The sequence below is a fragment of the Myxine glutinosa genome, chromosome 1 (genome assembly GCF_964187855.1).
Source record: "Myxine glutinosa chromosome 1, kmMyxGlut1.1, whole genome shotgun sequence".
Lineage (NCBI taxonomy): Eukaryota > Metazoa > Chordata > Myxini > Myxiniformes > Myxinidae > Myxine > Myxine glutinosa.
In genome coordinates, this window is record NC_136261.1 from 115,560,440 (window position 1) to 115,704,618 (window position 144,179).

Consider the following 144,179-nt stretch of genomic DNA (forward strand, 5'->3'; position numbering starts at 1 on the left):
CGTGGGGTCTTTAACGTCCGCAAACTAATACCGGCAGACAGGACGCCCGGTTTAACGTCTATCCGAGGGATGGCACACACAATGATGAATCAACCTGCTTGTGAAACACCAGGATGACCATTTATACCTGGGTGATCAGTGTCTGTATAGGTGTACGGGGTTTACAGGTGTGGCTATGTATCTATTAATTACGTCTTGTTTGAACATCGGTTGCATCCTGTCTATTAATTACGTACTGTTCAAGCATCGGTTGCAACCTGTCTATTAATTACATACTTGTTTGAACATCGGTTGCAACCTGTCTATAAATTACATACTTGTTTGAACATCGGTTGCATCCTGTCTATTAAATACGTACTGTTCAAGCATCGGTTGCAACCTGTCTATTAATTACATACTTGTTTGAACATCGGTTGCAACCTGTCTATAAATTACATACTTGTTTGAACATCGGTTGCAACCTGTCTATTAATTACATCCTGTTCAAGCATTGGTTGCAACTTGTCTATTAATTACGTACTGTTCAAGCATCGGTTGCAACCTGTCTATTAATTACGTACTGTTCAAGCATCGGTTGCAACCTGTCTATTAATTACATACTTGTTTGAACATCGGTTGCATCCTGTCTATTAATTACGTACTGTTCAAGCATCGGCTGCAACCTGTCTTTTAATTACATACTGTTCAAGCATCGGTTGCAACTTGTCTATTAATTACGTACTGTTCGAACATCGGTTGCAACCTGTCTATTAATTACGTATCATTGGAATATACCTTTCGACCCTTTCGACTGCTGAGACCCCTTAGACCTTTAAAGACTCTAAGTTGTACTTGTGTATTCCACGTTGTACTTGTGTGCTTCCCCCTCTCTCCCCATCTTGTCTCCCGCTCCCTTTATCTTGTCTTATGTCAGTTTTTTTTTTTTGTCATTAATGTTAGCTCTTACACGAGCCTCGATCTTGTATTAAAAAAAAAAAAAAAGTCACCCAAAGTACAGGTGAACAAGTGTACGGGGTGTATACCTGTACGGGGTATATGTACAGGGGAACGGAGTGTATAGATATACGGGCCTTACGTAGTGTAGGCTTCAGGTTTACGGGGTATACAGGGTGTATAGGTATATGGGGTGTACAGGTATACGGGGTGTACAGGTATACGGGGTGTACAGGTATACTGGGTGTACAGGTGTACGTGGTGTATATGGGTATGCGGGGTGTACAGTTATGCGGGGTGTAGAGGTGTACGAGGTGTACAGGTGGCGGTCCAGCTTCTCCAAGTTAGCAATGGCGGTGTGCACATGCTCTTGTAAAGGAGAAAGCACACCTTTTGTCACCACCTCTCCGAGTTTGTCCCTGGTGGTCAATTTCAGAAAGATCCATAATTTTGTGACGTAAAAAAAACACTTCTGGATTATCCTCTGAAACAGCAAACAATGTCAGATGCATGAAACTATTCAGCCGTTAAGAACAAGCGCGCATGGAACTTCATATGAAGCAAAAAAATTGCGTTTCTATTAAAAAGTCTCTGCTTCGTTCATTGTGATGAAGTTCTGTGCTGTCGTATAGCTGGATCCCATTGGAATTCAGGTTCCCTGCTTGGGAAACGATTCCGCATCACGAAGGAATTTGTTTTTAATAATGAAATAAAAGTCGGACAGCGGAATGCGACTGGCTCCGCCCAATCGGTCTGCGTCCGTATGACGTGCGTTGGACGTGACGCACGGAGGTTCCGACGTCAGCACCGCTCTCGCCCATTGGATACATTGCGTAATGACGTCATCGGCGAAAGTTTGAGCCAATCGCTGATTGCGTTACTCGAGATGTCCGTTTACATCCGGGGAAGCCGACGCTTAAAGGCCGATCCGGCCAAAATGGCGGAGGTGCGTCAGCTGGGCCTGGGCTTATTACCGGGTTTTCTATGGAGATTGATTCTTTCATATTTTAACTTGTGCTTCTCTCAATGAAATGTTCGTTTACATCAAGAAGCGAGCTTTAACTCTGGATATCATAATTTTAGTTCGTGATACTCTCCGTGCGAAGACGTAGTGTCGAGTTCACTCTTCCCGTGTTGGGTGACTCGTATCCCCGCGGGGTTGGCTAGCCAAGAGCGGTTCTCTTGGTTCAGGCCTAGTGCAGAATTTATTTTATTTACCCGCGATTTTATAGTCTATGCACTGTTTATCGTTGGTTCTGCTTTCATTTAACCACATTCATTGACTTTTCCTAAGTCTGTTCGAGGATGCTTTCCCGGAAGCTTCTGCTTGTGTGCGGAAGTTACCGGTCCGGATTATCTTATTGAAATCGGAATTCGTTGAACTGCGGTTACCTGCGTCATTTTGGGCACCTGTATGTGATACCGATGCCCGGCGGTTGTGGCGGCCAATCACAGGAAGCGCGAACGAAACTCGTTTGTTCAGCGAGCGCTCCATCCATGGACCATGGGGGTGTAACACAGCCTTGACGGGCCGAATGACGTTTTATGACAAATTTCAGGCTCGTCCTCTTTTCTGTTTTTAATAATATCTCTATTCTTGCATCCCTACCTGTCTTTGCAGTCATCCAATGACAACTGGAGTCCAGGTATTCCCTATGTTTTGTTTTCTTACTTTAGTTTAAAAGTATCAGATATTGTGTGAAAATGGACTTATTACTCCCGCCAGGGAGTAATGCATTCGTGTGTGTGTGTGTGTGTGTGTGTGTGTGTGTGTGTGTGTGTGTGTGTGTGTGTGTGTGTGTGTGTGTGTGTGTGTGTGTGTGTGTGTGTGTGTGTGTGTGTGTGTGTGTGTGTGTGTGTGTGTGTGTGTGTGTGTGTGTGTGTGTGTGTGTGACGGTACCCAGCTGATGACCCATGCAGTCGGGAAACGAGTCGATTGCTTACAGGTTAAGGTTCTTGCTTTAGGTGGAGAAACTGTTTGAGGTTTACAATTTAAATAAAGTTGAATATGGGACGTTGTAAAATTAACATCATTTACAACAATCCTTTAAATTATTTATATTTAAGTTTAGGAACAACCGATACTGTACAATCAATTATGTGTGTGTGTGTGTGTGTGTGTGTGTGTGTGTGTGTGTGTGTGTGTGTGTGTCTGAATAAAAGAGAAAGATATAATTTTGAGAAACAAATGAAAAAACGAGGTGTGTGTGTGTGTGTGTGTGTGTGTGTGTGTGTGTGTGTGTGTGTGTGTGTGTGTGTGTGTGTGTGTGTGTGTGTGTGTGTGTGTGTGTGTGTGTGTGTGTGTGTGTACAAGATATCTGGAAAAGTTCAGAACGGATTTGGATGAAAGTTGGTGGGATGATTGCCCTTGGGATAAGGAAGAATCGATTAGTTTTTGGTGAAGCTCAGGATATTATTCTGGATCCAGGAATTTATTTTGGGAATTTTTTTTTCTGTTCTACTGCATTAAAGCTTTTATTCTTGTTCTTAAATGATGTTTTTCTCCTCTAATTCCGAGATATATCAAAATAAATTCTCTGACAGTTCGGGCCTACTTTCTTTTTCATAAATTGTTTTGGGGAGAGGGGATGTTAAACAAAACGTATTATTCCAACTTAACCCACGGTGGGAGTATGCGCTCTACTGAGTGGCGTTCTAGTTTTCTTCTGAAATTACTACTCGACCACTTGTGTGAATAGTTTGGCTTTATTGTTCAAGTTTTGCTTTGTTCACTGTTAGGGCATTTGATTGCTTGTCCTTTCTTGCTATAAACTTGTTTTTTATGGTTTGTTCTGATGTCTGATGAAATAGCTTATTCGGTTGCACTATAGAGTTCCTGTTAATGATGTGATATGATATTGCCACTCTGTAATAGCCCCTTACCCCCTCACAGACCTCCTCACTTTATCGATGCGTGTCCCAATCTGATAGCAACTGTTAACAGGGTAATACATGCTGATGGAGTGAATTTTGAAAATCTTTAAACATTTTTCTGCCTCTGCACCAGCTCATTTGGTATACGGCTAACTTGTGGTTAATTACCCAATGGTCTGTGTGCTTGAGGCCATCGTGATGGGCAAATACTGCATGATCTTGTCTTTCATCATTACCTTCCTATGTGTTTATTCTCTCGTGCTTACTGTCAATGATGCTGGGTTTAAAGTTTTTGGGAAACTTCAGTATGGTTAACTAACACTGTAATGAATGTACTTAATTTTTTTATTTAAGTGTAGTGTATCGTCGAGTACAGCTTTTCGAGGAGCGTGATTTGAATATCTCTACTCTTTGCAGTTTACTGTGGTGGCTCAGAAGACCAGGACTTTGAACCTTCCGCTGAGATGCTGGTTCACGAGTTCGACGAAGAGCAGACTATGGAGGATGACGAGGAAGAGAATCCGGATAGTGAGAGGACATTCAGTTCTGAGGTGGAGGACTTGGAACGGGTGAGGGATGTTTGCTCACTTTTCCTCATTTGACATTATTTAAACCAAACAATAAATATTGTACTAATCGGATATTTAAATATGTTTTATCCAAATGCGCACAAATTATTTTCGGCAATTCAACGAGTAGAACAGAAAATTCGACAAAAAGTTCAGGATCTGAGAGATACTGCGTGCTTGAGGAAGCGACGTCACAGCGCCAGTACACTGTTACTGAGCCACCACATGGGAACACGCCTCCCCGTCGTAACGCTTCTTCTGGTGGAATAGAACCATATTCTTTTGAACCAGAATATGGGTGAAGCAGAGCTAAATAATGTTCAAACTGCCTCTGTTCCTCTGGAAGAACACAGCGACAATGGCAATGTCAGTGTGGAGGAAAACGTGGGCAGGGCAGGCTTAAACTGGTGCGAATGCGGACATTGTGAATAAATGCCTACAGCACGGGAACACGTGTGTTGCCAGGACTGGGATTTACTACACGATACATTGAGCAAAAACGACTGTTCTTGTGTTATTCTAGTTCCTGGGGGTAAAGCATATGGTGAACCCAGATGTTTTGGTTGCATTTTTCATTAATTTATTGATGTTGAAGTGGTTGGGTGAGTTGGTACCTGACAATTTGCAAAACAGACATTGTTTCCTTTAAAATCCATCTGTAACTTTAATTGTCTTGTGTGTGGTAGTGAGTGCATGAACAAAAGCTGGAACTTGTAGAAAAGTAGATGGAAACGTTTGGATGTGAAGCTCAGCTACCATGAGCGATCTTGATTGGTCGTGATGAAGTAAAATACCATCATATTTTGTCCAAGCACTGATCAATTGAAGCGATTTGAAAGTGCCATAAAGGCGATTTTGTGTTTTACACTGTTCACGTACATAATTTGATGGAAATAAAATGTAGGTTTTTTTTTTAAATTGTAGAAAGGTTGTAGAAAAACAAAAAAATATTATTTAACAAGTTGCATTCGTTATTACCTCCGCCACCAAAGGTGGACGGAGATTATGTTTTCACCCCTGTCTGTCCGTTTGCCAATTTGTTTGTGAACAAGATATCTCAAAAAGTTGTGGATGGATTCAGACGAAATCTGGCAGGGATGCAGCGTGTGTGATAAGGACGAAATGATTAGATTTTGGTGAAGATCCGGATTCTGATCCGGCTAGTATAATTTTTAAAGCGATTCTTCACCATTGGAAGATAGCGCCAAAAACGATACATAGCAGGATATCTCAAAAAGTTGTGGACAGATTTGGACGAAACTTGGTGGAAAGGTTGTGTGTGTGACAAGGGAGAATCGAATTGATTTTGGTGAAGATCAGAATATGGATTCGAATATGAGAATTATTTAATTTTTTTAAGTGAATTTTTCATTTGAACACCTGGCTTTGAAACTCTCTGGTCACACACAGTCAGTCATGGCTGTTGCCTACCGCCCTGCCAAACCACACCCATCATACTTTCTGACCCAGCTCTGTTCCCTCTCCCCCTCAATCCTCCACCTCAGTGATTTCAATATCCACATGGACTCCACTGACTCCACAATAACCACTGACTTCACCGATTTACTCACCTGCTTTAACCTCACTCAACATGTCAACTTTCCTACCCATAACCGTGGGCACATTCTGGACCTTGTCTGCTCTACTGGATTAATTTTGCACCATCTCTCTGGCTCCGACCTCACCCTCTCTGACCACTTAGCCATCACTATGACCATGAACATCCCCACCCCAGCACCAAGGCATTATCGCACTGTCAACTTCCGTAAGCTAAACGCTCTTTCACCTACCTCATTCTCATCCACCCTCTCTGAAAAAATGTCCACTTCTCCCTTCGTTGACCTCCACAACCCTTCTGACCTCACTGATTACTATAACCACACTCTCTCCTCCTGCCTTGACCAGCTTGTGCCCGTGAAAACCAAAACAGTTTCTTTCACCCATTCTGCTCCCTGGTTTACCCCTGAACTCCGCCTGATGAAAACTCGTGCTCGCCAACTTGAAAGACTCCGCAATAAAACAGGTCTCACAATTCACTCCCAAGCCTACACAACCACCTACAACACTACAAAGATGCCCTCTCCCGTGCCTGCTCCACCTACTACTCTCAAATTATCCACTCTGGCTCTGGAAACCCAAAAGCACTCTTCTCTACAATAAACAAACTCCTCAGCCCCCTGGACACCACCACCCAGTCATTCACAGTAGACAACTGCATCTCCTTCCTTTCATTCTTCCAAAGCAAAATTGACAACATCTACAGCAGCTTAAACACCACCGCACCTGCTCCCCCTCAAACCACCTGCCCCCCCTTATCCTGCCAACCCCTGTCTCAGTTCTCCCCAGTCTCCCCTACTGACCTCTCTGAACGCCTCATAGGAATGAAAACTGCCACCTGCACTCTTGACCCCATCCCCTCCAGCTTTGTCAAGGCCTCCCTTCCTGCTCTCTCTCCACTTATCACTGCAACAATAAACTCCTCCCTGTCTACAGGCATCGTCCCACCATCCCTCAAAATTGCTGCTGTTACCCCCATTCTGAAAAAACCTGGACTCAACCCTGACACCCGAAACAACTTCAGACCCATCTCCAGCCTACCCTTTCTGTCAAAAGTTTTGGAACGCGCTGTAGCCACTCAACTTAAGCATCACCTCTCTGCCAAAAACCTGTATGAAACATTCCAATCTGGATTCTGCTCCAACCACAGTACTGAAACTGCTCTCCTCAAAATCACCAACGACCTTCTCCTCTCCTCTGACGCTGGCACCCTCAACATTCTCATCCTCCTCGACCTCAGCGCCGCCTTTGACACCATCAATCACACCATCCTCCTCACCCGACTTGAAACCACCTTTAACATTACCGGCACTGCCATCTCTTGGATCAAATCATACCTCTCCGACAGACGCCAGTTCATCTCCATCAATAACTGCAAATCCCCCACTGCTCCCCTCCCCCAAGGTGTCCCCCAAGGTTCAGTTCTTGGCCCCCTCCTCTTCATCCTGTACCTGTCCCCCCTTGGTCACTTAATCCACCGTCATGGTCTCCAATTCCACTGCTTCGCCGATGACATCCAGCTTTTCATCTCCACAAAGTCCATCTCCACCGCCACCCACTCTATCCTGACAAACTGCATCACTGAAATAAAATCCTGGCTTCAAATCAACTTCCTCAAACTTAACTATGATAAATCTGAAATAATCATCATTGGCCCAAAAACGCTCACCAAATCCACCCATAACTTTGCCCTCAACATCAACGGTTTCCCAGTATCCACCTCCCCTCACATCCGGAATCTTGGCATCATCTTTGACCAAACCCTCTCCTTCGACAAATACACTAAACAGATCACAAAGACAGCCTTCTTTCACCTGAAAAACATCGCCCGTCTCCGTCCATCCCTCTCCTCCACGGCTGCAGAAACCCTCATCCACGCCTTCATCACCTCCCGTCTGGGCTACTGCAACAGCCTCCTCTCCTCTTTGGTTCACCCTCAATAATCATCAATAAACTCCAATACATTCAGAACTCCGCTGCCTGTCTACTCACCCATTCCCGGACCCGTGACCACATCACCCCCGTCCTTTACAAGCTTCACTGGCTTCCCATCCCCCAGAGAATCCAGTACAAAATCCTCCTCTTGACCTACAAAGCCCTCCATAACCTGGCCCCATCCTACCCTGACTGACCTCCTCTCCAGACGCACTCCCACCCGCAACCTCCGCTCAGCTGGTACCAACCTCCTGACCCCCCCCCCCCCCCATGAGGACCAAATTCAGATCCTGGGGGGACAGGGCCTTCTCCATTGCTGCTCCCACCTTCTGGAACTCACTACCTCACACCATCAGAGACTCCTCCTCACTCACCACATTCAAAACATCACTCAAGACCCACCTGTTCAACACTGCACTCAACATTTAACCCACAGCATTTAACCCCTGACTATCTCTTCTCCTTCTCCTTCCTTTTGCTTTGATTATTTACCTGTTGATTTTTGTCTTTTTGCACTTGTGTTTTTGGATTCTGTCAAAGCGTCTTTGTGCTTCTTGAAAAGCGCTATATAAAATAAATGTATTATTATTATTATTATTATTAAGTGACACGCCGAAACCCGTGGAACATCCACGGAAGGGAGGATGTGGTGTAGTACACCACGATCGACGACACCGGCACAAATGCATGCTCTGGATTGTCCACTCAGTGGACGGCTTGCTTTCGCCTGTCCAATCAGCGGACGGCTTGCTTCGCCTTCACCCAGCCGACGCCAATACGATGGCGCGTGGAACATCCATGGAAGGGAGGATGTGGTGTATGGATAGAGTGTACCATTATGGATGGCATAGGGGATTTGCTTGTCCGAGTAAGAGTTAGGAAGAAAGATGAGAATGAAGAGTGTGTATATGAACAACGATCGCCGACACCGGCACAAATGCCTGCTCTGGATTGTCCACTCAGTGGACGGCTTGCTTTCGCCTTCGCCTGTCCAATCAGCGGACGGCTTGCTTCGCCTTCGCCCAGCAGACGCCAATACGATGGCGTCGTAAGATAGCGTCGTATCGGCAGTTAATCGGATGCTTTTGGGCCCCAACGTCGGCTAATTCAGATTTTTCGAGTATGGCTGTACGTGATAAACAAAGTGTGCGGTTCGTAGATCGTAAATCCATTAGTGCCGTGGGCATCGGGTCACTGGGTGCAGCGTAAAAGGGATAACAAAGTCGAATCCTTACGCTATTATTATATAGATTCTTCACCATTGAGTGATTGGGCTAAAACCAACATATAGCAGGATATCTCAAAAAGTTATGGACGGATTTGGACGAAACTTGTTGGACAGGTTGTGTGTGTGACAAAGAAGAATCGATTCGATTTTGGTGAAGATCCGGATCAGGATCCAGCTGGTAGAATTTTAGTGATTCTTCACCAATGAGTGATATGGCCAACCAGGCGGAGGTATGCTCTCTACTGAGTGCCGTTCTAGTTCGTGCCTGTTGTTTGTGTCCTTTATGACGTTGCTAAAAAGAGTAGGTTTCTAGTTTGGAATTATTTTTCATTTTGTTTGACTGCCAGACAGGCAGACAGAGTAAAACACAGATATTACTCCTCTCTGAGCATGCGCTATCAGGACAAATTCAGAGCCAAAGTACTGAATGCTAAACTGCAGGTTATTTTTCTGATTTGTGTTCAAAATACATCATTCAATTGTAATGAAGTTGTTGTTACTCAATCATAAAGTGATGTTTGTAGACAGACAAGACAGGGTGTACCAACTCCTTTTTTTTTTTTATGGGATAGCCAGTAGGGCAAAGCCAACTGGAACAGTTTCTGTCCATATGTATGTATATATGTAGGTGTGTATGTATGTCCCTCACAAATGTACACTAATCAGAGCTGAGGATCTGGTCATATGACAGGGGTAATGTGATTACGTCTGTGATGTCATTACGGTGTACGACGGCTGACTCAACACTCCGCAATTTTGATTTCTATGCTGCTCATGCAGAACATATCGTCAAACCTGTCATATATCACAATTTGCATGCTCTACCTTTGCAATTTTCATTCAGTGTGAAACACAAACCGATTGTGAAAATGACCATCAAATATCGAAAGCATAGACGTTACGGGTCTTCCAACTACACAGTACGTATAGGCTTTAGGCTTCATGCCTTCATGCCTCACCTTCAGGCCGCTTCAGACAAATTCACCCAGGTTTATTAATTCAGTAGTATCATTTTCGTAATAATAATAATAATAACGTGAATAATATTAATATGGTAAATATAATCGTAACACTGCAATCCCTTTGTTGTGACTGCAAAGTTACTGGATTGAAGTGGTGTATGGTTGGTTCATTGTTTACTCGAAACATATTGAATAAACCAGTGTCTCAATGCAATCTCTTCACTTCCATGGTGACAGACAGCTTAGAGGCTTGCATTTAAAAAAAATCCCTCTTCAAGGTCATTTTGCCCTGCTAGAGCAAGGGTTTCTCTTGTGGGCCCCATGACAATCATGGTTCCCTTTTTGAGGCAATGTTTTACGTCCGGATGCCCTTCCTGATGCCAACCCTTTAGTCGCCTCATACTACACGCAGGGATACGGTGTACCTATTCTAAATCGGGGCACACACTGGCACAATACAGTACTTAAAAAATATTTAATACTTGCATTATTTGCTAACTGGTATCCCCACTCAGGTCACACGACCCTCTTCAACTAAAGTATCAAGCAAGGCCGGCTTCACCGCTGTTAGACTTTCGGTCTTGTTTTTTTCGTACATGGTCAAGGCTCATACTTAACGCTGCTTTTTCACTTTGTGTACGTGGGGTAATTACAGTGTCTGATTATTTACCGCCATGGCTTCCATAGTCAACCTCCAGTAAGCAAAATGTAATGGGGACAGAGAGCAGGATAAAGCTATGATCACAAAATGACTGTACCCATGTGTAAGGGTCGGGGACCCCTTATCCGGCAAGCATGGGGAATTCGGCTTGCTGGATGTTGAGATTTTCTGGATTTCGAGTCCCTCTACCTATCTTGTACTGTGTACAATACATATAATGCAGATAATATTTTGTTAATACTTTTGTAATAATATTGGGTAAGATAAAAAAAAAAAATATACGAGTATGTATTCACATACCAAATGCTCCTCCTCCTTTGGCTTGTCTGCCCAGGGATTACTGTATTTCTACAGTAATTACAGCTCATCTGAAGATGTTACTATAGATACCCGTATTTTGCATGGGGAGTAAAAAGTTTTCGCTTGTCATGATTATTGCATGATCCAAGGGAAATTTCTCCGAAAGGTGCTGCCTGATCCACTCCAACCAAGACATTATCAATGTCAGTGGTCTTCGATGGATGCAACGTTTTTCTTTTGTCCATTAGCTTGGGTACATCACTCTCACCATAAAATTGTACTATCTGCTCCTTTTGTTTCTTTACATCGTATATTGTCGATGTACCAACGCCACACTCCTCTCTCAGGGGTTTCACCAAAACACCAATGTGATGCTTCCGCAACAACTCCACTTCTTGCTTTATATTGAGGCATAAATGCTTCCTTTTCAAAGCACCACTAGCGTTGCCAGATATTGAAGGCCTTAAATGTGATTGCGATACAGTGTGTTTTGCAGAAACACAGTTATGTGCACAAAACTATAGAGCACAACGCAGTGATGCCGAATTGGATGTACACGCGACTTCACGGGTTTGTCTTGGGTGATTGTGCAACGTCACTTCCGTGGTGATACTTTTTCCGCCGATTAACTATCCAATGTATGTCCAACGGATTGACCTTCCAGAAGATTTGCGAATAATTAACTTTTCGAAATGAAAGGGTTAAATTATTTGTTGGACCGTGGGGTTTCAGAATTCTGCCCGTTTTTCGGCCTTTCCGGTTTTTGGGTTGCTGGATAAGGAGAAATACCTGCCGTATACAGAAATATCTGTCATAACATGTTTCTCCATGTTGATTACCTTTTCCATATCACGTTTAACAGCTCTTGCCTTTCTGCTCTTAGTTCTACAATGATCTCGATTTTATAACCAGACACTTTTCAAATACACTGGATTAATTTGTTCCACTTATTACTCAATCCTCTAATACTGGCAAGCACTCTCCCTTAGTATGATGCTGATTTGAATGCCCTCAAAATAAAACTGCAAATTAGAAAATAGAAATTCCTGACTTTCAAATGAGGTGTCATGCACTATTGAGGGCTTCTGCTGATATTCGCCAATGTCGCAAAAAAAAAAATAGAAAAAAAAGAATGGCACTCGGTAGAGCGCATACCACCATCAGGTTGAACAGTTTACGTTTTGTATACCACTGATAGCGGATTATGATCAATCTTGGCAGATGAGCTGGGTAATTGACAAGAACCAGCAGATTAGATTTTGTTTGAGGTCCGGATGCAGATCAGGATCAGATGCAGATGCAGACCATCATCCGGACGGATCTGCATCCTGACCTCAAACAAAATCTAATCTGCTGGTTCTTGTCAATTACCCAGCTCATCTGCCAAGATTGATCATAATCCTCTCATAAGCTTTTGAGATACCATGCTATATATCGTTTGGACCCTATCTCTCAATTTTATGAAGAATCACTTAAAAAATTCCAGTATCTGTTTCCGTATCCTGATGTTCACCAAGATTGAATCAATTCATCCTTGTCACACACTAAACCTGTCCACCAATCCTCACCCAAATCTGTCTATAACTTTTTGAGCTATCCTTCTTCATTGATTGACTGACAGACAAACAGAGGTGAAAACATAACCTACGCTTGCGGCTTACACATGCAAACATTGAAACGGCTGTAAAACGATGATGATGAACTATGTCCACCTCAGGTGGTGGAGTTAAAGAGTGCCTGTTTATTTAGTTGAGAATGGCAGAATGTTTTTTGCGAAAGGGTAAAAATCATAACTATTGCCATTTCAGTCAATACAACACATCTTGTCGAAATTGCAACACTTACTTTTCCAACTGTTTGAAGACTGCAACGCTCAAAATGTCAACCGAAGAAGGTCGACGATGACTATGTGCTGTATAATTATTCCATCACTGAAGTAGGCAAGTACATGGGGGGGGTTTTTAAATATTTTTATTTATTTATTTTTATTAAACCTTGTACCACAAGTTGATTTGCTTCTAATTATAAAAAGGAATTTGCTTGTGATGGAAATTGTGATCACCTGTATAAATAAAACTAGAGCAAACTCAAAGGCCCACTATCGCATATCCCCACTATTCCCACCTAAAGCAAACTTGAAAGATGGCAAAAAGTTCCACTGGGAATGATCCAATATCAAATTTTGTTTACATTTTTTTTTCAAACTTTGACACTTGTCACCACCTCTAAGTCACCACCCACTGGAGGATGAACCAGGGGTCGAATCTGGGGAAACAAAAGTGTGTGTGTGTGTGTGCGTGTGCGTGTGCGTCCTTACAAATGCACAAAATCTATCTTTATTAATTTTGTGTTCAAGAATGGTGGATGGGCAACCATGGCACATGGAACTGAGTAATGATGTTGGGCCATGATTTTGTTTATGTATATATATATATGTATATATATTAAGAGCCTGGTGTTGGCTTAGCGGTTAGGGTGCCAGCTTGGGATCCTAGGATCCTGGGTTCAAATCCCGGTCGATCGCTAAATTAACACCAGGGGGGTTGACTCATCCTGTCCTCCTTCCGAGGTCGGCAAATTGAGTACCAGTTCACTGGTAATTCCCTGTGTGTCGCAAGAGGCGACTAACAGGGTTGGCGGCAGGAAGGGCATCTGGCCATAAAACATTGCTTCAAAAAGGGGACCACGGTGCCCCAAAAAGGCCAACCCCTGCTCTGCGGGGAAAAATGGCCTCTTCTGGTGACGTGTCATATATATTGTTGCGAATATGGAATTTGGCCTCCATATCCGCTTGTAAATATTCCCCTGTTTCCCCAATACTCCCCAACTATCCCCCATTCCCTAGTCCCATTGTCTGTAAACAACACTCTGTAGAACCGACCTTCCCCTTTTTCCCCCATTAAATGTCGTGCCCAGGTCCACCGCATCTCACGTAGACAACTTTCGGACATCTTGCTAGTTATTCTTAATCTATGTCAGTTAAGGACTCGTTTCCATTAATTCTGACTCTTCGTTGCACCAGAATGTGATTATATGGCACCAGTAGTGAGTTTAGGACCTTCCCATACCTCCCCGCATCTCTTCCCCATGAAGAAACTACAATACAACAACAACAACAACTACAACAGCAGAGGGGGGCGGCGCGGGGAGTGTGCGTCCTCACACCGGCGTGGTTAGCCGCCATTGCCCATGCGCTCCACGGGGTTACCACGAAGGGGCCGGCTGTCAGCTCCTCGTCAGGGGCGGAGCCTGGTAACCCCCCCCGCACCCAATGACAAGCAACGGACCGATCCATCTGGGGCGGAGCTAACAAGCCGAGGGCGTGTCACTCCCCGCCGTATATACGAAGCGACTCACCGGACGTGACGTGAGATGCGCCCCCAGCTTGAGACGACAAGACGCCACCTCGAGCGCTGTGAAACCTCCCGCATCTCTGGACCGGACCAGGTCGATTCTGCCCTGAGCCCAGGTGCACCTGGAGCCATCGATACCTGCCTTTCCTTGCCATCAATCCCCGTGTGAGTCAGCCTTGTCCCGTTTATCTGTCGTCTGTTGGGGTTAATATAAGTGTGTCTAAGTGCCTGTCTTTCTATGATGTCCCTCTTGTAGTTGTAATCTAACCTTCCGCCATAATATAACCTCCTCCGGAGGTCTTGAGAACTGAACCCTTGGTGTCGTGTCATTTGAACCCCAGCCGTTGTATCCTTTTCCTTCATTGACCTAGCGTAGCGCGACTCGGCAACGTTCGAGTATAATCGGGTAAACTGTGCAGACGTGGTCATACCAAACCGCTCGGTAAACTAACATCCACAACCGCGTCTGTAACAATTGGTGTCGAGGAGTGGAATTCGGACCCGGGACTAAATTTGTTAGGCCCAAACTTTGGGGAGGTAGAATCGACCCGGAGCGCGTTTACTGCGCTCGACGAAATTATAACGGCGAAATTTGATTTTGTTATACGGAAATAAAAACCCGAATTTTGAAAGTCGCGCTATGGCAGACCAAGTCGGCTGGGGTCCGGTAGTGGAGAGTGAGGCAGGGTCGGTCCAGGACCAAATTGAGGGACAGGAGGAGAGCGAAGCAGTGAGGGCGGCAGGGTCGCAAAATAGCGTCGCGCACGTGGGTGTAGCGGCACCAAATTTAGCCGCGGCCGTGGTCGCGGTAGCCGAACCCGAGATGCCAATGAATTGGAACCTGTTTATGAAACAGATGATGGCCTTTATGGTAAAAACAGACGATAATTTCAAAGGGATGGAAAACAGGATGGGAAACCAAATGGGGGTAATGAGGGACGAAGCGAGGGGTACCAGTGAGGGGTTAGACAATAATTTTAAGGGATTAGACGAGAAATTTGGGAAATTGGACAATAGATTAGGGGAAATACAGGAGGGGTTAATGGGGGTAGAAAACAGAATGGCCGCTCAAGAGAATCAAATGGAAGGGATGCAAAAAGGGTTAGAGGGGTTAGAAAACACCATGGAAGGCAAATTGAGGGACATGAGGGACCAAGCGGAAAGGGAAGTTAAACAAATGGGGCAGCAGATAGAGGGGGTCAGAATGGGGGTAGAAACCAAACTGGATGCTCACAGGGAGGAAATGGAGCAGATGAGGGTGGCATCTGGGCAGGAGATGCAAGTGATGGGAGAGGAGATCAGAAGAGGAGTGAGTGAGGAGGTCGGAGGAGTGCGCGAGGAGGTGAGGCACTGTAAGGAGCACATGGAGAAGGAGGTGAGAAAGGGGACTGTAAAGTTACAAGGGGGCATAGAGGACCTGACGCAGGAGGTGGAGCAGCTGACGGTGGGACAGACGGAGTTAGTGGGGCAGGTTCAAAGGAACACTGCGGTATTAGGAGGTTTAAAAGCGACACAGAAAGAACTAAAAGATGACTTGGTAGCGACGAAGAGGGAATGTCAGATGGTACGTGAGGGACTGACAACGAGGCTGGACGAGGTGATAGAGGTAATGGAGACGAAGGACCGGCAGGTGAGGACGCACCTGGAAACGGTCAAGGTAGCCTTGGAGGACGAGCTTGAGGAGACGTACCGGGGAATAAAGGAGGTGAAGCAGAAATTAGAGGAAGTGGAAGAAGGGGTGAGCGAAATTAAGAAGCGACGGAGAGGGGATAAGAAGGAGATAAAGGAGGAAGTAAAAGAATTGGTCCAAAGTCTGTGTTCGGATCGTAATGATGTGCTCATTAACCGGATGAGGGATTCGCAGGTGATGGAGGAGAAGCGAAGAGGAAGAGGACCCGGTGTAAGTGGTGACCAATATGGTCGTGCGTATGATGCGCCAGGGGATTTAAGAAGCTTGGGGGTCGAGATGGACCCGGGTGTTCGTGAGAGGCCGTTGGTGAAGTGTGCGACAGGTCTGGTGTGCGAAAAAGGAGGTGTGCGAGAAAGTCCGACTCTGGGGTGTGTGAGGAAAAAGTGCGTGCCAAGGAGTGAGGGTGCTGGCGAGAGTGAGTCGGTCGTAGCGCGTGTGCGAGGGGGCACATGGAAGCGTGGTGTGGTAAGTGTTACAAAGGGTGTGACGGGAGAGTGTGCGCGAGAAAGGTCTGTGACGGACAGGTGCATGAGGAAAGAGTGCGCTGTCAAGAGTAAGGGTGAGTGCGCTGTCAAGAATGGAGGTGAGAGTAGTGAGAGTGACACGGAGCGTGAGTTGGTGGTGACAGGTGAGAAAGGAAGCACACCTGGAATGGTAGAGCGTGAGTGGGAATGCACGCTGGAGTTGGTGGTGAGGCACGTGGTTGGGTGTGCGAATGAGAGCACACCTGTGATTGTCACAGAGGAGGTGACAGAGGAGGGGGCGCGAAGAGGTGTGTTGGTGAGGTGTGCTACCAACGAATGTGTGCCAAAGTGTTCGGTGGTCAGGTGTGTGACCAAGGCTGTGAGTGGAATGGGTGTACCTGGGTGTGTAAGGAAAGGTACGAGGAGCATGGAAACGGCTGGATGTGTGAGCAAGGAACGGGCTGCGGGGTGTAAGCGTCCAGGTGAAGCATCGACGTTAGACGGGGTAGAGTTTAGAACGACTTATAGCCGAATCGGGCCCTCGGTGCGTGCTGGGCCTCGCTTTGAACGGCCGCGTCCGTGCTCCACTAGGCGGAGCGGGCGGCCCGATAGAAAGAGTCGTCATGGCGACCACGTTTTGTTGAGGCAGTCCGGCAGGTCGAGATCGGGACATTGGATGGTTCCACGCCGAGATGGTGCGTGGGATCTCGGCCCGGGTAAGCCGCCGTCCCTGCACCGAGTGCCGGACGCATCCAGCCGCTGGCACAGAACAACCCGCATTCATGGCTTGGCTTTACGAAGCCGGGCTTTGGACAGGAATTGGCGCACCGAGAGGCATTAGTGAGTAGACTAGGTGATGAGGTTAGTGTTTTGGCCCCAAAATTAGAAAAAAACGAAATTTGATGATTGGCAAGGGATTGGCAGTAGTGATTGGCAGATGATGGGTAGTGATTGGCAAATTTTTAATTTGTTGAAATTTGATGTGCAAAATTGGTAGAGAGAGACCCCCGATGTGGTGGGATGGCAAATCCACCATCCCTCACAGAAGAGAGGGGGCAAAGGAGCTATAGTTTATGGGGTGTATGGCAGTGAAAACTAGCCCGGGTGGGTTAGGTTATATTGATAGGGCCCTAGAAGATGACATTAGGTAACGTTAAGTTTAGTTAGTGACTGATACCTGTAGTGGGGACGCAGGTAGATTAGTGTGGATGATAATGACGTGGGAGCGCAATAGTTTAAAGGGACGACTGGGAAGCGCAAGTTTCAGAAGGGAGTAGTTAGCTGAGATGATGCCGTGTGTGTGAGGATGGAACAGGTGTGATTGCACAGGTGTGCAACTGGACAGGTGTGTGGAGCAGTGTGTGAGTAGTGAGTGTGTGGATCAGCGCTAATGCGCTTGGGGAGAGAAGGGTGCAGGCGGCACCAAGAGTGAGAGCACAGGTGTGCAAGTACAGGTGTGTGGAGAGAGTTGGAGTAAGTGGTACGGAGTGGTGTGCATGGTGCGAAGGTGTGGATGGGGGAAGAGTGGACCCCTTTCACGAGTACCCGGGGCGGGTAGTGTAAGTGTTAGGTAGAGGGTATAGGTAAATTGTGGTTGGATATTGGCATTTGTGGTGCGGTTGCAGAATGGTGTTGTGAATGGGTGCATTAGTGTTGTGGAAATGGCTGGGCGTGTAGCCTGTTAGTGTGTGTAGTTGGTTGGGCACTCCACCACTGTGAGGATGTCGGCCAGGTGAGGCCGCAGGTGGGCTCTGGGAGCCGGTAGTTGTGAGTGGGTGCCTGAGGATCCCGGGTGTGGATCGGGCAGCCCAGTGCCAGAGAGGGCACCGAGTGGGGAGAGCGCCAGAGGGCCTTCCCCAGGTAGTTAGGTTAGGGTAAGGAGCAGGTAAGCTCGGAGGCAACTGCAGTGGTGGAGGTGTGCAGGTGGGTAGACCCACTGGGAGAGGTACACGCCACAGCCCAGAAATTGTACGAGGGCACCGGGAGATGAATCGGGGGAGTGAGACCCCAAATTGAAAAGCACCACAGTCTGGCCAATGGGAATTGGTTTTTTAGAACCCATAGTGTAAGAGGGCCAATGGTTTGGCCGGAGAAAGACCCCGGGTAGTGTAAAGTTGTTAAAGTCATTTAGGAGATAGTTAGGATTGATGAACCTGTCGCACCATACGCAGCCACTTACCTGTGGTGATGATGATGACTCCACACCTGTGTTTTCTTTGTTTTGGTGCAGGAAATGAGAATTGCTGTGTGGATTTGTGAGACGCATCACGACGTGGATAAGACATTGGGGTGATTCCATCTCTCCCTCCCTAGGAGGGACTGATGATGAATTGGTAATGGCAAATTTTGATGTTGAGTTGGAGATGGCAAATTTTGATGAAAGTTGAAAATGGCAAATTTGATTGGTTAGGAGGGAGAGAAGACGAATTTGGTATATGGGAGGAACGGGGAAGACAGTAGGGATGTTTGTTGATTTGTAAAGTAGATGTTTATGGGTAGTGTTGTGTTTTGTGGATACAGTAAGGGGTAAGGGAGGGGCCATGTAGGTTACCTGGTGGGGGGGGGGGGGGGGGCGTACGATAGGAACGTACCTGTCTCACCTGGTTCCCATGTGCCCCCAGTGTGCATCATCTTGTATTGCGTGCACTTTTGCGCCCTTACCACCTTACTCACTTGTCTGCTTCTTTTGTCTCCCACCTCCGAGGATCTGGCTTTGGGGCAGAGAGAGAGGAGAGAGAGGTGCTGGCTCCGCAGTTGTGGGCCTGCACTTTCGCTGCTTGCTGCTTGGATCGATACACCATATGGACCGCAATGTTTGTGGCCACCCACAATGGACCGCAGCTCTTTTGCGGCCAAGCACCACCCATGGATGGACCTATGGGTCAACGTGGCACCTATGCCATACAAGGTGAACCACTAACAGTTGGCCCCCTGACGGCCACAATAGGGAAATGGACGCGGTTGGTGCCTTTCTTGATTTTTTAAAGAAGTAAGAAGGCCAAGTGCACCACACGAAGGCAAGACCAGCGGCAGAACATCGGCCGGCTGCGACACCACACAATGATTTATAGACACTTTATTGGTGCACCGGATGGTGCTCACTGTGTGATGGGGTGGTGCTTTTCGTGCTGGGAAAGGGTGCTCTGCACGTTATTAAAGGCCGTAGGCCACAGAGCACTCGTGGGTTGGTGTATCGATGCTGGCATGCGTGCTCTCTCTATGCATAACATCTGCATGTGTTCCTCCAAAAACAGGTCCTGGATCGTAGTGTAAATAGCAGCATAGTCTTGTAAATAATGCTCCCTACCGGCTGTATGTTTAGTTTGAGAATTCTTTCCGGATTCGGTTATCCTGTGGGTGTGTTTCTGTGAGGAGAAGGGTGCAACGTCGCAGGGGGACATATTTACTCATTTGTGAATATCTGTAAAACTGTCGCACTCAGGGTAGAGTTAATAGTAGAGGGAACTACATCTGAGTGCCACACTAAAATAGGTAAAAATTTATCGGGTCGGGACGCCCCGAGGGTAGAGAAGGGTGCAATGTTGCGAATATGGAATTTGGCCTCCATATCCGCTTGTAAATATTCCCCTATTTCCCCAATACTCCCCAACTATCCCCAATCCCCCATTCCCTAGTCCCATTGTCTGTAAACAACACTCTGTAGAACCGACCTTCCCCTTTTTCCCCCATTAAATGTCGTGCCCAGGTCCACCGCATCTCACGTAGACAACTTTCGGACATCTTGCTAGTTATTCTTAATCTATGTCAGTTAAGGACTCGTTTCCATTAATTCTGACTCTTCGTTGCACCAGAATGTGATTATATGGCACCAGTAGTGAGTTTAGGACCTTCCCATACCTCCCCGCATCTCTTCCCCATGAAGAAACTACAATACAACAACAACAACAACTACAACAGCAGAGGGGGGCGGCGCGGGGAGTGTGCGTCCTCACACCGGCGTGGTTAGCCGCCATTGCCCATGCGCTCCACGGGGTTACCACGAAGGGGCCGGCTGTCAGCTCCTCGTCAGGGGCGGAGCCTGGTAACCCCCCCCGCACCCAATGACAAGCAACGGACCGATCCATCTGGGGCGGAGCTAACAAGCCGAGGGCGTGTCACTCCCCGCCGGATATACGAAGCGACTCACCGGACGTGACGTGAGATGCGCCCCCAGCTTGAGACGACAAGACGCCACCTCGAGCGCTGTGAAACCTCCCGCATCTCTGGACCGGACCAGGTCGATTCTGCCCTGAGCCCAGGTGCACCTGGAGCCATCGATACCCGCCTTTCCTTGCCATCAATCCCCGTGTGAGTCAGCCTTGTCCCGTTTATCTGTCGTCTGTTGGGGTTAATATAAGTGTGTCTAAGTGCCTGTCTTTCTATGATGTCCCTCTTGTAGTTGTAATCTAACCTTCCGCCATAATATAACCTCCTCCGGAGGTCTTGAGAACTGAACCCTTGGTGTCGTGTCATTTGAACCCCAGCCGTTGTATCCTTTTCCTTCATTGACCTAGCGTAGCGCGACTCGGCAACGTTCGAGTATAATCGGGTAAACTGTGCAGACGTGGTCATACCAAACCGCTCGGTAAACTAACATCCACAACCGCGTCTGTAACAATATATATATTAACCAGGTCTTGACATTTCCTCTAGCGGATGAAATATATATGACTGGCAGTTTTTAATTCACCGTTTTTTGTGTAAGGGATAAAGCTGTACTTCTGCTTTACAACAACACAACAACAACATGCATTTTAAGGCCATTTTCCCTGCTAGAGTGGGGGTTAGCCTTGCGGTCCCCATGACAATCTTCTCCATCTTGCCCTATTTTCTGCATCTCTCCTTGTTAACCCCCTTGCCCGCATTTCTTCTTCCACCATCTTTAGCCAAGTCTTTCTCGGTCTTCCCCGTCCTCTACTTCCTTCTACATTCATTTCCATCACTCTTCTCAACCAGGCACTTTCATCCTTCCTCAACACATGACCAAACCATCTCAACCTGTTCCTCTTCACAACATCAATCACAGGCTCTATTCCCATCATTTTTCGCAATTCATCATTTGTCTTCCTCTCTCTCAACGATACTCCGCACATCCATCGAACCATTCGCATTTCCACCCTTTCCAACCTTCGTTGCTGCTCTACGTTCATTACCCAGCCTAGCATCGCACGGCTTTCAGCTCTTTCACGAGCCTCGATTCAGTATACAAAAACAAACAAACAAAATAAAAAAACCCATGTCTCGCTCCCATAAATCATAACACTTCTCACACATGCAGCATACACCTTTCCCTTCAGCTTCAACGACACTCCCCTCCTCATCAGCATGCCACTCAGTTCCCGAAACTTCTTCTATGCACATCTCACTCTAGCAACCGTTGCCGAGTCTGATCCACCTTCTCCATTCAGCATGTCTCCGAGGTAGCAAAATGTTTTCACACCTTCCAGCTTCACGCCGTCTCCAAGATCCAACTCAACATTTCCTCCATCTGCAGCTCCCTCTGTGCACACCTTACATTTGAATGTAGCTGCCACACTGGTTAATGACCCTCTCAGACCACTACATTTTTGATGAACCCACTCAGCGCACATTGTACATTGAATGGAGTTCACTCCGACACCCTTCCTGTACACAGCACAGGGCCACTTCCCAGTTCTTTCCACCTCACCACATGCTTTACCACTTGCCATCACCTTCGTCTTTCCGATATTCACCTTCAGACCTTTTGTCTCCATACATTCCTTCCACTTGTTCATCTTTTCCTTCAGTCCATCCGTACTTTCTGCAATCAACACCAGATCATCTGCATTCTCCTTTGCTATAAAAAAAACAAAAAAAAAAACAATACTGATAGTCTAACAACGGCATAGCCAGGTTTGGATCTGCTGAGTGGAGGATCTGCTTTCTCCCTGTTATGTGACCGGATCCTCAGCTTTGATTTGTGGACGTTTGTGAGGGACATACACCGGACGGACAGGCAAACACTGTTCGAGATGGCATTGCCCTATGGGATACACCGTGAAAAATATGGCTGCTGAACCATGTGGCCAATGATGTCATAATTTTTTTTTTTTCTCGACCAATTTATCCCTATACCACGCTCAATAAATTTCATGCTGATCGGATCAAGTGTTCTACTTGTCCATTTATGACGTTGTAATGAAGGCACCCATGACATCATTAACATATTGTTGCGGATCTCCCAAAGCCCGTCGACATAGAGGGGGGGGGTTAAACCCCTTTTCCCCCTCGGGTCTTTGTGTCCACGAGGCCGAATCGCCACTCCCGCAGCGAGCGTGGAAAAGGGTATCGGGTCGACTCCACATGTACCTATGGTACCCACGCTGACACGAAAACGGGGACCGGACCTCGCACAAGCCACGCTAATCGAGTACACCCGAGCGGTGTGCGTATCATGTGACTCATGCCGTTACCTTTTATTGAACCTGATTCGAGCGGTTTATTTGTGCGATGCTAGGCCAATAGATGGAACTGACGGGGACGATCAAATTGAAGGAAGAACACAGGTTTATTTATAATGTACAGGGTGAAGAGGCACAGAGCAGGCACTTAAGCAGTCTTAACCCAAAATCCCAGACAAAGGGCCCACTCACTCACGCGGGGAAAAGGAGGAAGAGCAAGTTCGCACGCCAAACGCGCCTTGACGCCGGTCGCTCCCGGACAGCTCGCCCCTCGTGGCCCTCTGGTGTTCACGGCACGTATGCAGGGAGCCCAGGTAGGAGGGTCGTCGGCGTGGGTGGCTCCGGGATGGATCGTCTCCACAAGCGCGATTAATACAGCCGCAGAGCGCAGGGCACAGGGCATGGGAATTCGTGTACAGAGAGGCTATAACAAGCAATTCAATCCACTTGTGGTGGGACCACAGCTCTGACGCACTCTCTCTCGTTCTCGTTCTGACTCTCACTGGGGCACTTCCTCTCCAACTCTTCTGATGCGGGGGGCTCGGGCAGAGTTTTATATGGCCCCTCCCCGGCCTTACCCGAATGTTCCAAGCCCCTCCTCTCGTTGCCGTGGTGAGCCACTCCCCTCGAGCTCTGATTGGCGGCACGCTGCTTACCGGCCACTCCCTGCAGCTCCTCCCTTCGGCCTTGCCAGACTTGTTGCAGGCCGAGCACATGGCATTCTAGCCCAATTGAGGCCTACACTTACTGGCCTGCTCAACGCAAAACTAACACAGGAAAGGAGACCGCTTACATTTACTAAGAAATAACTAAACTACCGCGAGGCTACATGTTGTGGTGCGTCTTCCTATGAGGGGGGTCATCCTTTATTCACAAAACTGCAACACTATGTTATTTCCCTTGGGGAGTACTTTACAATGAGCCACCTTTCAATTTTTTCCCATGGAACGGGTTCAGAGATATGGAGGTGCAACGTTTTTCTGTTTTTTTTTTTTTTCCAAGATGGCGCCCATACTACATGACCTATGACGTCATTATCATTTATAAATTCTATAGGAGGAGGTGCTCCTATCGTGAAAAGTTTGTCAATTTGACCAACGGTTGCAGAGAAAACGGATTTTAAAGGGAATATACCTGCAAAATGTGGTGGAAGGGACATACATGCATACATGTGAACATACAAACGTTGGTCTAGATGGCATTGCCCTACAGGCTACGTCGTAAAAATTACTTTGACCATTTTGAAATGCATTGTAATCTATCCCACACTGAGTATGACAACTCAAATCTATATTTCAGGTGGTTTAATCTTTCAACGTTAAGATCAAAAACTCGTTGATCTGACCCACATATTTAGCGGTTTAAAAAAATCATGTTTTGTTAAGGTCAAAAAGCTTGTACAGGTTGCATAAAGAACGTTTGCATCAAGATAAAGGGATTAGTCAGTGTTATGGTACAATTAAGTGGCACCGCGTCATTGCACAACCATTCATCTTTCATAATCAGGGACAGAGAGTGGGATTTATGTCTTGTCGGTAGCACTGGTTCCTGGGAAGATTAATTATTAAATTGTTGAAAACAAGTTTTTATCACATCTGGATTATGTACAAAGCTGTAAATATTGGCCATGCTTTGCTTATGCACACAGGAGGGAGAAATGCCCTTAGAAGAGCTGCTTGTGGCATATGGCTACGGGCCTCACTTGGTCAATTCCACAGTGCAGAACGGGGAAAGCCCTGGCTCGCAGTTGACTGTCAACTTGCCGGAAATGACATTGGACAAGGTCTGCTTCCTTTTACTTATATATTGCATGTTAATATCATGAAATATTCTGCTTTGCTGGGTGGGCAATCACAGTCCTTGTTTCGATATTTTTTCTCATTCATCTTACAATCTTATCAAAAAATCACGATCAAATGAATATATTTGCTTTGCTAGATTTGTGACAATAGGCTTAAAGTCTCCATTTACGCAGCAGTCTTTTTAAATGCATGGATAAGTTATTTTTAATAGACCTATCACTTATTGAGACATCATGACCTGGTTTCAACTGAGCTGGCGATGCTCATCTTTTCTGTCTGAAAACATGCCTCAAGTAAACTGCTATGTACCAAAGTGTGAATTGCAAAAACCAGAACTCGGTCATTCAATTTTAATCTGTGACCAACCAATCGTAAGAGGCAGGGGTTGTGGGTGAGCTTGGCCCGAAGTAATTACCGACACGGCCTGATTACCCAGTATTGCAAAGAATATGTGGAAACCAAGATGGTGAATTGAACCTATCTATGTTTTTTTTTTTTTGGTTGTTTTATACCCCGAATTCTTACAGTAAACATGTCGTGGCGTCAGTAGGTCGGGTCCATTGAGAAATTTTATTTTCCCCAAGTTAGATATCCATACTGCAGACCTGCTAACCATTCCAAGCAAAGTTAACGGAGATCAGGATCAGTAAGTACACTGGGTTGGCGCACGCAGCCAGCAGATGTGAACCAGCGTCGGTGAGATGAAAGTATTGTTTTGGAAGTACTGACATCCTGAATTGCTGCCGTGGAATGATTGGAGTGTCGTAGATATAAAACTACTGCAGGTTACACGTAACTCCAAATAAACGGCAAGCCAGGAAACAAATAGTGCAAATATCTGGTAAACTTGTTGGGGTGAATAACTAGTGAACATTCACAATGCTTCACTCTCAGCGGAGTCGATCAATGCCACTGGCGGATCACTCTTGTGCTACGGTGACGGGGAGGGATTGGTGTATTTCCATGACTTTCCAGGGGCTGAAGAAGAAGTTTATTTGGTGCAACCCACAAATCCTCAGGGTTAGAGGTTAGAAAATTACCGATGTTCTTGTCGTCATTGTATGTGGTAACTTTCCTTTCCATAATCAAAATACGCCAATTGTGTGAAAACTGCCCAGAATAGCCTTTTATTTTGTATACAAAAGCAAGGCTCTTGGAGAAGCTAGAACATATGATGAATCGGGACACAGCAGAACAAAAGGAACAGCCAGAAAGGAGGGGTGGGGGACTGGGGGACATGCACCAAAAGCAGGCTTGAGGGACAAAATAGAGGGAGACTTGGACAAATGAGAGATGAGCGGTAGGGGAGGACACATGGGGTGGATAAGATGGATACATAAGCAAACTCTCAGGAAGGAATGACTGGAAATTTAGAAAGAGGTGGGCTTGAGAGGTTTAATGGGAGGAGGTTAAAAGATGATGGTTTTGGATGGGGGATGATCTGAGATGGCATTGAGCAGCTGTCTTGAACACCTAGAGGGAAGAATGAGATTGAAGAGACTGAGGAAGATGTTTGCATAGGTGGAGAAAAAATAGGAACAAATGAGTGGAGGTGAGTCGTGATTCAGGATTTTGAGAGATTCATGAGAAGGGGGTTGATGGTGGACTGTGTGTACCCTGTAGAGACGTGGGGGGGGGGGGTACATGGGAAGAGCAGAGGGTGCAAGACGAGAAAGCAGGCGGTAGAAGACCGAGAGATCACCAACCTGTCTGCGATGGGAAAGTGATAGACCCATAGACTTGGCCTCAGTGTGGGAGATTCAAATGATCTTGTAGGCCTTTGTTTCCATGGCGTCAAGCTGAACAAGGTGTGAGGCTGGGGCCCCAGCCCAGAGTGGAGTAAGCCCTTGCCAGGAAACTGTTTCTGCAGCACTAGAGCTCTGTCGAGAGTATGCCACATCATCATCATCATTGCATTTCTGATTATTATTTGGGGGGGTGGGGGGGGGGAGACATGTCAATATTTTGGGAGAGGGGGACATGCCAATATTTGGTTTTTAATACAAGAGTTGACATTGTGGATAACTGTTGTTGATTATGATTCGTTCTAAACAAAAAAATAATTTACAGGCATCAAAGTTCAAAATATATTTTGAAAGACAAATTGGAAACAGATAGATTTGTAAAATTTATTAATACTGTCTATTATATTTATATGATTATTAAGATGCCACATTTGTAATCAAATCATGCACACACTACGAGATATGTAATACTTCTAAATATTGTTTGATTCTGTTATGTCCAGATTCTAGTCAAGTGTACATCCCGGTGCCTTTGAGTCATGTGACAATTGTTGTAGTATCTGTCAGACATCAGAAGCCCACGTAGATACGTATAGGCCGACATATCAATGCTTGCATGACATGCACGATATATTATACCCCGATCACCATTGTTGCTGAGGTGTCCTGCACATGTGGGCCGATGCATTCTTTGTTGATCGCATCATTTTGAAAGCCGCGCATTGAACCTTGAATCCTAGCATAATGAGCCATGTGCTCGGATGATAACGCCAAACATGCCAACATCTAAAAATTGAGCAGTTTGAGTGCTATTTATTATACCCCATTCACACCTTCAGGAAGGTGTGTGTGGACATTGAGTGGACGCCGTTTTCTTTGCCCTCGCCATCAATAAACTATCCCTTGGTATGGCAGTGGCCTTAGTATTATGACATCTCCACCAAGTATGTGCCGCAGATATCAAGCCTCACGGAGCTTCCAGGGTATTGCTGTTGAGCCTCATCACGTGCTTCCTTCTCCTTTGCCACAAAGCACAAATTGTGAACTTGTCAAAGATAGCATGAGAAAGCTGAAGAAATGCAGGCATTCTGTGCTGAGGAGAATATGCAGGCGAAGCTGGAGTCATGCGAGAGAAATGGTGAAATTGCAGAGGAGTTGGGGGGGGCGGATTAAGGCAAGCAGCTTGGCAGTGTCAGAACAAGATAGCGTTTGAATGAAGTCGATGATGTAAGCGGAGCAACTCCCAAAAGTGACTATTTTTATGTTTGGACTCCATTTTATGAAATTGACATGGATGCAATGAAAATTATTCATTCATACTCTCCATTGATTTGCGAGTGATTGCGTAGCTTTTGAAGTGTGAATGACTATAATTATGTAAACTTCATCTGTCTCCTCCGCCCCTCTACACCATGCGGCACTCGCTAGGTGTTAACTATTTGGGTAGGTCTCGTGGAGGCCTCGGGGAGTAGAGTAGCCTTTGTCCTAGCATTGATTTTAGGTGTGAATGAGTTGTTAATTAGCGGTTTTACAGGTTCTGGGGCCTTCCTGCAAAAAGGAATAAATAAAAAATATTGTGAGGTTATGCTAGTGCTGGTGACAAAGGGACATAAATGCCTGGATCACCAGCACAGATGTCACCTCATTATTTTTGGTTTATCTTCTTGAATGTATTGTGGTTAGTGTTTGTAATAAAATATTGTTCTTACAATCTTATAATCCTGCGATTGTTTATGTGTAATCAAATGATTATTATTAATATATTTTAAGGGCTTTAAGATTTATTTTGGGGGGATGACTGGGAACAATATTAATATTTTTACCTCCACCACCAAAGGTGGATGGAGGTTGTTTTCACCCCGTCTATTTGTTTGTTTGTGAACAAGATATCTCAAAAGGTTGTGGAAGAATTCGGACGAAATTTGGCAGAGGTGTAGTGTATGTGACAAGGACGAAATGATTAGATTTTGGTGAAGATCCGGATCCGTCTACTAGAATTTTAAAAAGTGATTCTTCACCATTGGGAGATGGGGGCTAAAACCGAGATACAGCACAATATCTCAAAAAATTATGGACGGATTTGGACGAAACTTGGTGGACACTGTGCGTGACAAGGACAAAAAGATTCGATTTTGGTGAAGATCTGAATATGGATTTGGACACGAGAATTATTTATTTTGTTATTGATTCTTCACCATTGAGAGATCAGGCGAAAAGCGATTATATACCATCATATCTAAAAAAGTTATGGACGAGTTATGACTGAACTTGGTGGATGATTTGGTTAGGTGACGAGAACAAGTCGATGAGATTTTGGTTCAGGTCCAAATCCAGATCCGGCCTATCAGTGGGTTACAAAACATAAACTATTCAGGGTGGCGGAGGTATGTGCTCTACCGTGTGCTGTTCTTGTTAATTTTGAAGTTGGTAGGCCTTCCTACATATATGTCATTAAAAGTAACTTAGATATTTCCTTAATAATGATTGCAATGCAATTTTAATAAATGTCTGAACTGTTTGCATTTTTTTTCACATTCTTTGCAGGAAGAAATTGCGAAAGACCTGCTGTCTGGAGAGGACGATGAAAGCCAGTCCTCAGCCGATGATTTAATGCCCTCTGTAATTGGTAGTGAGGGCCAAGATATCTTCACCTTCCAGCGTGAGTTGTGTGTTTAAGTGAATTGAACAGTTTATTTTTTTTGACTCATTGTAACAGTTCAGACAAACGTAATTGCACTCTAACTGAGCAGGTATCTTGTTGAGCAAAATGGAAAGGTTGTGCAGGATTTCTGTTGGTTGTTGACTCAACTGCCCCATTCTGATGCTCGGCGTCCAACAAAAATTGTGTTCACTAGTGGGCAGCGAACACCATGATTTGTCGGATGACGATGAGGAAGATGATGAGGAAGATGAGGAAGATGATGAAGATGAGATCGATGAAGCGTTTATTCCGAGTGAAGAAAACAAAAAGGTGAACTGCTGATGACAAGTATATAGCCACATGTTTTGGATAAGCTATTCTTTAAATTGATCAGAACTCACTTTGATCAGAATAAATTGATCAGAATTGATCAGAATCACTGCTTGGGAATTTTCAGAGGATCACCTGGTCATGTGGTGTTAAATTGTGGAGATTTAAGTTCTGATGCGTATTTACATAATCTTGCGAGTAGGTGGTTTGGGACGATGTGTCGGGAGTTCAGGATCAATAATATCGTCATATTTACCTCTGCCATCGAAGGTGGATGGAGGTAATGTTATCACCCCTGTCTGTTTGTTCATCTATCTATCTGTTTGTCTGTCTGAGCAGCATATCTCATAAAGTTGTGGAATGAATCGGATGAAACTTTATGGACATGTTGGGTGTGTGAGGAGGAAGAATTGATTAGATTTTGGTGAAGATCTGGATCCGGATACTACAATTTTAAGTTATTCTTCACCATTGAGAGAAAGGGCCAAAAACGATATATAGCATGATGTCTCAAAAAGTTATGGATGGATTTGGACGAAACTTAGTGGATAGGTTGTGTGTTGTGTGTGTGTGTGACAAGAACAAGCCAATTATAATTTACTTAAGATCCGGATGCAGATCCGGCCTATTGGTGGGATACAAAACATAAACTGTTCAGCGTGGCAGAGGTATATGCTCTAACGAGTGCCGTTCTAGTTTTACATGTTGCTCCTTTCTTCCTTGTACGTGCTGCTTCATCGGGATGAAGATTACTGCACTGTGATCTCCATCTGGTTTTTATCTTTTATATGCCTCCTGGTTTGTTAAGAGCATTTGAGGTGTGGACACAGCACCTATAAAGACAAGTGTTGGTCAGATGTTTTGCTTGCAAGTGCATTTCATGGTTAAATTGAGTACACACAAACTTTGACATGTGTTGTGGCACATTGAACCTGAGTTTTGCAGAGAAATGCCCAGTCAACAGGAACATAATAAGAGCGAGAATTGCTTTGCAATACATTTCCCTTACCGGTGCCAATGAATTTTTTTTCTCTCTCTCATTTTTTACAAATGAAAAAAAAGAAAAACCGATGAAACAGCATGGAACTGGAACTTTTTTTGTAACTTATCATAATAAAGCTATGTACCAACTACCAAGTTTCAGTTCAATATGTTAAAGGGTATGGAGAAAAAGTAAATAAAACTAACCCATGCATAATATGTGATATTTTCCTAGTCCAAAAAGGGCATAACTCCGTGGAAAATTGGCCAAACACCCCGAAACTCGAACTTGTTTTGTAACTTATCATAATAAAGCCCTGTGCCAAGTTTCAGTTGAATATGTTAAAGGTTATGGAAAAAGTGCAGAAACTGACAGTGGGAGTGGGACAGACCGACAGGCAGACGGAGAGCAAACCTATATTCCCCTCCGGGTAGAGGACTAATAACCGAGTTCTGATGAAACCAAGTATGTAATGTGAAAGTCATGCTTATTGATGGCTCTTCAGATGTACAGAAAATGTAACACTTTGTGATTTAAGGAGGTTAAAAAATAAGTAATTCAGGCCCTGCGAGATTGGATATACAGCCTTTAAAGGCCTTGCAACATTTGATAGAGAGCAAGCAGAAACACGAGCTTGGGTTGTGCTGTCAGCATGGTGAAGAGCAATTTTAAGGGGAATGAGGGGTGGAACAGACATGGTGTCTTTATGGACACGTTTTATCCCCCCTACCTCCTGCACAAAAAAATGATGTGAAGTAACTCTCAACTAATTGTTTTAGAGCACTCGTTTGAAGCAGAGGGCACTGCATCCTCATATTGCTTGCGATACAAATATTTACAGACTTGGTGTTCATTATAATGTTTTAAACTTTAGCTTTAATTCCAAAAAAGTTTTAATACTCTTGAGTTGCTGTTGCTTTCAATAGACATAGTTTATGCTAAGTGTAATAATGCTGTTTGTAAAATGACAGCATTTTTATGTCTGAATGAATATGAATTCATTCAGGCATAAAAAGAAAAAAATGCTGTCATTTTACAAACAGCATTTTTATGTCTCCGCTGACGAAATCGCCAGAGGCATTATGTTTTTGAGGTTGTCTGTCCGTCTGTCTGGTGTCTGTCCCTCCGTACGTGGAAGGTTTTGTTCCCGTGAAAACGGCTGAAGTAATCTAAGTACAACTTGGTACAAGTATGTATAATATGATGCAAAGATGAACTGATTACATTATGGGGCCAAGAGGCCAAAGGTCCGGTCAGGTAAAAATTCTGTCACTACGCTCACTTGTGAGCCAGTGATGGGAGTTTGACCAAACTTGGAATAAGTACATATTATGATGCAAAGATTAACTGATTAGATTTCAGTGTCAAAGGTCTGAGGTCATGACAGGTAAAAATGTGATACTTGATAACAGTTGAAGGGATTTAAATCAAACTTTGTACAAGTATGTATAATGATGTAACAATGTGGGTGGAAGCATATCGGTCGACGTCGCGGGGTCGAAGAATGCCGTTCCAGTTATTTGTTTTTTGTTTTCAGGTGATGATCGGATCACAGTACCAGGCAAATATACCTCTTGGCTTGTGCACCAGTGAAGAGGATTCCTCTGGTAAAGATAAAGTGCTAACTCGCACGATCATTCGATATTTGTTGATTGCAACATGCATATTGATGTGTACAGTGCCTTCAGAAAGTATTCACACCACTTGACTTTTTCACATTTTGTTGTAATCAAGATAATCAATAATAATAGGGTAATAATAATCATAATAAGTAATATAATAATAAGTAATAATCAAGAAATAGGGACAGTTTGGAGAAACTTTTTATCCCATTTTTTTTTCATTGGCACCGTGGTTTACAGTCACGTGAAAAAGTAAGGACACCCCATGTAAAGTTTTGACCTTTTCAACATATTTCAACATACAGCTATTTGATCTTCATTTCAACAATATTGAAAGATAAAGGTGATATAATATAACAAATATCATGAAACATTTACATTTTGTAGTCCATTGTATAATTTAAATAACGTAAATGCAAATTTCGCATGTGGAAAAAGTAAGTACACCCTTGGCTCTAATAGGTGGTATTGCCCCCTTTGGCAGAAACAACCTCAAGTAGGCGTTTCTTATAACTGTCTACCAGTCTCTGACATCGACTGGGAGAAATTTTTGCCCACTCCTCCATGCAGAATTCTTTCAGCTGTGCGATGTTTGAGGGGTTTCTTGCATGCACAGCTCGTTTCAAATCCCCCCACAACATCTCGATGGGATTTAGATCCGGGCTTTGACTTGGCCATTCCAGAACCCTCCATTTCTTTCTTTTCAGCCATTCCTTAGTGGATTTACTGGTATGTTTAGGGTCAATTCATGTTGCAAGGTCCACCTTCGGTTGAGCTTCAACTTGCCGACAGATGGCCTCACATTATCCTCAAGCACCCTCTGATACAATGAAGAATTCATAGTGGATTATATGATGGTGAGCTGCCCAGGCCCTGATGCAGCAAAGCTGCCCCAAACCATAATATTTCCACCACCATGCTTTACAGTTCGTATCAGGTTCTTGTGGTCAAATGCTGTGTTTGGTTTTCACCAAACATGTCTTCTGGTACTGTGGCCAAATAGCTCTACCTTTGACTCATCTGTCCAGAGCACATTGTTCCAGAAGTGCTGGTCTTTGCCTAGGTGTTCATTGGCAAACTTTAGTCTTGCCCTGATGTTCTTTCTGGACAGCAAAGGTTTCCTCCTGGCACACCTCCCATGTAGATCAAATTTGTGCAGCCTCTTTCTAATGGTAGACTCATGCACTTTGACATCAACAGTGGCAAGAGCTACCTTTCGGTCCCATGATTCCCATGATTACAGGAATGGCCAAGTCAAAGTCCGGCTCTAAATCCCATCGAGATGTTGTGGGGGGATTTGAAACGAGCTGTGCATGCAGGAAACCCCTCAAACATCGCACAGCTGAAAGAATTCTGCATGGAGGAGTGTGCAAAAATTTCTCCCAGTCGATGTCAGAGACTGGTAGACAGTTATAAGAAACGCCTACTTGAGGTTGTTTCTGCCAAAGGGGGCAATACCACCTATTAGAGCCAAGGGTGTACTTACTTTTTCCACATGCGTAATTTGCATTTATGTTTATTTAAATTATACAATGGACTACAAAATGTAAATGTTTCCTGATATTTGTTATGTTATATCACCTTTATCTATCAATATTGTTGAAATGAAGATTAAATAGCTGTATGTTGAAATATGTTGAAAAGGTCAAAACTTTACATGGGGTGTGCCTACTTTTTTACGTGACTGTATGCCACCTCACAATTCTATCTTGCAGTTCTACGGACAGTTCCTTGGACTTAATGGTAGAGTTTCTGCTCTAACATGCAGTCAACTATGGGACCTTATATAGAAAGGTGTATTTCTTTCTAAATCATGTACAATAAATTGAATTGACCACAGGTGGATTCAAATCAAGTCATAGTGAAATCTCAAGGATGAGCAAAGGAAATTGGATGAACTTCAGCTCAATTTGTCATTGCAAAGTGGTTGAATATTTATTGACTCAAGACATTTCAGTTTTTAATTTTTAATTATTTTGTAAATATTTCTGAAAACAAATTGCACATTATGGGGTATTTTGTGTAGATCAGTGACAAAAAAAATCTCTATTCAATCTATTTTAAATTCAGGCTCTAACATCACAAATTGTGAAAAAGTCAAGGGGTGTAAAATTAATTGTTTTTGAAGAGCAAATCAATATTGATTTTTGGTTGGTATTGTCTGCATTCTGCTTGACTATGCCTTTGCCTTGCATTGATCAGATTGTTAGCTTTTTTTTTTTTTTTTTAAATGTTTCTCTGGAAAATCCTCTATTCATTTGCTGATGACTCCACCCTGTGCCGTGACATCCCTCAGACAGGCAGGCTGCAGCGTCTTCCCTCTCTTCAGACGTAGATCAAAAATCACAAGATGGACAAACACTTGAAATCTGTCTTTCAATCCTGACAAATGTCACACTCTCGCTACCTCTCTCCGAAAGTACCAACTGGAAAAACCCTCATCTACTTTCTTAACAACCCTCTTGAGGAAGTTCAGGCATTCAAACTCCTGGGTCTCACTATCAGCCATGAGCTTTCTTGGGCAAACCATATTTCAAAGTTGGCCTCTAATGCCAGTCGCCGCTGACTGGGCATCCTCCGTCGTACAAAGTCTTTCCTTGGCACACCTGAACTCGTATTCACCTACAAGTCTTTCACCCGCAGCTTGATGGAGTACTGGCTCTCCTGCCTCACATCATGGTCAGCTTGATGCCATGGAAACCAAGGCCTTCAAGATTATTGGAATCTCCCATGATGAAGTCGAGTCTATGTGTATATCACTTCATCGCAGCCAGGTGCATGGTCTTTGTCTTCTACCGCCTCCTTTCTGATCTTGCGCCCTCTCGTCTTTCTGTGCTTTGCCCCCCTCCCCTCCTCCCAGGCAGAACACCGATGGTTCACCATCATCCCCCTTCTGGTGAAACGACCTCTGTCTTAGCCGCTGTTGGTGTTTCTCTTCTATTAGTGTTTCCCCCTCTCTGCTGTTAATTTTGTCTCGTTGCATCCTGATCCATTCGGTGTACTATTTCCAGCTCTTCCATGAGCCTCGACTATGTATACAAAAAAGTATATTTTACATGAATTGATTTTCACCTCTTTTACAGATGAAAATCTAAGCTTTTGTTACGAAATTTCCAATGACCTCTTGGTGACTGTACCTCTTGGTGACACCATCTATAACTGTCTACATATTACATTCTAACTAGTCCAACACATTGAACTACAACGGAACTCTGTAGAGCATATACTTATGCCAGGCTGAACAGTTTCCATAATGTATCCCACTGATAGGCTGGATCTGGATCCGGACCTTAACCAAAATCTAATCGGCTTCATTCTTGTTACTTAACCAATCCCTCCACCAAGTTTTGTCATAATCCGTCCATAACTTTTTGAAATACCATGCTATATATTTTTGGGCCCATCTCTCAATGGTGAAAAATCACTTTAAAAAAAAAAAAAATTAAAAATATAACGTATCCGGCCAGATCTGGATTTGGATCTTCACCATAATCAAATAAATTTGTCCTTGTCAAACATCCAACCTGTCCACCAAGTTTAGTCTGAATCCATCCACAACTTTGAGATATCATGCTATATATTGTTTTTTGCCTTATCTCTCAATGATGAAAAATCGCTTTAAAATTATCGGATGTTTCCATTTCCTGTCCATAATTGTTATTTCTTTCCATTTATTAACCAGGATCTATGAGAAATTCTGGGCTATTCGCCATCACAAGCAGTCATTTTGCCTGTACAACATGTAATTTTACAAGCAGTCTTTATCCTGCTGAGTTGGGATCGGTCATCCCATGTTGAGCTGCCATACCAGGCAGTGAAAGCCAGTGTCAGGACACTCTCCTGATCAACACAGGACAGCCAACACCGAAACTTTTCAACCTTCTAAGAAAGAACAATCGTTGCTGAACCTTCTTCACACAGTGATTGGTGTTTATTTTCCACTGAAGATCATCATAAAAATGTATGGCTAAAATTTTGAAAGAAGTGACAATTTCAACTTCAGTTAATTGTAGGCAGGTGGACTTGTCCATTTGATGCTTTGAGCTTTACCACGGCCATAATTTAAGACTGCCTAATAGGTTTTGGAGCTGATGTCTCAATGGCTGGACAGCCTTCCTTCACCAAACGTTGGCCTTTGGTTAGAAAAGAGACATATATGGTGAGACAGCAGCCATTTTTATTTTCCTTTCTCTATTGTCAGATTAATTGCATCTATGGTCCATCACTGGACAAGCATTTTACTATATCATAATGATGGGGATAATTTACAAATTTCACACCACTCCCCCTCCCCAACCCTTCTCTACAGATGAGTTTAGAGATGAATTGATGTGGAGGCCTGGTTTACTACCTGAATACCAAATCAAAGAGTACCTTTTGCAGGCTACAGGAATGGAGCATGAAATCATCCACAAGGACGCACTAGTTCATGACAACGAACAGGTTAGACTAACCCCTAGTATTGGGATTTGCCACTATTTATGCCTGTATAACATGATACCTTGCATACTTTGAGGTTAATTGAATGGTAGAGGTAAGGCACACAGTTGCTCTATCTTAAATTTTTCCTATTTTAGCAAGACATTGTTCAACGATTTTTTGAAAATCTGCATATTCTGTTGCGAGGATTGCCACATACATTTTCTCTTTTTTTGCTTTATGATCATTTTACGATGGTCGAGTAAAATGTGATCTGCATTTCGTATCTTGGGGAGAGATTAACTATATTTTTAGGAGATGCTGAGCCAAAGTGGCGTCATTGAGTATTGATGGATCTATTTTAGGCCACACATTATTTTACTGTTCCATCAACAATGAACACCTTTGCGACCAACAATTTTTTTGATAATATAGACGTTCCTGTTTGCAGGTGTTGCTGCAGCTATTGAAATGTAATTTTGATGTGAAAGAGGCTTTGAATCGTCTTCGGGTTGATCCACCAAGTATAAAGGGTATGTATGAGGGTATTTAAAATGTGTGTTGTAGATTCATCTTGAACAATTCTTATTAACGTCGCCAAAGGAGAGGGCATTGCGTTTCGGTCCATTTGTCTGTCTTTGGCTGACTGTTTGTGCTAACGTAGGCCAAAAACACTACCTAGAGATAACCAGTAGTGCACATTCTCTTTTTTTCAACGAAGTACCTCTATACAGTATTGTAAAGCCCCGACATTCGCAGGGGATATGTTCTTGAAAACTGCCGTTAATCAATGGGAAAAAGGGGGTAGGTTTACAGAGGCCAGTGATTCATAAGGGAAAGTTTTAAAAGTTTAAGAACACAAATTCACATCATTGGTTTCATAAAAAATGCTAACAAATAATAATACTGTAAACTATTCCAAAATGAATGAGTGTCATGTTCGTCATGGAAAAAGAAAAAATGTCAAAATGAATATGGCATGTTGTGACATGAAAAAAAAAATGGCGTGAGTGTCATGTTGTTTTATTGAAAACCAACCGTTTGTTTTCCTTCGATCTTGCGTGGTCCCCAAAGTGTGTCTTGATGCTGGAAATAGATGCTGTTTTAACTGCTCTGAGTTTAAGCTTGAATGAAGATACGGTATTATGTATTATCTGATGAAGATGAACGTTGAGTTTAAATTGCATAATTTCAAAGGTACACCTTCATTCATTGCATCAGTCATTGTGTTAGAATTTAATTTAATTTTAGATCCAAAATAAGATCCAAATGGAATAAGATCCATTTTTACTTACCATGAACCAGCCTCACTGATCGGCATGAGATTTACACAATGTATTACACTTTGCAGGGTTTTGAACTGTCCTTGAAACTCCTTGAAATTCCTGTAAAAATGAAACGGCATTTTCCAGCACTGGAAAGTCTTAAAAACTTGTCAGTCCTTGAAACTCCTGGAAAATCGAAACAATTGTATAAATATAAATGTTCTGCCAGGCCCCTGGTCAGCATTGCTTATTCTGCCGGCCTCTAAGAGAACTTTGCCAATTATAACTTCCCCCAGGGATTTACCATTGAAGCCGCACCTAAAATGTTTCGCACGTGAAAAATCTGCAATGACAGATCACCACACCGAAAGGGGCTTTTACAGAATAGTTCATTATAAAAAGGCACAGGACGATGAAAATGGAGAATCCCGGGACTAAAGATAGATGGCGTGAGACACGAAACGGGCAGATAAATAAATAAATGAAGCACACTCTCCATCTGATATTATGAAAACACACAATACAGGAAATAAAATCTCATAAAAATGGCCATGAGCGCACAATAAAGGGTGCCCTGCAAGGTCTTTTAGAATTATACCGGTACCAGGGATTGAAAATGCTCCATCATGAACATGTCTTCAGCACACAGCTGCGGCACCCAGCGGAGAGGCGAAACATCCAGCAGGCGAAGACATAACGGATAAAGCAAAGCGGCATGAAGCAAAATGGTCAGGGACATCATCGTGCCATGCATAGAGTTGGGAACATGTGATTAAATAGTTTTACGACTTGGTCAGGTCATGCATACATTATGCAAGCGCTTACAGAAAATACCCGATTAAAATTGTGCAAATATAAATAATGTGCCAGGCCCTGCTGGGAATTAACAATTCTGGCGGGTCTCTTTCGAAGAATATGAGACCTTTGCCAACTTAACCTACCCCAGGGATTTACCATTAAAATCACATCGAAAAGGTTTCTCAGTGTTTACCCAAACATGCACACAGAGTTAATCCTTACGGACGGACAACCCGAAAACATAATGCCTCCGGCCATCTTTGGGGGCGGAAGCATAAAAACAGAGCTGGGTCAATCTCCTCCAAAGTTTGCATATCTATTGATATGGCCCAGGATTGGGAACGGGCACAACCCTGCCGGGATGGGGACTGGTGATGGGGACTAGTGGGTTAAGCCGGGATGGGGACTGGTGGGTTAAGCGGGGGGGGAGGGGGTGGAGGGACTGGATGGCTTACAAATTTTCGCCTGTACACGTGCTACGGTGCATGTAGTTTATTAACCCTCATTGCAGATAGGGGGGATTATTAGCCATGGCGCAAGTTTCTAGTTACTGAAATATTCTAAGGAATAACAGTAAACAAACAAGATTTCATTTTTATTCTGTCACTTGCTACATAAAGCATTTGTATTTAAGATCCTGGAAAACAACTTTTTATTTTGGAAAGCTTCTGTAAATTTGATCTTCCATGGCTGTGCAAACCCTGCTTTAATCGTATGCATGACTGAAGGAATCATGAGACTTAAAACAAAACTATAGATATATAATTAAATAATCACTCGCAGTTTCCCCCGTGCAGCGGTTTGTGATTGCCTGTGAGCCATGCTTTTTCCTTAAACAGAAAATAGCAACAATGTTGGGGGTCCGTGGGTGGGTGGGGATTGTTTATACCAGCAAAATCCATGAGTATCTGGAGAACAGGGGGCCACAAATGTAGGGACAGTATACAGCACATATAAAAACTAGACTAACAGTCTAACAGCGGCGTAGCCGGGCTTGTTTGAGACTTCAGTTGAAGAGGATAGTATGACCTGGGTGGAGATCCCAGTTAGCAAATATTGTAAGTATTAAATTATTTTGAAGTACTGTAAGTCTTTCAGCTGTCTGTCACCATGGCAGTGAAGAGATTGCATTGAGACACTGGTTTATTCTATACTAGCAGAAGTACCCGGCATTGCCGGGCGGGGGAGGGGAGGGGAGGAGAGGGGGGGAGGGGAGGAGAGGGGGGGGGGGGGAAGTACCCGGCATTCCGTGTATAAACGTGAGGGAGAAGAGGGGGGAGGGGGAGAAGAGGGGGGAGGGGGAGAAGAGGGGGGAGGGGGAGGAGAGGGGGGGGTGGAGGGGGAGGGGGGAGGGCGCGCGAATCGTCGAATCAGCGCGCTGCTCTGCCACCGATTTCAGATTCCATGTATAATATTCCTCGCTGAAAAAAAATATGGATCTAAAGATGAAAGAAAAAAAAACCTATGTGGTGTGAATGGCAATGTTCCTCGCTGAAATGTGAAAAAACGCAATCGCGCGGCAAGGAACATCACGTGATCGCTCTGAGCGATCGATTGCAACTCTGCGTCGTGTCATGGGCTTGGCCAACGTGGCCTCATGCTCCCAGGTGATTGGCTAACTCGAGCTCGAGAGAGCCATAATGCGCTACGTTATGGCAAAAAATATGGATCTAAAGATGAAAGAAAAAAAACCTATGTGGTGTGAATGGCAATGTTCCTCGCTGAAATGTGAAAAAACGCAATCGCTTTTCGCTCTGAAATACGTGCGAACGCGTAACTGAGTTAATGGCGGCAAGGAACATCACGTGATCGCTCTGAGCGAATCAGCGCACTGCTCTGCCATTCCGGTCATAATATTCCTCGCTGAAATGCGCTGAGGTAAAAATATGGTAAAAAAATATTATGAAATAAATTTTTAGGTCGGCCATGTTCTTCCCAGGCTCAATGGCCATGTTTGTGCCAAATATCAAGTACGTGAGCCTCTCCGTTTAGGAGTCTATCGGTAACATTACACACACACACACACAAACTGTGTTTTATATATATAGATGTTTCAAGTCTAACAATGAACCAACCACACACCGCTTCAATCCAGTAACTTTGCAATCACGACAAAGGGATTGCAGTGTTATGTTTATATTTACTTTATTATTATTATTAACGTTATTATTATTATTATTACGAAAACGATACTACTGTATTAGGAAACCCGAGATAATTTATCCGAAGCGGCCTGAAGGTGAGGCATGAAGGCATATGAAGCCTAAGGCCTATATGTACTGTGTCCTTGGAAGACCCGTAACGCCTATGCTTTTGATATTTGATGGTCATTTTAGCAATCGGTTTGTGTTTCACACTGAATGATAATTGTAAAGGAGAAGAGCATGCAGATTGTGATATATGACGGGTTCGACGATATGTTCGGCCTGAATGGCATAGGAATCAAAATGGCGGTGTGTGTTGGCAGGCGTCGTACTCTGCAATGATATCACAGACATAATCACATCACCCCTGTCATGTGACCAGATCCTCAGCTCTGATTGGTGAACATTTGTGAGGGACATACATACAAATGGACAGACAAACACTGCTCTAGACGGCTTTGCCCTATGGGCTATGCTGTAAAAAGCGCAAGTAGCTGGGTTACGCGAATTGTGAATCCTCAAATGTCGGAGTTTTACGGTATGTACAATTAGAAGGCGAGTATGTCAATAAAATGCGTACTGTAAAACCACACAAAAACAATCCAGGCAAGGGTATGCAATCTTTGATTGATTGCTTATTCTAGTTTGCATAGTGGAATTTCTCCTCAAAATTTGGATTCTTTGAAACGGTGACAATACAAAGATTATATTTCAAGGACTGGCAAAAAAAAAATTCTAACCCTAAATCTTTGCCGCTTTCGATATGCAAGTTTGCCCCATTTGTTATACTGGCTTTCGAGAAGGTGCAAAATGAATAAGGCATGTTGTGACATTTTTCCTGCAGACGAGATGGTAAAATGGACAGAAGAAGAACAGCAGGCCTTTGAGGCAGCGTTTTGTCTTCATGGGAAGGACTTTCGTGTCATCCATATGAAGGTAAAAATTGTTCTCATGTCATAATAAAGGATTATTTTGACTGTTGCTGAACTTGAAAAAATATATGTATATGAATCAGCACCTTGTCTCTGAATGTTTTGCAAGAGAGGTAAGGCATCCTTGGTAAGTTATCATCAAGTGTGAAATGTTTGGGGAGGGGGGGGGGGGCGGCAGAGGCGGGCAGGTGGAAGGGATGGTTGATTTTTAACCCTTTGAGTACTGATAACGTCCAGTGCCGCAACCTGCGAAAAAGTTTTGTGTACGGATGACGTTGCTACACGTCATCGACTATACCTATAAATAGAATGTCAGTACGTGGTTGCATTCCCGTACCAAAATGCCAGATTGATTCCGTACCGGGGTTATTTTTATTTAAAAAAAAAAAAAAATCCCGTACTCAAAGGGTTAAAAACAGCGGGAGGGGACCAATGACATGGAGAGGTGAGTTCATAGCTCGGAGATGGGATATGGACTTGTCTTTGAGGCAGACTATTGCATAATTTAAGCTCAATAATGTTTCTTTGGATATTATACTGCACTTCAAACTTTACTTCAAACTGTTCTTGTTTACCTTCTTGGGTAACCTCCTATTCCACATCTTACCCTACCCCTCCCCCCTCCTGTTCTATATCCGATGCTCCCCCTTCTTCTTCATTAACGGTATGGACCTCAAATATCCGGGGCCTTTGTTCAAACTTGACTCATCTCTCCATACAGATTGCTTCTGACAAACCAGACTTGATCTGTTTAACAAAAACTTTCCTCCTTATGATGTCTTTGATTCCTTGGTATCTCTCCCAGGTTACTCCCTCCTCCGGTATGATAGACCTGAGCCTCGTCCTGGAGGTGGGGTTGCTATCTTTATAAAAAAACTCTCTTCCTCACTCGCCCTGCACTGCCCTCTCTCCACCTCACCCCCAGGAATACCTCTGGCTACAGCTTCCCCTTCGCTCCCACCTTTTGGTCATATGTGTGTTGTACTGTCCACCAAACAGTGATGACTCCATCTACATCTCGCTGTCTGATCATATGGACCAACTTCTATCTACTCATCCCAACTCTCTCTTCCTCATATGTGGTGATTTCAATTGTCACCATGCCAGTTGGCTGGGTGTCAGTATCTCTCTCACCAGCCATGGCTCCTCAGCAAAGGACTTCGATGACTCACTGGGACTGACACAATCTGTCAATTTCCCGACCCGGATCTCAGTCAACGGAGCATCTTCTCTTCTAGACTTGGTTATGACCAACTTCCCTGCAAATGTCTGCTGCTCTTCTGCTCCAATCGGTTCATCTGACCATATGCTTGTTAAAGTGGCCATTTCTCTGACCATTCTCAGAGAGCCTCCTCAGCGTCGACGAGTCTGGCATTTCATTCAGGCCAACTGGCACGGTCTTCAAGCAGCCATCAATCATCTGGACTGGTCTCCCATCTCGACCGCCTCTGACATCAACGCATCCTGGGAATTCTTCCAAAGTAAATTGTTCTCTCTCATGCACAGATTTATCCCATCTTGTCTTCAGTTGACATACCCTTCCTCCCGTCCATGGTACACGGAATCTTGTGGTGAGGCAGTTGCCCAGAAACAACTTGCCTTCCCCTCCTGGAAAGCAAATCCAACGGAAGGAAATCTCATTTTCTTTCACAAAGTCCGAAAAAAGTGTGTGTCCACCCTCAGGAGAGCCAGGAAACAATATCTCTCCACTCTCAAGACCGAACTCTCAAACCTGTCTCCCTCTTCCAAATCCTGGTGGCATCTGGTCAAATCTGTTTCTGGCATTTGTTCTCCTCCATCCCCTCCCTTACCTCAAATGGCTACACAGCTGACTCCATACTTGAAAAAGCTGAATGCCTTAACTCTGTGTTTGCCTCTAAATCTTGTGTCCCACACCCATCCCTCTCTGTACCCACCATACCCAGTCGTACCCAGCTGCTCCTGGACTGTGTCCTTTTCTCCTGACAAGGTGGAGAAGTTTCTGTCAACCCTCGACTCTGATTCTGCAACTGGAGCTGACGGCATCGGCCCACGGGTCCTAAAATCCTGCTCTGCCACTCTTTCACTCCCTCTCTCTGTTCTCTTCACCCTCTCTTTTGCTCAAGGTCATCTGCCATCAGCTTGGAAATCAGCCAACATCACCGCTTTATACAAAAAAGGTGCAAAAACAGATCCTTGCAACAACAGACCAATCAGCCTTCTTCCAATTATCATCAAAGTCATGGAATCCATCATTGCTTCGGATATCAAATCTTTCCTCTTCTCCAACGGCTTGATCTCTGATCATCAATTTGGTTTCAGACCAGGTCACTACTCTGGACATGCTGCTTCTGCTGTCTCAACAATGGATGGAGGTCCTCAATGCCAAACGGGAAATTACAGCTGTCTCCCTTGACATATCACGTGCCTTCGATACGGTCTGGCACCCCGCTCTGCTCACCAAACTCTCCTCTATGGTATCCATGGAAACCTCCACGCATGGCTTGCGGACTTCCTCTCAGGTCATAGTCAACGTGTGGCCCTGAATGTGTTTCTCTCATCTCCCCTTCCTGTTCAGGCAGGAGTTTCCCAAGGCAGTGTTCTGGGCCCTGTGCTTTTTCTGATCTTCATCAATGATCTCTTTGACTCTCTTGAAAATCCTCTCTACCTCTTTGCTGATGACTCCACTCTCTGCCGCTCCATTCCTCATCCCTCAGATCGGCAGTCTGCAGCCTCCTCACTCTCTGCAGACCTGGACAAAATCACAGACTGGTCAAAAAAGTGGAACATGTCTTTCAATCCTGACAAATCTCACACTCTTACTATGTCTCTTTGAAAAGACCAGCTGGACAACCCTCCCATCCACTTTCTGAACAATCCTCTCCAAGAAGTTCTGTCACTCAAGCTTTTGGGTCTCACTATCTGCCATGATCTTTCCTGGGAGAACCACATTTCAAATCTGGCCTCCAAAGCCAGTCACCGACTTTGCATCCTCCGTCGTGCGAAGTCCTTCCTTGGCACACCTGAGGTCCTCACCACATACAAGGCTTTCATCCGCAGCTCAATGGAATACTGTTCTCCCCTCTCGGCCAGTGCTCCTTCCTCACACCTAGCTCGGCATCACGCTGTTGAAACCAAAGCTTTCAGAATAATTGGAGTCTCCTGCGATGAAGCTAACTCCGAGGGCCTTTTACTTACTCACCGGCAGGCAAGTTGGTGGTCTTTCTGTCTTCTACCGACTCCTCTCCGGCCTTGCTCCCCCAGCTATCTCTGGGCTCCGTCCCCCAAATATTCCTACAGGTCGCACAAGATCTGCCTGCAACCCTCTTATGGTTAAACTGCCAAAATCAAGACGCTCTGCTCATCTTCACTCCTTCATGCCTCTTTTCTCTCGCCTCTGGAACAAACTCCCTCACTCTCTTCAATCCCACTCCTCCCTCCAGGTCTGTAAAACAGCTGTTCACCACCATCTATAATCTTCCCCCATGCAAAACCGTGACCTTTTCTACCCCCGCTAAGTTCACCCCAGATCCACTTTTTTTTTGAAATACCAACTTCTTTCCTGGAAGTCTTTGCAGTGTCCTTGTGTTTTATACTTCTCCCACCACCCCCCCCCCCCCCACCCTTTCCCATGCCTCCTCTCCCCAAGCCCTCTCCCTCCCACAGATCTCCCGATATCCCTGCTCTCAAATGTTGTGATTGTGTGCTTCCCCTTCTCTGGGGATCTTGTCTACCGCTCCCCTTATTATATGTTTTGTGTGTCTGTTTGATTTTTTGTGTGATAAATGTTAGCTCTTTCACGAGCCTCGATCCTGTATTTAAAAAAACAACAACTTAAATGCAGTGTTATTGTGAGTCTGTGTGGTTCTAAAGTAAAATATTATTTAGACTTCTGAGGGTGACCACGTTGTGTATTTGTTACGGAGATTAATTATTTCAGCGTTTTTTTTTTGTTGTTGTTTTTTCTTTCATTCTTACAAAATATAAAACTTCCTTCCAAGAATTGCAATTTCCTTCAAAACTGCTTTTCCAAATTTTGATTATATGCATTTAAGTATGTTCTTGATGAATTTATAAGCAAATCCCTTTCTGTTGGAGTTGCTGTTACATTATATTAAGGGATGCAGTGTGTGTGCATGTGCATGTGTGTGTGCGCGCGCACGCAACAAAAAAGTTTAAAAGTGGTGGTTGTATTCGCATGTGCACGAGAATGTTCCACTAAGTTGGGATGGTCACTTCCAACTTTGGATTTTACTTTTATGTTAATGGGGAATTGTACCTGCTAATTCACTTCTGCACCGCTAGACAGAATAACTTTAAAACTGGATGTTATCGCTAAAAAAAACAAGAAGAAAAAGACACAAAATGTCATACATAGCCCCTGTGGTTTCAGTAATTTTGCTGTACGCAGTTAAAAGCCGTCGGTCGGCCATCTTTGGTTGGATTACAAAACAAAATCTTCTGCATATGTATACTCTCATGTATTGTCTTTGCGCCATGTCCGAACAAAATTGGACCATGCATGTTGAGAAATGGTTGGGGACACATTTAAGCCACAAAATGGATGCCAGTTGGCCATATTGGATCTGATCGCGAAACAAAATGATGTGCATATGTAACCCATCATTCATTTTCTGTGTGCCAAGTTTGGACAAGATCGGTAAATACATGCCTGAGGAATGGTTGAGGACGTGGTCAATATTGTTGTTGTTTTTTTTACAACTAAAATGGCCACCAGGCTACCATCTTTGATTCGATCACAAAATAAAGTGAGGTGCATGTGTAATGCCATAATGTGCTGTGCTTGTGCCAAGTTTAAACAAAATCAGACCATGCATATTCTAGAAATGGTTGTGGATGTGTTCAACATCAGGGTTTTTTTTGGGGGGGGTTTTTTACAACTAAAACTGCCGCCAGTCGGCCACCTTTGATCGCATTGCGAAACAAAATGATGTGCATATGATACACCATCATGTGTTTATTGTCTTTCTACCAAGTATAAACAAAATCAGTCCATACATCTCCGAGATATGGTTGCGGACGCACTCATGCATGGACAGACGAGACCTAATCCATAAGCCCCCATTTCAGACTAAGTCCAACGGGGGTTAAAGAAACCCATCACACTCCCAGAAGTTATGCAAATCATTCTAAAATAAGCAAATTCTCTGTGTTGTAGTAGAATCAAAACTAGTCATTATATCTGGGGGGGAAGGCATTGAAACGTGTGTGTTTATTTGTGGGAAGAAATGCATTGAAACTTGGGGTGTGCATGAGAATGTTCTAAGTTGGGATGGCCACCTCCATCTTGTACTATGGCTGCTCCCTTTGCCACTCCCTTAGTTTCTCATGCATAAAATAAATAGGGATAAATAAATTATGCATACATGTTTCTCAAGCATAAAATTCTCTGGATTACAAAATCCAAAGAAAGAAATAAATGAAATCTCACTTCAGCTTTGGTCAGGAGATTGTCTTTGATTATATGAAAGTAGAGTATTTTTACCTGTGCGGTGTCGCAGGTCTAAAAAGCTCCACGTGGTTCTTGCTGTGGTTTGTGTTGGGGCTCGATTGTTGAAATGTGCACCCATTAGTCAAACAGCTGTCGGACCCCTCCCACATTTGTCGCTTGACTTCACCCACCAATCCCACCATGGCACCCGGGTGAAATAATATGGCTGCCATCTTTATTTTCTGGTGGGCCTCTGCTGATTAGCCATTGCCCAGGTTTTTTTTGTTGTTGCAGGTTGTGACCACAGTGAGGTCATTCTTGTTTATATTTGCTGGAGAGCATTGTTTACAATTTGATCAAATGAATGTAACAATATCATGATGAATTGGTTTTAGAAAGACTCAAATTTATCCTTTTTTTGAAGTAAGCCTGACTTTTAACTCCACAAAGAGGTAGACCAGTGTGTGTGTGTGTGTGTGTGTGTGTGTGTGTGTGTGTGTGTGTGTGTGTGTGTGTGTGTGTGTGTGTGTGTGTGTGTGTGTGTGTGTGTGTGTGTGTGTGTGTGTGTGTGTGTGTGTGTGTGTGTGTGTACACTGGTGTACATATCGCTTCCAGTAACCACTTATCTTGTCACTGGCATAAATAAAGGCTGGAAAAATGTGCTAATTTCATGCTGAGAATGAGCATCTCCATCGTGGTGACCATGATAACGTCCAGTAATTCTTGTATAAGCTGGTGGTTGGGTTTTGTACAAAGGAAGAGTGAGATTACAGGGCGAAAGAGCAACATACTGGCAGTGGGGCATTGACATTCCACTGATAGGAACACATTTACTTTACAAGTAGCGGATGCCAGAAAGCCAAGTATGAAGGTGGTCTTGTATGCCAAAGGTAACGAGCTTGGAAAACGGATCAGGATGTTGGACTGTCGAATGCTTGAGTGATCCTGACCTCTTATTTGAGATTTAGGGCCCTCGATTATTGCTGAACGAAAAGCAGTAGCAGGAGGAGAGTTAACCGGGATGAAATCCAAAGTTATGGTCAGATGGTGCTGTTTGAAAAGAATAAATACAACACCATTCGGCGATTATGGATTTCATGACTTAAGTCATAATAATCGGAAAGCGTGATGGTCTGCGGTTGAGAAGATCTATTTTATAACCTTTCTTGTTCATGGAACTGATGTTGGCTGACTTCCAGGCACATGGGAGGCAGCCATAGGAGAAGGACAGGTTGAAAAATGCAGACAGTGGACAAGTGAGAGCAGCAGAGCAGGATTTGAGAACATGGGCACTGGTGCCATCTGGGAATGTTGCTCATTCATGGTCGATGCTGGACATAGCTTTCTCTACTTTCTTGGGTGAGAAAGACACAAAGTCCAGTTAGAAGTAGGTATGAGGTGGTAAGGTGGGAGCAGGAATGTGTGCATTGGGTGTATTAGATCGAGACATTCTGCCTTGTATTGAGGCATTTTGAGAGGATGGAGGGGAGCATACAGACGGCTGGAAAAATGTTTAGAAAGAAAGTTGTTTGACCGCAACTGCCTTTCCACTGGATTCGGCACACTAGGGCCGGAGGATGGATACGATGGATACGACGGCTACAGACGGGATAGGATGAACTGGTGCATGAGAGAGAGAAGAGAGCTTTTGTGGAAGCATTCACAGGCAGAATCGATATTGTGTGCTGTGGAGATTGCAGCCCATTCCTTTTGTGAGAGGGCAGATTGCAGCCCCTGTCAGTTGGTCTGTGTGAACAGCCAGATTGTGTGGGGGTTGTAGGAGTTCAGGTTGTTCTCTAACAATAGGGAGAGAGATATGAGCTTTGACAAGATTATGGTTGGAGAAGCGAAGAGGGGCAGAGGAAAACAAGCGAGGTTGGATGGAGAGTTTATCTTTTCCAGGTCCAGAAGGGTGCTTGTAGCATTAGCAGAGGTGCAGCAGAAGCCTGGGGATTGTTTTATTTATTTATGTTTAGTAATAATTCAACCAGGTCTCCAACAGGATGGTGTGGAGATGGTGTTTTAACTGCATGGAGCACCAACCCTCCCTCTGAGCAGTCAGGCACAACATGGGGCATTACAGGGCTTTGAGCTGTCAGGCCTGGCCAGTTGGTTCATGAACGATTTGGGGCACTCTTGCATGCACTGAGTGGCTGACCCCATACTATGGGATGTGGAATGATGCGAAGAACCACTAGTCTTCAGCTCTACAAACAAAGTTTTAATTTTATCTGTCTCAAATAATCACTGCCACCAAACTGCTGAAGATGTTGCACCACTTGTCACACAAAGGCTTTCCATCGATGCATTGTATTCTGGAACATTTCTGCTCCTGTTTCAATTCCATCTTTCCTCCTGCACTTCCTGATACATTTTCTACCATGCTATTGCATATGGAGGTTTTGAACAGGTCACTTTAGAAAGCACAGCTGACAATTCAATAGAAAATTGCACAACTTTACCACTAGCTGTTTGACTCGCCAAACATGCAATAAAATTTTATTTGTACTTCATGAGATAAAAGCCTGCTCTGTCAGCCTTGTAGAATGGGGGAAATGTACAGAATTGCAGTTTTCTTTTTCTTTTCAAGCAATTTATAGCAACCACTACAGACAGCTTCTTAATGGCATCTTACCAAGCAATTTGAAGTCTTGGTACTTTCACAAGTATGTGCAACCGTTGGTCCTCCTATCAGCAATACTGAAATCATTGGTTATTTACAACATTCAATCCTAGAGCTCGCCCACGATCCTGAGGCTAGCAGAAAATGCATCAGACTAGGAGACACGGTTTGTGGGTAATCAGACTGGCCCATGCAAAGTTTAAATGCAAATGTAAAATAAAAATATGGCAACAAAGTTGAGGTTTCCTCGATGAAGCCTTTTCTATATAGGAACTACCAGACTTGGTGGTGTAATGTTGAGAGCGTCCTCTGAGTTTGGGAGGCCAGTGTTTCGATCACTGTCAGTCATACCAAAGACTTTAAAAAATGGTACGTGCTACTTCCTTGCTTGACGTTCAGCATTTAAAAGGATAGAACAAGGACAAACAATGCTGGGCAGGCCATGCTAAATACAACAACAACAACAACATGCATTTTAAGGCCATTTTCCCTACTAGAGTGGGGGTTAGCCTTGCGGTCCCCATGACAATCTTCTCCATTTTGCCCTATTTTCTGCATCTCTCCTTGTTAACCCCCTTGCCCGCATGTCTTCTTCCACCGTCTTCAGCCAAGTCTTTCTCGGTCTTCCCCGTCCTCTACTTCCTTCTACATTTATTTCCATCACTCTTCTCAACCAGTCACGTTCATCCTTCCTCAACACATGACCAAACCATCTCAACCTGTTCCTCTTCACAGCATCAATCACAGGCTCTATTCCCATCATCTTTCGCAATTCATCATTTGTCTTCCTCTCTCTCAGCGACACTCCGCACATCCACCGAACCATTCGCATTTCCAGCCTTCGTTGCTGCTCCACATTCATGACCCATGTCTCGCTCCCATAAATCATAACACTTCTCACACATGCAGCATACACCTTTCCCTTCAGCTTCAACGACACTCCCCTCCTCATCAGCACGCCCCTCAGTTCCCGAAACTTCTTCCATGCACATCTCACTCCAGCAACCGTTGCCGAGTCTGATCCACCTTCTCCATTCAGCATGTCTCCGAGATAGCAAAATGTTTTCACACCTTCCAGCTTCATGCCGTCTCCAAGATCCAACTCAATATTTCCTCCATCTGCAGCTCCCTCTGTGCACACCTTACATTTGAATGTAGCTGCCACACTGGTTAATGACCCTCTCAGACCACTACATTTTTGATGAACCCACTCAGCGCACATTGTACATTGAATGGAGTTCACTCCGACACCCTTCCTGCACACAGCACATGGCCACTTCCCAGTTCTTTCCACCTCACCACATGCTTTACCACTTGCCATCACCTTCGTCTTTCCTATATTCACCTTCAGACCTTTTACCTCCATACTTTCCTTCCACTTGTTCATCTTTTCCTTCAGTCCATCCATACTTTCCGCAATCAACACCAGATCATCTGCATACAACAACTCCCACGGTAAACCCTCCTTTACGGTCTGAGCCAGCACCTCCATCACAGCTACAAATAGTAGTGGACTTCGTACCGACCCCTGATGCACTCCCACCTTCACCTCAAACTCATCACTGTTCCCGTCCTTCGTCCTTACAGCTGTGCGCGCTCTTTTGTACATTGCCATCACAACTCTGATCAACCATTCCTCCACTTCTAACTTCCTCAATGCCCATGTCAATACTTCGCGTGGAACCCTATCGAATGCTTTCTCCAGATCAACAAACCCAAGAAACAACTTCTTCCTCTTCTCCATGTACTTCTCCTGCAACTGCCTCACAATAAAGAGCGCGTCTGTCGTTCCTCTTCCTGGCATAAATCCAAACTGCATTTCGTCGATCTTCACCTTCTTCCTTATCCTCCTCTCCAACACCCTTTCCAATACTTTCATTCCATGCTCCAATAACTTTATCGCTTGGTACGAGCCACACTCCAGATGGTCACCTTTCCCCTTGTATAGAGGGACAAGAGTACTCAGTTCCCAATCCACTGGAATGCGGCCTTCTTTCACCACCAGATTACAGATCTCTGTCATTCTCTTCACACCCCAACTTCCTGCTGCCTTCAACATATCTCCCAAAACTCCCGTCGGCCCTCCCGCTTTTCTACTCTTCATTGCTTTTATCGCTTCCTCAACTTCCTTCTCAGTTATCTTCTCTGCCGGTCCTAAAACTGGGTTACTCTCTATGTTGCCATCCCATTCATTCTCTGTATTCAACAGCATTTCCATATATCTTTTCCATCTTCCTTTAATTCCATCTGGGTCCACAACGATTTGTCCCACTTCATCCTTCAAGCAACTCACCCCCATCACATCACACCTCTCTTTCGCTATCTGCTTTGCAATCCTGAATACCGCTCTCTGACCCTCTTCCGAATCCAAGCGTTCTCCGAACATTTTCCGACATGTCTCCTGCGCCTTTGCTACCTCTAAAGAGAATGCTAAATGACCCAGTATAACCCTTTGTAAGAAACTAAACTGCTTCGGCAGCACCGACGCCCTGACAGAGTATCGTACGTGGAATTTTAAAATAATAATAATTAAAAAAAAAATTGTATGTGTGTATATATATATATATATATATATATATATATATATATATATATATATATATATATATATATATATATATATATATATATACAGTGGAACCTTGACTTACGAGTGCCCCAACTTACGAGTTTTTCGAGATACGAGCCGTCGCTCGGGCGGTTTATTGCTTTGAGATGCGAGCCGAGATCTGAGTTACGAGCTTTCGCCACCCAGTCACGTGGTTATCTTGCCGTGCAAGTACAGTATCTCTGACGTATATCGCTGCATTTTTGTTTTCGCATGTTGGTTATTTTGAGTTTACGCCACCAGGTGGGTTCTGGTCACGTGGTTATCTTGCCGTGCAAGTACAGTATCTGCCGTATATCGCTGCATTTTTGTTTTCGCATGTTGGTTATTTTGAGTTTACGCCACCAGGTGGGTTCTGGTCACGTGGTTATCTTGCCGTGCAAGTACAGTATCTCTGACGTATATCGCTGCATTTTTGTTTTCGCATTTTGGTTATTTTGGAAAATTTCTTAGTTTTAACCATGGGGCCTAAGAAAGTGAGTGCCAAGTGCAGTGCTGAGAAGAAGAAGAGGATGATGAGCTTGGCTATAAAACACGCAATCGTCGAAAAACATGAGCGAGGTGTGCGTGTTGTCGACTTGGTGAGGCGGATGTGAAGGCAGCTGAAGATTTTATTATAACTTTTGCCGAACTGATAGAAGCCGAACGATACATCCCCCAGCAAATCTTCAACTGTGACGAGACAGGGCTCTTCTGGAAAAAGATGCCGAGGAGGACGTATATAACGGCAGAGGAGAAGAGCATGCCAGGCCACAACTTGTTCAGAGTGCCGGCGATAGCTCGCCTTCTCTTTGTGGAAAACACGGTACTGAGAAGAAGAAGAGGATGATGTGCTTGGATATAAAACATGCAATCGTCGAAAAACATGAGCGAGGTGTGTGTGTTGTCGACTTGGTGAGGCGGATGTGAAGGCAGCTGAAGATTTTATTATAACTGAGAAGAAGAAGAGGATGATGTGCTTGGATATAAAACACGCAATCGTCAAAACATGAGCGAGGTGTGCGTGTTGTCGACTTGGTGAGGCGGATGTGAAGGCAGCTGAAGATTTTATTATAACTGAGAAGAAGAAGAGGATGATGAGCTTGGATATAAAACACGCAATCGTCGAAAAACATGAGCGAGGTGTGCGTGTTGTCGACTTGGTGAGGCGGATGTGAAGGCAGCTGAAGATTTTATTATAACTTTTGCCGAACTGATAGAAGCCGAACGATACATCCCCCAGCAAATCTTCAACTGTGACGAGACAGGGCTCTTCTGGAAAAAGATGCCAAGGAGGACGTATATAACGGCAGAGGAGAAGAGCATGCCAGGCCACAACTTGTTCAGAGTGCCGGCGATAGCTCGCCTTCTCTTTGTGGAAAACACGGTACTGAGAAGAAGAAGAGGATGATGTGCTTGGATATAAAACACGCAATCGTCGAAAAACATGAGCGAGGTGTGCGTGTTGTCGACTTGGTGAGGCGGATGTGAAGGCAGCTGAAGATTTTATTATAACTGAGAAGAAGAAGAGGATGATGTGCTTGGATATAAAACACGCAATCGTCGAAAAACATGAGCGAGGTGTGCGTGTTGTCGACTTGGTGAGGCGGATGTGAAGGCAGCTGAAGATTTTATTATAACTGAGAAGAAGAAGAGGATGATGAGCTTGGATATAAAACACGCAATCGTCGAAAAACATGAGCGAGGTGTGCGTGTTGTCGACTTGGTGAGGCGGATGTGAAGGCAGCTGAAGATTTTATTATAACTTTTGCCGAACTGATAGAAGCCGAACGATACATCCCCCAGCAAATCTTCAACTGTGACGAGACAGGGCTCTTCTGGAAAAAGATGCCGAGGAGGACGTATATAACGGCAGAGGAGAAGAGCATGCCAGGCCACAACTTGTTCAGAGTGCCGGCGATAGCTCGCCTTCTCTTTGTGGAAAACACGGTGAGATCCTTAACATCCAACAACTAATGGGACGCAAACGGGGCGCCCAGTTTAGCGGTACACACATTGATGAATCACCCTGCCTGTGAAACACCGACATGACAGGTTATAGCTGGGTCGGGATTCAAACCCAGGCTGGACAGTTTAGACTTTAGAGTCAAGTGTGCGTACCTCCAGTCCAGGCCATCCTGCCAACTTGTATGCTGCATACAGGTGAAATATAATGCGCGAGATATTTTTATATATACTGTATATTTAAAAAAAAATTGGTGTGGTTTTTGGCGGGCTGGAACGGATTAATAGCATTTCAATGCATTTTAATGGGGAAATTTGATTTGAGAAACGAGCAATTTGAGTTACGAGCTCGGTCACAGAACGAATTAAACTCGTAAGTCAAGGTTCCACTATATATATATATATATATATATATATATATATATATATATATATATATATATATATATATATATATATATATATATATATTGTTACGGACCGCGGATAAGATGTTGGTTTTGCCGAGCGGAGGCCCCGCGGCCCTAACAATTACCCCGACTAACCCGATTCCCGAACGTTGGCCGGATCGCGCCACAGATATTCAATAGGGAAAAGACTAAGGCGACACGGATGTGAAGAAGAAGCAGACAAAAAGGTTGGAAATACGAATATAATTTATTTGCTATTTACAGGCTCAAAATAACCAAGGAAGAAGGAAAGATAAGAAAATAATTTACAGAAGATATTAGACACAGTGCAACGCTAGCTTATACAAACTTAATTAACCCAAGGACAGAACAAACAAAACAAACTCACGTACACAAGAAGGATGGAGAGGCAGGAGGTGGATGGCTGGAGGGAGAGGAAGGTCCAATGGTACTGCAGCACGATCAGCGCGTTTGACCGCCGCCGTTCCTTCGCGGCCCTGCTCCGGAACTGCCGTCAAGGCCCCACGCTGCTGTCGTTGCTGCTGTGGCTGCAGCTGCTCTGGGGACGTCGCGTGCTTTGCCAGGACTCGTCTGGTCCAACCACACAACTGAACAACGTGCTTGCTTCTTGCCCAACTCTCTTGCTTGGTCCAACTTTGGCGAGCAAGGCGAAGAATAGCAGGCTTTGTGCTGCCCTGGACGATCTCTTTTGGACAAGAATCGCTGCTGGATGATCTCTCTGGATGATCTCTCTGGATGATCTTTCTGGATGATCTTTCTGGATGATCTCCTTAATGTTCTCTCTGGATGATCTGGTTAATGTTCTCTCTGGATGATCTTTCTGGATGATCTCTCTGGATGATCTTTCTGGATGATCTTTTTGGATGATCTTTCTGGATGATCTCCCTTGGACAAGAATCGCTGCTGGATGATCTCTTTTGGACAAGAATCGCTGCTGGATGCTCCCACGCAGTACCTTGCGCGCGCGCTTTTATAACGCCTCCGGCGATCAAGCCGCCGGCCTTCAGGACACGCCCATCGGTGTGCTCACCTCGGCCCTGGTTGGTCGCGCGACCCTCTGGCTCCGCCCTTGATGACGACGGGCGGGCACGCCCCTTCTTCCCCGACCCGAGCACATGTTCAATGGTGGTTTTGGAGGGGATGTAATTGGCAATCGAGGATTGGCAATGATGAAAGGGGGATGTGAAAGGAATCTACTCTATTTCACTTGGTGCAATGGATTGTCATCTTAATGGAAGACAAGGCCTTACCCTAATACACATAATAAAGATATAACTATCAACCAGGGGGAAATCTATGATTGGCTGACGTGTATGCTTTATGGACTAATTATGGGACGCCCTTTGACCTTTACACAACACTGGAGGCAGGAGGGTCCAGAATAAAGCAATATTTCACAACAATTTATGATACAATATAACACAATTTAAAAAAACAATCCTCATAGCCGCAACACTGCACCCTCCTCCTCTTAGGCACGGCCCGGGCCTATAACTTTAACTTAGTGTGACACGTAGGTGTAGTTCCCTCTACATTTAACCTGACCCTGGGTGCGACAGTTTTAAAACATAAATAAATATGTCCCGCTGCTCCATTGCACCCTGCCTAACAGACTCACGCCCACAGCTAACCGCATTGTGGAATGGTCTTCAAACTATACACTGACGGTGGGGAGCATTATTTACAATGGCTCTGCTTTTATTTACAAAACTAACCCAGGACCTGTGATTGTTCTTTCTGGGGGGGGGGGGGGGGGGGGGGGAGAGAGTCTGCTCTGCATCGGCGCACCATGAAAGCACCCAAAAACGCACCAAAGCACCCTCAAGCACCAATCGGTGCACAGTCATTACTGTTCATGAATAAAAATAAAAACAACAACCCCTAACCCTGCAGGTGGTCTCTTGCTCTTCGGCTCCCTCTGCTGGCTATTATTATTTTCCTGGTGTTGTCATCTTCCTTTGCTGGCGGCCTATTTGCACTATTAAAATGCACCCAACGTGTCCATTTTTATTTATTTTATTTATGGCCCACAGGGTGGTTCACCTGTGGGGCATCGGTGCCCTGTGATCAAGGTCCGCCAGCAAGATTTGGGGCCTTCATGGCCGGTTCCAGCAGAGGGGCCATGCCTCAACCCATGGGGTCCATAAGTGGTGCTCGGCCACAGACATGTGGTCCATAATGTGGTGCATCGATGCAGACAGCTGGTTCTGGGAGTTCCGGGCGCACAATGGCGGACTCACGCACGCTCCCCTCGGCGCCCAGTGGCGCTCAGGTCCTCACGTGGGAGACAAAGGGGGGAAAGACAGATGAGCGAGGGGTAAGGTCACAAGGGTACACGTCAAACAAGGCAATGCAAGGTGAAGTGCGTACGGAGAGCGAAGTGAGAAAGCTCGTCCCTACCGTACGTCACCCCCCCTGTCACATACACTACCCTTGCCCTTACCCCATATGTACAAAATCTACACATTTACAAATTCGTCACTACTGTCACGTCTTCCCCATATTTCTTCTATTCCAAATTCGTCACCACAATCCCTCTAGCCAAAATTTGCCATCACCGAATTCATCATCAATCCTCATAAGGAGGAAGAGATGGAACAACAAGCACAATGTCACACCCACGTCATGATGCGTCTCACAATCCAAACATTTGCATCAAAAATAATGAAAACAACCTGGCATGGTGTGGAGGTACGTCATCCCAGGTGAGTGGATGCAGATGGTGCGAGGAGACTTCGATCCTAACTATCCTAATAACTTTAACACACTTTACACTACCCGGGGTCTTTCCCTGCCAATCCATTGGCAATCTTACACTATGGGTTCTAAAAACCAATTCCCATTGACCAAACTGTGGTGCTTCTCAATTTGGGGTCTCACTCCCCCGATTCATCTCCCTGTGCCTTTGCACAATTTCTGGGCTGGGTCGTGCAGCTCTCCCAGCAGGTCTACCCACCTGCACACCTCCACCACTGTAGTTGCCTCCGAGCTTACCTGCTCCTTACTTAACCTATCTAACTGGGGAAGGCCCCTCCTGGCTCTGTCACCCCACTCGGTGCCCTCTGGCACTGGGCTACCCGGGTCCGTCCTCCGGATCTGCAGGCCCCATCCACAACAACTCTACCAGCTCCCAGAGCCCACCTGCGGCCTCACCTGGCCGACATCTTCACAGTGGTGGAGTGCCTAAACCAACTACACACACTAACAGGCTACACGCCCAGCCATTTCCACAACACTAATGCACCCATCCAAATACCATTCTTTCACCCGCACCACAAATGCCAATATCCAACCACAATTTACCTATACCCTCTACCTAACACTTACACTACCCTCCCCGGGTATTCGTGATGGGGGTCCATCCTTCCCCCATTCACACCTTCGCACCATCCACTCCACTCCATAGTTTCCACCATACTCACTCCACGACCATCCATTCCAATACTCCATATATTCCACACTCCATGTATTCCACACTCCATGTATTCCACACTCCATGTATTTCACACAACCATTCTCCATACACCTGTTGTTGCACACCTGTGCAATCACACCTGGTGCCACCTGCACCCTCCTTCCTTCCTGGACCATTTGGTCAGCACAATACTCATCACCATCACTCACTCAAACACTGCTCCATACACCTGTTCAGTTGCACACCTGTGCAATCACACCTGTTCACCATACACACGGCATCATCTAATCTACCTGGTGCCCTGCTAACTTAGTGCTCCCGGTCTTCCCTTTAAACTAAGCACATACCACGTCATTATCATCCACAGTAATCTACCTGCGTCCCCACGACAGGTATCATTGTCACTAACTAATCTTAACGTTACCTATTGTCATCTTTTCTAGATCCCTATCATTATATCCTAACCCTCCCGGGCTAGTTTTCACTGCCATAAACCCCATAAGACTAGTGCTCCTTTGCCCCCGCTGTGAGGGATGGTGGATTGGGCATCCCACCACATCGGGTATCTCTCACTACCAATTTTGCTCTCCAAATTCCAACCAATCAAAAATTTGCCAATCATCTGCCAGTCATTCTACCAATCATCACTCTGCCAATCATCAAATTTTGTTTTTCTAATTTCGGGCCCAAAACACTATTCTCATCATCACGTCTACTCACTAGTGCCTCTCGGTGCGCCAATTCACTTCTAAAGCTCGGCTTCGTAAAGCCGAGCCATGAATGCGGGTTGTTTGGTGCCAGCGGCTGGATACGTCCGGTACTCGGTGCAGGGAAGGAGGTTTACCCGGGCCGAGATCCCACGCACCACCTCGGCACGGAGCCATCCAATGGCCCGATCTCGATCTGCCGGAACGCCTCAACAAAAAGGGGACGCCATGACGACCCTTCCTATCGGGCTGCCCGCTCCGCCTAGTGGAGCACGGATGCGGCCGTTCCGAGCGAGGCCCAGCGTGGATCGCGTACGGCGGTTCTTTCGAAACCGCCGTGGTTCGGATCTCCGCTGCTCCTCGCGGCACGCGAAGCTGCTCGGCGCGCACCGAGGGCCCGATTCGGCTAAATGTCGTTCTAACCGCTAACCCGGTTACCGTCGATGCTTCACTTGCATGCTCACACGCATACGCTACCCCTTTCACCCTCACCAAGCTCGGTGCTCCAACGCCGCCCGTACACCCCGCATACTTCGTCATTGCACTCGTTCTTTCGCTCACAGACTTGGTTACACACCTGACCACCGCACACCTTTGCACACACTCGTCGTTCGCACACCTCACCAACACACCTCTTCGCGCCCCCTCCTCGGTCACCTCCTCTGTGACAATCACAGGTGTGCTCTCACTCGCACACCCAACCACGTGCCTCACTACCAATTCCAGTGTGCATTCCCACACACGCTCTACCATTCCAGGTGTGCATCCCTCCATTCCAGGTGTACATCCTCTCTCACCTGCCACAACCAACTTACGCTCCGTGTCACTCTCGCTACTCTCACCACCACTCTTGACAGCGCACTCTTTCCTCATGCACTCCTCTGTTACACACCTTCCTCGCGCATCCTCTTGCGCACACTCTCCCGTTACATCCTCCGTAACACTCACCACAGGTGTGCAGTCTTCCTTACTTTTGACAGCGCACTCTTTCCTCATGCACCTGTCCATTACACACCTTTCTCGCGCACACTCTTGCGCACACTCTCCCGTTACACCCTCTGTAACACTCACCACAGGTGTACACTCTTTCTTACTCTTGACAGCGCACTCTTTCCCCATGCACCCGTCCGTTACACACCTTTCAAGCGCATCCTCTTGCGCACACTCTCTCGTTACTTCCTCCGTAACACTCACCACACCGCGCTTCCATGTGCCCCCTCGCACACGCGCTACGACCAACTCACTCTCGACAGCACACTCACTCCTTGGCGCGCACTTTTTCCTCACACACCCCAGAGTCGGACATTCTCGCACACCTCCTCCTTCGCACACCGTACCTGTCGCACACTTCACCAACGGCCTTTCACGAACACCCGGGTCCACAACAACCCCCAAGCCGACTGAAGCTCCCCTCACATCATATACATTTCCACGTATATCGCCACTCACCTCGGCACCTCGTCTCCGCACCTCCTTCGCCACCTGCAAACTCTTTATTTGGTTAGTGAGCACAACATCACGATTTGAGCACCGACCTTGAACATATTCCATCACCTCCTCCTGTATTTCTCTCTTAGTTTCCCTCCGTCTCTTCTTAATTTCACTCATCCCTTCTTCCACCTCCTCTAATTTTTGCTTCACCTCTTTTATTTCCCGGTGCGTCTCCTCTATCTCTTCCTCTAACGCTACCTTGACCGTCTCTATGTGCGTCCTCACCTCCCGGTCCTTCGTCTCCATTACTTCTGTCACCTCGTCCAACCTCGTTGTCAGTCCCTCACGTACCATCTGACATTGCCTCTTCGTCGCTATCAAGTCGTCCTTGATGTCTTTTTGTGTCGCTTTTAACCCTCCTCGTACCGCAGTGTTCCTTTGTACCTGCTCCACTAACTCTGTCTGTCCCACTGTCAGCTGTTCTACCTCCTGCGTCAGGTCTTCTATGCCCCCTTGTAACCTAGCCGTCCCATTTCTCACCTCTTTCTCCATACGCTTTTCACCTCGCTTTACCTCCTCGCGTACCCCCGAGACCTCCTCGCTTACACCTCCTTCATCTCCTCCCTCTCCTCCCTCTCCTCCCTCTCCTCCTCCCTCTCTTTTGTAGATGCCACCCTCATCTGTCCCAATTCATCCCTCTGAGTATCCAATTTGGTTTCTACCCCGATTTTCACCTCCTCTATCTGCTCTCACATTTGTTTAATTTCTCGGGCGGATTGCTCCCCTATTAGCCTAGTCAAAAAATCTGAAAATGTGCCTTTATAGAATGATTGAGGCATTTTTGAGTAAAAGCAAACAAACCACTTTTTCTGGGGTAGTTTTTCATGCTGAATATGAATCTGTTGTTTGCCAAGCCCAAAAATGCGTAATTAGGTCACTAATCAAGGTCAAAGGTCAATGTGTGCAAAATTCAATTTTTTTGAAAAAATGCTTTATTTTACATCCCCTATCTGTACATTTCAATTATTTTACAATATTTTGTCTAGTAAGGTTGCTAAAGCTTTTCAAAATCTTATTTTTAAAGGAAAACGTGAGGACACATCTATGCTCATTTGCCTTTATCTCTGTAAGGGGCGACAATTAGTTTTTGCGTAATTTGCTTGCAGTTTAACCTCTAAATGCACAATGGGGCAGAGTTTTTATGCTCCTATTGATGGTCTAGAGATAGATTTTATAAAGACAGAATCTAAATGTCACCGGTAAACAACATAGGTCAAAGGTCAATGAGTGCGAAAGTCTTGCAATGACGTAACAGTTACTTGCACTTGAAACCATCCCTTTCACTCAACAGTGAAAGTGGCTTCATCTTTCTGACCCCAATGCATTTGCCATGTTTGTCAAATCATTTCCATTCAGACAGAGCAGGGTGTTCTTCAATAGACCCTTAATGATGAAGAATGAATCTAATAGCCTAGCATAAGCCATCTAGTTCGTACCCTAGGCATCAGGCATTAAACATTTCAGGAGTACAGGTAAGGGTCTTTTTAAGATTGTTAAAAAATGAAATATAAAATCAAATGAAAGTAAAGGAATGCATTCTTCTTTGGTGAGATACATGTACATACAAATGTGTAATGTATGCTTGACATCTCACATCATAGGCAGGCCTACATACATGTACATTTACCTAACAGTAGCAAAAAGACAGGCAGGGCATGGGCATTGACGATGAGTGCCTAATGCATCTACCACTAATGAATTAGTGATATCGGTTAGATGTTTTGTCTTGAAGAAGCTTTACTTTGTGTCTTTGAGAATAAGATTAAAACCCGGGCCAACACTGCCTGCGCTTATTCGATCATTTAAGGGCTGTTGCAGTATATCATACAACGTTGTAGTTTTCATGGTCAGAACATGCGTGCCTGGTGCTTAGTTTGGTTTCTGTTTCTCCCCTCAGGCCAACCATGGAACCTATTGCCAGCCTCAAGCGACAGCGTGAGGATGTGTCGTTTGAACTTTGTATCATTTGTCAGGGAACTAGCCAGGTCAAAGATACGATTTTCAACCAGACAAACCAGGGTATTGCTGCCATCAGAGAGGCGACCGAGCTCCGATGCAAACTTAGACACTATGAATTTCGATCAGCCGTGGACAGGCTTTCGACTCCCTTTGCAGAGCCTCCAGAAAGTCTCCCCAAACTTAAATGGCATAAGCTATGTTACTCTGCATACACACACAAGGGGAAAATAAATGCTAAGCTAGCCAAGGAACAATCGAAAAACGAAAAAGATCCTGAAAGAAAGAGTGTTTCGGCTGAAGCATGTCCGTTTTTACGCAGTAGTACTACTAAGATGAACTGGACATTGTGTATGTTCTGCCAGAACTTTGACAAGAAGCAGAAGACAAGTCGTGTCACAACCTTCAAAATGAGTAATGAAATTACGGAAAAAGCTAAATTTGTACATAACATCTTAGTCCGTACTGCAAATGAGAATGATTTAATCTCAGCTGAGGCATGTTACCATGTTAACTGTCTTAGTAAATTCTTTAGGGATGTCAAAAGGGCGGAAACTGAAAGCAAATCAGCAGACATGGCGATATCATGGTTGTGTCAAGAGCTGCGTCACTCTGCTGAGAAAGGGCACGTATTTGAACTATCTGCAGTGTTCGAGAGGTACAAAGAGTTAGCCAGTGAGTGCGACGGCACAATTCCTACATCGTATCTTAGTAGACTGGGGACTTTTAAAGAAACTTTGTCGAATTGCATTGGGGACATTTATGAATTTCTTGTGCTAAGAAATTTGGCGCCTTCAGAGAAACAAACTTTGCTTCTTCCACGACATTTCAGTCACATACCTCTTTCAGAAATGGAGTGCGGTCAGAACAGTGCAGACTATATTCCCATATTTAGACAACAGCATGATCATTTTCTGTCTTTAGTGCACGTTGCTCTGCAACTCCGCAGTGATATCATGTCACATCCTGCATTCGAAGGTTGCGATGTAAGCGAAAAAGCAGAGTTGGCAAGTGTACCACCATCTGTACTCATGTTTGTGAATATCTTGCTTGGAGGCCAAAGTAGTGTCGATGCTGAGTTTGACGAAAGTGAGATGTCTGAAACTGGTTGGGTGAAGAAGACAAGGGTCCTTAGCATTGGACAAGACATGGTCTATGGTGTATGTGGAGACAAGAAGGCACCGCCTAAACACGTTGGAATGGGTATGACGCTGCACCAGTCAACTCGATCAAAGAAATTAGTTGAGCTATTCCATAATGCTGGGCACATAATCAGCTATAACCGGGTTCTTAGGTATGACACTGCCATGGCTGAAAACACTCTGAAAGCGCTTGATCAAGAAACTGGGGCAGTTGTTACCAGCAACCTGGTTTCGGGACGATTTGTGCATTTTTCTGGCGACAATATTGACATCAATGACTCTACCCTAGATGGCAAAAATACATTTCACGCTACTCAGTTAGCTGCCTGGCAGAGGGGGCCATCTGCTGAAAGCGGTCTTGGAGACATCAAACCATCCAATACGTCAACGTTGGATATACCAACAGCAGTTGAAAAGATCCAACAACAGCAGTTTCCGACACCATCAAAGAAGGTCACAGAAGATGCTGAAAAGTTCATTTGCCATATCTACAAGGAACCATCTGAGAACTGTAATCAAGCCCGCATTAAACTGTTCAACAAATGCCATGCAACGGAGACCCTACCTCCATCTAGTGATGCAGCAAAGTTCCACATAGAGCGTGCAAACTACCAAAGTTTCATTTGGAGAGAGGCCAGTAATCCAATGACAGATCTGCCACCGCCGACTGATTGTGAATGGAAACTCGTTGATGACAAGTTGTCACCGGTTCTTACAACTTTACCGTCAATTCCAAAGGGATGCCGAGAACTTACTCAGTGTGGTTGCAAGAAAGGTTGCAGTTCTGATAGTTGCTCTTGTCGGAAGTGGGGGAAACAGTTCTGCACTGAGGCCTGCAAGTGCAATGCCAGTGAAACACCATGTCGAAACAGGCCAAAGTAGGGGGGGGGGGGGGGGGTCAGAGCTTACACAGTTAAGCTAATTGGCATTCCCCTGGATGGCTCCTCCTTCCAGCCAATCAGTCTGACAGACTGCAATTGATTCAGGATTAATTAAGAATACATGTGATAATGATCAACTGCCTGCACTCCAAACATGTTTGCCATGAAGTGCATTTTGCGCCTTGTGCCATGTAAGTGCACTTTGCGCCTTGTGACCGTTAGCCTTAATTAAGTGGCTAATTAGTCAAATATTGACATTTAGTGTAGAAAACAATCTTGCTATTATATAGGACTCAGGTAAACCACTTCACTGATGGTATTTAAGGCAACAATTCAAGTGAATTAAAACAGTATGTCAAAAAACGAAAAGTTGCTTCATTACGGATATATTCACAAAAATCAGATTTTTTCCCTTCACAATTCCCTTTACTTTCATAATTGTGAAAAGCTGTAGTAACCTTACCAGACAAAATACTGTAAAATAATTGAAATGTACAGATAGGTGATGTAAAATAAAACATTTTTTCAAAAATTTTGAATTTTGCACTCATTGACCTTTGACCTTGATTAGTGACCTAATTACGCATTTTTGGGCTTGGCAAACAACAGATTCGTATTCAGCACGAAAAACTACCCCAGAAAAAGTGGTTTGCTTGCTTTTACTCAAAAATGCCTCATGAATTCACGTTTCCCAGAAATTTGACTAGACTATATTTCCCGCAATTTGCCTTCCATTCTATCTTCTAGCCCCCTTAACCCATTTTTCACCCCCTCTATCTGATTCTCCTGGGCAGCCATTCTATTTTCCACCCCCGTTAACCCATGTTTCACCCCTTCTATCCCATTGTCTAACCCCTCAAATTTCTTGTCTAACCCCTCAAATTTTTTGTCTAACCCCTCAAATTTTTTGTCTAACCCGTCAAATGTTTTGGCTAACCCCTCAAATTTCTTGTCTAACCCCTCAAATTTCTTGTTTAACCCCTTTAGTCCTTGAGCCAGACCAAAAGTAATGCTCCGGCGGGGGGAGTAATTCTCATTATGATTTTCCATTAGACCAATGTCTCAAGTGTCAGAAAAGGTGTGATGGACATCTGAGAACGGTAGCTTAGTGCCCGGATGGACGCCATCTTTGAAACCACCCAGCTCGAAAATGCCCATTTGGTGGGGTACATTGTTGCACGTGTATCTGGACTTCTATACTAGCTATCGATGTGCGGTTGACGACTAAATATACGTCCGATGTGTACCGTCTAAATAAAAAATAATATGAAGCATTTTGTTTTAGATTAATTATTATAAAAATCAATTATCGAAAAAAAATCATATATTTTTCAATATTTTATTATTAGACTTGTACTTTTTTTAGTGAAACAACACTGGTATGATTTTCCAAATTATGCATTGTGCTACACCGTTTATCTGTCTATAAAAATAACTCAAAAACTAAAACATATCATCCACCACGAGTTTACAACAAATAAATGTAAAGAGGCATAAAATGACTTAGGCCGCCGCTGGCATTATCTATTCTGACGATAACGCAAGTTAGGAATGTCGTACGGAGAGGATTTTAACACCATACGATATCTAATAAGCAGGCGGAAATTGTTACATAGGAAATCTGCACTTTGGTGGCCATCTTGGATTTCAAAATGGCCGCCAATTATATTAATTATTCATTACTAGAGTTTGGAAAGACGTATGGAGCTGATTTTAACACCATACGATGTATATTCCTAATAAACAAGCGGAGGTATCATTGAACATGTCATGTTTTAGTCAAATAACACCGGTATGATCTTCCAAATTATACATTTTGCTAAACCGTTTATCTGTCTATAAAGATTTTCAGGCAATTTGGCCTGCATTATAATAGAGAACAACATATGCTATACAATATACAGTGCACACAAAGTTAATCATCAGAGTCGCCATCAGAGTCATTGGCATCCTGAGCCACGATAGCATCATCCTGCACCATGTTGGAGCATCCCTGCAGCTTACACACAACAGTGCACTTCAACCCATTCAGTATGCAGGAGCAATCTGACGGTCGACACGTCCTTCTGCATGTGCATGAGATGAGATTCAAGACGACATCTGGAGCTGGTAGACCCGCCATCCATCGGATTGTGAGCGAACCGCCATCATCGAGTTCCCAACCATGTCCTGCTGATGGTGTTGGGACGTCTGGTAGGTTTTCAAGGCTGCGTCGCCAGATAGCCGCCTGATAGTTGGCCCTAAGCGTATGCTGCATCAAGGAGTCTTCACAAGGCGGCAATTGTCCAGATTCGATCTGGCCCTTCTTTGCACAGAACATGTGATAACGGAGCGAATTAACACCGACGATCTTCGTGTTCTTGGCGTACAGCTGACACGTGAAGGCCTGAATGCTATTGAAGACGTCTGTTGGTACATTCCACGAAGATCCCAGATCTGTGAATGCTTGAAGATACAGCTCATTCGCTTGCACAAGCTTCAAAGCCTTTATCTTTCCTTGGCTAGCCAGAGCACTCACAGTGTCACACCCGCTCCATGCATGAAGCCCTGGCAATGCACTGCAAACTCCAGACCCCAATACCGCAGCCAACTTTCCAACGTCGATCATTCTGACTCGAACCTTTGTTCCTCGTCTGATGAAGAGCTGACTATCGATGGTTCTGCTGAGATGAAGACTGATGATCAGAACGTCGGTGTCATCTGCCACTAAGATGATCGTCTTGTAGTGGGTAGCGGCGTGCTTTGCGTGGAGAAACATACGCGTGTCTGCTTCCTCGTGGCTACATTCGAGTGCTTGCCTGTACAACTCGGGGCATTTTTCGTGGAGTTGCGTCATCTGTGCATAGTACACTGGTAGATATCTAGCATAGTTCACCTTGTTCATTGCGAAACACCAAGGGATCACTCTTCTGACACAAGCCAAGTGAAGCATCCAGTCGCCTTCTCTATCCGCACGAATCAACCCCAGCAGGGTCTCTACCATATCAATATACATCATCCAGAAGCGAGCCAGGTCTCCATGTTTGGTTCGCAGAAAATGTAGGTATTTCGCGAACATGTCAAAGCTCTGTACACATGAATCATCATCGAGAGCAGCAGCGAGAGTCTCGTGGCAAACATCCTCCTTGATGCTGCGAATTTTGAGGTCAGTGCTTCGAATCTGGGGTTCCTTGTCAGGATGATTGCTTTCTATCCACACCTGGAAGCCCTTCCAAATGATGCGCATTAGTGCCTCGTACATCAACTTGTGGAGTCGCACAGCACGGTTGTATTGCTTGCCTTCCAGAACCCTGTTGATGGAACCTTCAGCGATTACTCCTGACTCAACAGCTACATCCCGAAGGCCTGCATCTCCAAACATTTTCCCAATGCTCGACATGAAGTTACAGATGGTATGGAAGTTCCCCATCATGAGCACGATTCTTCCATATCGATCGACATCTTTCCATGCTATTTCGGTCGCCTTAGCAAATAGTGCCTGGTCTAGCACCACCGGTATACGCTCAAGCTGAAGTGATGACATGATGTTCAGAGCTTCTCTGAGGATTTCTTGCACTGTTGCCATATCTGTGGCAGGCGCGTTTATAGTCGGCAGGTAGCCAACTACATCTTCCGTCACCTGAACACGATCTCTAGTCATGATGTTGAAACCAGTCCACGAACTGATTGTCTGGTCGCATGGTTCCAGCATGCGAGTCATAATCCATACGTGATTTCGGCGCTGCGCAAGGGATGTTGCGCCTGCAAGAGTGTCAGAAAGATCTGCAGGCTTGATTGCAGGTGGGCCCTCTCGTTTCCCACCGCTGTATATTGGAACTAAATCGCTGGATGACGGGATAGATCGCTTCTTATCTGCTTTGGATACTGCCGATGGAGGTTGGGGCGGCAAACACGACTGCGACTTCGGTTGGACGATGATACCGTTGACGCGATGCGATGTTCCGCCACCACTCAGCGATTCCTCTTGCCTGTCGATGTTATCGAATGCTAATACAGTCGGGACCGAAGGGTGCACATGTGACGGAAGTGGTACTGTATCTTTCTCCACACTTGCTAATTTGTCTATGCATAGCGCTGTCTCGATTTCTTCCAGAACTGTGTACGAACATCCGTGCCCGAGTCGATTCAATATTCTGATGACCTCTGTATTACCGGTGAGCGTTTTCATGACCCACGGAAGTAGGACATGCTTCGATGTTCTGATGGTACCCCGGTGTACAGCATTGATGATATCTTGAGCCATCGACCATACCAGTGTGTCGGCACGCGCAGAGCTACCCCCACTCCCGCAAATCAAAGTATGCAGAAATACACGAAGAGAATCTGGTATCTTCACGTAATCTGAAGTGAGTTCTGCTGGCTGAGGCGGCCAACGTTCATTGTAATGAGCATCTTTGATCTGGTGTCGCAGTGAAGTAGCTGCACGCACAATGTTACTTTCACCGTCCGTTCGTTCAAATGCTTTCACTTCTGCTTTCAGGTTTACGCACTCTGCAGCAATCTCTCGCTTTGTCAGATTATCGGGCATCAAGTATACACGGTGTTTCACATTGAAGAAGATGAGCGATTCTCCAAACTCTCTTTGTAATGTGCGCTGCAGATTCTTCTTGATGGAGTCACGAACATCAACTGAAAATGTATCTGAAGACAGGATATCTGTTGCAACATCAACTATTGGAACAATCCTCGGGTTCAAGAACAAGTCAGTGCGAATGAAATTGAATATACATCGTATCATTTCTTTTTTCTCGATATTATCTTCAATGTCAGTTTCTACTTGAGGTTTTTGGGGCCGTGTGTAGTTTCTATAGCAGGAGAAGTGGTAGTGAGCCTCAGCTGCAACCATATCTCGTGTAGTCAATGCCAAAACTCTCTCATCATTGCGAGCTGTCGCAGCATCTCTTATTGTCTTATCTGCTCGAAGTTCAACAGCCAAGACAACTGTTTCACGGGTACGACTGCCTTTTATGAATTTTGAAGCACGCTGGCAAAAAATGCATTTATCATCGTAGACCGTTGAAGTTGATCCTGTCTCTTCCCGTGATGATCGCCGTCGCACCGCATCGCCAGTATCAACTGAAGAACTTCTAGCTGCATTGGTCAAAGTAGCTAGGTGGTTTTTGTGAGTGAAGTCTGATCTACAAGCCCTATGGTATAATATTGGAATATTAGGAAGTTCAACTGCGCCTTCTTGGACTAGCTTTAGAATTGGATAAAAGTTTCTAACTGCGGCTGCGTCACACAATGTCTTCCAAGAACTGTTGCCCGCTGCCTTGCTTAGTTCAGAGAGTGGCGACTTCTTGCTGCACAGGATGCACGTTCCGGACTCAGGTTCAATCTTCGCCCGTTTCGCCTCGACACCGGCCATCTCAGCTGAAAGAACAAAAAGACTGACGTTAGATTACTCCGATATCCGAAAAGCTCGCCAGCTTACATAGACATACTCATCCAAGTCAGTGAACATGTTAGATGGCGCCACAATACAACTCTATAATAGAGTTGTATGTGGCGCCATCTAACATGTTAACTTTTAGTTCTTAAGCCACCCACCCCCCCCCCCCCCCCTCAGAAATTAATCAGGTCACCGCAACAAATCTCAGACTGAGATATAGAATATAGAATATAGATATAGAATAGACTGACGTCACTTTCGGCACTGGGTTCTGTGGGTTGATTATCGGCGGGAAATTCCAACTGACATAGTTTCGGTTTGTGGAAAGTGCATGCCTTTTCATATATTTTTTGTGTACACTCGTGGTGGATGATATGTTTTAGTTTTTGAGTTATTTTTATAGACAGATAAACGGTGTAGCACAATGCATAATTTGGAAAATCATACCAGTGTTGTTTCACTAAAAAAAGTACAAGTCTAATAATAAAATATTGAAAAATATATGATTTTTTTTCGATAATTGATTTTTTATAATAATTAATCTAAAACAAAATGCTTCATATTATTTTTTATTTAGACGGTACACATTGGACGTATATTTAGTCGTCAACCGCACATCAATAGCTAGTATAGAAGTCCAGATACACGTGCAACAATGTACCCCACCAAATGGGCATTTTCGAGCTGGGTGGTTTCAAAGATGGCGTCCATCCGGGCACTAAGCTACCGTTCTCAGATGTCCATCACACCTTTTCTGACACTTGAGACATTGGTCTAATGGAAAATCATAATGAGAATTACTCCCCCCGCCGGAGCATTCACTTCACAATATGGCCGGTTGGCTCAAGGACTACTTACCGGTACCCCTCGCTTCGTCCCTCATTGCTCCCATCATTCTGTTTTCCATTTTTTCACGATCAGCCCTCGCTCTGTCTTCCATTTCTTCACCCGACTTAACCATAAAGGCCTTTATTTGTTCCATAAATAATTGCATGTCTTGCACCGTTGGTACAAAGGGCGCGGCGCTATTTGGTGCCGCTGTAACCACGTGCGCGAGAGCGGCATTTTGCGCGCCTGAAACCTCCTCAACCACCTCCTCATTGCCCTCCTCCATTTCTTCCCTCTGATCCTGGGTTACCCCTAACCCCTCCTCTAGTTCCCCCACCGGCATCCGATCGCCTTGACTAGCCATGGCGCGATTTCAAAATTCGGGTTTTTTAAAACACTCCCACTCCTGACACCAATTGTTACGGACCGCGGATAAGATGTTGGTTTTGCCGAGCGGAGGCCCCGCGGCCCTAACAGTTACCCCGACTAACCCGATTCCCGAACGTTGGCCGGATCGCGCCACAGATATTCAATAGGGAAAAGACTAAGGCGACACGGATGTGAAGAAGAAGCAGACAAAAAGGTTGGAAATACGAATATAATTTATTTGCTATTTACAGGCTCAAAATAACCAAGGAAGAAGGAAAGATAAGAAAATAATTTACAGAAGATATTAGACACAGTGCAACGCTAGCTTATACAAACTTAATTAACCCAAGGACAGAACAAACAAAACAAACTGACGTACACAAGAAGGATGGAGAGGCAGGAGGTGGATGGCTGGAGGGAGAGGAAGGTCCAATGGTACTGCAGCACGATCGGCGCGTTTGACCGCCGCCGTTCCTTCGCGGCCCTGCTCCGGAACTGCCGTCAAGGCCCCACGCTGCTGTCGTTGCTGCTGTGGCTGCGGCTGCTCTGGGGACGTCGCGTGCTTTGCCAGGACTCGTCTGGTCCAACCACACAACTGAACAACGTGCTTGCTTCTTGCCCAACTCTCTTGCTTGGTCCAACTTTGGCGAGCAAGGCGACGAATAGCAGGCTTTGTACTTCCCTGGACGATCTCTTTTGGACAAGAATCGCTGCTGGATGATCTCTTTTGGACAAGAATCGCTGCTGGATGATCTCTCTGGATGATCTCTCTGGATGATCTTTCTGGATGATCTCTCTGGATGATCTTTCTGGATGATCTCCTTAATGTTCTCTCTGGATGATCTGGTTAATGTTCTCTCTGGATGATCTTTCTGGATGATCTTTCTGGATGATCTTTTTGGATGATCTTTCTGGATGATCTCCCTTGGACAAGAATCGCTGCTGGATGATCTCTTTTGGACAAGAATCGCTGCTGGATGCTCCCACGCAGTACCTTGCGCGCGCGCTTTTATAACGCCTCCGGCGATCAAGCCGCCGGCCTTCAGGACACGCCCATCGGTGTGCTCACCTCGGCCCTGGTTGGTCGCGCGACCTTCTGGCTCCGCCCTTGATGACGACGGGCGGGCACGCCCCTTCTTCCCCGACCCGAGCACATGTTCAATGGTGGTTTTGGAGGGGATGTAATTGGCAATCGAGGATTGGCAATGATGAAAGGGGGATGTGAAAGGAATCTACTCTATTTCACTTGGTGCAATGGAGTGTCATCTTAATGGAAGACAAGGCCTTACCCTAATACACACAATAAAGATATAACTATCAACCAGGGGGAAATCTATGATTGGCTGACGTGTATGCTTTATGGACTAATTATGGCACGCCCTTTGACCTTTACACAACACTGGAGGCAGGAGGGTCCAGAATAAAGCAATATTTCACAACAATTTACTATACAATATAACACAATAAAAAAAAACAATCCTCATATCCGCAACTATATATATATATATATATATATATATATATATATATATATATATATGTATATATGTATATACAGACTTGGCATTTAATATGGAATATTTTTTTTCTGGTGGTGAACTTACTTTTCAAGATGTCTTAGAACCAAAAGTTCATTGGAATTATGTTGAAATTATTCTAGATTTTGTTAATGTGACCTTTAAAAGAAAGAAAAACCACATTTGACATTTCGAAACAAATAAATTGATCCTTGAAAGTGATGTAAACTGATATCGAACTCAATTCATGGACAGTACTGTGTTAAACTTCTGTACGTTTTCCAGAAGTATCTCTTTATTTTGCACATTAGCCAAATTTTTTTTAAACAAAAACAAAAGTTAAATTACGACTGGGATTACAGACAGTAAAATTACAGTTCAGTACTTCGTGTAACCCCCACGAGCATTCAGGAGAGCACGTACACGTTGAGGCATGCTGTTCACGAGATTTGCCAAGGTTTGGACAGGAATCGCTTGCCATGCAGTGACAACGACCTGCTGCAATTCACGCACAGAGGTCGGCTGCTTGTCCAAGTGGTCGATTTGACACGTTAATTCTGCCCACAAGTTCTCTATCGGATTCATATGCGGGGACATGGCAGGCCACTCCATATGCTCTACACCACGGTCAGCAAGAAAGTGTTGAATCATGCGAGCACGATGAGGCCATGCATTGTCATCTTGGAAGACAAAGTTTCCTCGAAAGGCTGCACGAGCAAATGGAAGCAATGTTTCTTCCAGAATGGCCCTGTACTTGAACTGGTTCAGGTTTCCATTCAGAACAACCAGGTCAGTTTTGCCGCCTGCATGAAAAGCAGCCCAAACGGTCACCCCACCACCTCCAGCTTGGACTCTTGGCACTATACAATCTTTGTTGTAGGCTTCATGCACTTGTCTGCGCACTCGGACGTGGCCATCTTGACGATAGGCCAGAAATCTAGACTCGTCACTGAAGATCACGTGATTCCAGTGTCCTGGCTGCCATTTGACGGTGCTCTCTGGCCCACTGCAATCGGCGCTGGCGATGTTGTCTGATTAGGCGTGGCTTTCTCAGGGGACGCCTGGCACGATAGCCTGCTTGCGATAACCAGTCGTTGGTTGAATAGCCTTCTGGATACAGGCACATTTGCCAGTTGCTGCCACTCAGCCCCAAGCCGATTAGCTGACTTGGTACGGCCATTGCGGACTAACCGGTGCAGCTGGCGATCATCCCTCCTTGTGGTTCTGCGAGAACGTCCTGGCCTCGGTATTGGAGTAGGGACACCCCTCTGAGCATTTCGTTTCAGGATCTTTGACACCTGACCTTGAGTGATGCCATACTGCCGAGCAATAGCATGCTGTTTCATGCCGTAATTTCGTAAAGCCACCACTCGATGACAAACAGCATTGTCGAGTTGACGGACCATCTCCAGAGGAAGCGGCAATAACCTTTGGAGACGTGCAGCAGTTGTTTTCCACTAATACAGAACGCAACAACCCTTGTATACCCGACTGTGAAGCCAATCATCAAATGCACCTGTCCGTACATTTTGCCACGCCACCTGTGATATAATCCTGTTGTTGAGTTCTTGCTGCGACAGACAATCAGTGACATGGTTCTTTTAACAAATTAATCGCCAAAGTGTAAAAGAAACTCACTAGATTGATATACTGAGTTAAGAAAGTAAACCCAAGTCAAGAAAGAAAAAAATATTCCATATTAAATGCCAAGTCTGTGTGTGTATATATATATATATATATATATATATATATATATATATATATATATATATATATATATGTGTGTGCCCAGCCCGGCCGAGGTGGGTGGGCCTCGACCGGCCTCGCCACCTTGCCTAAAACCTTCCCGGGGCCCGTCCCGACATTTTTTGTATTGGAGGTTTCTTCCTATCTTTCACCGTTCAAGAGATTAGCTTGCGCAGACAAACAAACAAAACAAAACTTTCTTTTATATATACAGTGGTACCTCGGCTTACGAGTTTAATCCGTTCCGTGACGGAGCTCGTAAGCCAAATCGCTCGTAAGTCAAAGCAAATTTTCCCATTCAAATGCATTGAAATGCTATTAATCCGTTCCAGCCTCAAAAAAAAAACACCAATTTTTTTTGTTAGGTGCTTTTAAATAACAAAAATGTACTTTATAAATAACAAATAATGTATAAACAAGCACGACCTCGTATATACTGTACATAATACAAGAGAATGTAAAGAAATAAACTGGTTTTATTAAGCAGAGGAGAAGAGCATGCCAGGTGAGGTGTGCGTGTTGTCGACTTGGCGAGGCAGTACGATCGTACTCCTTCTACGATATGTACGATTTTGAAGCAGAAGGAGTCCATAAAGGCTATAACGCCAGCCAAGGGCGTTACGATTATTTCAAAGCTCCGGACCTCTATCCATGAAGATATGGAGAAGTTGTTGTTTGTGTGGTTGAAGGAGAAGCAGCTCGCAGGAGATACCGTGACCGAGAGCATCATGTGTTTGAAAAGATTGAAACTCGGATATCGAGCACGGACCACGAGGTGTTTTTTCTTTTTTCTTAATCTCGGTTTCAGTGAACTTTTGCTCTGTGCTCACGTGTACTGTACCTGTACCTGTAATGGTACGTCAGAGGATGGCACCTGTTGTCATCATATTAAGTGCAAGATGTTCTGCATCGTAAGTTGGTACACCGTGGTCTTTCGGCGGTGTTTAAGCCGGCCGTCTTGGCTTCTGTCACCATTGGCATTGAGTCTTTCGATGTAGGTAGGTCGTTGTGTGCCGGTGCCTTGGCCGAATTCCTTCATTGCTGCATTGTTAGCTCACCTGGTTTTTTATACCACATCTTTGGTTATCGGACCAGCGAATGACGTCATCTCCAAAGTATGGCTTATTCTCACTTGTCTTGGACGATCTTCTACTTCTAGCCTTCCACCGTGCATTTGGTGTCCACTGTACTTACTGTACAGTGCCTGGTAAAATTGATGTAATGGGTTTTTGACCGTAAACGCCATGAACCGTCATGAACCGTCATGAACCGTCATGAACCGTCAACGCCATGAACCGCTAACACTCAAAAGCCCATTTATCGCGCCTTATAAAGCAAAACGCAAACCGAAAGCCATGCCTCTCAAGCGAGGCGTGCTTCCGTGGTCACGTGATCCACAGGTGTAGCTCATTATACCCGCACGCGCGACACGCTTTGGCGGTCACGTGACCAGCCACTCTGGAGGCGGGGATCCCCGCCGATGACGTCACCGGCTGGAGCAAGGAGATTCCTCGCTCATGTATTTCGACGATTGCGTGTTTTATATCCAAGCAGAGATGCTTTCACGGCAAGATAACCACGTGACCGGAACCGGAAGCCACAACCGGAAAATTCAAAAAAATAAATTTTTTGAGCTCGTACATCGGATCTCGGCTCGTATCCCAAAGCAACAAACCGCCCGAGCGACGGCTCGTATCCCGAAAAACTCGTACGTTGGGGCACTCGTAAGCCGAGGTACCACTGTATATATACACAAAGAATTAAGTTAAGCACCCCCCCGTTTTTTTACAACCTCGCACATTACAAGTTTGTTGTCGTCAAAACAGTGTAATATACCCATGATATTGCTATATTTTCTGGAGAAGTGATATTATGGTCACATAAAAACATAACAATCATGCCGTTTTCAATATTTTATTCTGAATAATTTAAGGTGAAATTTTTTGGGAATTTTAGGCATATTTTCACCTCAATTTAAGTATGGAGCTATAGGTCCATCACGGACAGTGTGGATGACGTTTATGTTTTCTAATGTACAGTCATTGTTCTGAGAAGACCTCTAGCGATCTTTGCGTCAATAACGTGTGTAGGACCCACGTGATCGGATGGAGCAAGGTGCTGTGACAACCATCCCCTGGCCTGCGTACAGTCCTGACCTGAACCCCCTCGAGCACGTTTGGGACATGTTGGGACGACAAATTGCGAAGATGGTCCCTCCAATAGCCAATCTGGATGAATTGGAACGTGCATTACATCGGGAATGGAACAACCTGCCACAGCAACGCATACGACGGCTTACAGGGTCTATGAGACGTAGGGTTGAGTCAGTGATCCGATCACGTGGGTCCTACACACGTTATTGACGCAAAGATCGCTAGAGGTCTTCTCAGAACAATGACTGTACGTTAGAAAACATAAACGTCATCCACACTGTCCGTGATGGACCTATAGCTCCATACTTAAATTGAGGTGAAAATATGCCTAAAATTCCCAAAAAATTTCACCTTAAATTATTCAGAATAAAATATTGAAAACGGCATGATTGTTATGTTTTTATGTGACCATAATATCACTTCTCCAGAAAATATAGCAATATCATGGGTATATTACACTGTTTTGACGACAACAAACTTGTAATGTGCGAGGTTGTAAAAAAACGGGGGGGTGCTTAACTTAATTCTTTGTGTATATATAAGAAGATATTCATGAAGATATAATGGGAGAAGATTGACTACCATAATTCAGCTCAGCTTTTAATTGTGAAATGGGCCCAGCTCAGCCAAAGCGGCCCCGACCGCTTACTCGCGGCCGTAGACGATTGACTATTATAATTCAGCTCAGCTTTTAATTGCGAAATGGGCCCAGCCGAGGTGGGTGGGCCTCGACCAGCCTCGCCACCTCGCCTAAAACCTTCCCGGGGCCCGTCCCGACATTTTTTGTATTGGAGGTTTCTTCCTATCTTTCACACCGTTCTAGAGATTAGCTTGCGCAGACAAACTAACAAACAAAAACTTTCTTTTACATATAGATAGATGGGGAAAAAAAAAAAAAAAAAAAAAAAAAAAAAAAAAAAAAAAAAAAAAAAAAAAAAAAAATCTATATAGATAGATGGATAGATAGATAGAAAAAGATATATATATATATATATATATATATATATATACAGTGGAACCTTGACTTACGAGTGCACCAACTTACGAGTTTTCCGAGATACGAGCCGTCGCTCGGGCGGTTTATTGCTTTGAGATGCGAGCCGAGATCTGAGTTACGAGCTTACGCCACCCGCCACCAGGTGGGTTCCGGTCACGTGGTTATCTTGCCGTGCAAGCATATCTGCCGTATATCACTGCTGTTTTGTTTTCGCATGTTGGTTATTTTGGAGCTTTCACCAGCCGCCACCAGGTGGGTTCCGGTCACGTGGTTATCTTGCCGTGCAAGCATATCTGCCGTATATCGCTGCTGTTTTGTTTTCGCATTTTGGTTATTTTGGAGCTTACGCCAGCCGCCACCAGGTGGGTTCCGGTCACGTGGTTATCTTGCTTGTATCTGCCGTATATCGCTGCTGTTTTGTTTTCGCATTTTGGTTATTTTGGAGCTTACGCCAGCCGCCACCAGGTGGGTTCCGGTCACGTGGTTATCTTGCCGTGCAAGCATATCTGCCGTATATCGCTGCTGTTTTGTTTTCGCATGTTGGTTATTTTGGAAAATTTCTTAGTTTTAACCATGGGTCCTAAGTAATTGAGTGCCAAGGGCAGTACTGAGAAGAAGAAGAGGATGATATGCTTAGATATAAAACACGCAATCGTCGAAAAACATGAGCGAGGTGTGCATGTTGTCGACTTGGTGAGGCAGATGTGAAGGCAGCTGAAGATTTTATTATAACTTTTGCCGAACTGATAGAAGCCGAACGATACATCCCCCAGCAAATCTTCAACTGTGACGAGACAGGGCTCTTCTGGAAAAAGATGCCGAGGAGGACGTATATAACGGCAGAGGAGAAGAGCATGCCAGGCCACAACTTGTTCAGAGTGCCGGCGATAGCTCGCCTTCTCTTTGTGGAAGACACGGTGAGATCCTTAACATCCAACAACTAATGGGACGCAAACGGGGCGCCCAGTTTAGCGGTACACACATTGATGAATCACCCTGCCTGTGAAACACCGACATGACAGGTTATAGCTGGGTCGGGATTCAAACCCAGGCTGGACAGTTTAGAGTCAAGTGTGCGTACCTCCAGTCCAGGCCATCCTGCCAACTTGTATGCTGCATACAGGTGAAATATAAAGCGCGAGATATTTTTATATATACTGCATATTTAAAAAAAAATTGGTGTGGTTTTTGGCGGGCTGGAACGGATTAATAGCATTTCAATGCATTTTAATGGGGAAATTTGATTTGAGAAACGACCAAATTGAGTTACGAGCTCGGTCACAGAACGAATTAAACTCGTAAGTCAAGGTTCCACTATATATATATATATATATATATATAATATATATATATATATAGACACACACACACACACACACACACACACACACACACACACACACACACACACACACACACACACAGTCGTGGCCAAAAATATTGGCACCCTTGGACTTTTAAAAAATAACTCAATTTTCTCGATAAACAAGTTGAAATTCGCAAAAGTATTTGGTCTCCACAATTTTTTCTTTCACTGTTAATATTACAGAACCTTTGTTTTTGATTCAGAACTTAATACATCCTTTTACATCAGAAAATAAAAAGAAGTGGCATTGACAAAATTATTGACACCTTGGACTTAATATTAGTAGCAAAGTCTGGCATTTCACTCAGGCCAACTGGCACGGTCTTCAAGCAGCCATCAATCATCTGGACTGGTCTCCCATCTCTACCACCTCTGACATCAACTCATCCTGGGAATTCTTCCAAAGTAAATTGCTCTCTCTCATGCACAGATTTATCCCATCTCGTCTTCAGTTGTCATACCCTTCCTCCCGTCCATGGTACACGGAATCTTGTGGTGAGGCTGTTGCCCAGAAACAACTTGCCTTCGTCTCCTGGAAAGCAAATCCAACGGAAGGAAATCTCATTTCCTTTCACAAAGCCCGAAACAAGTGTGTGTCCACCCTCAGGAGAGCCAGGAAACAATATCTCTCCACTCTCAAGACCGAACTCTCTTATCTGTCTCCCTCTTCCAAATCCTGGTGGCGTCTGGTCAAATCCGTTTCTGGTGTTTGTTCCCCCTCCATCCCCTCCCTTACCTCAAACGGCTACACAGCTGACTCCGCACGTGAAAAAGCTGAATGCCTCAACTCTGTGTTTGCCTCTAAATCTTGTGTCCCAAACCCATCCCTCTCTGTACCCACCATACCCAGTCGTACCCTGCTGCTCCTGGACTCCGTGTCCTTTCCTCCTGACAAGGTGGAAAAGTTTCTGTCAACCCTCGACTCTGATTCTGCAACTGGACCCGACGGCATCAGCCCACGGGTCCTAAAATCCTGCTCTGCTGCTCTATCTCACCCTCTCTCTGTTCTCTTCACCCTCTCTTTTGCTCAAGGTCAACTGCCATCTGCTTGGAAATCAGCCAACATCACCGCTTTGCACAAAAAAAGGTGCAAAAACAGATCCTAGCAACTACAGACCAATCAGCCTTCTCCCAATTATCAGCAATGTCATGGAATCCATCATTGCTTCGGATATGAAATCTTTCCTCTTCTCCAATGGCTTGATCTCTGATCATCAATTTGGTTTCAGACCAGGTCACTCTACTCTGGACATGCTGCTTCTGCTGTCTCAACAATGGATGGAGGTCCTCAATGCCAAACAGGAAATTAGAGCTGTCTCCCTCGACATATCACGTGCCTTCGACACAGTCTGGCACCCCGCTCTGCTCACCAAACTCTACTCCTTTGGTATCCATGGAAATCTCCACGCATGGCTGGCGGACTTCCTCTCTAGTCGTCGTCAACGTGTGGCCCTGAATGGGTTTCTCTCATCTCCTCTTCCTGTTCAGGCTGGAGTTCCCCAAGGCAGTGTTCTGGGCCCCGTGCTTTTTCTGGTCTTCATCAATGATCTCTCTGACTCTCTCGAAAATCCTCTCTATCTCTTTGCTGATGACTCCACTCTCTGCCGCTCCATTCCTCTTCCCTCAGATCGGCAGTCTGCTGCCTCCTCACTCTCTGAAGACCTGGACAAAATCACAGACTGGTCAAACAAGTGGAACATGTCTTTCAATCCTGACAAATCTCACACTCTTACTATGTCTCTCCGAAAAGATCGACTGGACAACCCTCCCATCTACTTTCTCAACAATCCTCTCCAAGAAGTTCTGTCGCTCAAGATTTTGGGTCTCACTATCTGCCATGATCTTTCTTGGGAAAACCACATTTCCAAGCTGGCCTCCAAAGCCAGTCGCCGACTGGGCATCCTCCGTCGTGCGACGTCCTTCCTCGGCACACCTGAGCTCCTCACCACATACAAGGCTTTCATCCGCAGCTCAATGGAATACTGTTCTCCCCTATGGGCCGGTGCTCCTGCCTCACACCTAGCTCGGCTTCACGCTGTTGAAACCAAAGCTTTCAGAATTATTGGAATCTCCCGCGATGAAGCCATCTCTGAGGGCCTTTCACTCACTCACCGCAGGCAGGTAGGTGGTCTTTCTGTCTTCTACCGACTCCTCTCCGGCCTTGCACCCCCAGCTCTCTCTGTGCTCTGTCCCCCAAATATTCCTACAGGTCGCACAAGATCTGCCAGCAACCCTCTGATGGTTAAACTGCCGAAATCTCGGCTCTCTGCTCACCTTCACTCTTTCATTCCTCTTTTCTCCCGCCTCTGGAACAAACTCCCTCACTCCCTTCAATCCCACTCCTCCCTCCAGGTCTTTAAAACAGCTGTTCACCACCATCTCTTATCTTCCCCCATCCAAAACCTTGATCTTTTCTACCCCCGCTAATTCACCCCAGATCCACCTTGTTTGAAATTCCAACTTCTTTCCTGGAAGTCCTGGCAGTGTCCATATGTTTTATACCTCTCCCACCGCCCCCTTCCCACGCCCCCCCCCCCCCCCAAAGCCCTCGCCCTCTCTCAGATCTCTCGATGTCTCCATGTCTCTCGGTCCCTGCTCTCAAATGTTGTGTTTGTGTCCTTCCCCCTCTCTCCCCATCTTGTCTACCGCTCCCTCTGTTATATGTTTTATGTGTCGGTTTGTCTTTCTGTGTGATTAATGTTCGCTCTTTCACGAGCCTCGATCTTGTATACAAAAAAAAAAAAAAAAGAAAAAAAAAAAGCTTCCTTTAGCCTTTCCTGTATTCCATGGGTTCCCAATCAGTGGGCCATGGCCCACTGGTGGGCCACAGCACGTTTTCCAGGTGTGCCACAGAGACTGCCCAATATTTGCCCAAATAATATAATCTTTTCACGCACAAGGCCTAAAACAAAAGTTCAATTCTGTGTGTGTTGGTTGTGGCCAGTGGTGGCCGCCCACTATTCCCTGCATATTTTTTTAGTCTTGTTTTTAAAAATATTTTTCCTTTTTTTTTTTTTCAGAATCCCTTCTGAAATGACAAAACGAGGATATGATGAGCAATACATAAAGTTTGGATTCACATCCTTGCATGATCGTGGAGAATTAGAGACAATGCGTCCTGTGCCAGAAAGTTCTCGGAAATCAATCATTGCGGCCATCGAAGTTGAAGCTCCATCCACATCATCAACATCAGGCCTCAAGCTGACACCGTGTATCGTTCAATCCCGTTCCGAGGTCAGAGAGACTAAAAAATAATCACTGGTAATCTGAGTACGTGCCGAGTTGCAGCACATACAAAAAGTTTAACTAACAGATCCTGCCAGTTTGAAAGTTTTCCACGCGTTTATGTCGCACTACTTTGTCTTGCATCGAAGGCACTAATTTTGAATCTAGCCCTATCAGAACACTTGCTTGGGTCACATGACATACAAAATGGTGGCGCCCATGTCGCGCTGAATGTTTAGTCATGGCCTCGGGAAAATCGCGTTTAAAGTGCTTCATGCACTTTGAACACGTCGTGAATGACATAACTTCGCCGTTTACGCCTCTTAGATGGAGTAAATATCGTGAATGCCTGCAGACGTGGCTGCAATTGGACGGTGAGTGTCACAATCTTGCCAACAGACACCAGCATCTGGTCAACGTCGAGTTCACCAAACACCTCCACGAGTCAATGATCCACCTCCACGAGTCTAGGATCTACCTCCACGAGTCTGATACACCTCCACGAGTCTACGATACACCTCTACGAGTCTACGATACACTTCCACGAGTCTATGATACACCTCCACGAGTCTATGATACACCTCCATGAGTGTAGGATCTACCTCCACGAGTCTATGATACACCTCCACGAGTCTATGATACACCTCCACGAGTCTACGATACACGAGTCTACGATACACCTCCACGAGTCTACGATCTACCTCCACGAGTCTAGGATCTACCTCCACGAGTCTATGATACACCTCCACGAGTCTACGATACACCTCCACGAGTCTACGATACACTTCCACGAGTCTATGATACACCTCCACGAGTCTATGATACACTTCCACGAGTCTAGGATCTACCTCCACGAGTCTATGATACACCTCCACGAGTCTACGATACACCTCCACGAGTCTACGATACACCTCCACGAGTCTACGATACACCTCCACGAGTCTACGATCTACCTCCACGAGTCTACGATCTACCTCCACGAGTCTAGGATCTACCCCCACGGGTCTAGGATCTACTTCCACGAGTCTAGGATCTACCTCCACGAGTCTAGGATCTACCTCCACGGGTTTAGGATCTACCTCCACGAGTCTAGGATCTACCTCCACGAGTCTAGGATCTACCTCCACGAGTCTAGGATCTACCTCCACGAGTCTAGGATACACCTCCACGAGTCTAGAATCTACCTCCACGAGTCTAGGATCTACCTCCACGAGTCTAGGATCTACCTACACTGCTAATTATACCCCAAGTTATTGTGCAGGGTGGGACGAAATAGAGCTCTGTTGTACAATGTCTGCATTGGTGGGTGATATTGGATATGCGTCCGCCTGCGTTCGATGTCAACCCACTTTTTACGTTTGATCTCGATTAAAGGTCACATGACAGAGGTAAAACCTCAGATGTTTCAAACTCGAGTTATGATCTGCAAAAATATTTTCAACGGGCACATGTCCTGTTACACCCAAAAATTTAATCTGTCCATCTTTGCACAGCAGGCCATTGTGGTGTCAAATTTGGTTGTTGTATCACTTCGGACAGTTCTCTCGAACAAGCCCGTGACACAAAGACAGCGGATCGATCTCCCAGAAACGACCCAGAGATCCCCCACATCTAGGATGGTGTGACCCACCTTCACGAAGTCAGGGCCACGTCAGAGTTGGAGAAAGAGAGAAACAGGGACAAGAGGGAAAGGGACGGTCCACGGGGACCCATCGGCACTCTGACCCTAATAAAGTGCTGACCTGACGAATCCGGGCAGCAGGACAGAATGGGGAAGATTTTGCCCCCGAATTGCATTGGGGGGAGGAGGGGGAAGGGTTCGACCACCATGAAGAAGCATCCGCGATATTTACTGTCAAGTTTGATTGAAATCCCTTCTCTCGTCCACAAGTTGTGGAAACCAAGATTTTAAATTAAAGGTCACATGACCATGGTCCCTTTGACCTTTTCAACCCAAAATCGAACCAGTTCATCTTTGCATTACAGTTCATACCAATTTTGTTATCATACCAATTATTACAGTTCATACCAATAAGCCAATCCCATAAGCGGTTATTCTGGAAACGAAAGTCTGGTACGGACCGACAACCGGACGGACAACCGTCCTGCGGAGGCATAAAAACGTGCACTGTATACTAATTTTAATAATAAAATACTCACGATCACCTTGCTGTTCTACCTGAGCTAAATAATTGCTGATTAATTCTACCTGAGATTTTTCAAGTATATTGCTTGATCTTGTGCGTTATTCTGTCTGTTTGTCTGTCTGTCTGTTTTTCTGTTTGTCTGTCTGTCTGTCTGTCTGGTGCCTCCAGGTCAAAATTTTCAACCTATCTTCACGAAATTTCACCAAATGGTAGAGTTGATCATAAGCAAGAAGCTTATTGTTTTTGGGATCAAAAGGTCAATAGGTCAACATAGGCCAAAGTTCACCAACTTTGTCGAATTTCTAAAAATCCTCAATTTTCATCCGATTGCCTTGAAATTTTAAGAAGATTTGTGCTACTTGAGCCCGTGGACATTCAGAATTTTCGCATACATCGAAGCCTGTATCTTTGCGTATTGACACGACGGTGAATAAACTATCATGCGATTTACTTCAGGTGTGTGCCTTACTGCCTTATTATTATCTATGGATTGATACTTATTGTATCAATGGATTATCATGTATTCATCGGATTCATACCGCCGACCATAATACCAAGCTTCGCTAGTCTACATTCACTATGCTATCCCTGGTCGTCATGCAGTCCCCATATGCATCTGGAGGCATTTTTAGTGTCGCCCCCTTCATCCGTTGTTTTCCAGACAACCACGAAACGTCGTCAATAAGCAGTATCCCTTCCATATGCCAAGCTTACCCATTTTCGAGAGGATATCTCTGATGGTTTCGAAAATATTTTGGGTTAATTTCGGAGAAATTCATTGAATTTTACAGTACGTACGTACGACAAAAGTACATTTTTTACATTTCCGCTGCATGATGCGCACGTAAGTAAGAGCCTTCAAAACTGACAGGGCCACAGAACCATGGGAGGTCTGTGCCTAGCATAAATTCCTAGGCTGAATTATATGTACTGACGGAGATACCATGCCGCAAAGTCGGCACCGGAGCTAAAAATCCTCCTTTTTGACTCTACATGACCTAGTTTGACGTGGTCGTTCACGGAAACTGGCAGGATTTCAGAGTTAAACTTTTAACACAAGGTCAGGCATGTTATGTACAATAAAAAAATGCATAGAAATCGTAGTCCCACGAGTTCGGAACGAAACTCATTTTTTTGGCACTATTTCAGGCCTCAGCTTGCAGCCTACATAAGGATGTGACTTCTTCAAGCGAATGGAAGAGAACATGAAGCGCCATTGCTTGGATCAAAGTGGAACATTATTTCAGCAAAACAAGCATCTTACGGAGGCTTCTTATGCCGTCAGCCTCCTCATTGCGCAACAGAAGAAACCTCACAGTCGGAGAGATTCTGATCAAGCCATGTGCTCTGAAGATGGCTAGGATTCTGCTTGGAGAAGAAGCTGAAAAAAAGTTCAACAAAACTTCTCTGTCAAATAATACGGTTCAAAGGAGGATTGCTGACTTGTCTATGTCTAGCGACATAAAAGAACAGGTGATTGCCGAAATCAAAGACGCTACATTTGGATTGTTCTCAATTCAGTTGGATGAATGTACAGATGTTTCATCCTGTTCCCAGCTTCTTGCCTTCGTTCGGTATGTGAAGGGTGATTCCATCAAGGAAGAATTCTTATTCTGCCGTTCTCTCAAAATAAATACCAGAGCTGTGGATGTGATGGAAAAAGCAACATAGTTATTTGACCATGATGAAATGAACTGGCACAATCTCTGTGGAGTGTGCACCGATGGCGCCCCAGCTATGCTAGGAGCAAAAAGTGGCTCCCAAGCGCTTGTTCAAAATCTATCTCCAGGCATCATTTCTGTTCATTGTCTGATTCATCGGAAAGCTCTTGCTTCAAAACCCTTCCATCTCATCTTCAAGATGTTCTTGAACAAGTCATCAAAATTGTGAACTACGTGAAAAGCAGTGCTTTGAATTCCCGACTGTTCAAGCAATTGTGCACAGAAATGTATTCAGAGCATAAGAACCTGCTTTACTACACCAAGGTGCGTTGGCTATCAAAAGGAAATGTTGTGGCATGAGTGTTTGAACTCTGAGAAGAGATGCAGAGTTTCCTACAGATGCAAGAAAAGCACAAAGTTGAAGCTTCCTTCCATGAAAAGCTGTGGGTCTTTCGCCTCGCATACCTTGTGGATATGTTTGATCAACTGAACAGACTGAATCTAAAGCTGCAAGGAAAGGGAACAACTATCATTCAGTTCATTGACACTCTCAGTGCATTTATACAGAAGCTTGAAAACTGGAAACGAGAGGCTGAGGAAGGGAACTTTACCATGTTTGAATCTCTTTCAGAAGTCACTATTAATGAGCCGTTGGATCCTGGCGTTGCAAAGGATGTTGTGACACACATCAGCTGTCTCTGAGAAGAATTTCTGCAATACTTTCCAGAAATTGGGAGAGAAGGACTGGCGGCTGGCGCTCATGAGGAATCCTTTTCTTGTTAAAGTCGGTGACATCCAGGATGACCTGCAAGATGAACTGATTGAATTTCAAAATGATTCTGGATGCAGAGATGTCTTTGAAGCTTCCTCTATCTCTGAGTTTTGGCCAAAAATGATGGGAAGCTACCCCAACATTAGAAAGGAATGCCTTCGGAAACTCCTGCCCTTTGCAACAATTTATCTTTGTGAATCAGGCTTCTCAACGTTGGTGCAGCTGAAGACAAAGGCTCCTAACCACCTTGAATGTGAGGCAGATCTTAGATGTGCGCTTTCTACAACAGAACCAAGGATTTGGAAACTGGTGCAGAAAATTCAGGAGAGCATCTCTCATTAAAGTAGCTTTAGGTTAAACTGGTTTGAGTTTTTTTTCAATTGGCAGATACTGCAATGTTTTGTGTTACAGCCCACAAGCAAAGAACCCTGGAGATGAGTTTTCAAATATTTTTTTATTTTCCTGGTTATTATTGCAATGTGTTAATAGTTTCATTTCTTAATTTAAAATAAATATGTTTTTTTATGGAAAAGCCTTGAAGTCTGAAGTGTTCATTTGCCTTTTCAATTGATTTTCTTGATGTTCTGTTCTAAAAATTTCTCGCAAGACCCTTTGTCACAAATAAATTTGCTTTAAATGATCGCATTAAATGATTGCAAATGACTCGCATTAATTCATTTCACAAAGAAATTGTTCAAATGAGAAATATTGTTCCATGAAATACTCTAAAAGTCTAAATTGAATGAAGTTGTGGTTCTTATTGACATTTCTTTGGTTTCAAAAAATTGCTATGATCCCCACTGGGCCATGACATGTCAGGTCAAAAGCCAGTTGGGCCACATAGCGAAAAAAGTTGGGAAACACTGCTCTAGTCTAAAGTTTTTTGCCTTTGGACAAAATAACCGTGGTCAAGCGCTTCCTATAGCCATGAATGACCTTCTTACACCTTGGCCCACTCCTCTTGTGCAAACTGCTCCAGTTTTCCCAGATTTGAAGGGTGCCTTCTCCCATCTACTGTTTTCAGATCTCCCTGGGTGTTCAATGGGATTTACAGTCGTGGCCAAAAATATTGGCACCCTTGCCTTTTTTTTTTTTTTCAAATAATGCACCAATTCTTCCAGAATATTGTTGAAATTAAAAAATCTTTTGGTATCCAGAAATGTATTTCTTTGCTTTGCAGTGGAACAAAACAAGAAAAGCTGAAAAAATTACTAAATCTTAGCTTATTCCACACAGAAATCCTAAAATGGCCCGGACAATATTATTGGCACCTTTAAGAAGTTGTTAGAATTAATTAGATTTCAAGCAGGTGATTCTCTTTTACTTTGGAATTGAACTCACCTGTGTGGTGAGTTACAGGTGCCTGCAATATAAAAATCACTCATTCAACCAGTTTGAATAGAGAAAAGGAGTCATTCTGCTGTTTTGTGTGCTGTGTGTACCGCAATGAGGATGGAGAAAAAATAAAACCAGAGAATTGTCTGAGGAGGTCAGACACAAGATTGTAGCAAAGCATGGACAATCTCAAGGCTACAAGTCCATCTCCAAAGACCTTGATGTTCCTGTGTCCACCATATGCAATGCTATCAGAAAGTGTAAGGCCCATGTCACTGCAGCCAACCTCCCTGGACGTGGCCGCAAGGGAAAACTTGATCGAAGATTGCAGCGAAGGATTGTTCATATGGTGCAGAAAGCACCTCGATCAACTACCAAACAGATTCAAGGTGACCTTCAGACACGAGGTACGACAGTTTCAACTCGCACCATCCGTCGCCAACTCGATGAAAGGGGGGTTCTATGGAGGACTCCACTGCTGAGAGAGAGACTTAAGAAAGCCCGACTGGAGTTTGCCAAAACACACCTGAGCAAGCCAAAATCCTTCTGGGAGAATGTCTTGTTGACAGTAAGACCAAATTAGAGCTTTTTGGCAAAGCACATAATGTCTTTGTTTACATCTTACTATAATTCACCAAATGTCCATCTGTCCATTCGAAGGTACCGCAAAAACGGCTCAACCGATCGCAACGATATTTTGGGTGGGTATTCCTGGGACCCCTTGGAGTAAAATAGGCTATATTGCTTTTCCAAGTTTTCCAATTTTCCAGTTTTTCCAAACATGATGGAATATTATTTACCGATATGAACAGTGATGTGGCTTTTATTGAAATTCTACAAATACTGTTTAGATTTTGATGACAATTATGAACCTGGCGCGAATGCGGAAGTGGACAGATGACGGCAATGCGCGGTTTGATAATATCCAAATACAACCGTCATTCAATCATAATGTTAAATCATTAAACGTTAATCGTGTTAATCGTTTTGTTAAAGTATCAATTGATGATTGGAATTAAGTAAATACAATTACGATTTTGAATTCGTAATTGTGTTCACCCAACCATACGGAACTTCACATCAGGATTTAAATATTTGTTTATGCCACGAATGTTGTTAAAAGTTTATTTTTTATATTAATGTTATTTCATTTGTGATTGGAGTTATGCTGTTTGGAATGAAAAAAGAGATATTGAGTTCAAGTGAATGACAAAATGCCGTGACGGTTTCTACTTTCGAAACGTGAATTCGCGGATCGCCATATACAGATTTGCCATTGACTGGGTATGGAACAAACGTACCCGTTTGTTTGCGAACGGGTACGTTTTCCATGGAAGTCCTTCACGAACTTGCTGTCCATGTCTGACATGCGACTGAAGATGCTGAAGGAATGTGGAATTTATTGGTTTCATGCTTTTGCATTCACCATTTCTGCATTGGCTGTTTGCTTCTGGCCTCCCACCCGTGCATAGCACGGGTACCTCACTAGTAAAACAAAATTAAGCCTTCAAAGAAAAGAACACCCTCCCTGCAGTCAAACATGGAGGAGGTTCAGTGATGTTTTGGGGTTGCTGTGCTGCCTCTGGGTGCCTTGAATATGTGCATGGCATCATGAAATCAGGAGATTACCAAGGCATTTTGGAGCACAATGTTCAACCCAGTTTCATAAAGCTGGGTCTCCGTCGAAGGTCATGGGTCTTGATGCAGGACAATGACCCAAAACACACTTCAAAAAGCACCCAGAAATGGTTTAAGACAAAACTCTGAACTGTTCTGAAGTGGCCAGCAAATGAAATGGCCTTCACTGGAACAAACAAAACAAAAGAAATGACCCAAGGAAAAGGTATTGTCGCGCGGACCCTTTTGGTTAATACCAGGGCTCGCGGATGGACCTAACGGATTTACTTGGAGGCGACGACCGCACACGGATTTCACTATAAAACGCGGGAGGAAGAAGGAGTGAAGAGGAAGAAGCGGCGGAAGCGCGTAACTGTGCATGGCGAACGAACTCAACCGGACACAAGATTTGTGGGGAATGGAAAATAATACAAGGGTTTATTGTAATAAAAGGTAGGGACAGGAAAACACGATACTAAATCAAAGTCCTAAATTGGGATCCCACACACCAGACTTCAAATACGCCACACAGGAAGATGAATAACCAAAAGAAAAACGTTCGTTATGTAATGTAAATGTAATGTAGTGTGCAGTCTTATCTGTCCGTAGTCTTGCAGTGTAACTCGGCCCCGCTCGCGTGCCACCAGGCCCCGCTCCAAGCCTCTCGCCGCTCATGAGGTCCGTGCACCAAGCTCCAAAGCACCACATGGCCCAAAGCACCGCCAGCGATCTCCACACAAGGTCGATCTCCACTCACGATCGGTCTGCCAAGACGAAGAGAGCGTGCTGCGCAAGACGAAGCGCCGGATCTCCAAGAGGAAGGGCTGCGCAAACGAGAACCGGATGTGCTCTCTCTAAAATATCGTTCAGCGCGCCCTGATATAGCCTTGCAGCGGTGACGTCAGCTTTGGCGCGCCGCCCAATCAGCGCCTTCACACTCGTTGGCTGGAGGTCCGCGCCAACCCAGCACTTGTTCCCTGCAGCGTGGTGATAGCTCGTGCTATTCGATGTGGCTAGGCCTGCCGGAGGTGTAGTTGGCGGCGGCCATCATCGGCGGTCCTGGCCTGGTTTCCTTTTGCCTGTTCTCTGTTTTTCCAAAGTCTTGTCAGGGAAGGGAATTATTTAGTGTTGCAATAAAGAGCCTAACTAAGTGTCTTCAGGTTTGCATTGCCATAAGGGACAAAGGTTTGATTACCAGGTTTGACACACAGGGGCTGTTATCTTTAATCCCTAACTACCTAGCACTCAAACATCCTGGTATGTTCATAGGTATACATCTTAACCAACAAATCGCCTAACAGAACTTATTACAAGGTAGATTCCCTATCGCGACAGTCGAATACCTACCGACACAGATCTATCTGGCTCTAGATATTGTGCTACCCTCCCGACATAACAGTATTAATGTCTTCATTACAATCAGTAACTTTCTACAGTCTATATACAGTTTGTGCACGATAACACCTGGGCAACCTAAACTGAACGTCCTACCAGGGTTTGCCTAAAGTGCAACTACATTTTTTTTTTTCCAAAATTTATAGCCACTGGGAAGGAAGATGGCAGCAGAATTCAGAAGGAAAAGGTAACCGAGCACTGACACAAAGCGAGACTGTGAGCACTGGTATGAAAAACAGAAGCAAGGCTGAAGTTACAAAAAGTTGTGGGAAAACGAGACTGGCATTTGGTGATGCAACATTAATTATCTTTTGCAAGTTTTGTCGAAAGATTGGGACCAGCCGTCACCAGTTTGTCAGTGTTGATGCTTTTCTTCTTCATGTACACATTTATTTGTTATCGTATGGTTGGGTGACTGTTTTTTGGTTAGATTGATAAAAGTGTTTCAAGTTAAAATGCTTAACCTGCCCTTTTAATATTTTTTCCCATGTTTTAGGACTCAACAAAACCAGGGTAGAAGGAACTGTTATGGGCTAGTGGATCAATAAACTGTTTAGACCAGCTGGCTTGTGGAAAAAAAATATTTTAAGATCGTTCCCTGATTTATTTATTTTCAGTTCCTTCATCTCTAGTGTCATCTTCATCAGATCATGCAATATAATTCATGAATGACTTAAATGTCCGGTTTAGAAAAACTCAAAGGTTGACAGGAAGTTACCGATGTCACAAATTCGTTTTTATTCTTTGTCTCTCTCCTCCTTTCTGTTCTTGCCTGCCTATCCAGGTGGTCACAAAGACCGTGGCTGAGTGTGTGTCCTACTACTACACGTGGAAGAAGTCGGACCACTATGATGACATCATGCAGCAAAGCCGGTTTGGGCGTAGACGACTCGTGCCTCCTAGTCTCATGTGAGAGGATGTACTTGTGTTCAAGCCTTTTTATCCATGAGAACATCTTATCTTTGCACTCTGATCATACTTTTGATGTAACGGCACTTGTCGCTATGACTCATGTTGCATGTCCCTGTCTTTGCTCTTGCAGAGATTTTGAAAGCTTGGGACTGGATTCCTGCAGTACAGCACATGACCGATTCTCTCTGCCCTGGGGATTTGGTCGGAGAGAACGAAATGGTTTGGACGGTAGCCCCGTCGGCGTCACTGCAGGTTGGATTCTGTTTAGAAGACTAGTTTAAAGGGTGTTAAAAATGAAATTTTCTTTTGTAATAATTTTCATCCTGTAATTAATTTGATATGCTGTTTGCAAAAAAGATGGACTATTTGGAAAGTCGTGATCAATGCATATTCAAAATTCAGGACTTTAAAACCAGGAAAATATCTATCTTATGTTGTTTTGCAAGTTATGAAGAGTAATATTTCTCTGGGATTGCAGGATGTTTGTTGTTTTTTTTGCCAGAAGTGTTTTTCAGGGGAAGCATTTTCATCCTGGGTAGGGCAGGCGTAGTCTGTCGAGAAAGCATGGGGTCACTCCAGCTGACAGCAAAATGTAATGAAGTTGGAGATTGTCAAATGATTGATGATCTACATTTTTTGATAAATTATGATGTTGCCCAATACCACAACAGTGCTGGTGTGAGTGCTGTGGTGAGTGATAGTGATAGAATATTTTTTTTCAGTTTGAAAATAAAAAGTATCAGGAGGGATGGGGTGGGGGAGAGGGGGCAGCATTATGAGAGCGCCTCAGTATCAAAATATTAAGCGGGATTCTTCCATGCCCACCCCATTCACGTTATTAACCGGCCTTATTCAATGATAGTATTTGGATTGCGTGTAATTTTGTTTTACCATTATTTGTTAAGAGAACAGAATTTAAATAAACATGCAAGCCAGTGGTATGTTATCATTGGTTGTGCTCTGTTTTCGTTGGCTTCTTTATTCTTGTTACTGTGTCTTGAAGTGATAGTCATTGCATGGTTTTCCGTGGCTTCCGTACTTTAACTCTTTCTCACAAAGCATGAAATGTGCCTTACCAGCATCTTTTTCTTTTTTTTGTATATTCCTCCCCTCAATAAGTCAATTTCTGTTTCAAGCCATTTTCAGTTACAATTTTACCTACTTGCTTACTGGTGACTTTGAGGTCACGCATGATAAAAACCATGCCTCATCATTTGCACAGCAGTTATTGAACAGCTCACAAATAGGGGGAATTGTTTTCCTTCAGTCAATCAGCGGTTGCCTAATTAAGGCGAGACTGGCTGTATACTTTAGTTGCTTGTTGCTTGTTGCCTGAGTTGCTTGTTGCAACTGTAGCCTATTCACAGATGTTTGGAATTCTAGGTAATAGTTGAATATTCCCTGAGATAGAATATCATCAGCCCCCTTTGTTCCCCCATCCTTCACCCACACCTAAAAATCTCGATGCCAGATTTAATTTGAATTTTAGAAATGACTGACGTTTGGCACTTTGTGAAAAAGCACAAATTTCTCACGTCCAGTACATGTATTGTTCCAAAATGTATTATTTATGTTGCTTGTAAATATGGCTCGGTCATAAGTTTAACGTAAATTTGGTTTAGAATTTGGGCTCTGTTGAGTGCGTTTTGATGTCTCTGCCGACAAAGTTGCCAGAGGCATTGTTATCAGATTGTCTGTCCATCCATGATATGTTTTCGTTACTGCGATAACTTGTGAACCAGTGATGGGATTTTGACCAAAGTGGATACAAGTATATAATATGTTGAAAAGATGAACTGATTATATTATGAGGTCAAAGGTCCCGTTTGGTAAAAATTCTGTAACTGTGATAACTTGTGATCCAGTGATGGGAGTTTAACCAAACTTGGTATAAGTATATATGCAGGGTTATTCAAAAATGTGTATACACTTTTTACAAGTTTTTTTTTTTTTTTTTTTTCTACTAAATACTTTTTACAAAATAAAAAATTGTTTTACAAGTACTATTGAACATATGGCAATGTGTTTTATAAAGACTGAAGGAAGACATTTAAAAGTTATTTTCACACTTTTCAAGCCCTCAATATGACTCCTACGTGTGATGCGGCACATGTCGAGTCGATAATCCAGTTCTTCCCACACTTGGAAATGGCGCAAAACACTAACTTTAGGAGAAACGCATTCATGTTCGATGACAACATTTGGATTTTGACAGCCCCACACAAGGATATTGTGGCAGTTGACCTTCCCACTTAAGTAAAAAAGTTTCTTCATTGTAACGAATTACTTTGTCACTGGCCTTCAGGGCTTGCCGTAACTCCAACTTGTAAGGTTTCATGATTAGGTGCATCTGTAGTACACACCAAACTATTGTCTCTGGAAACCGTAGCTCACGACTTGCTCTGTTTGGTTGACGTTTTTTGACTGCATTGGAATGTTTCCCAAATTCGCTGCAGTCTTCTCTGAAGTCTGAGGACACCCAGTGCTCTTTCTCTAGCAGAGGTAACCTGTGCCTTCGAACTGTTTGTACCAGTTGTCGATGGACTTCCTGATTGTCGGGTTGTTTTCATAACGTGTCCGAAAATGCTTTGCACAGTCGTCGCTGAATTTGTCTTGGCAAATTCCAGGATGCAGTAAACTCTCATATTTGCTTGCCACCATTTTGAACATAACCCCCCATTGGAAAACAAAAACCCCAAATATTAAAAGAAAAGATAACAGATTAAAACGAAAATATATTGAAACAAAACTTTAAGAGATTTCCTTTCCATTCATACATGAAACATGGATTTAATGTCAGTAGTTTTTGTAAAATACATTTTTGAAAGTGTATACTTCCTTTTGAATAATGCTGCATCATGATGAAAATATGAACTGATTAGATTTCTACATCCAAAGGTCAAGAGGTCATGTCAGGTAAAAATGTGATAATTAAGAACAGCTGAAGGGATTCAAATCAAACTTTGTACAATTATGTGTAACTATCAAAAGTACCCAGGCGTTGCCAGGCTACGGAGAGTCGCTTTGTGCTGGGAATATGAAGAGAGGGGCAATGGAGGGTAGTGGGGAAGGGTGAGGGGGAGAAAGGAAGGGGTAGGGGAGGGGAGGAGAGGGGGAAGGAGGAAATGGGAGGGGAAGGATTAGGGGAGAGGGGAGAGAGAGGAGGGGGAGGGAAGGGGAGAATGAGAGAAGGGGGAGGGCTCTCCTTATGCCGCTGCCCCACACAGAACTCATGGCCCTCCTTATGTCATACTCACATGGAACTTACGGCCCTCCTTACACCGTTCACTCACACAGAAAATCTCACAGCCCTCCTTGCATCATTCACTCACACAGAACATCTCACGACCTTTTCTTTTTTATAATGTTCACTCACTCGAAACAACTCACAGTCTTCTTTATGCTATTAACGCACACAGAACATCACAACACTCATATAGCACTCACACAATTCACTCCACAGTTTTCCTTGATCGCTCCCTCGTATCACACTATTTTAGTAAGAATAGAACAGATTATCGAGTTTGGACCATGTCCAGACAGCTATTTTTGTTTGTATAAAGAAAAATTGCATAAAAACATTTTATTAATAAATAAATTTTAAAAATTTGGCTGGTCAGGATCTTGGGCCGGGAGCAAATCCCCTTATTATACGCAAGTGCACACACACACACACACATATACACACACACGGATAGAGGCACCACGGTCTGTTCAAAGTACCTTTGCGGTAAAGCATAAGCACTAGGGTGGTCCAAAAAACATCGATCTCTCCGATTTTGATGCTCTACTGGATTATTGTTAGAAATGGTCTAAAACATTCACCCACCAAATATTTTCGCTCAATTCCATCTAGAAACTCATACACACTTCAATTGAAATATGGCATAAGCACTAGGGTGGTCCAAAAAACATCGATCTCTCCGATTTTGATGCTCTACTGGATTATTGTTAGAAATGGTCTAAAACATTCACCCACCAAATATTTTCGCTCAATTCCATCTAGAAACTCATACACACTTCAATTGAAATATGGCGTTTTTCACCAAATTTGGCTAAATGAGAACAATCCAATAGCAACCTAGGTGGAAAAAGTACATGCACTATTGTACTAAGCCATTTTGTGGTTCATGACTTTTTGCATGCGCTTGCGCCTGTGAGTGTGAAATCATCATGGTCGAAACATGTTTGACAATGCTTGAAACATGTTTGAAACATGAGGACTTCACAGGGGTATGTACCATCAATGACATTATTTAGGAAAAAAATATTTCTAAAGTCTTTGTAAGTCATTAAAATTGACCAAAATGACAAATTTATATGTTGAGTGTGTATGAATTTATAGATGACTCGGATGCAAAATATTTTTTGGGTGAATGATTTAGACCATTTCTAACAATAATCCAATAGAGCATCAAAATCCAGATAAAAAAGTGATATTTTTGCATTTTTGGACCACCCTAATAAGCACTCATCTAAAGTTCATCAATGCAACAATCAATGGTTTACCTTTTAAAGAGGCCTTTGGTCGTCCATCGGAGTACTTTCTACTTTTTAAAGGAAGGAAATAAATTAAATCGACTATAGGCATAGCAGGAGGAGGGACACATTAATTTGATTTATCTTGCCTTCCCTACTTGGAAGATTTGCTGAAGGAGTACACAGGCGTGATTGCGCAAGCCTTGCCATCGATCCTGCTGTGTTAATTATTTTCATTTTTTCAATTTCCGCTGGTTAATTATTTTCGTTTTACTCAAAGTTACACTTTGGGCACATTCCTTAATATTTTCTTCACTCAATATAATTGTTGGAACAGTAGAAAAAGTTAGGTTTGATGCTTTGGCAATGTGGAGGAGGAGGAAGGACAGCCTTGCTGAAAGCTGAGTGAAAGATATACACTTTGTTATAAGAATCGCTAATGTGTTAAATTTTGTCTGATTTCACTCCACTTATTTACTTATTTAGTGAAGTGATTTCGATACTTATTTAGTGAACAGGATCCGATCCTCAAATCTGAATCCCGATTTTGATTATATGCTTTAATTATTCCATGAAAGTAGATGGTGTTTCCAAGGCAATGCATGTTTAAATAGGCCAAATCAAAATGGCAGCTTAAGAACCCAGCGATGAGCTCGTGGTCTGACCAAGATGGCAGACTGCCATTTTGGTAAGGCTTTTTGGGGTTTTTGGTTATGAGTATTTCTTTTGATTTTTGGTTTTAACACCCAAAGAGCATTTTCATTCATGCAATCCCTTGGAGTTCCCTTCGTATGCATGCAAAGTGTGGGGCCGCTAGGTTTCATGGTTTTAGAGTTATGGAGGAGACTTAACACATGCACACACACATACACACTGCCTTTTATTATTATAGATGTAATAATGTGGGCGGAGACACATTTGTCGGCGTTGTGACGTCGAAGAGTGTCGTTCCAGTTATTTTAAATACTCGACTCTAGGTTCAGGGAGGAGAAAAACAGGGCAGCAGGTTCACAGACTAACAGTATGGCCAGAGGGAGTGCGGCAGACAGATAAATACACGGACGTCGGACATATCACAGATGGAAACGAGGAAAAGAGGGTCAGCAAGAGTAGAAAAGATTGAGTGAGTTTTGGAGAGCATCATGAGGTGATGATGGGTAGCACTTTTAAAAGACTGCAGGGAGAAGTTCCGAAGGGAACACACACAGGGAGTTGGTTCTATAGGCTCGAGAATAGAGGGTCAAAGGTATGGTGTTGAATATCCAACTTGGCAAGGGTAACATCCTGGGACTCGATCTCATTCTGAGTGTTGCCAATAACCTGATAAGCAATAAACTCGAATGTGCTTCCAGAAAGCAAGCTGGGAAGCAGCTGCAGCAGCCAAGAATGGGGAGACATACTACATGATAGTTCAGATTAAGGTCCTGATTATAATTATAAGATAACAAATTATGATCCCCCTCTTCCACATAAAATTGATTATAAGAAAAACCTTATAATGAGCTCTGCACAGCTGACATTGGTTTTGGCTCTGCAGAGAATACCAAGGTATCGGCTGGATTTAGAGGCGACCAGGTTATCCTTACTATAATTCATGGATGGGTGTGCATTTGTTACTTGCGAAAATCGAAGATTTTTCAAGTATATTGGTTGGTCTGGTCTGTGTTTTGTCTGTCTGTTTGTATGTCAATTGCCTGCAGGTCACAATTTTAATGAACTTCACCAAATGATTGAATTGGTTATAAGCACACAATTTTAAACTGAACTTTACCAAATGATTAAATTGGTTATCAGCACACAATTTTAAACTGAACTTCACCAAATGATTGAATTGGTTATAAGCACACAATTTTAAACTGAACTTCACCAAATGATTGAATTGGTTATAAGCACAATTTTAAACTGAACTTCACCAAATGATTGAATTGGTTATAAGCACACAATTTTAAACTGAACTTCACCAAATAGTTGAATTGGTTATAAGCACAATTTTAAACTGAACTTCACCAAATGATTGAATTGGTTATAAGCACACAATTTTAAACTGAACTTCACCAAATGATTGAATTGGTTATAAGCACACAATTTTAAACTGAACTTCACCAAATAGTTGAATTGGTTATAAGCACAATTTTAAACTGAACTTCACCAAATGATTGAATTGGTTATAAGCACACAATTTTAAACTGAACTTCACCAAATGATTGAATTGGTTATAAGCACACAATTTTAAACTGAACTTTACCAAATGATTAAATTGGTTATCAGCACACAATTTTAAACTGAACTTCACCAAATGATTGAATTGGTTATAAGCACACAATTTAAAACTGAACTTTACCAAATGATTGAATTGGTTATAAGCACACAATTTAAAACTGAACTTTACCAAATGATTGAATTGGTTATAAGCACACAATTTTAAACTGAACTTTACCAAATGATTAAATTGGTTATCAGCACACAATTTTAAACTGAACTTCACCAAATGATTGAATTGGTTATAAGCACACAATTTTAAACTGAACTTTACCAAATGATTGAATTGGTTATAAGCACACAATTTTAAACTGAACTTCACCAAATGATTGAATTGGTTATAAGCGCACAATTTTAAACTGAACTTTACCAAATGATTGAATTGGTTATAAGCACACTTTTAAACTGAACTTCACCAAATAGTTGAATTGGTTATAAGCACACAATTGAAAACTGAACTTTACCAAATGATTGAATTGGTTATAAGCACACAATTTAAAACTGAACTTCACCAAATGATTGAATTGGTTATAAGCACACAATTTTAAACTGAACTTCACCAAATGATTGAATTGGTTATAAGCACACAATTTTAAACTGAACTTTACCAAATGATTGAATTGGTTATAAGCACACAATTTTAAACTGAACTTTACCAAATGATTGAATTGGTTATAAGCACACAATTTTAAACTGAACTTTACCAAATGATTGAATTGGTTATAAGCACACAATTTTAAACTGAATTTCACCAAATGATTAAATTGGTTATCAGCACACAATTTTAAACTGAACTTTACCAAATGATTGAATTGGTTATAAGCACACAATTTTAAACTGAACTTTACCAAATGATTAAATTGGTTATCAGCACACAATTTTAAACTGAACTTCACCAAATGATTGAATTGGTTATAAGCACACAATTTTAAACTGAACTTCACCAAATGATTGAATTGGTTATAAGCACACAATTTTAAACTGAATTTCACCAAATGATTAAATTGGTTATAAGCACACAATTTTAAACTGAACTTTACCAAATGATTGAATTGGTTATAAGCACACTTTTAAACTGAACTTCACCAAATGATTGAATTGGTTATAAGCACACAATTTTAAACTGAACTTCACCAAATGATTGAATTGGTTATAAGCACACTTTTAAACTGAACTTTACCAAATGATTGAATTGGTTATAAGCACACAATTTTAAACTGAACTTCAGCAAATGATTGAATTGGTTATAAGCACAAAATTTTAAACTGAACTTTACCAAATGATTAAATTGGTTATCAGCACACAATTTTAAACTGAACTTCACCAAATGATTGAATTGGTTATAAGCACACAATTTTAAACTGAACTTTACCAAATGATTGAATTGGTTATAAGCACACAATTTTAAACTGAACTTTACCAAATGATTGAATTGGTTATAAGCACACTTTTAAACTGAACTTTACCAAATGATTGAATTGGTTATAAGCACACAATTTTAAACTGAACTTCAGCAAATGATTGAATTGGTTATAAGCACACAATTTTAAACTGAACTTCACCAAATGATTGAATTGGTTATAAGCACACAATTTTAAACTGAACTTCACCAAATAGTTGAATTGGTTATAAGCACACAATTTTAAACTGAACTTCAGCAAATGATTGAATTGGTTATAAGCACACAATTCTAAACTGAACTTCACCAAATGATTGAATTGGTTATAAGCACACAATTTTAAACTGAACTTCACCAAATGATTGAATTGGTTATAAGCACACAATTTTAAACTGAACTTTACCAAATGATTGAATTGGTTATAAGAACACAATTTTAAACTGAACTTTACCAAATGATTGAATTGGTTATAAGCACACAATTTTAAACTGAACTTCACCAAATGATTGAATTGGTTATAAGCACACAATTTTAAACTGAACCATCACCAAATGATTGAATTGGTTATAAGCACACAATTTTAAACTGAACTTCACCAAATGATTGAATTGGTTATAAGCACACAATTTTAAACTGAACTTTACCAAATGATTGAATTGGTTATAAGCACACAATTTTAAACTGAACTTCACCAAATGATTGAATTGGTTATAAGCACACAATTTTAAACTGAACTTCACCAAATGATTGAATTGGTTATAAGCACACAATTTTAAACTGAACCATCACCAAATGATTGAATTGGTTATAAGCACACAATTTTAAACTGAACTTTACCAAATGATTGAATTGGTTATAAGCACACAATTTTAAACTGAACTTTACCAAATGATTGAATTGGTTATAAGCACACAATTTTAAACTGAACTTCACCAAATGATTGAATTGGTTATAAGCACACAATTTTAAACTGAACTTCACCAAATGATTGAATTGGTTATAAGCACACAATTTTAAACTGAACTTTACCAAATGATTGAATTGGTTATAAGCACACTTTTAAACTGAACTTCACCAAATGATTGAATTGGTTATAAGCACACAATTTTAAACTGAACTTTACCAAATGATTGAATTGGTTATAAGCACACAATTTTAAACTGAACTTTACCAAATGATTGAATTGGTTATAAGCGCACAATTTTAAACTGAACTTTACCAAATGATTGAATTGGTTATAAGCACACAATTTTAAACTGAACTTCACCAAATGATTGAATTGGTTATAAGCACACAATTTTAAACTGAACTTTACCAAATGATTGAATTGGTTATAAGCACACAATTTTAAACTGAACTTCAGCAAATGATTGAATTGGTTATAAGCACACTTTTAAACTGAACTTTACCAAATGATTGAATTGGTTATAAGCACACAATTTTAAACTGAACTTCACCAAATGATTGAATTGGTTATAAGCACACAATTTTAAACTGAACTTCACCAAATAGTTGAATTGGTTATAAGCACACAATTTTAAACTGAACTTCACCAAATGATTGAATTGGTTATAAGCACACAATTGTAAACTGAACATCACCAAATAGTTGAGTTGGTCATAAGGAAGAAGCCTATTGATTTTGAAGTCAAAATGTCACCAACTTAGGTCGAATTTCTGAAATCCTCAATTTTCATCCGATTGACTTCAATTTTGAAGGGGATTTGCATATCAGGTCATTGAATTCAACCAACAATGATTTTTAAAGGGGAACCCAAACGTTTTTTTTCTGAAAACCATTTTAAATCATCAATCATGGTATAATTCGAAGGGATTTTTTTTTTTTAAATTATTTATTGGTCAATCTGAAGGTGCAACTAATGGGGATGCCTCTTCGCGGTGGTTGCTAGTTGTTGGCACTTTTTAATCCCCCCCCCCTCCCCCCCCCCATTGCAAGACTGGGGCTAAATCTTGCCCACCCTTCCCTGCTGATTCAGGTAAGAGTGGGGAAGATTGTTAATCTCCTGAAGAAGGACAGATCTCCAATCTGTCCACATGGACTGGCCCACTCCCTTTCATCTTCCACATGATCACCTCACACACAATCACACAAATCACCACGCATTGCTCTCACACATATGTATCACATATCCACAACAAACGTTTAACCAACCCAGGACCCCAACCTCCTCAACCCATGAAACGCACACATAATTTCACCAGTACAACACAGAGGGTCTCATCAGTAAGGCCATGCAACTTAAAAAATACATTCTCACAAACAAAATTCATATATCAATCATAGAAGATACCAAATTACACGAGAAAAACAAAACACACACACACACACACATACACACACATACACACACACACACACACACACACACACACTTCCCCCCTTACCATTTTTTAAAAGAACTCACAATTTTCTCTAAAAAGAAGTTGAAATTGACAAAAGTATTTTTGTCTCCAATTCTTTATTTCACTATTAATATTACAGAACCCTTGTTTTTGATTCAGAACTTAATATATCATTTTAAATCAGTAAAATAAAAAGAAATGGCATTGACAAAATTATGGATACCCGAGACTTAATATTTGGTAGCACAGCCTTTGAACAAAATAACTGCAGTCAAGTGCTTCCTACACCTCTCTACTGGCAGTTTGGCCCACTCTTCTTGTGCAAACTGCTCCAGTTCTCCCAGATTTGAAGGGTGCCTTCTCCCAACTGCTGTTTTCAGATCTCCCCACTGGTGTTCAATGGGATTTAGATCTGGACTCTTCAGAACAGTCCAACGTTTTGTCTTGAACCATTCCTGGGTGCTTTATGAAGTGTGTTTGGGGACATTGTCCTGCTGCAAGACCCATGACATTTGATGGAGACCCAGCTTTCTGACACTGGGTTGAACATTGTGGTCCAAAATGCCTTGGGGAATCTCCTAATTTCATGATGCCACGCAAACATTCAAGGCACCCAGTGCCAGAGGCAGCACAGAAACCCGAAAATATCACTGAACCTCCTCCATGTTTGACTGTAGGGAAGGTGTTCTTTTCTTTGAAGGCTTCATTTTGTTTTATGTAAACATAGAAATGATGTGCTTTACCAAAAAGCTCTAATTTGGTCTCATCTGTCCACAGGACATTCTCCCAGAAGGATTTTGGCTTGTTTAGTTGTTTTTGGAAACTCCAGTCGGGCTTTCTTATGTCTCTCTCAGCAGTGGGGTCCTCTTGGGTCTCCTACCATAGAACCCCCTTTCATTGAGTTGGTAACGGATGGTGCGTGTCGAAACTGTCGTACATTGTGGCTGAAGGTCAGCTTGAATCTGTTTGGCAGTTGATCGAGGTTGTTTCTCCACCATTCAAACAATCCTTCACTGCAATCTTTGATCAAGTTTTCTCTTGCGGCCACGTCCATGGAATTTGGCTACAGTGCCATGAGCCTTAAACTTCCTGATAACATTGCGTATGATGGACACAGGAACATCGAGGTCTCTGGAGATGGACTTGTAGCCTTGAGAATGTCCATGCTCGGCTGCAATCTTGTGTCTGACCTCCTCAGACAATTCTCTGGTTTTCTTTCTCCTTTGTCCATGCTCATTGCAGTACACACAGTGACACAAAACAGCAGAATGAATCCTTTTCTCCATTCAAACTGGGTGCATGAGTGATTTTAATATTGCAGGCACCTGCAACTCACCGCAGGTGGGTTCAATTCCAAAGTAAAGGAGAATCACCTGCTTGAAATCTAATTATTTCTAACAACTTCTAAAAGGTGCCAATAATATTGTCCGGGCCGTTTTCGGATTTCTGCGTGGAATAAGCTAAGATTTATTAATTCTTTCAGCTTTTTTTGTTTTGTTCCACTGCAAACCAAAGAAGTACATCTATGGATATGTGGATTTATTTCAACAATTTTCTGGAAGAAATGGTGCATTATTTGAAAAAAGTGCAAGGGTGCCAATATCTTTGGCCACGACTATAATATACACACCACAGAAGCATACCATCAGAAAAATAACCAGCTAACATCCTCAGACCATTACACAAACACAAGTCACATAGGACCCAGAAAAGAGTAAAGATGTATTACAAGGTGCAAACTCAGCTACCAACTCGACACCACCATCACGCCATTCTCTTCTGCACAAAGAATAAAAATCATTAACTCGAACTTCCACTTTATAACTGCTGGCAGTGATGACAGGGTCCCACAAGACGTCCTGCGTTGATACAACCCTGCTTTCATTGGACACGCGTGACACATGACGTCCTCTTTATAAAACCGAATTCAGTATTGGATTTTAAATACATATTTTTTAAAATATGAGGGGTCCTCGGGCTCTTTTGGGTCTTTAGGAATCTACTGGGTTTTTGGGTCTTTGGTGTCCTTGAAGTAGTCGGGTTCTTTTGGGTCCTTGTGGTCTTTAGGGATCCTCAGGGTCGTTTGGATCCTTTGGGTCTTCGCTGTCCTCGGCATATTTTGAGTCCATGGGGTCTTTTGGGTCTTCACAGTCTTTAGGGATCCTCAGTCTCTTTTAGATCCTTGGGTTATTTTGGGTCATCAGGGTATTTTGGGTCTTCGGGGTCCTCTGGTTCTATTGAGTTCATTTGAGTTCTTGTCTTTTGGGGATCTATTTAGGATCTATTGAGTTCTCGTCTTTTGGGTCTTCGGGGTCCTCTGGTTCTTTGTGGTATTATGGGTCTTGGTTGTCTTAAGGGTCTAAAAGCTTCTTCAAAGTTATAATGGGGCTCAGCCATCCAAAGGGTCGAAAGGTATATTCAGATAGTACGTAATTAATAGACTGGATGCCACTGAGTTCAAACAGTACGTAATTAATAGATTAACTGAAAAGTCACATGGCCGGAGAAGATAATATTGCAGTTTCTCCTTCAAACAATAAAATAATTCTGGCTGCCAGACCGTACGACCGATCATGTTTAAATTTTAAACACGTATTCCCCTTGACGACTACTACATTATTTTGAAGTTTAACTTCAATGGATCGAGCGGTTCAAGAGAATTTTTTTTTTTTTTTTACATTTTCGTTCAATCCAATATGGCTGCCAGACCATGTGATACATGAATTCGTTTGGGAACACCATGGTATCCCCAAGGAGCCTGGTGTTGGCTTAGCGGTTAGGGTGCAGGCTTGGGATCCTAGGATCCTGAGTTTGAATCCCGGTCGATCGCTGAATTAACGCCAGGGGGGTTGACTCAGCCTGTCATCCTTCCGAAGTCGGCAAATTGAGTACCAACTTGCTGGGATGAATGATCCCGGTGTGTACCCCAATTTAGAATAGGTACATCATCACAATTATACCTGCGCATCGTAAGAGGCGACTAAGGGTTGGCGTCAGTAAGGGCATCCGGCCATAAAAATATTGCCTCAAAAACAGGGAACCATGATTGTCATGGGGCCCGCAAGGCTAACCCCCACTCTAGCGGGGAAAAATGGCCTTAAAACGACTATTCATGGTATCCCCAAGGCATGTGGAACATGTGTGTAAGGTTTCCACTCGATCTGTCTAGCCGTTCTAGAGGAGTTGATTTTAAAGGTTTATTCTTCAAAAAATTATAGCTGCCAAACCATGTGACCTATGACATCTTGGATGGGGCACATTTGTTTGTCATGGATTGGCGATCATGTCTGTAAAGTTTCGTTTTAATCTGGCCATTTCGGAGAAGGGTTTTGTGTTTAAATATATATATATATATATGGCTACCGAACCACGTAACCGATAACGTCATAATTTTTTTTTTCCCCGACCAATTTACCTTAGATCACGCTCAATAAGTTTTGTACTGATCGGATCAAGCATTCTACTTGTCTAATTATGACGTCATAATGGAGGCACCTATGACATCATCATTAACATATGTTATTCCCCATGGGGAACACTTTACAACGAGCCACATTTAATTTTTTCCATTAAGCGGTTTCGGAGATACAGGGGTGAAGTTTTTCGGTTTTTCCAAGATGGTGCCCACACATGACCTATGACATCATAATTAGCATTAAAAATTATACAGGGGGAGCCGCTCCTTTGGTGAAAAGTGTGTCAATCGGACCAATTGTTGCAGAGAAAATGAATTTCAAAGGGAATAAACCTGAAAAATGCCGGCGGAAGAATAATAAGAATAATCCAAGCAAAAACAATAGGGTACCACAGTCTGAAAAGCATGTGGTACACTTAAAAACATCAAAACCTCGCAGTCTACTACCGGCCCTGACACCATCTCCAGTTTACATGTAAAACATCTTGGACCACACAGCATATGAGCCCTCACAAATATAAGCAATTTCTCGTACCAACACTCAAGAATTCCCCAAATTTAGAAACTTGGAAAAATCATTACCCTCGTCAAGCCAAACAAAGATCCCACCAAAGCAGCCTCTTACAGACCTATCACATTATTTTGCACACCCTCCAAAGTTACAGAATGCCTTATACTTACACTCGCAAACCCTCACATCCCTCTCACACACACCGAACATGGATTCAGGCCAAACCACTCCACCACCACTCTCCTCACAAACCTCACACAAAACACGTTTGAAGGCTTCAACTTGAAAGCCCACAGAATCTTGTTTCTCACAGTCTGAGTCCTTTAGGTGCTTTTTTTGCAAACTCCAAGTGGGCTTTCATGTGTCTTTCACTGAGGAGAGGCTTCCGTCTGGCCACTCTGCCATAAAGCCCAGATCGGTGGAGTGTTGCAGTGATGGTTGTCCTTCTGTGAGTTTGTCCCATCTCCACACAGGATCTGTGGAGTTCAGCCAGAGTGACCATCGGGTTCTTGGTCACCTCTCTTACCAAGGCCCTTCTCCCCCGATTGCTCAGTTTGGCCGGGCGGCCAGCTCTCGGAAGAGTCCTGGTTGTTCCAAACTTCTTCCATTTAAGAATTATGGAGGCCACTGTGCTCTAGGGAACCTTCAATGCAGCAGAATTTTTTTTGTTGGCTTCCCCAGATCTGTGCCTCGACACAATCCTGTCTCTGAGTTCTGCAGGCAATTCCTTCGACCTTTCGACCTCATGGCTTTGTTTTTGCTCTAATATGCATTGTCAGCTGTGAGACCTTATATAGACAGGTGTGTGCCCTTCCAAATCATGCCCAATCAATTGAATTTACCACAGGTGGACTCCAGTCAAGGTGTATACACATCTCAAAGATGATCAAGAGAAATGGGAGGCACCTGAGCTAAATTTCAAGTGTCATAGCAAAGGGTCTGAATACTTATGTAAATGTGATATTTCAGTTTTTTATTTTCAATAAATTTGCAAAACTTTCTAAAATCCTGTTTTCTCTTTGTCATTATGGGGTATTGAGTGTAGATTGATGAGGGAAAAAATGAATTTAAACGATTTCAGCATAAGGCTGCAACATAACAAAATGTGAAAAAAGTGAAGGGGTCTGAATACTTTCTGAATGCACTGTAACCACAAGATCTAGCTATGTGTTACATAGCAGTGCTCTGTAAAATGTTCTAAGCACAAAAGCGAACATTTTGTTGCGCCGATCTACACTCGGGTATTTCACACAAACGTCATCCAATTTCTGGTAAACTTCAGGTGTTTAAGCCATTGGTGTAGCATGAAACCATCTCGGTTTATATTACTACATTCACCAAGTACGCATCGACTATGCATGAACCACCTTTAGAGGCCATTTGTCCCCACAGAGCAGGGGTTGGCCTTTTTCGGGCACCGTGTTCCCCCTTTTTGAAGCAATGTTTTATGGCCGGATGCCCTTCCTGCCGCCAACCCTGTTCGTTGCCTCTTGCAACACACAGGGAATTGCCAGTGAACTGGTACTGAATTTGCCGACCTCAGAAGGATGACAGGCTGAGTCAACCCCCCTGGCGTTATTTCAGCGATCGACCGGGATTCGAACCCAGGATCCTAGGATCCCAAGCCGGCACCCTAACCGCTAAGCCAACATCAGGCTTGCGCATCGACTATGCATCTTTTTGGAAAACCGTGATGTAACCCATAGACAGTACGGATATGGCAGTTGACTTCTGAGAGTGACGTCATGGATAAGCGTGAAGAAGATTTCGACTTTTCATCGCAAAATTACCAACTGAATTAATAGCAAATTGAAAAAAGATGTATTATATCTTTTGTAGGGTACTAGGGCATGCCCGTACTATATCTATATCTAAAATTATATCCCCCCCCTCTATTTACATGAAATGGTTTGGTCCAAAGCGAACGGCTTGCGAGTGGTGACAATCCCCCCCCTCTATTTACATGCAATGGTTTGGTCCAAAGCGAACGGCTTCCGGAGTTTGGTAAAGAAATCGCCATCGCGTGCACAAACGCGCAGGAAAGCGAATGAATCGCAAATTCGTTTTTATTAGTTGTAAAACATAGTTTAACGCCAACATAGTTTGCAAACGTGAAATAAATGAATACGCTCTCAAATGTGCCATCCGAGGCAGAGTGTGCCCGCCACGTTCGGCACACGCGATCGTTCGTTGCTCTCTGATTGGTTGAATCGTTTTTTGGACATAGCTCGGTAAGTAATTGTCCGATTAATATGAAACCTTGAAAAGGCACATCCTCGGGTCCCCAGCAATATACCTGGCAAGTTAAAAGTATATCGGACCCGTGGTTGTCGAGAAACAGCGGTCACAGACAAACGTACAGACGTACAGACAGACAGACAGAGATTACTGGAATTATAGATAGATGGAGGGATAGATTGGCATTGAGGTGGTTTGAGCGCTTAGGTTCCTGTTTAAGGTCAAATTTAATTTGCGATTTCGCAAACATCATGCTCTGCCCGACGTCTTTTGTGTTTGTTTTTTGCGAAATCGAATATTCGCAAGTATATTTGTTGGTCTGGTCTGTGATTCTGTCTTTGTTTGTCTGGATGTCAATTGTCTGCAGTTCACAATTTCAAACATATCTCTTAAAAACTTCACATGGTAGAGCTGGTCATAAGCAAGAAGCCTATTGATATTGAGGTCAAAAGGTCAACATAGGCCAACGGTCAACTTTGGTGCAATTTCTAAAATCCTCAATTTTCACCGATTTGGATTGACTTGAAATTTGAACAGGATTTGCATATCATGTCACTGACTACAACCACCCATTATTTTTGAGGTCAACATACACAGGTAAAAAATGTCAACTAAGGTGCAATTTCAAAAATCCTCAATTTTCACTGATTTGGATTGACTTGAAATTTGAACAGGATTTGCATATCATGTCACTGACTACAACCACCCATTATTTTTGAGGTCAACATACACAGGTAAAAAATGTCAACTAAGGTGCAATTTCAAAAATCCTCAATTTTCACTGATTTGGATTGACTTGAAATTTGAACAGGATTTGCATATCATGTCACTGACTACAACCACCCATTATTTTTGAGGTCTGAAGATCAACATAGGCCAAATTTCTAATATTGGAAATTTTCATCCGATTTACTTGAAATTTGAACAGGGTGTGTATATCATATCATGAATTCAACCACCCATTCTTTTTAAGGTCACCATCGGCCAAATGGCAACAATTTGTATCAACGGTGAGATTTCTAAATTGGTCCGTTTTCATCAGATCAAGTTGAAATATGAAGATGATTTGCATATCAAGTCACTGAATTGAACCACCACTTATTTTTAAGGTCAAACTTGTTTTGGGGATTTCGCAAGTCGTGTGTGTTTTGTGCTTCACGCTGTCTCCTACAGTTCTGGCCCGACTTCATCCAGATTTGCTACAGCATGACCCCACTTTGTGTATAGGTGCGTTTTTATCTCTGCCGGTAGTCTTGAGGGGCGGGGCAATTTCTAGATGTAAATCTGTACCGTGTAGCGCCGCTTCAGGTCGGACAGGTACAGTGTTCCTGTCCCCACGTTTTCCAGTTGCAGTGAAATGTTTTGAATTATAAGCAGCAGACGTTTTTTTTTTCTTCATGCACGCAACCCGGGTTATTTTTATTTCATTTTTGGGAGAGAGATGTAAGTTGCCTATGCAACACCCAAACAAAAAGTATGTTTCAGAAGAATGTGTTGCATGCTTGGAACAAAATCACACGCGGGGCGTTTACACTGCTGGTGGTAAATAGTGAGACCTAAGAGCTCCACAGACTGCATCTCTTCCAGGGTTTGGTCTTTGATGTCGACTGGGGGGCTTGACACGTGATGCTCGTGGAGGGAACAGAGTGAATGCTTGCGTCTTTCCTTCATTTAAAGATGGTCCAGACAGAGGACGCACAATTTTTCATTGTTTTTTTTTTCCTTCTTTAGAATTCCACAAAGATGCTGATTCGCCGTTTGTGTTCCTGGGACACACATGGCGACAAAGTTGTGGAAAGCAGGTTGCCTCTGAAGTGGTCATTAAAAAGTGCTACAAATTATTTTCCAGAGAAGAAGAAGAAGAAGAATAAATCATTCACAAAGACCAACAACGTCGGTCCGAAAGCATTGTCTTGCGTGATACCCGCCTCAAGAGGAGGATCACAAATAATACTATCAAGATTCAAGACCATTGATAGTGAGCCTTTGTTTCTTAGAAAAAAACCGGAGGTCCATTGAAGGAAGGACCATTGCATACTATTGCAGACAGCTTGGAAAGGGTTGAGGATCAGAGTATTGAGGAGATACAACCTTGACCTCTCATTTGATATAGAATAGCCAGGGACAGGGTGGAAGCCAAACTGATGATCAGAGATGGAAGAGTTAGAGAAGAGATAATGCCTTATGTCTGCAACAATATAAGAAAATATGAGGAACTCAAACACAGAAGGGGGCTTTGGGCCCAGCATATCTCTGCTTTATCCACAACCCATAAATTTCATTTTCTACAGTATTTTATTTTGCTGCAGATAGAGGGAAGAAGAAGGAATTGGGAGGACACCAGTGAGGCAGGGACATCACAGGTGTTTTTTTTCTTTCTTGTTTTGTTTTATGCCTCCGCCGACGAAGTCGCTGGAGGCGTAATGTTTTTGCTTTGTCCGTCCAACTGTCCGTGCTTCCATCTGTCCATGATAGGTTTTCGTTACCACGATAACTTAGAACAGCTGAAAGGATGTAAGTCAAACTTGGTGCAAGTATGTATTATGATGTAAAGATAAACAGATTACATTATGGTGTCAAAAGGTCAGAGGTCCCATTTTGTAAAGATTCTGTTACAACGCTAACTTGTGAATCACCGATGGGATTTTGACGAAATTTTGTAAAATTATATATTATGATGCAAAGATGAACTGATTAAATTTTGGCATCAAAGTTCAAAGGTTAGAGGTCATGTCAGTTAAAAATGTGATACTTGAGAACAGCTGAAGGGGTTTAAATCAAAGTTGGTAGAAGTATGTATAATGATGTAATAATGTGGGCGAAGGTCGACGTCCCGACGTTGAAGAGTGCCGTTCTAGTATTTATTATTTTTTAATTATTATTATTCATCATCATCATCGGGTCAATCTCAATCGGACATTAATATTACTAGCAACGGTACCCGCCCTACGGGCGGGGCTTCAATTGGGAGGCCCAAATGAAAAGGTAAAATATCAGAAATTGAAGGCCTTTTGTATTTTAAACGATTCATATTCATATTAGTAAGATATACTTCTAAAAATACTGTTTAGATTTTGATGATTTGCGTGTGATATTTAACGGATGTTTATATAAATCGCGCCTCCAAATTGCGCCTCCAAATACATCTTAGGGCGGGTACCGTCATATATAATGGCGATACAACATAACTTCGCATCGCAGTGACGGTGAGCACCAATATGGCGGCTGTAAGACCCTGCTATGTATCGTTAGGGTTGGCGGCTGCTAGAATCCAAAGGAATGATTCCTAGTGAGATACCCGTGCTACGCACGGGTGGGAGGCCAGAGGCAACAGGCAATGCAGATACGGCGAATGCTAAAGCATGAAACCAATAAATTCCACATTCCTGTAGCACCTTCAGTCGCACATCAGACATGGACAGCAAGTTCGTGAATGACTTCCATTAAAAACGTACCCGTTCGCAAACGGGTACGTTCACGCATAGAAACATCAATCGTGGGTCCGTGGTGAATCTGCATATGGCGATCCGCGAAGTTCACGTTCAGAAAGTAGAAACCATCACGGCATGTCGTCATTCACTTGAACTCGGTCTCTTTTTTTCATTCCAAACAACATATCTCCAATCACAAATTAATCACAAAATAAACTTTTAACAACATTGTTAATGTTTCCTTCATTGTAAAAACTACCAAGTCAACAGTTAAATGGGTTTTGAGCCGATAGGTGTTATGGCCTTGGCAAGATCGATGGAGACAGCGATCTGTTAGTGTATACACTGCCCAAATAGCTATGTAGAATTCTCTCATGTAGAGATTCAACCCGTGTCCTTATACACTATCCGTGGATATCCGTGTCCTTATAAACTACCCGTGGCCTATATAAACTGTCCTACGTTTGAACTTTCGCCGAGGTCATTATTTACTTTTAATGATGTTTATACATGAATCGAAAAGAAGATAATTGGTGTTGAGTCGTCCTTTCCACATATCTCTTGGGATTGCAAGTTGGAGAGACAGCCGCGTCGGGCAGGGAGGGGGTTGGAATTCTCTCAAGCAGGGATTCAACCCGTGTCCTTATAAAAGGTCTTTGTCCGAGGTCACCGAGTCAGATTGGTGCAGCCGTTTGTGCGGCACCTGGGAAAACAACATAGTCACAATGAAAACATCGTCACAATGAACGTTATGCGAACGCGAATGTTATGCGGGAGTCCAAACCTGAGAATGCTGGAGACAAAAGCTGAAATTGGGAAAACAATATAGCCTATTTTACTCCTGGAGATCCCAGGATTACCCACCCAAAATATCGTTGCGATCGGTTCAGCAGTTTTTACGGTACCTTTGAATGGACAGACAGACAGACGGACGGACAGACAGATGGACGGACATTTGGTGAATTATAGTAAGATTAAACAACTTAAACAAATATTAACCGTTGTTTGCAACCCAAATGTTGTTGTGTGATCTTACTGTGTGTGATGTTGCTGTGTGATTTTATTAAGTCGGCCGTAGTATATATCTATCTATAATTCCAGTAATCTCTGTGTGTGTGTCTGTGTGTATGTCTGTGTGTATGTCTGTGTGTCTGTGTGTTTGTCTGTGACCGCTGTTTCTCGACAACCACGGGTCCGATATACTTTAAACTTGCCAGGTATATTGCTGGGGACCCGAGGATGTGCCTTTTCAAGGTTTCATATTAATCGGAGAAGTAGTTACCGAGCTATGGCGATTTCTTTACCAAACTCCGCAAGCCGTTCGCTTTGGACCAAACCATTTCATGTAAATAGAGGGGGGGGGATTGTCACCGTACTCGCAAGCCGTTCGCTTTGGACCAAACCATTTCATGTAAATAGAGGGGGGGGATTGTCACCGTACTCGCAAGCCGTTCGCTTTGGCTTTGCGAATGGACCAAACCATTTCATGTAAATAGAGGGGGGGGGATATAATTTTAGATATATATATAGTACGGGCATGCCCTAGTATTTATAATTTTGAAAGCAATGAAGTCAATGAAGCGATACAAAGGGACTTGCTGTCCAAAATCTCCAGGTGTGTGACTATATATGTGTGTGCGTAAGTAAGGTCCAATATTTACTGCAGGTTTTGAAAAAGTTGTGGAATTTAATGTTCATAAATTTTGAACCCCGTTGATAGCTTTCCATATTATTTTTTAACTCATTAACACTTTTTATTTTTCTTCTCACACCTCACACATCCCAATGCATAGAAATGGCAGCAGAGGTCCTGGAAAGTCTCTCAGCTTCTGAGCTGGCAATATCCTGTCCTGAAGTACTGCTGCTGCGTGGGTCGAGTCTTGTGGGCCCCGGCACGGGTACCAATGCCGTTCTCTCACCGTCACCATCACCCGGCCTTGGACCCTTTCTGCCTCCATCTTTGCCTTGGGATTCTGAAGCAAATGGCTGCCTGGCAGCACCGGAGGGTGACCCGCTCACCCCAGACTCAGTGGCTCACAGTACGAGTAGCCTTTGCGGGGAGGATCAAGAAGTTCCAGCAAAGGCCCTCAAGCTGGACTTAGAAGCCCACTATAATGGGGTGGGTGGAGGACCAAGTGCAGCAGTAGCACTCGCTGTGGCAGGGTCGAGAGAACTTGGTTCAAACTCACCGTCGGCCACAGCAAGTTCGTTTCTGACTGGTGCAGGAATGCGATTAGCAGTGAACAGTGGAGAAGCAGGATGTTTGCTCTCAGCTCACCTTCTCCACCAGTCGTCTCCTGTCAGTCCTGAATCTTGTTCACAATAATGTTCCAAGCACCTATCATCCACTTTCACTTCATTCCCTGATCAGTCCCTCTTCCTCTTTACCCTTGTATCTTGATTTACCCAATGGAAGAGCCGCTGGCGGCTTAGCTTGCTGGAGGCTAACATGATTGTGGTGGTGGTCTTGGTTGAAAATCGACAGATTGGAACTCATTGGGTATCACCTGAAACTGCAGCCTTGAGAAACCAGTGTTTACATGCTCGTTGCCGCAGACTGCAGGAAATTGATCATCCTGAAACTCTCAATTTTCTAAGCGGCTTGAGACGCTTACTTCTGGAAACATTTTTTGCATATCGAGTGTGTGTACAAGTTTTCACTCATTTGCAAAGAAACTTTCCTTTTCTGTTATGACTAAAATAATTATTATTATTATTTTGAATGGTGGAATGTGGGGGGCGTGGGTGAGCGGGCGGGATTGAGTGAGTAGTTCCGGAGAAATTGAAAATCTTCCTTGAAAATATCTCCGCAATGTTTTGGTACCAAAATGTTTCGAGTTTTTAGGACTTGTACGTACTTCACCTGATACACTTTTGAGGCAACCCACTCCACGGTGTGAGAATCTGCATCCGCCACCCATGCAGCCTCTGCTTCACAGGGCTTCCTTCACAAACGGAAGTGAGCTGGGTCTCTCCTGCCTACATCTTTAGAATGCATATCTGTCACCAATCACCAAGGATTTTGAAAAGACTGTTTGTGGTGTGGAGGGATGGATGAGGAGGGTTGTTGGTAATGTCAGAGGAGAACATAGTCAGCATCAAAGCTTTAGCCAAAAGCAAATGCTGTTTGTGGTTACGTCACCTTGGCCAAATTGTGAACGTGTGTAGGATTGTGCCTGGAAAATGGTTTATTCTTTGAAAAAAGGTTTTTTGTTGTAGTATTTCCAGCATTACCAGGGCATTGTTTGCACATGAGATATTCCAAGAGAATATGTAGAGGATATGGTGGGGTTGAGGGGAAGGGGTTACACTTGATCTCCGTTTATTTTACTCATTTCCTTTTTTGTCTGTGTCTCTACCTATTTGTCTTTTACTCTCTTCTCCATGCCTGATTGGATAACTTTCAGACATGGTTGTGGACCTGCCATTCAGAGAGGCTTTGGGATTGAAGGCTGGAAACCTTGATGATGGACGGTGCCCAGGTAGCGGTCCAGATGGACATCAAATCGGGCACTCGACAAACTGAAGGAATGCAGATGTTACTGCCCGACCGTCTCCATTTGTCTCTTTCTTCCATTTTATTTGCATGCTCATGTGCTCTTTCCTCTCAGCCTTCAGCAACTGTATTTCTACAAATAGGTTCCTCCGTGGAAAGCAGTTTTGCTGTCACAATTGTATGCATCAGCACTGGCTTTGATAGCAATGAGCTACAGAGCGTTCCTTAATTTATTATGCAAGATGTCTTGTAATGGTTCTAAATTTTTCTTTTGGTGCTGAATATCTTCAAAGGCGATTTTTGAAGTGGACAGGTGTAGTACCACCCTTTGGTCATCGTTACTGGGGGGTAAACAGATGTGAAGAGCAGCGGTCATTTTGGAACGCGTTTTCGACCATCGTGATTTTGATGCCCGCTGCTCCGTCCGAAGTTTGTTTTCCATTTGCAAATTAGTTTTAATGCGTCCCTTTTATGTCTCGCTTTTATGAGAAATTTTACTGCAATTTTTATTTTGTTTTGCCTTATTTTATTTTTTTTCCCCCCAAACCAAAGTTTTTACTTTCAGAAATTTTAATCTGATTGTCCTTTTGGCACTTAACTTCGAGTGGTAGTGAAGCTGTACTTTTATTACGATTGGGGGGAATCTAGCCGACTCCATTCGTAGTACCGTCCTGCCTCAACTGTTTGGCTCGAGGTGTTGGTCAAAGAGCACGGAGTTTCCCTTTTTAATTACCTCCGCCACCGAAGGTGGATGGAGGTTATGTTTTGCACCCCTGTCTGTCTGCTTGTTTGTCTGTTTGTTTTTTTCTGTCTCTGAACAAGATATCTCAACAGGTTGTGAACGGATTCGGACGAAATTCGGCAGAGAGGTAGCGTGTGTGACTAGGACAAAATGATTACATTTTGGTGAAGATCCGGATCAGGCTAGTATTATTTTTAAAGTGGTTCTTCACCATTGAGTGATTGGGCTAAATCCGATACATAGCACGATATCTCAAAAAGTTATGGCCGGATTTGGATGAAACTTGGTGGACCCATTGGGTGTGTGACGAGGACTAATCAATTCGATTTTGGTGAATATCTGGATGTGGATTCAGATACGATAATTATTTAATTTTATAAGTGATTCTTCACCATTGAGAGATAGGGACAAAAGCGATATATAACATGATATTTAAAAAAAAGTTATGGACAAGTTATGACTAAACTTAGTGGACGAGTCGATTAGATTTTGGTGCAGGTCCGAATCCATATCTGACCTATCAGTGGGATACGAAACATAAACTGTTCAGGGTTGTGGATGTATGCGCTCTACCGAGTGCTGTTCTAGTTTTTTTTGTTTTGTTGTTTTTTAGTGCTGTTACAAACAAGTGAAATGAAGGTATTCATCTTTCGGCGGTATTGGATGCGGCTAATATGAGAATTTATTTATCTGCTGAGTGCAATTGAAGTGCAGAGAAGATGTACGGTGTAGCTTGTAGAGAGTTCTATTTTTTATTTTTAAATTTCGTTTTTTCCTTTTAAAATGAAAATCCGGGGATATATGTGTCACCGTTCATCTTTCATGCCGTGTGACTGCTCCGTTCTGCTGCTGGAGATGTTTTTGTTTATTCTTCGCTGAGCTTAATTTTATTGTTAAACCGAGGAAATAACTGGCCATCATTGAAAGTTTTGTACAAATCCATTTATTTACCTTTTATTTTTTAAACGTGCAAGGGTGGGATCAGTGGTCGGGGTGGTCGGTTCAATGGAAATCAGGTACACGGCTTGCAGGTGGCCGTTGATATGAATCATTATGTAAGAGTGGAGTGTGATGGAACGTTTCTGGTCAATCCTGTGAAGGAATCGGGTCCACGGGAGATGCTACACACATACATTTGATCGTAATAACCCAAACAACTTCCAGTCGTAGATTGTACAACACTGTCCTTTGTTGACCACTTTTTTGCAGGTTGCTTTTCACTCGTTGAAAACTAATGGATCTGTACATTTTTCTGTACTTTTGACATGTTTTTTGGATAAAAGAGTTTAAATTAATTTTGTTACCTTGCTTTGTTTGACAAATGACGATTGCAGTCGTGGAGAATCGTCTAACATTGAAAAGTTTTGTACATTTTATTTTCTACATTCTATCTTTATTTTGTATTTTGTTACATCCGGATAAATGTTATGTATGTGACTGCCCATCTACCTGCTTGGTTTATTTGTGCATGTTTGAAGATTTATTTATTCATTCATGCCCCCCTCTACCTAAGGGGTCGAGTTGTATATGCGGTGAAATACGGGACTTTCAAAATGACGGGACTTTCAAAATGACGTACGAATGTTAACAAGGCCTTTTGCACATACGCCGTGTGTGCGTTTTTAGTGACTCAGTTCTGCTCGTGGGGCACTTTTAACCTGCTGTTGCTCGTACGTAATCTGTAATTCAACTAGTCTTAACATAATTTTCAGTATATAAACGAAAGAGTGGCAATTTCAAAATGGTGAACCATAATTGTTCTGTTCCTCAATGCAAATCGGACTCACAAATATAGGAAATACGAGAAATATCGGTGGATGAGAGAGATGTTGGGTTCATACCTTTGTCCTGTCAATAAAAGCAAGCGGCAGCGGTTGATATAACACGGTCGGACGCTTTTCCTTTTAGCAATAGATGCAAAAATCTAGTCTCTGGTCTCTGGTGGCCCTGTAATGAAACAAAATGTATATATATATATAACGGCAATCACAGCCCATACAGCTCCCCTGCTCCTCGTCCCAAACATGATTAATCACAAATATCATTTTAAACTTAGTCGTGGCCAAAAATATTTGCACTCTTGCAATAATAATAACTTGCAATAACTCACAATTTTCTCTAAAAATAAGTTTAAATTGACAAAAGTATTTGGTCTCCACAATTCTTTATTTTGCTGTTAATATTACAGAACCTTTGTTTTTGATTCAGAACCTAACTTAACATATTCTTTTAAATCAGAAAATAAAAAGAAATGGCATTGACAAAAATTATTGACACCCTACACTTAATATTTGGTAGCACAGCCTTTGGACAAAATAACCAGTCAAGCACTTCCTACATCCATGAATGAGCTTCCTACACCTCTCCACTAGTGGTTTTGCCCACTCTTCTGGTGCAAACTACTCCAGTTCTCCCAGATTTGTAGGGTGCCTTCTCCCAACTGCTGTTTTCAGATCTCCACACAGGTGTTCAATGCGATTTAGATCTGGAATCATTGCTGGCCAATTCAGAACAGTCCAGCGTTTTGTCTTGAAGCATTCCTGGGTGCTTTTTGAAGTGTGTTTGGGGTCATTGTCCTGCTGCAAGACCCATGACCCAGCTTTCTGACACTTGGTTGAACATTGCACTCCAAAATGCCTTGGTGATCTCCTGATTTCATGATGCCATGCACACATTCAAGGCACCCAGTTCCAGAGGCAGCACAGCAACCCCAAAACATCACTGAACCTCCTCCATGTTTGACATTAGAGAAGGTATTCTTTTCTTTGAAGGCTTCATTTTGTTTTCTGTAAACATAGAGATGATGTGCTTTACCAAAAAGCTCTAATTTGGTCACATCTGTCCACAGGACATTCTCCCAGAAGGATTTTGGCCTGTTCAGGTGTGTTTTGGAAAACTCCAGTCAGGCTTCCTTATGTCTGTCCGTCTCTCAGTAGTGGGGTCCTCCTGGGTGTCCTACCATAGAACCCCCTTTCGTTGAGTTGGCCACAGATAATGCGAGTTGAAACTGTTGTACCTTGTGTCTGAAGGTCATCTTGAATCTGTTTGGTAGTTGATCGAGGTGCTTTGCTTTCTCCACCATTCGAACAATCCTTCGCTGCAATTTTTACCTCTGCCACCTACTTGAATGAGTGATTTTTATATTGCAGGCACCTGCAACTAACCACAAGTGAGTTCAATTCCAAAGTAAAGGAGAATCACCTGCTTGAAATCCAATTATTTCTAACAACTTCTAAAAGGTACCAATAATATTGTCTGGGCCATTTTAGGATTTCTGTGTGGAATAAGCTAAGATTTATTAATTTTTTTCTGCTTTTTTTGTTTTGTTCCACTGCATTCCAAAGAAATACATTTGTGGATACCAAAATATTTTTTTATTTCAACAATTTTCTTGGAAGGAACGGTGCATTATTTGAAAAAAGTGCAAGGGTGCCAATATTTTTGGCCACGACTGTACCCTGTGCATTGACATGCCCCAGATATTTACCTTTCCTCAATTACAGGGATGATCCAGGAGGTCAGGTAGAACGCAGCATCCACAGGCCTTGCACCGGTCCACATCCACTGCAGTTTGCAGTACGGGCAGCTGCAAGCTATCAGCTTTTTGAGTGAACTGAGAAAGTTCTCCAACTTTTTCGTTATGCAGAGGCACACCCCTTTATTGCAGGTGCACTTCCAAGTATTTTCAGCTTATTTCAGAAGCTTTGTGAGCCATTCGAGGTAATCCTTATCTCGCACACACACGATAGATTTTGTATCGCTCCACACATCGCAGTTTCCTGGGGTTTCTGCGCATGCGCACCGAGCATTTTGAGGCAGGTTATGTCATTTTTAAAGTCCCATGTTGAGCTACAATTGCAATGAAGTTGCCACCGTAAAGTAGAATGTTGATTGAAGTGTTATCCACCACTGTTGCAAGCATCGAGAAACTGACGTTTCCTGTCCCAGGCTTTGGTCAGACAAGAGGAGTTGACTCCTTGATGAAGGGTTAATGCCCGAAACGTCAGCTTCTTGCTTCCCATGGCGGTTAATGCAGTTGGCTCAATGTTTTATTGATTAAATCCATTGTTATACATGCCCGCTGAAGCAGATCGACACGAGACCTCATGAAGACTAGTTTATCCATTCTACTTTGCATAGTTTGTCCGAGACATGTTTTACAAATATCAATTTATTTTAGAAACTTTTCAAATCTTTGCACTGACATGTAACCTCTGTGGAGTGATAAGCTCTATGTTATTCGCATCTTCAGTCTGTACTTCAGTCAGTTATTGACTGACTGACTTCTACCGACTCCTCTCTGGCCTTGCCCCCCCAGCCCTCTCTGGGCTCTGTCCCCCAAATATTCCTACAGGTCGCACAAGATCTGCCTGCAACCCTCTTATGGTTAAACTGCCAAAATCAAGACTTTCTGCTCACCTTCATTCCTCTTTTCTCCCGCCTCTGGAACAAACTCCCTCACTCTCTTCAATCCCACTCCACCCTCCAGGTCTTTAAAACAGCTGTTCACCACCATCTCTTATCCTCCCCCATCCAAAACCTTGATCCTTTCTACCCCCGCTAATTTCGGTCCCCTTGTGTTTTATACCTCTCCCCCCCCCCTCCCCTTCCCACGCCTCCCCTTCCCACGCCTCCCCATTCCCACGCCTCCTGCCCCCAAGCCCTCTCCCTCCCTGCTCTCAAATGTTGTGGTTGTGTGCTTCCGCTTCTCTCCCCATCTTGTCTTCCGCTCCCTCTTTTTGTATATTTTGTTTGTCTGGTTGATTTGTTTGTGAAATAAATGTTAGCTCTTTCACGAGCCTCGATTCAGTATACAAAAAAAAATAAAAAAAAAATAAAAAAAATTCTTGACCGTATTGACTCTTCTAGGTTAGCTTACTCATAAATATAATTAATTTGTTTTATTCCTTGTTGAAGCTTGCTTCAACTGAAAACGCTGGGCGTCTGTGTCTCTATGCAAAGGTCTTCCAGTATACGTGATATAATTTGGATCTATGTACTCGTAAGTTGCCAAGATTGCCTAGGTCTCGAGGTACATGCACCCACCCTTGCCCGGGGTCGTATGTTAATCCAACTATAAACTGTCATCTGGTGTTTCACATATGAGGCGATTTACATCAATGTGTAAGTTATTGACTGACTGCTGGGAAGGCATAACCAAACCTCCCGGCATAACCAAACCGCCCGCATAGCCAAACCGCCCGGCAAAGCCAAACCGCCCGGCATAACCAATCCACCCGGCAGACAACCAAACCTCCCGGCATAGCCAAACCGCCCGGCATAGCCAAACCTCCCGGCATAACCAAACCTCTCGGCATAGCCAAACCACCAGGCACAGCCAAACCGCCCGGCATAGCCAAACCTCCCGGCATAACCAAACCACCCAGCATACAACCAAACCTCCCAGCATAGCCAAACCACCAGGCATAGCCAAACCTCCCGGCATAGCCAAACCACCAGGCATAGCCAAACCACCCGGCATAGCCAAACCACCAGGCATAGCCAAACCTCCCGACATAACCAAACCTCCCGGCATAGCCAAACCTCCCGGCATAGCCAAACCACCAGGCATAGCCAAACCTCCCGGCATAGCCAAACCATCCGGCATAGCCAAACCGCCCGGCATAGCCAAACCGCCTGGCATAGCCAAAACACCCGGCAGAACCAAACCACCCGGCATAGCCAAACCGCCCGGCAGAGCCAAACCGCCAGGCATAGCCAAACCACCACGCATAGCCAAACCACCAGGCATAGCTAAACCTCCCGGCATAGCCAAAGCACCCAGCATAGCCAAACCGCCCGGCATAGCCAAATCGCCCGGCATAGCCAAACTGCCCGGCATAGCCAAACCGCCCGGCTTAGCCAAACCGCCCGGCATAGCCAAACCACCCGGCATAATCAAACCGCCCGGCATAACCAAACCGCCCGGCATAACCAAAACTGCCCGGCATAACCAAAACTACCAGGCATACCCAAAACTACCAGGCATACCCAAAACTACCAGGCATAACCAAAACTACCAGGCATAACCAAAACTACCAGGCATAACCAAACGACCAGGCATAACCAAAAACCACCAGGCATAGCCAAACCACCAGACATAGCCAAACCACCAGGCACAGCCAAACCACCCGGCATAACCAAACCACCAGGCATAGCCAAACCAACAGGCATAGCCAAACCACCTGGCATAGCCAAACCACCAGGCATAGCCAAACCACCAGGCATAGCCAAACCACCCGGCATAACCAAACCACCAGGCAGAGCCAAACCACCAGGCATAGCCAAACCATCTGGCATAGCCAAACCACCAGGCATAGCCAAACCACCCAACATAGCCAAAGCCCCCAGCATAGCCAAAGCCCCCCAGCATAGCTAAAGCCCCCCCGGCATAGCCAAACCACCCGGCATAGCCAAACCGCCCGACATAACCAAACCACCCGGCATAACCAAACCGCCCGGCATAACGAAAACGTCCGGCATAACCAAACCGCCCGGCATAACCAAACCGCCCGGCATAACCAAACCGCCCGGCATAACCAAACCGCCCGGCATAACCAAACCGCCCAGCATAACCAAACCGCCCGGCATAACCAAACCGCCCGGCATAACCAAACCGCCCGGCATAACCAAAACTACCAGGCATAACCAAACCACATGGCGTAACCAAGCTACCAGGCATAACCAAACCACCAGGCATAGCCAAAAACCACCCAGCATAGTCAAACCACCCGGCATACCCAAGCAACCAGGCATAGCCAAACCACCCGGCATAACCAAACCACCAGGCAAAGCCAAACCACCCGGCATATCCAAACAACCAGGCATAGCCAAACCACCCGGCATAACCAATCCACCCGGCATAACCAAACCACCAGGCATAACCAAACCACCCGGCATAGCCAATCCACTCGGCATAACCAAACCACCAGGCATAACCAAAGCGCCCGGTATAGCCAAACCACCCACCAAACAGTCCGGCCTGGCATAGCCAGACCGTCCAGCCAGCATCACCAAACCTTCCGGCATAACCAAACCATCCGGCATAACCAAACTCCCCGGCACAACCAAACTCCCCGGCACAACCAAACTGCCCGGCATAACCAAAACTACCAGGCATAACCAAAACTACCAGGCATAACCAAAACTACCAGGCATAACCAAAACTACCAGGCATAACCAAACCACCAGGCATAACCAAACCATGCACTCGGGCATAAGGGTCCAAAATTAACTATGTGCACCAATGGACGTGAAAAGATTACTGCCAGCACCTGAAAGTAAATTTACAACAACTGATGTAACTTTTTAGCTTACCTGCAACACAGGAGCTTATGGGATGGCGCATCATCAGTCCGTCCGTCTGTCCGAAAACACTTGCAACTTCTCCTGACCTGCTTTTGGGAATGTGACCAAACTTGGCTAAAATGATATTTGGTATGTTACAACTCAAGTTTGTTCACGGCATTAAAAAAAAAAAAAAATCGGGGACTAAGAGGGTGTGTAACGTTCTTGATAATAAATTAAACGGAGTGTCCAGACCGTCAAGCTCTCGTTAATCCGTGGCCAATAATGGCGCCCAGCGAGCACACACACCACGAATGCCCAGTGTGGCACTTACCATTGGCTGCATCAATTACGTCATCAGCAAACGTGATTATTAAGATATGTGACACCTCCCCTTTAAATTTCTAATCAGGAAACTACATTTTGATGTCCAATAAAATTTAACGTCACCTAAGTAGACAAATACAACTGAGATAGAGGCTTGAGATGAAAGAGAATAACATGAAATGAGAATTGCAATGAATCTACTCTAAATTACTGTTACACCATGGTTAATGTCTCACAAAGAGCCATAACCCAAGCTAGCAATCTTTAGCACACTCACCAAGTTAATTTAAAGATTCTTGGGAAAAATGTCAGGGCCACAGAAAAGGCTAGATTATGCTCAATAAATGTAATCTTGATCGGATGAAGTTTTGCACCGGGGTACTTGTCGAATTTTGACGTCATAATGGAGGCACCTATGACATCATCATTAACATATTTTATTCCCCGTGGAGAGTTCTTTACAATGAGCCATGTCTCAATTTTTTCGATTCAGCACTTTCGGAGATATAGAGGTGAAAGTTTACGGTTTTTCCAAGATGGCGGCCGAACCACGTGAACGATGACGTCATCAATTGGGCACAGTCTATTCCAGGGCAAGACAAATACGTGTGCAAAGTTTGGCGATTCTACGTGCAACGGTGTAGACGTAGTGCTGCAAACAGACAGACAGACAAATGAACAATCGGTCAGAGACCCGAGGACTTGCCGGAATTTACTTTTTTATCGGCCATTTCGGACAAATATGGCGTCCAAACGACGTGACCGATGACGTCATCATTAACATATTTTATTCCCCATGGAGAGTTCTTTACAATGAGCCATGTCTCAATTTTTTCTATTCAGCACTTTTGGAGATATAGAGGTGCTAAGTGTTTCGGTTTTTGCAAGATGGCGGCCGAAACACGTGACCGATGACGTCATCATTTTTTTTTTCTACACCAGTTTATGCCATCATGTTGCTCAAGAAATTGTATCTTGGTTGCATGAAGTTTTGTACTTGTCGAATTATCAAATTATGACGTCATAATGGAGGCCTTGGGCCGAGAGAATTAGAAATTTGGCACAGTCTCTTCCAGGGCAAGACAAATGTGTGTGTAAAGTTTGGCGATTCTATGTGCAACGGTGTAGACGTAGTACTGCAAACAAACAGATGAAAAATCGGTCAGAGACCGAGGTCTTGCCGGAATTTACTTTTTTATCGGCCATTTCGGACAAATATGGCAGCCAAACCACGTGACTGATGACATCATCATTAACATATTTTATTCCCCATGGAGAGTTCTTTACAATGAGCCATGTCTCAATTTTTTCTATTCAGCACTTTTGGAGATATAGAGGTGCTAAGTTTTTCGGTTTTTTCAAGATGGCGGCCGAACAACGCGACCTATGACGTCATCATTAAAATATTTTATTCCCCATGGAGAGTTCTTTACAATGAGCCATGTCTCAATTTTTTCTATTGAGCACTTTCGGAGATATGGAGGTGCAAAGTTTTTCGGTTTTTCCAAGATGGCGGCCGAACCACGTGACTGATGACGTAATCATTAACATATTTTATTCCCCATGAAGAGTTCTTTACAATGAGGCATTTCTCAATTTTTTTCTGTTCAGCACTTTCGGAGATATCGAGGTGCAAAGTTTTTCGTTTTTTCCAAGATGGCGGCCGAACCACGTGACCGATGACATCAGCATTAACATATTTTATTCCCCATGGAGAGTTCTTTACAATGAGCAGTCTCAATTTTTTCTATTCAGCACTTTTGGAGATATGGAGGTGCCAAGTTTTTCGGTTTTTCCAAAATGGCGGCCGAAACACGTGACCTATGACGTCATCATTAAAATATTTTGTTCCCCATGGAGAGTTCTTTGCAATGAGCCATGTCTCAATTTTTTCTATTCAGCACTTTTGGAGATATAGAGGTGCTAAGTTTTTCGGTTTTTCCAAGATGGCGGCCGAACCACGTGACCGATGACGTCATCATTAACATATTTTATTCCCCATGGAGAGTTCTTTGCAATGAGCCATGTCTCAATTTTTTCTATTCAGCACTTTTGGAGATATATACGTTTTTCGGTTTTTCCAAGATGGCGGCCGAACCACGTGACAGATGACGTCATCAATTAGGCACAGTCTATTCCAGGGTTAGACAAATATGTGTGCAAAGTTTGGCGATTCTACGTGCAACGGTGTAGACGTAGTGCTGCAAAAAGACAGACAGACAAACAGAAAATCGGTCAGAGACCGAGGACTTGCCGGAATGTACTTTTTTATCGGCCATTTAGGACAAATATGGCGGCCGAACCACGTGACCAATGACGTCATCATGAACATATTTTATTCAGCATGGAGAGTTCTTTACAATGAGCCATGTGTCAATTTTTTCTATTCAGCACTTTCGGAGATATGGAGGTGCAAAGTTTTTCGGCTTTTCCAAGATGGCGGCCGAACCACGTAACCTACGACGTCATCATTAACATATTTTATTCAGCATGGAGAGTTCTTTACAATTAGCCATGTGTCAATTTTTTCTATTCAGCACTTTCGGAGATATGGAGGTGCAAAGTTTTTCGGTTTTTCCAAGATGGCGGCCGAATCACGTGAACGATGACGTCATCATTAACATATTTTATTCCCCATGGAGAGTTCTTTACAATGAGCCATGTCTCAATTTTTTCTGTTCAGCACTTTCGGAGATATGGAGGTGCAAATTTTTTCGGTTTTTCCAAGATGGCGGCCGAACCACGTGACCGATGACGTTATCAATTGGGCACAGTCTATTCCATGTCAAGACAAATACGTGTGCAAAGTTTGGCAATTCTATGTGCAACGGTGTGGACGAAGTGCTGCAAACAAACAGACAGACAGACAGATGAAAAATCGGTCAGAGACCCGAGGACTTGCCGGAATTTACTTTTTTATCGGCCATTTAGGACAAATATGCCGGCCGAACCACGTGACCGATGACGTCATCATTAACATATTTTATTCCCCATGGAGAGTTCTTCACAATGGGGGTGGGAGAGGTATAAAACATATGGACACTGCCGGGACTTCCAGGAAAGAAGTTGGAATTTCAAACAAGGTGGATCTGGGGTGAATTATCGTGGGTAGAAAAGATCAAGGTTTTCGATGGAGGAAGATAAGAGATGGTGGTGAACAGCTGTTTTAAAGACTTGGAGGGAGGAATGGGATTGAAGGGAGTGGGGAGGTTGTTCCAGAGGCGGGAGAAAAGGGGAATGAAAGAGTGAAGGTGAGCAGAGAGCCTAGATTTTGGCAGTTTAACCATAAGAGGTTCGCAGGCAGATATTGTGCGACCTGAAGGAATATTGGGGGGACAAAGCACAGAGAGAGCTGGGGGAGCAAGGCCGGAGAGGAGTCGGCAGACGACAGAAAGACCACCAACCTGCCTGCGGTCGGTGTGTGAGTGAAAGGCCCTCGGAGATCGCTTCCTCGCGGGAGATTCCAATGATTCTGAAAGCTTTGGTTTCAACAGCGTGAAGCCGAGCTAGGTGTGAGGCAGGAGCACCAGCCCAGAGGGGGGAACAGTATTCCATTGAGCTGCGGATGAAAGTTTTGTATGTGGTGAGGAGCTCAGGTGTGCCGAGGAAGGACTTCGCACGACGGAGGATGCCCAGTCGGCGACTGGCTTTGGAGGCCAGCTTGGAAATGTGGTTTTCCCAAGAAAGATCATGGCAGATAGTGAGACCCAAAAGCTTGAGGGACAGAACTTCTTGGAGAGGATTGTTGAGAAATTAGATGGGAGTGTTTTTCCAGTCGGTCCTTTCGGAGTGACATTGTAAGAGTGTGAGATTTGTCAGGATTGAAAGACATGTTCCACTTGTTTGACCAGTCTGTGATTTTGTCCAGCTCTTCAGAGAGTGAGGAGGCTGCAGACTGCCGATCTGAGGGAAGAGGAATGGAGCGGCAGAGAGCGGAGTCATCAGCAAAGAGATAGAGAGGATTTTCAAGAGAGTCGGAGAGATCATTGATGAATACCAGAAAAAGCACAGGGCCCAGAACACTGCCTTGGGGAACTCCAGCCTGAACAGGAAGAGGAGATGAGAGAAACCCATTCAGGGCCACACGTTGACTACGACTAGAGAGGAAGTCCGCCAGCCATGCGTGGAGATTTCCATGGATACCAACAGAGGAGATTTTAGTGAGCAGAGCGGGGTGCCAGACCGTATCGAAGGCACGTGATATGTCAAGGGAGACAGCTCTAATTTCCTGTTTGGCATTGAGGACCTCCATCCATTGCTGAGAAAGCAGTAGCAGCATGTCCAGAGTAGAGTGACCAGGTCTGAAACCAAATTGATGATCAGAGATCAAGCCATTGGAGAAGAGGAAAGATTTCATATCTGAAGCAATGATGGATTCCATGACTTTACTGATAATTGAGAGAAGGCTGATTGGTCTGTAGTTGCTGGGATCTGTTTTTGCACCTTTTTTGTGCAAAGCGGTGATGTTGGCAGATTTCCAAGCAGATGGCAGATGATCTTGAGCAAAAGAGAGTGTGAAGAGAACAGAGAGAGGGAGTGAAAGAGCGGAAGAACAAGATTTTAGGACCCGTGGGCTGATGCCGTCAGGTCCAGTTGCAGAATCAGAGTCGAGGGTTGACAGAAACTTTTCCACCTTGTCAGGAGGAAAGGACACAGAGTCCAGGAGCAGCTGGGTACGACTGGGTATGGTGGGTACAGAGAGGGATGGGTTTGGGACACAAGATTTAGAGGCAAACACAGAGTTGAGGCATTCAGCTTTTTCACGCACGGAGTCAGCCATGTGGCCGTTTGAGGTGAAGGAGGGGATGGAGGGGGAACAAACGCCAGAAACAGATTTGACCAGACGCCACCAGGATTTGGAAGAGGGAGACAGATAAGAGAGTTCTGTCCTGAGAACGGAGAGATATTGTTTCCTGGCTCTCCTGAGGGTGGACACACACTTGTTTCGGGCTTTGTAAAAGAAAATGAGATTTCCTTCCGTTGGATTTGCTTTCCAGGAGACGAAAGCAAGTTGTTTCTGGGCAATAGCCTCACCACAAGATTCCGTGTACCATGGACGGGAGGAAGGGTATGACAACTGAAGACGAGACGGGATAAATCTGTGCATGAGAGAGAGCAGTTTACTTTGGAAGAATTCCCAGGATGAGTTGATGTCAGAGGCGGTAGAGATGGGAGACCAGTGCAGATGATTGATGGCTGCTTGAAGACCATGCCAGTTGGCCTGAGTGAAATGCCAGACTCGTCGACGCTGAGGAGGCTCTCTGAGAATGGTCAGAGAGATGTCCACTTTAACATGCACATGATCAGATGAGCCGATTGGAGCAGAAGAAGAGCAGCAGACATTTTCAGGGAAGTTAGTCATAACCAAGTCCAGAAGAGAAGATGCTCCGTTGATTGAGATCCAGGTCGGGAAATTGACAGATTGTGTCAGTCCCAGTGAGTCACAGAAGTCCTTTGCTGAAGAGCCATCGCTGGTGTGAGAGGTATCCACACCCAGCCAACTGGCATGGTGACAATTGAAATCACCACATATGAGGAAGAGAGAGTTGGGATGGGTAGATAGAAGTTGGTCCATGTTATCAGACAGCGAGATGTAGATGGAGTCATCACTGTTTGGTGGACGGTACAACACACATATGAACAAAAGGTGGGAGCGAACTAAGGGGAAGCCGTACCCAAAGGTATTCCTGGGGGTGAGGTGGAGAGAGGGCAGTGCAGGGCGAGTGAGGAAGAGAGTTTTTTTTATAAAGATAGCAACCCCCCCTCCAGGACGAAGCTCAGGTCTATCATACCAGAGGAGGGAGTAACCTGGGAGAGATACCAAGGAATCAGAGACATCATGAAGGAGGAAAGTTTCTGTTAAGCAGATCACGTCTGGTTTGTCAGAAGCAACCTGTATGGAGAGATCAGTCAGGTTTGAGCGAAGGCCCCGGATGTTTGAGGTCCATACTGTTAAAGAAGAGGAAGGGGGAGCATCGGATACAGAACAGGGGGGGGGGGGGGGGAGCGGTAGGGTTTGATGGTGTGGAAGAGGTAGGGAGAGCTGTTGAAGGTGTGTCAGAGATTTCATAACTGCTTGGAGAAAGGGAAGAATGGGGCGGACAAAAGGTTTGATGGTGATTGGGTGAGGCGCAGTGAGGTGTTGTTTGAGGAGGGGGAAGAGTGAGGCAGAAGGTTGAGGGAGATGAAGGTGAGAGTTGGAAGGGGGAAGAAGCGGGGAGGACGCTTTGAGGAGGAGGGGTGAGAGGGGAGTCTAGGAGGGGAGGAGTGAGGGAGGGTCTTAGAGGGGAGGGGTGTGGGGGGAGTTTTGGAGGGAAGGGGCAAGGGGGGAGATCTGAAAGGGATGGGTGATGGGGAAGATTTGGAGGGGAGGGGCAAGGGGGAAGATTTTAAAGGGATGGGTGATGGGGAAGATTTGGAGGGGAGGGATGAGATTGGATTTTGAAAAACGTACGATTAATGGGAAACGAACATTTCTTGCAAAATGAGTTTCTTGCAACCTTCGAGTCAAAAATACGTTTGAGGACGCTGAAGGATGGGTGGAGTTCTGGAGAGTTTAGGGAATGAATGAAAGAGGCACTGTAGCTGTAAGAGATAGAATTTTTTTTTGGAATGAATACATTTGGTGAGCAAGTCGAAAGCATCCTTTTATAGAACAAGAAGAAAAAGGTGTTATAGAATATGACAGAATACCATTCTTCAGGGGACAGATGAAACATTTTTTAATGACGTGAACACGTGATCACGAACAACGTGGTCAAAGAACGAACGAACAAATCAGAACGAAACGGATAAGAAAGAGAGAAGGGAATTTTTTTTTTTTTTTGGAGTTGGGATGAAAACAGAGACAGAGACCGAACGTGGAACATGAAAAATAGAGACCGAAAGGAATTGCGAGCGCAATCGAAGAAACCGCTGAGACAGAAACAAAGCCTCAAGCCAAGGTCAGAACGGTAGCCTCCTTGTACTACACGAGGCGTCAGAATATGCGACACGAACTGTACCGACGATTCTGTACACAGGTATGAAAAACCAACACCAAGAATACTATTAGAGACACACCAATAGTTACATACACACCGAAAGAAAGATAAAGTTTCGACCTGTGGTAAAACCGGTATTACGACAAAAACACAATTGTGAAAAGTTACTTATTAACTACGAAAGCGTGCGCGCATGGACAGCTTTGAAGAGACATGACGTCACGTGACTTCCCGAGACGAGAAGAGACGTGAAGAGACTTTGAAGAGATTTAAAACGTTAGACAAGTGGTCGATGTTCGGGGAAGTTAGGGGGAGAAGAGAAAATCTAACAAATAAGCAATACAGCGAAGGAAAGAACTTAAATTCGCAGAACACCTATGAACACCTATGGGGGTAGGGAAGCCGAGATAAACTAGGCTGCGCACGCGGTGGGACAGAAAAGGGTTAAATTATACAAAAGTTTGCAAGAATTGCGAATCAACAGCAACTGGAAAACACACTGCAACACATGCACAATAAAAAAACGAGTAGAAATTGACGAATACACGAATGGAATTTTTTTTTAACTTTTGCTGCCGTCCAGAGGTCGAACACGCTTCCTTCAATTTTCAGAGATTCTCCAGAGAGTCGGAGAGATCATTGATAAAGACCAGAAAAAGCACAGGGCCCAGAACACTGCTTTGGGGAACTCCAGCCTGAACAGGAAGGGGAGATGAGAGAAATCCATTCAGGGCCACACGTTGTCTACGACCAGAGAGGAAGTCCGCAAGCCATGCATGGAGATTTCCATGGATACCATAGGAGGAGAGTTTGGGGGGCAGAGCTGGGTGCCAGACCGTATCGAAGGCACGTGATATGTCAAGGGAGACGGCTCTGATTTCCTGTTTGGCATTGAGGACCTCCATCCATTGTTGAGACAGCAGAAGCAGCATGTCCAGAGTAGAATGACCTGGTCTGAATCCAAATTGATGATTGGAGATCAAGCCATTGGAGAAGAGGAAGGATTTGATATCCGAAGCAATGATGGATTCCATGACTTTGCTGATAATTGGGAGCAGGCTGATTGGTCTGTAGTTGCAAGGATCTGTTTTTGCACCTTTTTTGTGTAAAGCGGTAATGTTTGCTGATTTCCAAGATGCTGGCAGATGACCTTGAGCAAAAGAGAGGGTGAAAAGAACAGAGAGAGGGTGATATAGAGTGGCAGAGCAGGATTTTAGGACCCGTGGGCTGATGCCGTCTGGTCCAGTTGCAGAATCAGAGTCGAGGTTTGACAAAAACTCCTCCACCATGTCAGGAGAGAAGGACACAGAGTCCAGGAGCAGTTGGGTTCGACTGGGTAAGGTGTGAACAGAGAGAGATGGGTTTGGGACACAAGATTTTGAGGCAAACACAGAGTTGAGGCATTCGGCTTTGTCACGTGCGGTGTCAACTGTGTCGCCATTTGAGGTAAGGGAGGGGATGGAGGGGGAACAAACACCAGAAACGGATTTGACCAGATGCCACCAGGATTTGGAGGAAGGAGACAGGTTTGAGAGTTCATTCTTGAGTGTGGAGAGATCGTGCTTCCTGGAACTCCTGAGGGTAGACACACACTTGTTCCGAGCTTGGTGGAAGGAACTGAGATTGCCTTCAGTTGGATTTGTCTTCCAAGAGGCAAAGGCAAGTTGTTTCAGGGCAACTGCCTCACCACAAGATTCAGTGTACCATGGACGGGAGGAAGGGTAAGACAACTGAAGACGAGATGGGATAAATCTGTGCATGAGAGAGAGCAGTTTGCTTTGGAAGAATTCCCAGGAAGAATTGATGTCAGAGGCAGTGTAGATGGGAGACCAGTCCAGATGATTGATGGCTGCTTGAAGACCGTGCCAGTCGGCCTGAGTGAAATGCCAGACTCGGCGACGCTGAGGAGGCTCTCTGAGAATGGCCAGAGAGATGTCCAATTTAACAAGCACATGATCAGAAGAACCGATTGGGGCAGAAGAAGAGCAGCAGACATTAGCAGGGAAGTTTGTCATAACCAAGTCCAGAAGAGAAGATACATCATTGGCTGAGATCCGGGTCGGGAAATTGACAGATTGTGTCAGTCCCAATGAGTTGCAGAAGTCCTTTGCTGAGGTGCCATGGCTGGTGAGAGATGAACCCACACCCAGCCAGCTGGCATGATGACAGTTGAAGTCGCCACATATGAGGTAGAGAGAGTTGGGATGAGTGGATAGAAGTTGGTCCATGTTGTCAGACAGTGAAATGTAAATGGAGTCATCACTGTTTGGAGGACGGTACAGAATACATATGAACAAAAGGTGGGAGCGGAGAGGAAGCCGTAGCCAGAGGTACTCCTGGGGGTGAGGTGGAGAGAGGGCAGTGCAAGGAGAGTGAGGAAGAGAGTTTTTGATAAAGATAGCCACCCCACCACCAGGATGAGGCTCAGGTCTATAATACCGGAGGAGGGAGAAACCAGGAAGAGATATTAAGGAATCAGAGACATCTTGAAGGAGGAAAGTTTCTGTTACAAGGAATCTTTTCTTGCCGGAATCTTTTCCGGCAAGTAACAAACAGACGGACTCAAATGCAATACCCTCTCCTCTGGCGAGGGTAAATATTCGAATCCTGCCCATTCTTATCGGTTAACAGGAGGTGCGAGTGTGCGCCAATCCGACAACAGATTTATGCAGTCTCCACCTCTGATCTCGATTGTTCGGACGGTGCCAGCATTACAGAGAGCAGGTGCCGGTATGAGACCCCTAAGATCCTTAAGACCCAAAAGACCCTTAAAGACCCAGAGGACCCCAAGTTCCTGAGGACCCAAAAGTGCTCAAAGATCCAAAAGACCCAGATGACCCAAAAGCCCTTGAGGACCTGAAAGACCCAGAATACAGAAAAGACCCAGAGAACCCAAAAGATCCAGTCGACGCAAAATTTCCCAAAGACCCATAAATCCCCGGGGACCCAAATTACCCAAAAGTACCTGAGGACCCAAAAGACCCCAAGGATCAAAAAGACCCAGCACACGCAAAAATCCCCGAGGACCAAAAATACCCAAAAGTCCCCGATGATCGAAAAGACCCAGAGAACTCAAAAGACCCCCTCCCTCGCATGAAAACAAATAGTTCCACAAGGGTTGGAACCTTTCACCACAACAGACAACGAAGTCGTGACCGGTCACTACCCAGATCAAGTGGCTGAATTGCACACTTTATATGCCGGAAAGGCGGACCTCGTGGAGGACAGGCCATTCTGATCCATCCCACCGTTTGTGCTTTCTTTCCATCTCTGTACCATCGCCATCCCTCCGTTCAATGTCACATCGAGCTCACACGAGTTTCCCTCATTGTGGATTTCTTTTAGCAATTCTCCAAAAGGAAATATTCGAATAACTTTCCTTTTATCATCTTCAAACAAGCTCAAAAGCTGTTAAAATCACAACTTAAATAAGCAATTTAATACTTCGAAGGTATTCTGACCTCGTTCCTTCCCCTCGAATAAACCACCTCCGTTTACATATTATGATATTTGCTCCTTTTAAAGGACGACACAAATCACAGTGAAGCAATTAGACGTTTATAAGTTACACTAGTTCATCAATTTCGACTCATTGAAAACACAATGAGTGAAGGGCGTGGTTTAACGATTTCCACCCAGGCAACGCAGAGTGAGGGGCGTGGCTTAGCAGTTTCCAGGCAGTGCATGCTGAGCGAGGGGCGTGGCTTAGCGGTTTCGAGGCAGTCAATGCGTCCTTAACGACAACCAGGCTTTGCAACATAATGTATTTGCCATCAGCAATCAGCTTGCTATCGCTTGCCAAACCTGCCGTTCCTTATCAACAGTTTATTTGGAGTGTTTGCTTGAGTGTTTAAAATCAGGCGGGCACTCTACAAGTTTATTAATAATGGAACACACTTGCATACCTGTGGTGGGGTTGCAGAGCGTTTCCAAATTTTTAATCTGTAAATTATTATAGATTGCGGTTTTGGTCATTCATTACGATGGTAACTGCTGCAATTCGAAACAAGAAAAAGAAGCTATAGGTGCATGAAGCTATAGCTCTGGGGGGGGGGGGGGGGGGATAAGGGGGGGTCTGGGGGGTCCTCGCCCAGGAAAATTTTCAAAATTGATCGTCAGAAACGGCATTTCGTGCGTTCTTGGAAGTTTCTACAGTTCCTTGCGTTCTTCCCTGGTCCAACAGTTCAACAGATTCGCGATGACTAATGGTCAGATAGAGGAACTGGTGAAACGACTTGCCCAGCTGTTCCTTCTGCTATAAATTGATGAATTTTGTGTGTGTGTGTGTGTGTTTGTGTGCGTGCGGCATGTTTTTTGTGTCGTTCTACTGGAGCTTTCTGATATGGAATTTCTGATTTGTGTAGTTCTCGCGAAATGATTGTTATGATCTGAGTTAATTAGGCTAATTAACTACAAAGAATCCAGAAGAATTCCCATGTTTCTAAACGCACGCCATGTTAAGGTGGAAAGAGCAGCTTAATAGGTCCTTCCATGGCATGCCATTCTCATTACTAAATAAATAACAAAAACAATGATAATATTTTACAACGCATTTATTCCAACTCAATCACTGCAGCAGGCAGGTATGCTGCTAGGCCATGAAAGCCGATGAAAATTTGGTCCATTTGGACCAACGGGCTCACTCGTAGTTATAAAAGACCTGTGCACTCCCATAGTGTGAAATGACGGCGATGACAGACTGTGTGCTGGGCGAAGCCCGGCACCGCCATGCGCCAAGGTTGTGAAGCTGAAGGCAGGGGGTTCTCCCCACAAAAGAGATCAGGTAGGACAGCGGAATGTGAATTATTTTACTAGTACCCGACTGAAAAAGCCGCAATGGGCCGGCGAAGCCAAAGCCTCTTGCCACTATTTTACCCATCACTATGGCATCAGTAGGTTAGGTAGTTGGAAGTAGGTAAGTGTAGTAGGTACCGTACCTAGTTCAAAATAACACCCTTTGCATTCTGGATGAGATTAAAATTTATAAAATTTCCTTCTTGATTAATTCGGTGAATTCCGTCTCAACTTCGGATATTTTCGGCCGTGAAAAACTATCCCCTACGGCCGCGAGATTTCTAAAAAATCATTCTTCGTCAATTTTAGAATATTTGACGCCGTTTTCAGCGTCCGAAATGCGGTAATAAGCTTTTTTGAAATACTTTTTCAAATGCTCGAATCTCATTGGTTCCGGTAATTGGTGAGGATTTTCGTTGAAGATAACCTGGACCCGGGGAACGAGGTTGGTCTTAAAGTATTTTAATTACAAATTAGAGGTGCATGAGATTGTGAATCAAACAAAGACGGGTGAAACAAACTCCTATTGAACTTTTTCGCAATTTTTTTATGCATACTTCCGCATCCGGAAGATGGCGGCCTCCATTGAGCGATTTGGTTTTTGAAATATTTTTTCAAATGCTCGAATCTCATTAGTTCCGGTGTTTGGTGACAATTTTCGTTGAAGATAACCAGGGCCCGTGCGGGCCCGGGGAACGAGGTTGGTCTTGAAGTATTTTAATTACAAATTAGAGGTGCATAAGATTGTGAATCAAACAAAGATGGGTGAAACAAACTCCTATTGAACTTTTTTCAATTCTTTATGCATATTCCGCATCTGCAAGATGGCGGCCTCCATTGAGTGATTTGGTGCGTCAAAGCTTCGAAATTCTCAAGGGATCCAGCAAAATCTGGCTTTTCAACATAATACGTACGCGTTGATTCACAACACCGGCTTCGCCGGCTACTAGTACCCAACTGCAAAGCCGCAATGAGCCGGCGAAGCCAAAGCCTCTTGCCACTATTTTACCCATCACTATGGCATCAGTAGGTTAGGTACTTGGTAGTAGGTAGGTGTAGTAGGTACCGTACCTAGTTCAAAATGACACCACTTGCATTCTGGATGAGATTAAAATTTATAAAATTTACTTCTTGATTAATTCGGTGAATTCCGTCTCAACTTCGGATATTTCCAGCCGTGAAAAACTATCCCCTACGGCCGCGAGATTTCTAAAAATTAATTCTTCGTCAATTTTAGAATATTTGACGCCGTTTTCAGCGTCCGAAATGTGGTAATAAGCTTTTTTGAAATAATTTTTCAAATGCTCGAATCTCATTGGTTCCGGTAATTGGTGACGATTTTCGTTGAAGATAACCAGGGCCCGTGTGGGCCCGGGGAACGAGGTTGGTCTTAAAGTATTTTACTTACAAATTAGAGGTGCATTGGATTGTGAATCAAACAAAGATGGGTGAAACAAACTCCTATTGAACTTTTTCGCAATTTTTTTATGCATACTTCCGCATCCGGAAGATGGCGGCTTCCATTGAGTGATTTGGTTTTTGAAATATTTTTTCAAATGCTCGAATCTCATTGGTTCCGGTGTTTGGTGACGATTTTCGTTGAAGATAACCAGGCCCGTGCGGGCCGAGGTTGGTCTTAAAGTATTTTAATTACAAATTAGAGGTGCATCAGATTGTGAATCAAAAAAAGACGGGTGAAACAAACTCCTATTGAACTTTTTTCAATTTGTTATGCATACTACCGCATCCACAAGATGGCGGCCTCCATTGAACGATTTGGTGCGTCAAAGCTTCGAAATTCTCAAGGGATCCAGAAAAATCTGGCTTTTCAACATAATACGTACGCGTTCATTCACAACACCGGCTTCGCCGGCTATTAATCGTAAATTATGCTATTTTGGAATAGACGGCGCTTGTGTTTCCGAATGAAATATGTCACACACATCATGTGGGGATATGGTGAAGTCATGGTGTATGTTCATGAGGGCCAGAGATGCCATCCGACTTTCTCCCATGGAATTTCTTAGGTTGGTCTTCAGACGACGCAGGCAAGAAAATGATCGTTCGGCCTCACAAGGGGCCTACAGGGAGGGAGGGTGCATCCAATATGGAGAAGGACTTTGATGGATGGAAATTCGTCTCAAGAAACAATCCATGAATGTGCTTGGAAGCGTGTTATTGGGCTTCCTTCTCCAAAACATCTGCCAGTCTCCAAGCTCATTTATCAGTCCTGCGGGATGTTCCATGTCGTTTTTCCAACGCAACAGCTTCTGATGTAGGGCTGGAATGTTGCAGGTATCGGCGATTATTGCAGATGGCATCAGCAGAAACAGATCACTACCTTTCCGATTTTCAGCACAGAATCGGGTGTCCATTTCCTGGCTGAGGTGGTCGAGAAATGGAATGGACATGTTTCCGAGGTAGAAGAGCAAGGGCGTATTGGCGGCAGTGTTTTGATGATGGATTTGCCGTTTTACAACTCTCGGCATTGTGACGTCACCTCCTACAGATTCTATCATGGCCTTAGCGTGATCGATCCGCAGAGAAAATTCAGTTTCAGCATTTGACCGTAGTTGAGTGAGCGCTTCCTTCTTGTCATCAATCATAGGGTATGCCTCCAGCACATCCATGCCGTTGCATTGCAGAGGGGGGGGGGGGTGCGCACCCCCTGCACCCTCCTCCTGGATCGAAGGGGGGGTGCGCACCCCCTGCACCCCCCCCCCTGGATCTGCCGCTGGGGCCATAACCTGAGAGTGAAGAAGAGGAGAGTTAAGATGGTAGTAATGACAGGGGTATTTCACTCAGAGAGTAGTTAATGCATGCAACGGATGGTTTCCCTGGAAAAATAGTGGCAGCAGAAACAGTAGGTATGTTTGAATTGAAATTAGGTAGGTACCTATAGAAGCATTGGAGATAGAAGGGTATAGGGATATTGACAGGACTTTTACGTAGCTCGAGTATGGATGGGTGTTTGTGTGCATCTGTGTGGAGTGTCTGTTAATGTCTCGTCAATGGATGGTGTGTGGTTGGTATTGTATATACTAGGGCAGCGGTCGGGAACCTATGGCTCGCGAGCCATATATGGCTCTTCCGGTGACGGCATATGGCTCCCAGACAATTTTGAGTTGAAAAAAAAAAAAAAAAACAGTTTGGAACTGATTTTAAAATACTTGTGATATTTCTTAATAATACTGTGTCATTTTAAAGTAAACAGAAATTAGTTTTGAAGATAAAGTTTTGAAGAAGTTTTGAAGAAGATGTGTCACAGGACGAGCTTCCTGTGACATACCACACAATGCAGCGTGTGAGTATTGCCGTATTGACCATGTTTGGCTCTACATATGCATGTGAGCAGTCATTCTCGCATATGAGGAACATTAAGACCAACCTACGCTCACGTTTAACTGATGGAAGCCTCAACACCTGCATGAAGCTCAACCTCACCACGTATGAACCAGACTACAAGGCCATCAGCAAAACCATGCAGCACCAGAAGTCGCATTAAAAGTAAGACATATTTAATTTATTATACGTTAAAAATACTATATGGCTCTCAATGAAATATATTTAGAAATATTTGGCTTTTATGGCTCTCCCAGTCAAAAAGGTTCCTGACCCCTGTACTAGGGCATGCCCGTACTATATATATATCTAAAAGTATATCCCCCCCCTCTATTTACATGAAATGGTTTGGTCCATTCGCAAAGCCAAAGCGAACGGCTTGCGAGTACGGTGACAATCCCCCCCCTCTATTTACATGAAATGGTTTGGTCCAAAGCGAACGGCTTGCGAGTACGGTGACAATCCCCCCCCCCCCCCTCTATTTACATGAAATGGTTTGGTCCAAAGCGAACGGCTTGCGAGTACGGTGACAATCCCCCCCCTCTATTTACATGAAATGGTTTGGTCCAAAGCTAACGGCTTGCGGAGTTTGGTAAAGAAATTGCCATAGCGTGCACAAACGCGCAGGAAAGCGAAAGAATCGCAAATTAGTTTTAATTAGTTTTAAAACATAGTTTAACGCCCGAGCGAGTTTAACGCAATCGCAAATCGCATCGCAAAGCGAAAGAATCGCAAATTAGTTTTAATTAGTTTTAAAACATAGTTTAACGCCAACATAGCGGCAACATAGTTTGCCAACGTGAAATAAATGAATACGCTCTCAAATGTGCCGTCCGAGGCAGAGTCTGTTCGCCACGTTCGGCACACGTGATAGCTCGCTGCTCTCTGATTGGTTGAATCGTTTTTTGGACATAGCTCGGTAACTACTTCTCCGATTAATATGAAACCTTGAAAAGGCACATCCTCGGGTCCCCAGCAATATACCTGGCAAGTTTCAAGTATATCGGACCGGTAGTTGTCGAGAAACAGCGGTCGCATACACACAGACACACACACAGACACACAGAGATTACTGGAATTATAGATACTAGGGCATGCCCGTACTATATATATATCTAAAATTATATCCCCCCCCCTCTATTTACATGAAATGGTTTGGTCCATTCGCAAAGCCAAAGCGGACGGCTTGCGAGTACGGTGACAATCCCCCCCCTCTATTTACATGAAATGGTTTGGTCCAAAGCGAACGGCTTGCGAGTACGGTGACAATCCCCCCCCCTCTATTTACATGCAATGGTTTGGTCCAAAGCGAACGGCTTGCGGAGTTTGGTAAAGAAATCGCCATAGCTCGGTAACTACTTCTCCGATTAATTTAAAACCTTGAAAAGGCACATCCTCGGGTCCCCAGCAATATACCTGGCAAGTTTCAAGTATATCGGACCGGTAGTTGTCGAGAAACAGCGGTCGCATACACACACACAGACACACACACAGACATTCACACAGAGATTACTGGAATTATAGATAGATATATCACCCAAAAACTGCTTTTCCCACCGCCCGCTCTCCCCCAAAAAATATTTTCAAAACATGTTTAAAAAATTTAAATAGCTTTATTTTAGCACCATTGGGATATCTCTAAGTGGCCAAATTGTCTCATCCAAAGTCCTCCCCTCATCCCCCCCAATAAATGCATGTCCTTTTGCTTGATATACTTGATCTTGTGATGGTGTGGCACAGGAATGATTGACAGAATGGCGTCCTCCTGTGTCTTGTTTCCTTGTGTGCCGAAAAGAGTAAGCAATTGTTTGCTGGTAACCTGGCCAAAATAACAAGTTCCTACATCCTGTTCCATGGTAATGATCCTATTTGGTCCTCACATAACCTTCTGTGTTCCACCAAGTTGGGATATATATGATAAGGATATATGTGAGGCTAGTCCGCCAATAGAGGACGTTCCGGTATCCTGCCAATGTGAGTGCCACTTTTGGAGTCTGTTAAGGCCATTAGAACTGCCAACTGATCCCAGGCACTCTTCTATGCATCACCGTCAATGTTCATTACTCTTATGGGTGTATGCTGGAAGAGATCTGGGTCAGGGCCAGTCAGGGCAGGAACCTGGAACTTGTTCCAGGGATACCTCGCATATTCTTCGTGAAAGACACCGCACGATCTTTAATGGGCACCGACCAGTCCTGGCAAACGGGTCCTCCAGCTTAACTTCCTTCCGAGGGACTGCACACACCTGGTTGCCTCGCCCTACATGGGAAACAACAGGATGACAGTTTATAGCCTTGTCTACATTCTAAACCTGGCTGGAGAGCTCAAAGGTGAGTTCACATACCTCTAAACTATCCTTCCAGCCATCAGATAAATCAAATTAGAAAAAGTAGATGGATTGCAGACTGTGTCATAAAAATGCAAATGCAGGATTTGTATTGTATAATATGGACTGCACCTGTCACTGTGGTATTGAAAAAGTGTATTGTTGGTGTTTTGTGATGCCATGAGGTAGTAGGGCTGTTTTGTGTGTGTTCCATCATGTAGCAATGGCTGCTTTCACACTGCCATTGTGGGGAGGTGGGGGGGGGGGGGGGGGTGCCCTCGGGCACACTCAAAGTTGTTATCAGGATTGAAAGGGTTCTACGCCAACAGAGGCCTTGTCAGTATCCGGCCAGTGTCAGCACCTCCTTTGGAGTCTGTCAAGGCCAAAGAAGAACTACCAATTGTCCTATGGCACATTTTTTTAAATACATAACTGTCGATGCTCATGAAGAAACAAAAACGAGAAGCGCATGAAGGAACATGGAATCACAAGCCTACGCCAAACATTGTAAAGCTAGGCCATAAATACTTGGCTCGTGATAAACTCACCGTAGAAGGTCGAAGCCAAGTTACAATCGTCTTGAACTACAACTGAAATAAATGAACTCTTGTAAATTTCACTGCAACTTCAAACATCATGAGACATTAAGACGTACACAATAAATGTTTAAATACTGCATTTTTTATGGCTCTCTAGGTGCTGTCCTTAATAGACTTCATTTTTATAACAAACCCTGTGAGTTTATTGCAGCTTCAAGCCTGGTGTAACATCAAGCCAAGAACAACAACAACAACATTTCAGTACCTTTTGTTATCAGAAACCATTCTTATTAACAGGCTGTTGTAAAATATATTATTAGACAATCAGTAAAGCCTTTTTCAGTTAGTGAGTGTTTTAATAGTCAGGATGCTCTGGATGAACTTTACAAGAAATGGACTTTTATGATATTCATTGCTGTGGAAGTTAAGACTCCTTAAAGTTCTTATTATTCGTACAAATTTATTGTTTTGTCTGAAGCATATGAACGTTTGACCTTTAGGAGACCCTCGATGTCCGCACATGTTTCAAAAGGGTCAGACTAGTAGTGGGGTGGCTTAGCCCAAATATTCAAAAGAATTGTGCATTTTGTGATACAAGCACCAAATTTGGCACAAATGTACATTAATATGTTGCGAACATTTTCAGATATTGGGCCACTTGAAATTCCGTAATTTTTTTTTTCTAATTTTTTCAAATTTCGTAATTTCAAATTTTTCGGGTGACACCGTCACAATTTCGGTCTTCGAGGCCGGCCGATAGGCAAAGTGTGACCGGAAGGGACGAGGTTCTCCTGACCACGTGGCCCTCGATCTGGGAAGCGAGAGGCGTTCCATTAGTGGACGCGCCCCTCACGCCCGACTTTTGGGCGGCCCCGGCAGGCCGTTTGTTTTGACGTTCCGTGACAGGCCCCGCACCCCCACCTCCGGGCCGACCGGAAGCTTGTGCTGAGTACATCATACCTGAACAACTCAGTGAGGCAGAACACAGCAGTGCACACCAGGGTGACCCCTTCAGTGCATAAACCAATTAACCTGTCCACTGCAGGGCATATAGAAATGAAGTTATTTTCTGCATATAATAATAATATAAGTTCAGTTCTATATAACAATTTCTGTTATCACCACTACCACTACAACTACCACTACTACAAGCTTTGTCTGGAATTTTGTGGACTAACAGACAAACAGACATACAGACAAGCTGGGATCAAAACATTACCTCCTTCCACCATTGAGTGTAGAGGTAAACATCATGGAAATTATATCATGCCCTAGATTTAATTCATGCTTACCCGTGTATTTGCTTCACTGGTTCACAAGGTCTTTTGCATACATGTAATTCAGACTCTCGTCTTCATTGCTGACCACACAATGTTCGCAACATATTAATGTACATTTGTGCCAAATTTGGTGCTTGTATCACAAAATGCACAATTCTTTTGAATATTTGGGCTAAGCCGCCCCACTATATCGGCCGGCCTCGAAGACCGAAATTGTGACGGTGTCACCCGAAAAATTTGAAATTACGAAATTTGAAAAAATTTGAAAAAAAAAATTACGGAATTTCAAGTGGCCCAATATCTGAAAATGTTCGCAACATATTAATGTACATTTGTGCCAAATTTGGTGCTTGTATCACAAAATGCACAACAGGTTTGCTATGCTGCTACACTATAGTGACAAACTGCCACCTCGGATATCATTTATTGAGAGCAGGAAAATGCAGCTCGCTGAGCAAATTCACTCTTTTAGATAAAATATCGAGAGAGAAGAGAAAAAGAATACTCTACTGGAGCGAAGTTGATGGGGCGCCATCGCAAATCCACAAGTTTCCCACCTAAAGCAAAGTTGAAACATGGCAAAAAGTTCCACCAGGAATGACCCAATATCAAATTATGAATTACTTTTTTTTTTCCCCTTTTGAACCCTGGATTTGATCCCCGGTTCATGCCCAAAGTTGCCCCTTGTGGCATGGACCTGGAGTCAAATCCAAAAAATCGTTACATATTTCATGCTTGATGGCACATACAAAGTTTCATTAAAATTAAAGAAAAATGTTCCCGTAATTGCATTTTTAGGTATTTCACCTTTATTTTTAGGTATTTTTAGGTATTTTCATGCTGTTCCCGCAGTCATGGGGCAGAGCCAAAATGATACTGTTCTCCCACCTTCTTGCCATGTGGTGATCATAACTACCGGGTTTGGTGAATTTCCGCACAACCGTTTAGGAGATAGCGTGGCGGACAGACAGACAGACGGAGCCGATTACAATATCCCTGTTTTATTTCAAAATGTGTGGGGATAAAAACAAAGAAAGTCAGTTTATCTCAATGAAGATGTCATATCCTGTGATGAGTGTTACTACAGTCGATGAAACAAAAGGTTTGGACAAAAACGCTTTGGAAATTTAAAATGCCCCAACATCAGGAAATAGAAAAGGACAAAAGGCAAACGATACAATGAGCGTATCAATATACGATGTGGAGTTTAAAGTCTCAAAAAAGTTTGAAATCTGAGGCAGAATTATTGATGTTGGAACCACCTTTAGAGGCCATTTTT

At 43.8% G+C, this 144,179-nt stretch overlaps 1 protein-coding gene across 1 annotated transcript; it reads left to right on the forward strand.

Annotated features, from left to right (window-relative positions):
* The first annotated feature begins 1,818 nt into the window (after nucleotides 1–1,818).
* LOC137427804 (mesoderm induction early response protein 3) lies at nucleotides 1,819–117,459 on the forward strand. Its single transcript, XM_068117554.2, has 13 exons — nucleotides 1,819–1,879; nucleotides 2,555–2,579; nucleotides 4,225–4,376; nucleotides 24,597–24,731; nucleotides 29,040–29,154; nucleotides 29,351–29,466; nucleotides 31,986–32,055; nucleotides 36,380–36,513; nucleotides 36,941–37,022; nucleotides 41,541–41,632; nucleotides 91,562–91,686; nucleotides 91,820–91,941; nucleotides 113,578–117,459. Exons 1-13 carry the CDS (start codon nucleotides 1,820–1,822, stop codon nucleotides 114,108–114,110), a joined length of 1,761 nt encoding a protein of 586 aa, XP_067973655.2. The 5' UTR covers nucleotide 1,819; the 3' UTR covers nucleotides 114,111–117,459.
* Nucleotides 117,460–144,179: the final 26,720 nt, after the last annotated feature.

Bases quoted from the DNA above. Each gene is read 5' to 3' on its own strand.
- LOC137427804 (XM_068117554.2), top strand. From the start codon at position 1,820: ATGTCCGTTTACATCCGGGGAAGCCGACGCTTAAAGGCCGATCCGGCC. The intron at 1,880-2,554 runs GTGCGTCAGCTG...CTGTCTTTGCAG, and splicing joins ATCCGGCCAAAATGGCGGAG to TCATCCAATGACAACTGGAG. The intron at 36,514-36,940 runs GTTAGACTAACC...TCCTGTTTGCAG, and splicing joins TAGTTCATGACAACGAACAG to GTGTTGCTGCAGCTATTGAA.